At 56.3% G+C, this 134,906-nt stretch overlaps 10 protein-coding genes and 2 long non-coding RNA genes across 17 annotated transcripts in view; 6 read left to right on the forward strand and 6 right to left on the reverse strand.

The window, feature by feature from the left end:
• Window positions 1-4,468: 4,468 nt before the first annotated feature.
• Trim56 (tripartite motif containing 56) lies at window positions 4,469-7,023 on the forward strand. Its single transcript, XM_090324083.1, has 2 exons — window positions 4,469-4,570; window positions 4,755-7,023. The coding sequence occupies exon 2, from the start codon at window positions 4,756-4,758 to the stop codon at window positions 7,021-7,023; it is 2,268 nt and encodes a 755-aa protein (XP_090180209.1). The 5' UTR covers window positions 4,469-4,570; window position 4,755.
• Window positions 7,024-8,763: 1,740 nt separating this feature from the next.
• Window positions 8,764-48,614, reverse strand: LOC150042715 (uncharacterized). 2 transcript variants are annotated; one of them, XR_016533586.1, is made up of 6 exons: window positions 48,535-48,606; window positions 46,874-47,004; window positions 38,756-38,952; window positions 13,652-13,891; window positions 11,080-11,145; window positions 8,764-9,166 (listed from the first exon to the last, which is right to left on the reverse strand). It is a non-coding gene; the product is annotated as an uncharacterized LOC150042715 (long non-coding RNA). The 2 variants fall into 2 exon arrangements; XR_016533587.1 differs by lacking the exon at window positions 46,874-47,004 and having other exon boundaries at window positions 48,535-48,614.
• Window positions 32,145-41,676, forward strand: Serpine1 (serpin family E member 1). The gene is made up of 9 exons (XM_090324346.1): window positions 32,145-32,302; window positions 33,719-33,987; window positions 34,488-34,721; window positions 35,535-35,729; window positions 37,000-37,198; window positions 38,695-38,795; window positions 38,924-39,028; window positions 39,477-39,563; window positions 39,942-41,676. Exons 2-9 carry the CDS (start codon window positions 33,720-33,722, stop codon window positions 39,977-39,979), a joined length of 1,227 nt encoding a protein of 408 aa, XP_090180472.1. The 5' UTR covers window positions 32,145-32,302; window position 33,719; the 3' UTR covers window positions 39,980-41,676.
• Window positions 48,615-48,748: 134 nt separating the features above from the next.
• Window positions 48,749-56,655, forward strand: Ap1s1 (adaptor related protein complex 1 subunit sigma 1). Of its 2 annotated transcripts, none has more exons than XM_090324057.1 (5): window positions 48,749-48,832; window positions 50,946-51,124; window positions 52,289-52,397; window positions 54,929-55,066; window positions 56,519-56,655. In XM_090324057.1, exons 1-5 carry the CDS (start codon window positions 48,830-48,832, stop codon window positions 56,564-56,566), a joined length of 477 nt encoding a protein of 158 aa, XP_090180183.1. In that variant the 5' UTR covers window positions 48,749-48,829; the 3' UTR covers window positions 56,567-56,655. The 2 variants fall into 2 exon arrangements, with proteins under 2 accessions (XP_090180183.1, XP_090180184.1); XM_090324058.1 differs by lacking the exon at window positions 48,749-48,832 and adding an exon at window positions 50,245-50,401.
• Window positions 56,656-58,329: 1,674 nt separating this feature from the next.
• Vgf (VGF nerve growth factor inducible) lies at window positions 58,330-61,362 on the reverse strand. Its single transcript, XM_090324150.1, has 2 exons — window positions 61,166-61,362; window positions 58,330-60,686 (listed from the first exon to the last, which is right to left on the reverse strand). The coding sequence occupies exon 2, from the start codon at window positions 60,664-60,666 to the stop codon at window positions 58,804-58,806; it is 1,863 nt and encodes a 620-aa protein (XP_090180276.1). The 5' UTR covers window positions 60,667-60,686; window positions 61,166-61,362; the 3' UTR covers window positions 58,330-58,803.
• A 12,921-nt stretch (window positions 61,363-74,283) lies between these two features.
• On the reverse strand, window positions 74,284-81,457 carry Plod3 (procollagen-lysine,2-oxoglutarate 5-dioxygenase 3). Its single transcript, XM_090324217.1, has 18 exons — window positions 81,337-81,457; window positions 80,950-81,041; window positions 80,695-80,831; window positions 80,430-80,593; window positions 80,175-80,287; window positions 79,600-79,663; window positions 78,647-78,744; window positions 78,250-78,552; window positions 78,055-78,176; window positions 77,809-77,913; window positions 77,573-77,698; window positions 77,300-77,441; window positions 77,056-77,169; window positions 76,897-76,965; window positions 76,076-76,180; window positions 75,714-75,860; window positions 75,177-75,302; window positions 74,284-74,734 (listed from the first exon to the last, which is right to left on the reverse strand). Exons 1-18 carry the CDS (start codon window positions 81,455-81,457, stop codon window positions 74,579-74,581), a joined length of 2,304 nt encoding a protein of 767 aa, XP_090180343.1. The 3' UTR covers window positions 74,284-74,578.
• A 44-nt stretch (window positions 81,458-81,501) lies between these two features.
• On the forward strand, window positions 81,502-86,198 carry Znhit1 (zinc finger HIT-type containing 1). Of its 3 annotated transcripts, none has more exons than XM_090324220.1 (5): window positions 81,502-81,614; window positions 84,558-84,728; window positions 84,980-85,059; window positions 85,166-85,335; window positions 85,429-86,198. In XM_090324220.1, exons 1-5 carry the CDS (start codon window positions 81,596-81,598, stop codon window positions 85,448-85,450), a joined length of 462 nt encoding a protein of 153 aa, XP_090180346.1. In that variant the 5' UTR covers window positions 81,502-81,595; the 3' UTR covers window positions 85,451-86,198. The 3 variants fall into 3 exon arrangements, with proteins under 3 accessions (XP_090180346.1, XP_090180345.1, XP_090180344.1); XM_090324219.1 differs by lacking the exon at window positions 81,502-81,614 and adding an exon at window positions 82,536-82,636; XM_090324218.1 differs by lacking the exon at window positions 81,502-81,614 and having other exon boundaries at window positions 83,740-84,728.
• Window positions 86,199-87,125: 927 nt separating this feature from the next.
• Window positions 87,126-91,261, reverse strand: Cldn15 (claudin 15). The gene is made up of 5 exons (XM_090324349.1): window positions 90,799-91,261; window positions 88,453-88,617; window positions 87,887-87,968; window positions 87,683-87,799; window positions 87,126-87,564 (listed from the first exon to the last, which is right to left on the reverse strand). Exons 1-5 carry the CDS (start codon window positions 91,013-91,015, stop codon window positions 87,462-87,464), a joined length of 684 nt encoding a protein of 227 aa, XP_090180475.1. The 5' UTR covers window positions 91,016-91,261; the 3' UTR covers window positions 87,126-87,461.
• Window positions 91,262-92,540: 1,279 nt separating this feature from the next.
• Window positions 92,541-95,476, reverse strand: Fis1 (fission, mitochondrial 1). Its single transcript, XM_090324347.1, has 5 exons — window positions 95,324-95,476; window positions 94,656-94,788; window positions 93,324-93,400; window positions 92,905-93,010; window positions 92,541-92,813 (listed from the first exon to the last, which is right to left on the reverse strand). Exons 1-5 carry the CDS (start codon window positions 95,366-95,368, stop codon window positions 92,716-92,718), a joined length of 459 nt encoding a protein of 152 aa, XP_090180473.1. The 5' UTR covers window positions 95,369-95,476; the 3' UTR covers window positions 92,541-92,715.
• Window positions 95,477-95,694: 218 nt separating this feature from the next.
• LOC150042723 (uncharacterized) lies at window positions 95,695-98,543 on the forward strand. Of its 2 annotated transcripts, XR_016533589.1 has the most exons (5): window positions 95,695-95,777; window positions 96,312-96,447; window positions 96,656-96,717; window positions 97,188-97,374; window positions 98,165-98,543. It is a non-coding gene; the product is annotated as an uncharacterized LOC150042723 (long non-coding RNA). The 2 variants fall into 2 exon arrangements; XR_016533588.1 differs by lacking the exon at window positions 95,695-95,777 and having other exon boundaries at window positions 95,978-96,447.
• Window positions 98,544-112,631: 14,088 nt separating this feature from the next.
• On the reverse strand, window positions 112,632-116,439 carry Ift22 (intraflagellar transport 22). Its single transcript, XM_090324141.1, has 5 exons — window positions 116,293-116,439; window positions 114,519-114,613; window positions 114,316-114,405; window positions 113,606-113,808; window positions 112,632-112,814 (listed from the first exon to the last, which is right to left on the reverse strand). The coding sequence occupies exons 1-5, from the start codon at window positions 116,329-116,331 to the stop codon at window positions 112,666-112,668; spliced, it is 576 nt and encodes a 191-aa protein (XP_090180267.1). The 5' UTR covers window positions 116,332-116,439; the 3' UTR covers window positions 112,632-112,665.
• An 8,859-nt stretch (window positions 116,440-125,298) lies between these two features.
• The window catches only part of Col26a1 (collagen type XXVI alpha 1 chain), a 28,968-nt gene continuing 19,360 nt past the window's right edge, over window positions 125,299-134,906 (forward strand). Inside the window, 1 exon segment of the mRNA XM_090324062.1 lies at window positions 125,299-125,468. Within this exon segment, the coding sequence (XP_090180188.1) occupies window positions 125,299-125,468 (170 nt within the window).

Raw genomic sequence — 134,906 nt, forward strand, 5'->3', positions numbered from 1 at the left:
CCCCCCAATTCCCAGATTCTCCCACGTCCACAGAGCAGGGCTGCCCCTTCTCTGGGCACTCCAGGCCTTCAGCCTTGGTGGGCAGTTGCAGTCCATCGCTCATCTGTCACCCCAAAAGGGTGGTAGGCTAAGACAGGAGACTTGAGTTCAAAGCCTGGATTCTGCACAGAACCTATCTCAAATAAAAGGGGGCGCTGTGGCTCATGCCTGCAATCCTAGCCACTCTAGAGGGGCCTCAGTGGTCTTGGGTCTGGCCTGGGGGCTCAGCATGGACCCCCCCATCTCTGGGGGCAGTGACATGGGGTTGGACTGGCTGGGATGGCAGCCATGCACTGCTGCACACAGCTATGGGTTGAGCAGGAGGGTCTCACGAACCCAGGCTGGCCTCTACCCGTGATCCTCTAGTTCTCAACCTCCTAGACTTCTAGAAGAAAGTCATCTGTGCTCAGTTCTGTCTTGGGTTTTCTTTCTTTTTGTGGATCATGGAGCTTGAACTCTGGGCCTGGGCGCTGTCCCTGAGCTCTTCAGCTCAAGGCTACCACCCTACCCTTGAGCCACAGCCCCACTTCCCGTTTTCTGGAGGTTAATTGGAGACAAGAGTCTCAGGTCCTTCTGTGCCCAGTCTGGCTTTGAACCTTGATCCTCAGATCTCAGCCTCCTGAGTAGCTAGGGTTACAGGTGTGAGCCACCGTGCCCATTCGTCTTTCCTTCCTTCCTTCCTTCCTTCCTTCCTTCCTTCCTTCCTTCCTTCCTTCCTTCCTTTCTTTTTTTCTTTTCTTTTCCTCCAAAGCCCTGGGCCTGGCTGGTGAGCGATGCCCCAGCCCGGGAGAGCAGACAGGCTTTCTAGAAGACAACACACCCCCTGGTGGCCAAGGCGGGCAAAAATGGCTTGGAGTTCAGGGAAGGAGGCTGAGATTGCAGAGCCAGAGAAGCCCAGGGCAGGCTGGGCGGTGGAGGCAGGCCTTGTCCTGGAATGGGGGGAGGGGGGTTGAGGTTGGGCTTCTGCTTGTTTTGCTTTGCTTGAGGAGATGGGGCAGCGGGTAATCAGGTTTTGCAACTTCCAACTCCAGCTCTTCCTGGGCCTCAGCCTCTGGATTACAGGCGTGCACCGCCACATCCGAGTGCACTAGCAGCTCAGAGAGGAGAGTCTTCACCAGGTCAGGAGTCAGGGTCGCTGTGGAGGGCCAGAGGTGGGGGAGGCGTGAGAGGGGGCTGGATTCCAGCGTCGTGGGGACCCTGAGGCTGGCCAGGAAAGCGGTCCTGGGGCTTGAACTCTGGGCCTGAACACTGTCCCTGAACTTTTGTGCTCAAGGTTCGTGCTGAGGCCAGCTGGCAGTGAATGGGGATTCCTGATTTCGGGGGTGAGGACTTGGAAAAGAAGAAGACAAGAAAAAGACGGGGTCGGGAGGACCACAGCCCAAGCCAGCAGTCCAAGAAGGCCGTGAGCTTAAGACTGTGGCCCCGTTTATTCCAAGTTCCAATCTTAAATACTTTTCTTAAAGCCAGGACATGTTAAACAAGAAGAGATGAACAGAGCCCAACGTCAGGCTCGTAGCTCATTTCCTTATGTTCTCCCCTGTGCAGGTCCAAGGTCACGCTGACCCCACACTCGGCCCCCAACAGGTCAGCGCTCTACCGCGTTGAGCCACAGCTCCCCTTGTGGTTTTCCTGTTCTTCTCTGGAGATAAGAGTCTCCTGAGCCACCCCGGCTCCTATAAACCAAATTATCTTTTAAAAAAGAAGAAGAAGAAGAAGAAGAAGAAGAAGAAGAAGAAGAAGAAGAAGAAGAAGAAGAAGCAGCAGCAGCAGCAGAAGAAGCAGCAGCAGCAGCAGCCAAGCACGGTGGCTCACGCCTATAATCCTAGCTACTCAGGAGGCTGAGATCTGAGGATCAAGGTTCAAAGCCAGTGTGGCAGGAATGTTTGAAACTCTTATCTCCAGTGAACAATCAGAAAGCACTAGCCTTAAACACCAAAGCTTTTGGACAACAGCACCCTGGCCCTGAGTTCAAACCCCATGGCTGGTTCACACATGAAAAAACAGCATGGGGTTCTATCTATCCTTAGGAGATGGGGGGTGGTGTGTGTGTGTGTGTGTGTGTGTACCTGCACATGCACACACACATATTGTATGTTGTATACAGATACCGGGATTGAGCTCAGTGACTCTGGATCTCTTAGCTTTTTTTATTTTATTTTTTTTTGTCGGTGGTGGGGTTTGAACTCTGGGCCTGGGCGCGGTTCCTGAGCTCTTCGGCTCAAGGTTACCACTCTACCACTTGAGCCACAGGGCCATTGCCACTGGACTTTTTAGTGCCTGGGCTGGCTTTGAACCACTATCCTCTGATCTCAGCCTCCTGAGTAGCTAGGATTACAGGTGTGAGCTGCTGCGCCTGGCTCTTTCAGCTCCTTCACTCTAACTCAATGCTTTACCACTTGAGCTGCAGCTCTACTTCCAGCATTTTGCTGACGCATTGGCAATGAGAGTCCTGGGCTTCCCTGCTGGGGCTCAGACCTCAGTGTCTTGAGTGGTTGGGGTGACAGGCGCGAGCCACAGGCGCCCAGCCTTAGGACATTTCTAAGTTGAAATCTCCCATGGAGACAACACATCCGTAGCTTAGCAACACTGCACACCGCAGTCTTAATTATGGCTGTCTGCCTGGTGAATCCAGAGCCTCAGGAGAGGGCCCGCCATGTCACGTGCCCAATCGCAGATCCTGAGTGAAAAACAAGGTAGATCCAGGTCCTGCAGTCCTGAAGGAGAAAGAGAAAAAGAGAAAGAGAAAAAAAAAAACCTGCAGTGGTTGTCTTTTCTGTTGTCCTGGGACTCGAACTCAGGGCTGGGTGCTGTCCTTGAGCTTTCTCCTCTGGCTAGCACTCTAGCACTTGAGCCACACCTCCACTGCCAGCTTTGAGCTGAGTCACTGGAGATAGCATTCCCTGGACTTTCCTGTCCGGGGTTGGGTTTGAACTATGATCCTCAGATCTCGGACTTTTGAGTCGTGATCGTAGGCCTGGGTGCTGGCGCCACGCCCTTCTAGAAAGTCCTGGCTGTGATCTGGGAGTCAGAGAGGCCCTACAACTTCCTCTAGCCAGAGGGGGTGGCCGGGGGCAGGGTTCTGCTAATCTCTCCCCCTCCCACTCTGTTACCCCGGTCTGAGTCACCAAACACTGAGAAACAACAGCCCCAAGCCCAGCTTGTTTGGAAGGTTCAGACTGAGCTGACCCACAGGGCTGGTGAGGCCCCCCCGGCCGCTGGGCTTCCGGCTGGACCTGGGTGTGTGTGTGTGTGTGTGTGTGTGCGCGTGTTGGAATGAGGAAGGGGAGGGCGGGTGGGGAGGGACAGGCTGGGAGGAGGCGGTGCCCTGCCTGGCGACCCGCCTGAGGACGGAAGTTGTCTCTGTTGCTTTCAGTTTTGCTTCTCTCAAGTACCCAGGGACTGCGGGGACCTCGTCTGGAGGGGTCCCCCGGTGCTCCCGGAACCCCGAGTCTGCTCGGCTGGGTGAGGAGGGTTTGAGGGTATTGATGGACCCTTGGGGTGAACTGGATGGTGAGGGAGGGAAGAGAGGAAAAGGGAGGGATCGCAGGGAGAGGAAGAGGAAGGTGGAGAGGAGGGCGAGAGAGGCCAGGCCTCCCCTCCAAGCGTCTCTGCTGCAGGAAGACCCCCCCTTCCACCCTGAGGCCCCCCAGCCCCCCACCACCACGGTACTGCCTAATCTCTGAGAATTCAGGATTCCCGCTCTTTTCTGGAAAGACTGAAGTCACCAGAGGCCGGGAGCAGAGGCCCGAGTTAGGAGACCTGGAGTCCAGCCCAGGTGCTGGAGGCCTCTCCCGCCTCCTCACCGGCCTTCTGCTCCAGAAACCACTGAGGAAACTGGGGCCGGGAGTGCCTGGCAGACGGGTGGTGGGACTCGAGAAATCGTGGCCCCTCAACCATGGCAGGGCCCCCATTACCAGAGCTGACGTGGTGCTTCTGTGGCAGTGCCGTCCCCTGGACGCAGGCCCCTCCCAGCAGGCCCCCTGGAAACGTGTCACAGGAGGACTGAGCACACCTGGGCCCTGACGACGGGACTGAGGGGGCGTGTGTGTGCGTGCCTGCGTGCATGTGTGTGTGTGTGTGTGTGTGTGTGCTTGCTCACGCGCCTGCATGCATGCCAGTCCCAGGCCTCGAACTCAGGATCTGGGTGCCCTTCTTGAGTTTTTATGTTCAGGGCTGGTGTTCTACCACTTGAACCACACATCGGCTTCCAGCTCTGTGTGTGTGTGTGTGTGTGTGTGTGTGTGTGTGTGTGTGTGTGTGTGTGTGTGTGGTTACTTGGAGATAAGCGTCTCACAGGATTTTCTGCTCTGGCTGGTTTCAAACTGGGATCCTCGTATCTCAGCAAGCGGAAGAGCTGGGATTACAGGCATGAGCACGGGTGCCCGGCCTGAGGAGAAACTGTTCCCCCATTTCTTACAGGCCTGACGCCACTTCCATAACCTTCTGCTGAATGTTTCCATAGACAAGGGAGGAAGAGGAAGAGGGCGGCGCCGAGCTCCAGACCACAGGAAGGAAATTGCTCCTTATCCAGGTGAGGACTGCCCTCTCCTCACTGCGCACGCTCTCTCTCCCTCTCTCTCCCCCTCTCTCTCTCTCTCTCTCTCTCTCTGAGTTTGGGGAGGGGTGGGGAATTGGAGGAGGGGAAGGCTGGAAGGGTGGTGCTGCTGTGGAGAGAGGAACCTCTGACCTCTGACCCCTGACCTTCGCCTGGACAGCATGGTCTCCCAGGGCTCGTCACCCTCCCTGCTAGAGGCTCTGAACAGCGACTTCCTGGCCTGCAAGGTCTGCCTGGAGCAGCTGCGCCTGCCCAAGACGCTGCCCTGCCTGCACACCTACTGCCAGGACTGCCTGGCCCAGCTGGCCGAGGGCGGCCTGGTCCGCTGCCCCGAGTGCCGGGAGACTGTCCCCGTGCCGGGCCCCGGCGTGGCCGCCTTCAAAACCAACTTCTTTGTCAACGGGCTCCTGGACCTGGTGAAGGCGCGCTCATGCGGGGACCAGCGTGCCGACAGGCCGTCCTGTGCCCTCTGCCCCCTGGTGGGGGGCGCCAGCGCCGGGGGACCGGCCACCGCCCGGTGCCTGGACTGCGCCGACGACCTGTGCCAGGCCTGCGCCGACGGGCACCGCTGCACCCGCCAGACCCACGCACACCGCGTGGTGGACCTGGTGGGCTACCGGGCCGGCTGGTACGACGAGGAGGCCCGGGAACGCCAGGCCGCCCAGTGCCCCCAGCACCCCGGTGAGGCCCTGCGCTTCCTGTGCCAGCCCTGCAGCCAGCTGCTGTGCCGAGAGTGCCGTCTGGACCGGCACCTGGACCACCCGTGCCTGCCGCTGGCCGAGGCTGTGCGCGCCCGCAGGCCCGGCCTCGAGCGGCTGCTGGCGGGCGTGGATGCCAACCTGGCCGGCCTGGAGGCCACCAGGGAGGCGGAAAAGGTGGCCCTGGCCCTGGTGAAGGAGCAGGCGGCCCAGGTGGGCAGCCAGGTGGACGAGGCCACCGAGGGCATCCTTCGGGCTCTGCTGGCCCAGAAGCAGGAGGTGCTGGGGCAGCTTCGGGCTCACGTGGAGGCCGTGGAGGAGGCGACACGAGAGAGGCTGGCCAAGCTCGAAGGCCAAGAGCAGGTAGCCAGAGCGGCGGCCACCTTCGCGAGGCGGGTGCTCAGCCTGGGCCGAGAGGCCGAGATCCTGTCCCTGGAAGGGGCGATTGCCCAGAGGCTACAACAGCTCCAAGATGGCCCCTGGTGCCCGGGGCCGGCTTCCTGCCCACTGCCCCGGCTGAAGCTGCTCCCTGGAATCCGGGATAAGAACTGCCACCTGCTCAGTCTCTCCTTTGAGAAGCAAGAAGGCCAGGCTGAGGGCCGTGGGCAAGCTGGCACCCAGGGAGAGGAGGGAACCCAGAGCCAGGAAGAAGAGGATGGAGCCAGCAAAGAGGGGCAAGATAGTGGCCAGACACCCCCAGAAGACAGCTTCCAGACACCCCCAGAAGACAGCTTCCAGACACCCCCAGAAGACAGTTTCCAGACACCCCCAGAAGGTAGAGCTCGGACACCCCGAGAAGATGGACCAGCCCAAGTAGAAGGAAGCGGTGGACAGCTCACCAAGAAGAAGAGATTCAGGAACCGCCACAAGTTGGGCTCCAGGGAGCCCAGCCCAGCCCTGGCACCTCAGCTGGCAGGCTCTGGGCTCCTCCCACGGCCTGTCTTTGTCTGCAGCTTCCCCACCCGGATGCCGGGGGACCAGTGTGCCCCCCGCGTCACCGGGATCTGTGCCTTCGGTCCCCGGGAGATCCTGGTGGCCGACGAGCAGAACGGATGTCTGAAGCGCTTCACCCTCCGAGGTGACTACCGAGGCCTGGTGCCCGTGCCCAAGGGCCAGTTCCCCTGCAGCGTGGCCACCCTGCACGGCGCCGTGGCCTTCTCCACCAATGCCCACCTGTACCTCATCGGCCACGACGGTAACGTGCGCTGGCGCCGGGCCGTGAGCCACACGCAGTCCAGCCACGCGGTGGCCGCGCTGCCCAGCAGGGACCGGGTGGCCGTCACGGTGGCGAGCCACGTCGAGGTCTATAACGAAGAGGGCAGCCTGGCCACACGCTTCGTCCCCGGAGGCAAGGCCCAGCGCGGCCAGCGGGCCCTGGTGTTCCTGGCCACCAGCCCGGACGGGCACTTTGTGGTGTCGGACTGGCAGCAGAAGAGCGTGGTGGTGTGCGATGGGCTGGCCCGGGTGGTCGGGGAGTACAAGGGGCCTGGCCTCCAGGGCTGCCAGCCGGGCTCCGTGGCTGTGGACAGAGACGGCTTCATCTTCCTCACCCTTCGTGGAGTTAACCAGGTGGTGATCCTGGACCCGAAGGGGTCCTTCCTCTGCGAGTTTATGACGGCCTACCACGGCCTGGAGAAGCCGCGGGTCATCAGCGTGGTAGACGGCAAGTACCTGCTGGTGTCGCTCAGTAACGGAACCATCCGGGTCTTTCGCATCCGCCCTGATTGTTAAGGGGGCGGGGGGGGGGGAGGGAGCAGGAGCGGGGTGGGTCCAGCGTCCTCTCTGGACAGGGACCCCGACGGCCACTCTTTCCAGGAGAAACACAACCTGGCTGGCTCTTTAACATGCAGACGCTGGGGGTGCGGGCGGGAAGCGGGGAGGGGCTACTTGCACTGGGTCTCCTTTGTCGTCGTTTGGTTTTATGTTGTCTTGTGGGTGACACCTGCAAGCTGTGGCAGCCACTGTGTATTTAGGTGTCAGGGTTTGGGGGAACAACCTGTCCCGTGCTGATTTATATATTTCAAAACCATTCCAGACTAGTTGTGGTATACTGAGAGTTTAAGGCCAGCATGAGGACATTATGAAACCCCATGTTGTTTTGTTTTGTTTTGTTTTTTTAAAGGCAGGGGGCCAAGATTTTGGCCTAGTGATAGAGTGCTTGCCTAGCATGCACTAAGACTCAGGTTTGATTCCTCAGTGCCACATACATACATACATACATACATACATACATACATACATACATACACAGAAAAGCCAGAAATGGTGCTGTGATTCAAGTGGTAGAGCAGTAGCCTTGAGGAAAGCCCAAGGACAGCGCCCAGGCCCTGAGTTTAAGCCCCAGGACTGGCACAAAAAAAAAAAACAATTCCAAGCAACAACGGCTCACACCTATAATCCTTCCGACTCAGGAGGCCGAGATCGGAGGAATGAGGTTCAAAGCCAGCTCAGGCAGGAAAGTCTAAGAGACTTCTCTCCACTCAGACATTCCAGACCTGGAAGTGGAGCTATGGCTCCAGTGATCCAGTGAAGAAGGTACTAAGATTATGTCACCTACAGGCCATGCTGACCGGAGGTCAAGATCTCCATGTGACAATAAATGACAATAACCGAGCAGCTGAGGCCTTCACAGGCGAGTGAGAGGTGGCTTTCTCATGTGTTCAGACAGGGCAAAAGCCAGTCGTGCAAGCCCAAAGGCCATGAAGAGAATAACTCCCCCCCTCCAATAATTGGGCCACTCCTGGATGTCTGCAAAACTCAGTTCCCATTGTCAAAGAAGGAGAGCCCCTCAGGGCACCCCCACACCATTACCCATCCAAAACCAGACCCATGGATGATAGACAATCACGTGTGACCATTCCCGTGTCTGCAGCCCATTTCTTGTTGGTTTGTTTGTATCTTCCTAATTGTTCAGCTAAATCCTTTTTTTTTTCTTTTTTTCCATTCCTGGCCCTTGAACCCAGGGCCTGAGCACTGTCCTTGGGCTTTCTCAAGGCTAGAGCTCTACCACTTGAGCCTCAGCACCACTTCCAGTTTTTTCTATGTATGTGGTACCGAGGAATTGAACCCAGATCTTCGTGAATGCTAGGCAAGCACTCTACCACTAGGCCACACTGATGGCCCTGCTAAATCCTTTAAGAAACATGAAGCTTTATTTGGTTGAATTAAAATGAGGACGTGTGTCTTTCTTTTTGGACACGATTGCAGGAGGAGCCATTGAGCCCCAGAGGTCAGCGTGAGATAGGGGTGCCAAGCCAGTGGGCAAGGCTGGAGGGAGGCGTAGAAAGTGAGAGAAGGATGCAGAAGGTGGTGAAGGTTGGCCATTGTCCCTTGCATTGGGGGTAGGCTGCAGGGGACATGAGGGCCACAGTTAGAGTGCAGCTGTGGAGAGAGGACATTGGGGGAATTGTCAGGCTGGCTGCTGGGAGCAAGAGAAACTTGGCACAGGTACTGTGGGAAAGGTATAGGAAGTTAAGGGTACAGAAAAACATCTTTTTCTGATAAGCATACTTCTTTGTTGAAATAACAGGAGAACTTGTTGATGGACAGGCGGACAACTTTGATTGATCACGTGTATTTATTATTATAAGTCAAGCGCTGGTGGCTCACGCCTATCATCCAAGCTACTCAGGAGGTTAAGATCAGAGGATCACCATTTGAAGCCAGGCATGCAGACTCATCTCCAATTACCTAGCAAAACGATATGAGTTGTGGCTCCAGGGATGGAGCCCAAGCCTTGAGCAAAAATGGTCAGGGACAGTGACTACGCCCTGGGTCCAAGCCCCAGTATGGCATAAATATAAATATATAGGACTGGGGTAATGCTTAATCACCTGGCATGGATGGATGGAGGCCCTGGGTTCCATCTCCAGCACTAAGGGGGGAAAAAAACAGCAAGTAATGAGCATGAAAACTAGCAAGATGATTCAACTATGTAGAATGAAAATGAAAGCTAGTAAAGTGATCATTTATTTGATGAGGAAAAGCTATGTCTCCGGTCTAGGAATGACTAAGACTTCCTGGAGAAAGAACTAAATAAGCCATGTGCCCAGGAAGAAACAGAAAAGCAATGACTATGAAAAAAAAGGGAGAGAGAGAAAAGCTGGCTGCAGCAGTGACTCATGTCTAGCTACGCAGGAGACTGAGGTCCAGAGGACCCTGCTTTGAGAACAGCCAAAGAAGACTTGGCTGGACTCCATTTCCAGAGTAAGCAAAATGCACTGCTGGAGGTATGGCTCAGGTAGTAGAGTGCCTGCCTAGTAAGTACAAACTGCAGTACTGTCAAAAAATAGTAATATCCATTTATCAAAAATAATTTTGGGGAGGTGGGGGGATCAGTTATGGAGCTTGAACTCGGCCTGGGAACTGTCCCTGAACTTTTCCTTAAGGCTAGCACTCCATTTAAACTACAGCATTACTTCCGGTTTGAGTGGTTAATTAAAGATAAGAGTCTCACAGGGACTTTTCTTTTCTGCTCAGGTTGGCTTCTGTGATCCTCAGATCTCAGCTTTCTGAGTAGCTAGGATTATAGGTATGAACCATCAGCACCTAGCTCAAAAAAAAACTTAAAAAATACGTATGTAAGCAGGGTGCGGTGGCTCACGCCTGTAATCCTAGCTACTCAGGAGCTGAGATCTGAGGATCAAGGCTCAAAGCCAACCTGGGCACAAAAGGACCTGAGACTCTTATCTCCAATTAACTCCTAGAAATGGGAATTGGGGCTTAGTTCAAGGGTAGGGCGGTAGCCTTGAGCTGAAGAGCTCAGGAACAGGGCCCAGGCCTAGTTCAAACCCCATGACCCACAATAAAACAAAAAACAAAACATATATATATAATATATATAATATATGTTATATATATACATCTATATGTCCTGAAGAAACTGCCAGACTCCTGGCAGTATAAAATGCTTTCTGAGGAGAAAGTTGGTAATACTTGAGAAACATTCCTACCACTACCCCCCCCCCCACCAAAATAGTCATAGTATGAATGCTATTTCTCTTTAGGGAATATATTCTGGGAAAATAATCCAATAGAAGAAAAACCATCTGCAAAGAGACATTTGTGGCTGCCTGAGGCAGCAGAGTCATTAACTGGAAGCTTGGTGCTGGTGGGGTGCCAGTTCCGTAGATTGTGGTCTGTAGACTTATATGACAGCTATGCAGGCTGTTTAGAAGAAATTGCTTATGATTCAATCATAGACCAAAAAAGAAAGGATTTGGAATGCTGATGACACAGTCATAACAGCAGCGAGGTATAAAAAGCGTGGCTAGGTAATTGCCATGCAGGCTTAAGGTTCTGAATGTGTAAATAGATGATGATTTGGGAGGCTTGTTCTTTTTATTCTGTTTAGTTATTATGTGGTATTTCACTTCTCTATGACCACATGCGCAGTCGTCGTTTAAGAGAATATAGCTCTCTAGTCCACGAGGCGGGGGGGAACCCTCGTGGGAGATGCTCAGTGAACATCGGCAGGATGAGAATTTGTGTCTGGACAGGGGCAGAGCCTGGTTCTGATTCCAGAAAGTTCCAGCCTTGAAACTCTAGCAGCCTCGGGACCTGTCAAGATGTTCACAAATCACGGCTGGTGCAGTGTCCAGCAGGGGGTGCCGTGGGCACAGTGAACCACAGGACGGCCACCAGACCTGCACGGATGGCCACCGGATGGCCACCCGAGGCCACCGGCCTCCACAGCTGGACTGAGCCAGAGCCCCTTCTCTGTGGAAGAGGAATCTGGGGGACAGGCTTGAGGGGCCTGGAGTCCTGCCGACTGCAACAGAAGCTCACCGGCCATGCTAAGAGCAGCAGGACGAAAGACAGGGCCTGGCTGGTGACACGGGGCTTCTCCGGGCGCTGGAAGTACTGACTTTTCCTGGGTGGCGCCGGTGGCTCACGCCTGTCATCCTCGCTGTTTGGGAGGCTGAGGATTGCAGTTCAAAGCCGGCCCAGGCAGGAACGTCTATGGAACTCTGGTCTTCAATTATCTACCCCAAAAGCCAAATTGGGATGTGGTTCAAGTGGTGGAGAGCCAGCACTGAGTGCAGAAGCTCAGCAACAGTGCCCAGGTACTGACATGTACACACACATACTACACGCACACCAGACACACCATACACCACACACACCATACACCACACACATCATACACCACACACACACGCCATACACACCATACACATCATACACCACACACACACATCATACACCACACACACACGCCATACACACCATACACACCATGCACCACACACGCACACCAGACACACCACACACCACACACACCATACACCAGACACACACACAGGGCCGGAGGCTTGGGAGGTACAAGCGACTGGCAAAATACAGAAGGTGAATTGGAAATGGAACCTAAGGTGGGGGTAAAATCGTCCCCTCCGGGTGACCTGGAACCTTGCTGTTGGGGTGGGAGGGGGAGGCTCCCCGGGGGCTTTGTTCTGGCGGCCTGGGCCTGGCCTGGGTCTCCCCGCCTCCCAGGGCCCCGCCCCTGCTCACCGCGCCGGGGAGCGCGGCCTCTCTCCTCTGGATCGTAATAAAGTTCTCTGCAGACTCGTGGGCCTTCCTTCGGGTGAGCTCGGGCCTTGCAGGCCCGCCATGTGCGCGCGCCTCCGAGGCTGCGGGCGCATGCGCACCAGGGCCCCAGGCGCATGCGCTCAGGGCCGCGCCCACGCACAGAGCGGTGCGTGCGTGACGACACAGACGCACGGGCGCGCTGCACGGCCGCGCTGGGTCGTGGATGGTGACACACGTGCAAAGGGCCGTGCGTGACGACACGCAAGCGCGCACACGTAGGCGTACGACTACGCATGTGCAAAGGGTGTGCGTGCGTGTGCGCATGTGTGCGTGCGCCTCTGCGCGTGCGCACACGGTACGGGCGGTGTGGAGGGCGGGATGGGGTGGAGGCCCGCGTGAGGGGGGCTGTGCCCGCCGTTCTGTCCTCCACCAGCATCTGCAGGCCACTGACAGCGCGGGTGGCGGGGTCCGCCTGCTGTTTGTACTCGTGGATTCGATTCAGTCTTCCTGTCCTCTGACTCTGGAGCCCTCTTCTCCAGCCCATGACACCAGGCCCTCCTCCAGGCCAAGCAAACCGAATCCCACCCGGGTCCCCATGTCCTTGCTCATCAACTGACAGACACACCCGATCATGTCCTTCAGAGAAGAGGTCTGGGGTGCAGGTATAGCGAGGGGTGCCAGGCTCACCCCCAGGGCTTCTCTCTAGCTCTTCACCTCATTCTGGGGCCCCCAAGGTAGGAGAGGAAGGAGGGAAGGTTGTGAATAGCTTGTCTGGGGAGCAGAGCCTGGGCTTCGGTGGTGACAACCTGCCTAAGAATTCCACCATTTGTCATCTCATGACTCAGGGCTGGAGAGCAGGCGCCTGGCGAACCCTGGAGGCCGTGACTCAGCGGCCCAGGGCCAGCAGCAGGCATGCGAGCCAAGGCTGGTGAGAACAGCCTGTTCCCAGCGCCAAACCTCACGGCCGAGCACTGCCCCTGTGGTCAGCCCCACACAGGCCTCATGTCCCAGCCACAGGGTGCCCAGGGGCGGGAGGGGGGCTGGGTCTCTCTCCCCGGAGCCTCCTGTCCTGTGCCCTGGAGAAGTCGCCAATGCTGCCACCGCAGCCTGAGGAGCAGCATGTCCACGGCGGGAGTCTCTGGGCTTCCTCCTCTGCACATTATTTTATTAGCTTTTTTTTTTTAAATGTATTTGTAAAAAAAAAAAAAACCAAACCTTGAATTGTAAAAGGGGTTTCGGTTCAGCTCAGCCGTGTATGAGGGCAGTGCACCTTCATCCTCGTCACCCCTTCACCGTTCTCCCCCAGACTCCCCCCTCCCCGCTCACCACGGACATGGACTCTCATGACTGAGCCTCCCTCCCCTCTCCTTTTGTCTGTCCCCCACTTTCCTTAACCCCCCCCAGAAATAAACATATCCCACTGCCCATTTTGCTGGGAGAGTGCTTGCTTAGCATACACCAGACTCGATTCCTTGGTGCCACATACATAGAAAATGCCGGGAGTGGTGCCGTGGCTCAAGTGGTGGAGCTCTAGCCTTGAGAAAGTCCAAGGACAGTGCTCAGGCCCTGAGCTCAAGACTGGGTCTGGCAAGAGAGGGGTGGACTATACAGAGGGGAGAGGAGGAACACATGGCAGGCTGGGCACACAGTAAGACACATGTTCAAAACATCTCTCCCTGGCTTGTGTGTGGGGAAGCCCTGTTCCCAGCGGGGCTTCCTGGGCTCAATGTGGCTCAAGAGCCAACTCTGGAAACATCTTTCCATATTTAGAAATACCCAGATCTATTTTTCTCTTTCTTAGTAGTAGGACGGAGATGGGCCATCCACTTACCAGAAGAAAAATAGCCCCAGGGGGCGGACGGGAAAAACCCGCATCCTCCAGCACAGCAAAGTGTCACCACAGGTAACCAACCAGGCTCTTGCCCTCTGGCCATGGTCCTAGGCCATTCCTAGGGGTCGTGCTTGCTGTCTAACGTAGACTTCTCCCTACAGCTGCTTCCTCCCCTTCAACAACCTTCCGATGAGGGCTCCTGATTCACAGGCCACAAGCAGTTCTGGAAATATCTGTTGACTGAGAACAAAGGAGTGTTTATGTCACACCTAGTCTCTACCATTCAACTCAGACTTGGCCTTGGGGATGGGGGTAGGGGCAGAGAACTGACAAGTGGGTCCCCAGGGTGAGACCTGAGTCCAAAGCTCTTCTCTTCAGAAGGGAGGCACAGATATGAGTTTGAGTTATTCAAAGTCATGGATGAAAAGATAATCTGTCACCTTGGGATAGGGCTTACCTGCCTGGTGCTAGACTGCATCATTTCATGATTTGTTCTGATTGCTCACTTCCTGTCTCCCCTGACATTTCCACCCTGAATATGGTTTTATACATGGAGAGAGACGATAAGCCCAAAGAACAGTGGCTGAACTAGAATAGATCCTGAATGGATGCATGGAAGGATGGATGGAAGAGCAGATGGATAGGTAAATGGATAGATTAGTTGGCTGGATGAATGGATGGGTAAATAGGGTTAGATGGATGGTGAGTGGATGGTAGATGGTAGTGGGTAGATGGATGGATAGATGGGTAGATGGTACCTACAAGTCCCTATTCCAAGCTAGTCTGCTTTATACCTGCTGTGTATGAAAATTCTCTTTTTAGTCTCCTTCAGAGTTGGGAGGCAGGTGTTCTCACACACGTGCCTCAAAGCTGAAGAAAGTGTGGGAGAGGGATCAGGCAACAACAAAAAAAAAAACCCAGAGCCAAGCTGGGCTACTGCTCCCCTGGCCCCGCAAGGGCTGTGCTACAGCCTTGGAGAAGCCTCACCCACTCGGGTCCCTATTTACCTCCTCCTCTTCCCTCTCCTCCAACTTCCCAAAATAACTCTCTGCCCTGAAGGGGGGCTTCTCAGCTGGAACCGTTTTCTTCCTGGCAGGAATATACCAGGGAATAGAAGGGTCTAGTCTGAATATGTCTCCCTAGATTATGTGGGGACACACAAGGCCCTTCTGTGCCACGGCCGGGCCATGGGGAGAGCAGGCCCGAGCCTCTTCCTAGCTACTGGTGCCTGTGTGATTCCTAGAGAAAAGAACATGAGGCCCTGAGCTGGACACGACTGTCTTACACCTGTCATTCCGGCTGCTCAGGAAGCTGAGATCTGAGGATCAAGGTTCAAAGCCAGCCCCAGAAGCAAACTCTTAAGATTCTTTTTTTTTTAATTGTAATGTATAGAGAAGTTACGGTTATATTTGCCAGATAATAGGTGCATTACTTCTCACACATTGATACCCCTTATGTTTTTGTCCCTATTTCCCCCCACACACACCCCCTCGAGGTAATGTGGTCATGTTTAGCATAGATTTTTTTTTTTGCCAGTCCTGGGGCTTGAACTCAGGGCCTGAGCACTGTCCTTGGGCTTTCTCAAGGCTAGAGCTCTACCACTTGAACCACAGCACCATTTCCAGCTTTTTTCTATGTATGTGGTACCAAGGAATCGAACCCAGGTCTTTGTGCATGCTAGGCAAGCAGTCTACCACTAGGCCAAACTCCCGGCCTTTTTAAGGTTCATATCTCCAATAAACGAGCAGAAAGCTGCAAGCAGAGGTGTGGCTCAAGTGGTAAAGCACCAGTCTTGAGGGAAAAAGGCCAAGAACAGCACCTAGGCCCTGAGTTCAAGCCCCAGTAGTGACACACATATACACAAATGGGGACAGCAGGCCCGGGGAAGGCTGCAGGCTAGAGGGCACACACACTTGTGTTTGGGGAGACATGGCGCTGTGCGAGATGGGGACTCTGTGTACGGGTGAGGGAGAGGGGGCAGAGCAGCCTGATGGAACTTAGGCCAAAGGAGGGGTGTGGCTCTGATTGCCCGGGTGTTCCCAGGCAGGGTGCCAGATCTTGCCTCCTCAGGGAATCGGGGCTGGAAATTCCCCAGAGCTCATTTCCTACAATTTAATCCTGGCTGAGAGCTAGCTCAGCACTGCAGGGCGCTGGCTACCCAGGGCCCTCCTACCTCCCCAGACCAGCCTGAGGCTCCCAGGGCCAAGCACGAAGAAGGCAAGACACGGTAAGCCCCGTCTATTCCTCCATGCAGAAGCCTACGTCCCCCACGGAAGGCACCTGGTTCCCTTCTTGTCCCCTGCACGACAGGGGGTTAGCAACCTGGCCTCCTGGTCCTGCATCTGTACAGACTGGCCAGTTGTCCTCTGCAGCCAGCACTCTCCTGGGAGAATGTAAATGCACACACACCAAGGCAGGGTGGCTCACGCCTGTAATCCTAGCTACAACAAAACCAAGGGACTTCAGGATAAATAACAGATTAAGAGCGTGGGAGTGGAGCTGTGGCTCAAATGGTAGAGCCAGCCTTGAGCAATAAAACTAAGGGACAGCACATAAGCTCTGAGTTCAAGCCTGGTATACACATGCACAAAAAGTGTCTAAATAAGCTGGACGCCTGTAATCCTAGCTACTCAGGAGGCTGAGATATGAGAATTGCAGTTCAAAGCCAGCCGGGCACTAAAGTCTGTGAGGCTCTTATCTCCAATTAACCACTAGAAAACAGAAGTGGTGCTGTGGCTCAAGGGGTAGGGCGGTAGCCTGGAGCTGAAGAGCTCAGGGACAGCGCCCAGGCCCAGAGTTCAAGCCCCATGACTGACAAAAAAAAAAGTTAGTGGGTGTGGTGACTCATGCCTAACTACTCTGGAGACTGAGGATCAAGGTTCAAAGCCAGCCTCGGCACAAAAAGATCTGAGACGCTTATCTCCAGTTAACCTCCAGACAACAGGAAGTGGGGCTTGGCTCAAGGGTAGGGTGGTAGCCTTGAGCTGAAGAGCTCAGGGACAGCGCTCAGGCCAAGTTCAAGTCCCATGACCCACAAAAAGAAAAAAAAAAGCGTCCAAGTCAAAAGGTGAGACACAAGCCGTGAGGCTGGCGGCACAGGCCTGACATCCCCACTACGCCAAAGGCTGATCTGAGGATCGCAGTTCGAAGCCAGCTCAAGTGGGAAAGTCTGTGTGACTCTCGTCTCTAATGGCCCACCAAAAAAGTTAGAAGTGGAATTGTGGCCAAAGTGGTAGAGCCTTGAGCAAAAGCAGCTCAGGGACAGTGCCCAGGCCCTGAGTTCAAGCCCCAGGTCTATATGCATGCGCACACACATACACACCCGTCTGCTGGGCTTAGGAAAGCCCTGTCTGAGATCGACAGAGGAACTCCCCTGGATGTGTGCCAGGATGGCAGCCCTGCCATCTCTCCCCTGCCCTGAGGCCACTGGCCAGGGCTATGACTCAGCCCTGAAGTCCTGCCAGGTGCTCTAGACACAACACAACCTCTCACCTCTGAGCCCCTCGGGAACCTCAGAAAGAAGTGTTCTGGCACTGGGTTTTTGCTCCAGCTAAGCAGGAACAAAATGGACTTCAGGGTCCCATTTCCTGTAGAATGAAGACCTGGTGACAATGGTTCCTTGAGCCCAGGCCCAGGAGTTCAGGTTCAGTGAACAGATAGCCCCTCACCGTAGAAGAGCAAATGCAAAGGCCGCAGTCGTGGGGCTTCGACCCTGGGCCTCACAGTCTTCAGAGCTGCCGGGGTGTGGTGGCTGGATGTGCTGGAAGGCCGAGATGTGAAGGGCTCTCCTGCCCTGCCCGGCTCCGGCTGAGTAGGCGCACCTGAGCTGTCTGGGCTGCCCTATGGGGTGGTGAGCTGGCGGCCAGCTGCACCCTGGGAGGCAGGCCAGGGGGACGCTCAGGCCGTGAATAAGGGGCGCCTCATAGCTGCCCCCCATGGCTGCCGGGAAGGGAGCACTGCGCCACGTGTTGACTAAGACAGCAGGTCTGGGCGGGTGGGAGATGGGGTCAGGATCCACACATGTACAAAGCCTCCAGGCGGGTCTCCCATCTCTGAGCCTGTCCAGCAAGGTCCTGAAGTACAGCCGCCCTGTCGTCTCCTCCATGCCCAGACCCTAGCTTTTTTGCTGGTTAATTAGAGATAAGAGCTCTGAATTCCTCCTCCACATGCCCTCTGGCTGGGTTCTCTTTCTCATGTGTCAGGGCCTGGGTGCTGTCCTTTAGCTTCTCTGCTCAAGGCTAGCCGTCTACCATCTGAGCCACAGAATCACTTCTGCTTAAGCACTTTTCAGTGCTTACCTGGAGATAAGAGTCTTACAGACTTTTCTGCCCAGGCTGACTTTGAACCTCAATCCTCAGATCTCAGCCTCCAAAGTAGCTGGTATTACAGGCATGAGCCACAGGCACCTACAACTTCTATTCTTTTTTTTTTTTTTTTTGCCAGTCCTAGGCTTGAGCTCAGGGCCTGAGCACTGTCCTTGGACTTTCTCAAGGCTAGAGCTCTACCACTTGAGCCTCAGCACCACTTCTGGCTTTTTTCTATGTATGTGGTACCGAGGAATTGAACCCGGGTCTTCATGCATGCTAGGCAAGCACTTTAACCACTAGGCCAAACTCCCAGCGTGGCACCTACAACTTCTTGTCTTTACAAATGCCTGTCTTTCTTGCAACCACCCTAAGTGCTTTTCTTCCTGTGCCCCAGGCTACAAGAGAGCATGTTCCATAATTACAGATAGAGTTGTAATAATGACCTGCCAGCTCTCAGCTCTACTGCACATCTACTGCAGTGCTGGAGATGCGGCTTGCAGGGGTGTGTGCACAGATGCAGGCATGGGTGCATGTGCATACGTGTGTCTGTGTGTCTATACACATGCTCTGGGACTGAGATCTGACGCCAGACCTTGCTCAAGGCGGGCATCTCTACCACTTGGGCCATGCCTCTAGTCCTAGCTTTTTTTTGCTGATTAATTGGAGGTAAGAGTCCCTTGGCTTTGCTTATGTGGGCTGGCTTCCAACTGTGATCCTCAGATCTCAGCCTCCCGAGAGGGTAGGGTTAGAGGTATGAGACACTGGTGCCCAGCTATTTATATCATTGTTTTAATTATTATTTTTTGCCAGTCCTGGGCTTGAGCTCAGGGCCTGAGCACTGTCCTTGGACTTTCTCAAGGCTAGAGCTCTACCACTTGAGCCTCAGCACCACTTCTGGCTTTTTTTCTATGTATATGGTACTGAGGAATCGAACCCCGGTCTTCGTGCATGCTGGGCAAGCACTCTACCACTAGGCCACAATCCCGGCCCCTCCCTGAGACTCTTACCTCCTGAGGAGTTAAAAAGTGCCCCTATTCTGAGGCAGTAACCATCCTGCTGTTTATATAAACTATGAGTGACCCAAAAGTGCACATAAATTAAGGAAACAGAATTGTGGTGCCCATAAGTCCCAGGAACTGACCTGTCTGTGTTAAAATTAATCAGAACTCGCGTAAATTCCAGGGATGACATTTGTTTTCAAAGCCATAAAACCACCCTCAGACAGCTAATTAGGACTCTACTGGTGTGGGAACCTCCAATCGCCCTGGAATATCCCTAACCTCCCCACCTTATCTTACTCAAACACCTAGTTGCTGTAAATCTGTGGTCATTGCCTTTAAAAGCCCTGTAAAATTTCAGCTCGGGGGCTCCTCCTAAGCTCCGCTGAATGGGTGTGTAGGACAGGGGCCCGGGGCTAGCCCGCCTGAATAAAGCCTTGCTTTTGCATTTCAGAACGTCTGGCTCTTGGTGGTCTCCTCGGTGGTCGTCCTAAGACTGGGGCATTACACTCCAATGAACCACCAGAAAACCAGAAGTGGTGCTGCGGTTCAAGGGGTAGGGCAGTAACCCTAAGATGAAGAGCTCAGGGACGGCGCCCAGGCCCAGGCCCAGACTTCAAGTCCCACGACCAAAAAAAAAAAAGTTAAAAAATAAATGAGTAATACAATAATAATAATGCCAAAAGAAGCCTATAGACACAAATGAAGGCGATGGCTCAAAGGACAATGACATGCTCTCCTCCCACCCTCTCCACCCGTCTCCTGGCAACCCAGCCCAGGTCCTCTGGCACACTGAGACCCTCCCCCCATCTCCTCCACAGCAGCAGGGACTAAAAATTCCCCACCCATGACAACAGCTTAGCCATGGAGACACAGCCTAACAAGCAAAACAACCCAACACCCACCCATATCCTATGATTCCACTCCTACTCGGCCACCTGGGCTCTCGGGGCTACGCAGATGTGGTCTCAGCCCTCAGGAGGCTCAGGCAGGAACCATCACAAGTTCAAGGCTAGCCTGGGCTCCACAGTGAAACCCTGCCTCTAAGACAGGCAAACAACTCTAAGCATAACCGAGAACTCCGGGAACTCCGGGTGTTGGGTGTTTCACAGCTCCTGCGTGTGTAAAATGTATACCGGGAGCTGGAGGCCATTTGATCAAGACACAGAATGACACAACCCATATGCAAGGGTTAAGCTGGGCACTGGTGGCTCGCATCTGACATCTGTCATCCTAGCTATTCAAGAGGTTGAGATCTGAGTACCTAGGTTTACAGCCTGGCTCCACCAGGCTGCTCTAATAGACTCTTATCTCCAATGAACCACCAAAAAAGGCAGAAGTGGAGGCATGGCTCGAGTGGTAGAGCATCAACCTTGAGCAAAAATGTTAAGGGAAGGTGCCTGGGCCCTGTGTTCAGTATAGCACAATAGACAGGCAGCTCTATCTGTCCATCTATTTATCTGTCTGTCTATCTATCTATCTATCTATCTATCTATCTATCTATCTATCTATCTATCTATCTATCTATACATACAGATAAATAGCCTGGAGCTACCTTAGCTTCTGGCAGGCTGGACTTTCATAGCCAGATGTCTCCCCGACTCCCACCTTGATGCTACATGTAGGAGCTGATCTGACTTCAAAGGCCAGGGAAAGGGGACCAACTCAGGCCAGCCCCACCTCAGGGACTCCAGCATGGATTCCTGGAGGTGTGGGCAGTGGGGTTGCCCCAGCCTTGCTTGTTTACCAGCGGGCAGGAAGGCTGGGCCCTGGCTCTCTGCCCCTTGCTCCCTGGACAGTGACTCCGTCCCCGGTTCATTGTGTCCTTTCCGGTGGAATTTCTGCTCTTCAGGTCTTAGCATTCTGCTCCATACATACTGTTTCCTCCTGTCCAGACAGGACTGGCCAAGGGCCAGAGGCCTAGCCATCTGTGGAGCTGCCTGGAGTAAAAGACAGTAAAAGGTCGGCCAGGCACAGTGGCTCACACCTGTCAACCTAGCTACTCAGGAAGCTGAGATCTGAGGCTCATGGTTCAAAGCCAGCCAGGCAAGGCACATCTGTGAGACTATCTCCAATTAACTAGCACAAGTTAGAAGTGGAGCTGTGGCTCAAGTGGAGCTGTGGCTCAAGTGGTAGGACACCAACCTTGAGTGAAACAGCACCCTGCCAGGTCCTGATCAAACCCCTTGTACAGGTGTGCGCATGGGTACACACTCCCGTGCGCACACGCACACATGCACAGAGACAGCAGAGGGCTGCAGGAGAGTGGGAGATGAAGTCTGTCCTGGTCAGTAGAGGCCCACAGTGCCCCCGTGGAAGGGTGCCTGCCCCCTTGCAGTGGGGGCCAGGGCAAGCCTGGCGTGGGCAGGTGAGATGCACACGGGTAGAGGCTGATCCTAACTCCAGGTCATTTGATGCCAGCTTCCCTGGGTTCAAAAGGCAGACACGGGGCTGGGAGTCAGGGCCAGGCAGGGTCGGGCCTGCCCCAGACCTGTGCCAAGGCCTGGGCTCTGCCAGCACTTCCTGTGGACATGGACGGGCAGAGCATTGGCTCCACCAGACTTTCCTCCCCTGTCCTATGCTCCAGCTCACATACTAATTCCTGGAAGAAAAAAAAAAAAAAAGAAGAGCCCCGAGCCAGATTCCTGCACCCCAGATCTGCCTGCTTCTCCAGCCCCAGTGCAGAGGGAGCCCCAGAGCCCGCTGAGTGAGAGGTGTCTCATATCTGCCACCTCAGCTCCCCACACCCCAGCCCCTTCCCCCAGGGCTCCCCGGAAGGCAACCTTGTCATGTGAATAACGGTTACCCGCCCTGACAGCATCAGCTCTTACTCACCCAGTCTGTGAGCTCCCGACACACATGGCAGCATGCAGGGATGGGGCTGCCCCCCCCCCGCCACAAAGGGACTGCAGGGGGGACGCCACATTCATCCCAGCAATGAGATTTGCATCTGGGAGTAGAGGTGACTCCAGCGAATGCCACCTGGAGGATCTGCTTTGGATCCAAGTTCTCAACACAGTAATCGCACCCTGGCCCCTGTTGTCCACACACGGGCCGGAGTCCTCCCTGGCCCCCGCAGGACCTACTTGGGAGGCAGAGACAGGAGGATCATGACTTCAAGGCCAGCCTCATCTGTCCTAATTAGGACACCCCCTTCCTGGTCTAGCCCAGAAGCCCTGGTCTCTACCCTCAGGAAACTGAGAGGCTCAAAGGGAGACACATGCTGAGAGAGGGAGGGAGGGAGGGACAGATACAGTACAACATGCCTATTATCCCAGCTACCTAAGAAATGAACAGAGGATCTCAGTTTGAGGCCAACCAGGCAAAAGGGTGAGACCCTATCAGAAAAACTGTAAATTTACCACATTTGAAGCCTTACGACACATGGTCTAGACCAAGTGCCATCAGAGAATAAAAGAAAGTCAAAAGAGTCTTCAAAACCAAAAAAATTGAAATCCCTACTCGTGCACTCCTGAAAAGTTCTTGCCTGTCCGGTGCTGTTGCTGGTTGTGTTGAATCATTGTGTAATCTGCTGTGCGGCTCGCTGGCTTTCATCTGGTGAAACTCTGCCTTCCCAAAAGTAATTAGCACCCAGAAAGCAAGGAAAAGCTACGCTTCTACACCCAAATTAAAGGCAGGTAATATGCCTTGAGTGGTGAGGTGAGACGTTTCTAGATATGTTTGAGAAGCAGCATGTGGGTGGCCGTGTGAGCACGACGAATCGATCCATCGTATGACCAGGAGAGACATGAAGAGAAAGCTCCCGGCACAGGAGTGCAGGCCTGTAATCTCAGGTACAACTGGAAGCCGAGACAGGATTGTGAGTGGGGGACTAGCTGGGCCACATAACAAGACTCTGACTCAAAACAAGAATGAATATCAATGTTTAAACTCGACAGAAGCCTAAGGATTGATTTTCACGGTCAGACACAGTCAGCCATCTCACACATGCCATTTGAATTCCCAGCAGTACTGTTAGGATGGTGTCATCGCTGTCTCTCCTTCAAAAAAGAGAGAAGTGGGGGAGAGGGGGAGAGAAGGAGGAAGGGGAAGGACTTTTCCTGTTTACACTTGGGCTATGGGGAGAGGGGTAGGGAGGAGAGGCCACTCTAGAAAGCAGGAGATGATGGCCCTGAATGAGGAAGGGAGGCGGCACCTCCGGTTGCCACGGTAACACCACGGACTTCCCAAGTCAGGAAAACCCCCTGGGTTTTTCGCAGGGCCATCCTGGAAAAGTCACCACAATGGGCAGGGCTCTAGCAGTGCCCTAGGCACTAGGGGCAAGAGGGGGGGAAGCTCCTTCAGGGGCCTCCAGTCTCCCTGGGATTGCAGGGTGGGGTACAGGCCAATACCCACCACATGCACCTCACAAGGCCCCATGGCCCAGGCCAGGGAAGATCTGAAGAGGTTTGTCCCTCCAGATGTTGTCTTTATGGCGCCGGGTGTCGGCCTGGGGCCCCACACTTGCTAGGCAGGTGCTCTACCACTAAGCTGTATCCTCAACCTCGTGTGTGTGTGTGTGTGTGTGTGTGTGTGTGTGTGTGTGCGCGCACGTCAGTCATAGGGCTTGAACTCTGGGCCTGGGTGCTGTCCCTGAGCTCTTCAGCTCAAGGCTACAGCCCTACCCCTGGAGCCACAGCCTCACTTCTAATTTTTTGGAGGTTAATTGGAGATAAGAGTCTCACAGTCTTTGTGCCTGGGCTGGCTTTGAACCGAGATTCCAGACGTGAGCCATGATGCCCACTTTCTTGGGCTTGCTTTTCCCTCCCTCCCTCCCTCCTTCCCTCCCTCTCTCTCTCTCTTTCTTTCTTTCTTTCTTCCCAGTCCTGGGCTTGGGCTCAGTACCTGAGCACTGTCCTTAGACTTTCTCAAGGTTAGCGTTCTACCACTTGAGCCACAGTGCCACTTCTGGCTTTTTCTATGTATGTGGTACCGAGGAATTGAACCCAGGTCTTCATGCATGCTACGCAAGCTCTCTACCACTAGGCCACACTCCTTGGGCTTTCTTAAGGCTAGTACTTTACCACTTGGACCACAGTAGCACTTCTTTTCTGTGTATGCGGTACTGAGGAATCCAACCCAGGGCTTCGTGCATGCTAAGCAAGCACTCTTGCACTAGGTCAGGCTTCCGGTCCCCTAACCCACTTTTTGTTGCACACACACCTGACCACCCCTGCAGGAGCTGGAAGTCAAATGCACCCATCCCACCCAGTTTCTTCCAGTGAGGGTAATCTGAGGAACTTCTATCTCACAGGCCGCCCTGCACTCCACCCTCCCTGTGAGTCCCCGAGAAGCCAAGACGGCAAGAAGCCCCTGTGCCTCACTGTTGACTGAGTAGGGCTCTTGTCTTCCAGGGCTCAGCCTCCTGAGCAGCCAGGCATACAGACTTGGGCCACAGCGTGCCTGGCGCCCCACATGTTTTTGCTGCCTCCCAGGTCCTGGGAGGGCCCCCCTCCCCCATAGTGTGCCCCTGCTCTCCTGGCCTTATAGCTGAAAAACGGCAGAGGATTTGGGGAGGGTGCTGGCTGTCTTGTGGTGACAGGGACCGCTGAGGGGGGAGATGTCAAATGCAAAGACAATAAGAGGCAGGTAACAGAGCTGCACACCTGGTATCCTAACCACTCAGGGGCTGAGATCGGGGACAGTGCCAGCCTGGGCAAGGGAAGCTCACGAGACTCATCGCCAGTGAGCTGCCAGAAAGGCAAGAAGTGGAGCTGTGGCTCAAGTGGTAAAGCACCGGCTTAGGGACGGTGCCCAGGCCTGAGTTCAAGCTCCAAGCATGTGCGCACGCACGCGTGCAGACACACACACACACACACACACACACAGGATGTGTGAGCGTCCTGCTCGCTCCCAGGAAGGAAGCCAGGAATAAGGGAATGGGGGTGATGGGGTGTCCCCAGGGCCCCATGGAAAATTCCACTTCTGCTGGATCATGTCAGCTCCTTTGGTCTCTTCCACCTCCACGACCCCCAGAGCTCCAGTCACGGTTTCACGGGTGTCTGCCCAGCTCTGGTCACCATCTCAGGGGTGTCTGCCCAGCACAGGGGGAGCATGTTAACTGACACTCAGCCTTAGCCAGCGTCCACGCTAGAAGCTTAGGAAAGCTCATGAAGAGTTAGCCACTAGTGGCTCACATCTGTAATCCCAGCTACTCAGAGACACATCTGAAGGATTGTAGTTCAAAGCCAGCCAGAACAGGATAGTCTGTGAGACTCATATCTCCAGTTAGCCACCCAAAAAGCCAGACGTGGAGCTGTGGCTCAAGTAGCAGAACACCATGCCTGAGTGGGTTGTGCTCAGGTCCTGAGTTCAAGCCCCAAGATCAGCGAGCACACACACGCACATGCACACACACACACACACGCACACACACACACACACATACACACACTGTGGTTCAAGTAGGAAAGAGCCAGCCTTGAGCAGAAAAAGCCAATTGAGAACGCAGGGCTCTGAATCCAAGCCCCAGTACCAGCTTTGTGCCTGCCAACCTACCCCACTGGTATTGTGGACACTGCTTCTCTGCTGAGACCACTGAGTTAACATGAATCAACCTCTTTCCCCCACACACCACACCCCCACTTCCACCCTTATATCCCAGGCTTTACAGTTTAGCATAAGACAGCTTTTCTTCTCATTACTCTATGCACATTAGCCTCTTGTTTTGTTTTGCACAAGGTTTTGCTCTCTTAGCTTTCTTGCTCACAGCTGGCACTCTACCACTAGAGCATCTCAGCCTCCTGAGTAGGTAGGATTACAGGCGTCAGCTTCTGGAAGCCTGGCTGGACACTAATCTTTGCTTTCCAGTATGTGTGTGAAAATCCTTCAGAAAAGAAAAAGTGCATATTTCTCTGTGTCACACCATCAAGCAAGATTGTTCATAATGCTTTGGTGGTGTTGGGAAAAGCCAAGATTGACACAGGAACCAGGATAAATTAAAAACAGGATATGTCCCAAGAAAGATATGAAGGGAGACTAGGGAATGAAAAGAATGCAGAAGCAGTATGGCTGATGAGGTAGGAAAGTGAATCAGAGTCAGGCCAGCCAGATTCCCAGATAAGGAAAAGTGGATGAGAAGGCAGAAGGCCAACGTGGTGGCCTGGAGGCCTGGGTCGCCACCACTGACTTGGCGGGACCAGAGTCTCACCCTGCCCACCTCATCATGAGTTCCACACTCCCCTGCCTGTCTCATTTGCTCCAGGGCCACACCAGGGCCCCAGGAGGCTCAATTCCCTGAGGGTCACTCGCTTACATGCCCACAGGTCACATAGACAGACAGTGGTCCCAGCTCAAGGACAGAAAGGACTAGAAGACAGAGGATGGTGTAAATGGGGTGTTGCAGGGATTCAATCAGAGATGGGAGCTGGGCTGGAAATGTGGCTCAGTGGTAGAGTGCTTCCCTAGCACGCATGAAGCTCTGGGTTCCATTCCTCACTATCGTATCCACAGAAAAAGCTGGAAGTGGTGCTATGGCTCAGGTGGTAGAACGCTGGGCCTTGAGCAAAAGAAGCTCAGAGACAGTGCCCAGGCCCTGAGTTCAAGTCCCGGGATTATCAAAAAGAAGAGACAGAGAGAAAGAGAAAGGGGGGAGAGAGAGAGGGAGAGAGAGATATGGGAGCTATGGATGACAAACACTGGATACAAAGGACTCTGTGTGGAAGGTCCAGCGAATTCCTCCCTTGGTCTGAGAAATCAGGACCCACGTGAAGCCATGTGGGTAGCTCACACTTCTAATTCTAACTATCAGGAAGCTGAGAGCTGAAGATCAAGGTTTCAAGCCAGCCCCAGGTGAAATGAGAGTCTTATTTTCAATGAATTAGCAAAAAGTCTGGATGGAAGCATGGTGTAAGTGGTAGAGTACCAGAATTGAGTGGAAAAAGCTCAAGATCCATATGAAATGTCAGTGGGGTCAATACAGGATTCCATAGTCCGGACAGGAACGTGAGGCCTGCAAAGCCAGGCAGAGGAAGAGCGCTGGGTCTGGAGCAAGACTGCGTCTGAAACGCACCCAGGAGCGGCTGGCAGCCATGTGGCTTCTAACCAGATGAAACCACTGCTGTGATATTTCATGCCAACCTTCTACTTAATTCTACTTAATGCCCAGGAAGTACAAAAGGTCCCTCACCTTCCTCCCTAAGGGAACCTGTATGTCTTGTACCAAAACCAACAGCACAGGCTGGTGGGGCTCTTGTCCTGGCTCTGCCATCCACCAAAAGCAGCTGCCGGTCAGTGAGCACTCGCAACGTGGCCGGTATTGAACAGACAGTCCAAGCAATCAGCCATGCTGGAGGATGGGGCTGGCCAATCTTTCACAGATGAGACAACCGAGGCTCCCTAGCATGTGTAAAGTACTCCGTTCAACCTCAACACTATGTTTTCTTTTACTTTAACTTCAAAAACAAGAATAAACACTGCTGGGCTCTGATTGCTCACACCTGTAATCCTAGCGCCTCAGGAGGCTGAGATCTGAGGACTGCAGCCAGCCTGGCTGATCTCCAACTGACTACCAGAAAACTGGAAGGAGTGCTGGGGCTCAAAGTGATAGGTTGTAAGGCTTTGAGTAGAAGAGCTCAGGGACAATGCCCAGGCCCCGAGTTCAAGTCCCATGACTGACAAAAGATTCAGAAACGTGAAATGGGTGTGGTGGCACACACCTGTGATCCCAGCGCTCAGGAGGCTGAAGCAGGAGGATGGTGAATTTGAGGCCAGCCTGGGCTTTAGAAGGAAAAAAAAACCACCAAGCATGATGACACATTCCTATTATCCCCGCTACTCAGGAGGTGAAAACAGGAGGACGGGTGTCTGAGGCCATCCAAAACGAAACCATGGGACACTACCCAAAACCTAAACAAAAGCTGAATGTGTGGCTCAGGTCATAGAACGCAAGCTTACGACCTAAAGTGCAACCCAAGTACCACTAAAGAAAGAAAGACAGAGAAACAGGGAGCTGGGCGGGGCGTCTCATGCCCGTAATCCTAGCTACTCCAGAGGATGAGATCTGAGGATCATGGTTCAAAGCCAGCATGGGCACAATTATCTCCAATTAACCCCCAGAAAACTGGAGGTGAGGCTGTGGCTCAGGGGTAGGGCGGTAGCCTTGAGCTGAAGAGCTTAGAGACAACGCCCAGGCCCAGAGTTCAAGACCCATGACCCACAAAAAAAGAAAAAGAAATAGAGGGAAAGCTAGACACTAGTGGCTCACATCTGTAATCCTAGCTACTCAGAATGCTGAGAGCTTTGGGACTGTGCTTCAAAGCCAGCCTGGACAGAAAATCTGTGAGACTCTTATCTCTAATGAAACACCCAAAAACCCAGAATGGAGCTATGGCTTACATGGTAGCGTGCTAGCCTTGAGCACAAAGGTTCAGGGAGAGCACTCAGGCCCATAACCGGCACCAAAAAAAGGTCGGGGTGCGGGGGCACTTCTGTCTTTCCTTAAGACAGATTCCTGTCTGGAGAGCAAACATGTAATCCAGGACCACGTTCCCACACGGGTGCCCTCAAATCTTCGCACGGCCCTGTGCGCACCCCTCGGGCCTAGGTCTTGGGGCCCCAGTGATTCCCACAGCCCTAACTGTTTGGAAACACAGAGGCTACAGCAGCTGGTGCTCTACCCCTTGAGCCACACCTCCACCTGCAGCTTTTTGGTAGTTAGTTGAACATACAAGTCTCACCGACTTTCCTGCCCTGGGCTGACTTTGAACCTCAATCCTCAGATCTCGGCTACCTGAGTAGTTGGATGAGAGGCGTGAGCAGGTTTGAGAGTTATACAAGGTTAGGGACAGAGCCTGGGTGGGGGCTGGGGAGGAAAGGGCAGCAGGATAGGGGTGCTACACAGGCTGAGAACGGGGAGTCAAAGGGGATGGCTCTGACCACGCTGAGCCAGAGCCACACCGAGCAGCCTCAGAGCCTTGGCTCCAGATGGACAGAAAGCTGAACCCAGATCCCTGGGCCGGGCTCACGCCTAGAGCGGCCTGAAGGAGCCCAGCCGCACACATAGTCTATTTTTGGTGCTGTCTTGTTTGGAAAGCCACCAGGCCAGAAATAGTGACATGAGTGAGCAGGACTTTGCCTCCCACCCCCAGCTCTCCCAGAACACCGGCCAGCATTCCAGGGAGCCTGTGTAACTGATAGGACACACAGAAGCTCTTCCACCGGAAGGCCTCTGCAGCTGGGTTTGCCTGTAAAAGGGATTCTCGAAAGGCAAAGGAGAGGGAAAGAGGGGTTGAGTCAGAGAACAGAAAAGAGGGAGGAGGAGAGGAGATGGGAAGAGGACTGAAGATCGTTCTGTGGAGGAGAAAAGCAGGAAGAGGAAGAGTCTGGGAAGACAACGGGAAAGAGAAAACTCGGAAAGGAAGCTGGCAGGAGAGCACAAGAGAGAAGCGAAGAGGAAACTTAGACAGTGGGCAAAAAGGCAAAAAGTTGCTAGTGGATGACCTCCACTCCACGGCCCCGGTGCAGGCCATGCTTACGTGAGGCTGGGGGCTGGGGATTGCCGTGGAATATGTGACTCTTGCTTTGTCATGAATCACCTGCAAGAGGGGCCATCTTTCCCAGCTATCTGAGGCTAGCACTTCCCCTGGTAAAGTCAGAGCCCCATAACTCACTCTCTTATCTCTGAGTCTCCGGAAATCGAAGGCCCACTTATTTCAACAGCAGGGACTTTTCTTGCTCTGTCCATTGGAGGATTGGGGTTTAGGGGAAGAAAGGGAAAGTGAGTGAAAGCCTTGTGAGTCAGGCTAGATTCTGAGAAGCAGTTGCAGAGAGATCTTTGTGGGAATAGCCCCCAATCAAAGGCCTTAGCTGAGTACAAGTGGCTCATGTCTGTCATCCTAACTACTCAGGAGGCTGAGATCTTGGGATCATGGTTCGAAGCCCACCAGGGCAGAAAAGTCTCCAGGAGACCTTATCTCCAATGAACCACTCAAAAACTGGAAATGGAGATGTGGCTCAATTGGGAGCGTGCTAGCCTTGAGTACAAGGGGCCCAGGGATAGTGGCCAGGCCCTGAGTTCAAGCCCCACAGCCAACCAAAAAAAAAAGAACCGAAACAAAGAAAGTTCAGCATCAGACCCCATCCCACTAGGTTTGGCTTCAGTTTCTCCAGCTTAGGGAAAGATCCCTGAGTAAATTCACCTCTTCTCTTTCCCAGGGAAAACACGCCCTTGCCCTCACCACAATCGGGACACCCAATCAGGTGCCTTCATGTCCCCAGTATGTGACACCTCCAGAACATCATTAGACCCCAAGTGAGGATGGAATCCATCTCTGCCTGGCCAGCCACAGCAAACAGGACCTGGGAAAGACCTGGCTCACACCACCCAGGACCAGAGCTGTATATACAGCCACTGGCCTTCCTGGTCCCTTGCTGGTGGCTCTAAGCCCTGAGGGTGGAGGGATATTTGGAGGTGGGGTGCGGTTGGGTCTGTACTTGTGTCTGGACCTTCCTGCCCAGACCTCCAAGCCACGAGCAAGACAAGGGAAGCAAAGCCAGTAAACCAGAGGTGCGGGCCCGGGAACAGCTCTCTACTGGGTCTGATTCTCACTTTCCGACCAGGGTTTCCCCTCTTCTCGGGGCTCCCCACCCCAGCCCACTTCTGAGAGCAACCCAGACAACACAGTTCAGATGAGAAAACAGCCCAGCTGTGGTTGCCCTTGGCATCTGTTTACTAAAAATCCAACACAAACATCCCGAACTTCCCACCCACTTTAAAGTTCCTCAGCCCCTGCCTCAGCCGTTTCCATGGCTACCACTGGATAAACGCCATCGCCCACACAAAACATGACAGTGTGTGGCGTCGGGGGTCCACGTAGCTCCCCCCACTGCTTTCTCCTCCCCCTCCTCTCAGGGCCTCCAGCTACAGCACCAGGGCTATGATGAAAGGGACCCAAGTTTGCCAACCCCCCAGTAGCAAACCCCCATTCACTCGCATCCACTGTCTAAGGGACCCATGGCTGCCAGGAGCCAGTGGCACAATCTGTCATCCTAGCCACTCGGGAGGCTGATATCTGAAGATTCCAGTTCCAGGCTAGTCTAAGGCAGACAGTCTATAAGACTCTTGTGTCCAATTACCAGCAAATGGCCAGAAGTGGAGCTGTGGCCCTAAGTGGTAGAGCACCAGCCTTGAGCAAAAAAGCTAAAGGACAGCCCCGAGGCCCTGAGTTCAAGCCCCATGCGTGCACATGCATGCACGTACACACACCCATTTGTCACTCTTCCTTTTCTGACCTCAGAAAACACCCCACAAACCTCCACTTCCTTCTTTCTCTAGTCCTGTGGCCTCTGCCGGGCAGTTTCTGTGCCTGGCGGAAGAGGATAAGGGATAAGCCTCCCAGCCAGTTACCAGAGACAGTGAGGAGAAATGAGGGACGCATGCCACGCTCCTGATGCCATGCCGGTCCCTTTCCACAGCCACCACCCCACCCAGCACACTGCAAACCCCAACTCACATAGGGCTACTGACACAAGGGAAGCCCTTGGGGGCAGAAAGGAGAGAGAATGAGAGTGAGAGACACAGAACCAGGGCCAGGAGGTCAGCATGTCCACCCCAGGCCAGTGGGCACGTGGCAGGGACAAAGGAAAGGCCTGGCATCCTCTGCGGGACCCAAGTCTAAGACAGACAGGACAGACAGAGCTCACCAGCACATCGCACTCCTGCCGAAGAGCAGAGGCGGGAAAGCCAGGCTTCCGTCCAGGGTGGCAGGGCCACGCACAGGGCAGACAGACCTGGTAGGGACATTCTCCAGGGTCCTTAGCTTCTTTGGTATTTGAGGCTGGGTGGGGGGACTTTTTCCTCTCAGGTTGCACACGAGGAAAGCGTGGTTTGAAGGATGGGCCTGAGAGCCAGGTAGCACGTGCTGGGCTGGGCTGGCAGGTTGTCCTCAGAGACAAGGACATGGAGAAGGGGGTGGGGGAAGAGCAAGGGAGGCTGTGGGGACAACGCGATTGGAGTTTGCTCAACTACTACACACAGGACAGCACACATGCACGCACGCACGCATGCACATGTCCTGGCGCGTTCTAGGAGCAGGAGGTGCCAAGGGGGCTGGATGGCTGCCGGCCCAGGCGCCCAGAGTCAGCAAGGGGGTGGGGCCGGGCCATGAGTTCATCTTGTTTCCTGCCCACATCTGGTATAAAAGGGAGGTGGCCGGCCAGAGGCAGCACAAGCTGTGGCTGGCTGCAGCACTGGGAACGGGAGCCACGCACACCTCCTGACAGCGCAGAGCACCCGAGGCTGCATCTGCTGCGGCCCCAACGCCACCGCCACTCAAGCAAGAAAATCCTCCAATTACCAAGCGGGAGAAACCACCATTTGCAAGGCGCCTCGGTCAGGTAGGAGAAAGGTAAATTGCTTCAGGCTTTTCCCTGTGGGGCCGGGAGTAAACTTTTTTTTAGAAGTTTTCAGAACCTCCTCCTTCCATTCCCATTCTAAGCTTCCAGCATGTTCTTTCTCCTGGAACCCTGCTCTGCCCTCAAAGGCAAGAAAGACCCCACCATCTAAACCATTTTGTGCTCTCGCTCCCCAGCAAGACTCTCTCCTCACCCACCTCAGAATTTTCGTCATTTTTTTCATCAAACAGTAATTGGAGAAAGCCCTAGTGAGTCAAAAACAGCAAACAAAAAAACATGCCATATAAATCCAAGATGTCCTCACAGCCAGGCTGTAACCCAGCTGCCCAGGAGACTGGGATCTGAGGATGTTTAAGGCCAGCTGGGGGGCACAAAAGTCCCTGAGACGCTTATCTCCAGTGAACCATCAAAAATCCAGAAGTGGAGCTGTGGCTCAAGGGGGTAATGTGCTAGCCTTGGGCAAAAGAGCTCAGGAGGGGCCGGGAGCGTGGCCTAGTGGTAGAGTGCTTGCCTAGCATGCACGAAGACCCAGGTTGACTCCTCCGTACCACATACATAGAAAAAAGCCAGAAGTGGTGCTGTGGCTCAAGTGGTAGAGCTCTAGCCTTGAGAAAGTCCAAGGACAGTGCTCAGGCCCTGAGTTCAAGGCCCCGGTCTGGCAAAAAAAAAGCTCAGGAACTGGGGGCACCAGTGGGCTCACGCCTGTAATCCTAGATACTCAGGAGGCTGAGATCTGAGGATTGTGGTTCAAAGCCAGCCAGGGCAAGAAAGTCTGTGAAATGCTTATCTCCAACTAGCCACTAGAAAACCAAAAGAGGCACTATGGCTCTAAGTGGTAGAGATGTAGCCTTGAGCTGAAGAGCTCAGGAACAATGGCCAGGCTCAGAGTTCAAGCCCGAGGACTGGCAAAAAAAAAAAGACTCCTTAGATCACACCTGTGATCCCAGCCTTTGAGAGACTGAGGCAGGAAGACGGAGAGTTGGAGGCCAACGTGTGCTACATAATGTTGTTTCACGAACAAAGCCAGGGGCCATGGCTCACACCTGTTATCCTAGCTACTCAGGAGGCTGAGATCTGAGGATCGTAGTTCAAAGCCAACCCAGGCAGTTAAGTCCATGAAACTCTTATCTGAAATTAACCACCAAAATGCTACAGCGGCTTGAGTGGCAAGTCTTACTCAGATAAAGCTCAGGTACAATGCCCAGGCCCTGAGTTCAAGCCCCAGGACCCGCATGCACATACCAAAAAGCATGAAATTAGTTGAAGCCTGGCTGGGTACGCTCTGTACTAACGCTGAACTTAGCCTTCCCCCTCCTCATCTGCAAATCAGGGAAGCCTGGGACATGGCTGGTCACTGTGCCCCTGCCCCATCCCGAGAACCTTCCTCTTACCATCTCGGTTGCTCCTAGGATGTGGACATCTCCAGCTCTTGCCTGCCTGGCCCTGGGCCTGGTCCTGGCCTTTGGTGAAGGGCACACACTGCTCACTAAGCCCCAGCTGGCCCAGCTGACCACAGACTTTGGCGTGAAGGTGTTCAAGCAAGTGACTCAGGCAGCCAAGGATCGCAACGTGGTTTTCTCACCCTATGGGGTGGCCTCGGTGCTGGCCATGCTGCAGCTGACCACAGGAGGGGAAACTCGGCAGCAGATCCAAGACGCGATGGGGTTCAGAATTGAAGGTGAGGGGCCGGGAGGTGCTCACAGACCCATTGGGGGCCCAGCAGACAGGAGCTGGGGCAGCGCTGCTAGCTCAGCCAAGCCCAGCATTCTTCCTCCCCGCTTCTGGGTCTCTGGGTCTTGTCCTGCCTGGGGTATCGCAGACGGAGATGTACCCCTCATTAACGGTGTGGCCTTAACTCTCCTGAGTCTGTTTCACATCCAGATGAGGTTAACAATACTGCCCACTGCACAGAACCAGGCAAAGGCGATATGGAATCACGAATGCAAAAATGCTGTCATAGCCATTATTCCAAGAGGACATTCACCACAGCTCCTCGTTCCTGGCCTTTGGGTCAAGGTCAAGTAGAGCAGCTCACACCTGTGAGCCCAGCTACTCGGGAGCAAAGTCCAAAAGTCAACAAGATCCTAGCTCAAAAACAAACCGAGAGGAGTGGTGCAGCTACACAGGAGGCCGGGTCCGGGTGAACCTAAAACACTCTGTCCTCTCCCCTCGGCACAGACAGGGGCATGGCCTCTGCCCTTCAGCGACTGCACAAGGAACTCATGGGGCCCTGGAACAAGGATGAGATCAGCACCACAGACGCCATCTTCGTGCAGCGCGATCTGAAGCTGGTGGAGGGCTTCATGCCACGCTTCTTCAAGCTGTTCCGGACCACCATCAAGCAGGTGGACTTCTCAGAGGAGGAGCGGGCCAGATACATCATCAACGACTGGGTGAAGAGGCACACGAAAGGTGAGCTGGGAAAGGGCACTGGCGGCCTCCCTCCAGCTTCCAGCATTACCTTCTCAGAAAGACCAAGCGCTCCTCAAACCAAAGCATGATGGGTAATGCGGTTTCCCTTAACGAGGCTTTCTAATTCACAAAGCAGTCCAGAGCGACTATGGTGGCACATGCCTATAATCCCGGCCCCTAGGAAAGCTGAGGCAGAAGAATGAAGAGTTTGAGGTCAAACTGGGCTATCAAGAGGGAGCTTATCTGAAGGGGAAAAAAAAAAAAAAGGCTAGGTCTAAAGCAAGCTGGCTTCAGACCCAGTGAAGGTGGGTGTGGGTGGTGTGTGCCTGTAGTCCCAGACACTTAGCTGAGTAAGACAAAAGGAGACCAGCCTGGGCAGTGTAGACCGGGCTCAGTAATAAAAGAAAGCGGTAACAAGCTGGGCACCAGTGGCTTACAGCTGTAATCCCAGCTCCTCAGTAGTTCAAAGTCAGACTGGGCAGGAAAGTCTATAAAACTCTCCCCTCCAATTAATCAGAAAAAAAAAAACAACAAAAACTACAATTTACAGAGCAAAGGAAGACAGAAAGTAAGGAAAAGCTAAGTTTCTAACTCTGATTATGGGCAGAGTCTCAGAGAACATGGAAATAAATATACATGAAAGATGACCCCAGACTCACAGGAAGACCAGACAAATCAAAAGCAGCTAGCTAGATTCATCCATCTGTCCTTTGCTCCATCCCTACGCAGCTCCATTTAAGCCCTGGGGGCCAAAGGGAATCATCCAGCAGGCTCCGAGGCAGACACAACATCTTGATCATGACTTTCTCGTAGGTATGATCAGTGACTTGCTGGGCAGAAGCTCAGTGGACCAGCTGACCCGTCTTGTGCTGGCGAACGCCCTTTACTTCAATGGCCGGTGGAAAACGCCCTTCCGTGAGTCCAACACCCACCACCGCCTCTTCCACAAGTCTGATGGCAGCACCATTTCTGTACCCATGATGGCTCAGACCAACAAGTTCAACTACAGTAAGTCTATGAGCCTCCTTTCCTCCTGTCTCCCAAGGTGCCAAGATCCTGGGGGTCTTCTGGGTGTTGAAAATGTACCGCTGGAGGAGGGCAGCCCCAGCAATGACTCCCTTAACCCTCGACAACACTTCAGTGTAGACCACACACTAAGCCTGCCTGCCCTCAGCTTCATGAAGCCTGACCCTCAGACCTCAGCCTCCTAAGTCAAGTTATAGGCGGGAGCCACTGGCATCTGGCTTCTTTTAGACCTTTCCCATCACCCTGTCCACTAATTCATTCCTGTCCCCACCCTCTTTTTCGTCCACGGGACCAGGAGCATAGCCTCGTGGTGGAGTATTCATCTCACATGCACAAAGCCTTGGTACCACATCTACAGAAAAAGCCAGAAATGGTGCTGTGGCTCAAGTGGTAGAGCACTAGCCTTGAGAAAGTCCATGGACAGTGCCCAGGCCCTGAGGTCAAGCCACAGAACTGGACGGAAAAAAAGAAAAAAAACTAATGGAAGCCAGGCGCTGGCGGCTCATGCCTGTAATCTCAGGAGGCTGAGATCTGAGGATCACAGTTCAAAGCTAGCTCAGGCCAGAAAGTCTGTGACACTCTTATCTCCAACTAACCACCCAAAAAAAAAGCTAGAAGTGGAAGTGTGGTTCAAGAGGTAGAGTGCTAGCCTTGAGCACAAAAGCTGTGACATAACACCCAGACCCCGAGTTTAAGTCCTAATACTGAAATTAAAATGAAAAAAAGCGAGCGAGAGAGAGAGAGACTAGAAACCAGAAGATAATGAACAGGTAGAAGAGACATGTACTAGGAATAAAAATATAGGAGACAAGAAACCAGTGGCTCATGCCTATAATTCCAGCTACTCAGGATACTAAGATCTGAGGGTAACAAAGCCCAATGAGACTTTTATCTCCAACGTACACACACACACACACACACACACACACACACACACACACACACTAGTGGAGCTGCAGCTCAAGTGGAAGAGCACCAGCTTTGAGTGGAAAAAACTCAGGGACAGCACCCAGGCCCTGAGTTCAAGCTCCAGTATTGGCAATATATATATATATATACATATATATATATAAATGTAGATATCTATCTACCTACCTATCTATCTGATGAGAGAGTGCTCAAAAACCCAATGGAGCATTTAGCTTCTAGAAAGGATTAGGAAGACAAAGAGAAGCAGCTGAATACTCAGCTATGCATTAGAATGAACCAGAGGTAGAGCCATTTCTAAGACGCCATCTTGGTATCTCCCCAGCCGAGTTCACCACCCCTGACGGCCACCTGTATGACATCCTGGAATTGCCCTACCATGGAGAAACGCTCAGCATGCTCATCGCAGCTCCCTTCAGAAAAGAAGTGCCTCTCTCAGCCCTCACCAGCATCCTGGACGCCCAGCTCATCAGCCAATGGAAAGCCAAGATGATTAAACTGCCCCGCCTCCTGGTCCTGCCCAAGTAAGTCATCAACACCCTCATTCTGCTACCCACTCTCCCCTGCTCCTGGCTTCTGGGAACCACTGTCCCCAGGCTGAGTTTTCCAGCTGCCCACAGACAGGGACATGCCGGAGAGGCTGATGGGAAATTGTCCTATCTGGGTCTGATTAGGATCCTCTGCATCATCTCTCTGTCTGCTTCTGTTGGTCGAGTCTGTAGACCATCTCCTCCTATCTCACGGGCCACCCCCAGATCTCCCAGGAAGAGCCAGCCAAAAGGGAAGCCGGAGGAAGGATGGAGCTAGGGGGCCTGAATCACTCCACATCCATCCACCCCCGGACTCCACGCCCATCTCCATAAGTCACCACCCCAAAGGCACAGTAAAAAGAATCAGTGTCAGGCCCATGCTTACATCCCAGCTGCTCAGGAGGCTGAGATCTGAGGAGAGTGATTCAAAGCCAGCCTGGGCAGGAAAGTTCCTGAGACTCTTCTCCAATCAACCACCAAAGAGCCAGAGTAGAGCTTTGTATGGCTCAAGTGGTAGAGTGCCAGCCTTGAGTCCAAAAAGCTCAGAGACAATGCCCAGACCCTGAGTTCAAGCTATAAGACACACACACACACACACACACACACACACACACACACACACACACACACACACAGCTCTAACTAGAGCTTCTGGTAGGATTCCAACAGAACAGATTTGTTATTTCAGTCCTTCTGCAGAAACAAAAGGGGGTGCGCAGAAGGCTCCCATTGGGCAATTCCAGAATTACAGGGAGTTCCCACTGGGCTTACACTAAATTTCCAGATGCTTTAATGCTAAGTTAGGGGGAAAAGAAGACAAGAGTTGGCTAGCTGGTCTACCTATGTTCTTCCCCTCTCCTCTCCTTTTCCCTTGCTTTTCCATTTCCTTCTCCTTGCTTCTCTCTCTTAGCCCCTCTGCTGCTCCTTCCACCTCCCTCTCCTTTCCTCTGCAGGAAGCAGGATACCCCAAACCCTCTCTTTGCCTGAGTCCTCTTCAGGTTTAGATTTCAAATTACAATCTAGCTGGGCACAGGTGGCTCATATCTATAAATCCTACTACTTAGGGGCTGGGATCTGAGGGCCATGGTCCAAAGCCAGCCAGGGCAGGAAAGTCTGTGAGACCAGATTTTTATTTAAGTATCTTTATGGGAGAGAATTTGCGTTTCTCTTCCCCCCCCCCGCCCCTCCCCCAGCTCCATTGTGCTAAATAAAATTATGCTAAAATACTTGCCTTATCTGAGGAAAGTAATTAGTCATAGCTTTGAGGGGGTGGAGAGATGGAAGAATATTCATTAATATTAGAAACCTCTGACAAAGACAGAAACTTTGCAAATGGATTTGAGAGAGGGGAAAAAAATGACCTTCATCTTCCAGGGTTAAATTAAATCCTGCCTGTCCTCATCTATGGGTGCCCTGTGGGGGACCAGAGACGGGGGCTACAGTCAAAGAGGGGGCCTCTGAGCTGAGGGTCTCCCACTTGTGCCTCACAGGTTCTCCCTAGAGACTGAAATCAACCTTCAGACACCTCTGGAAAACCTGGGGATGACAAACCTGTTCAGCCCGGTGCAGGCAGACTTCACAAGTCTCTCAGGTGGGAAGCTGTCCCCTGGTGGCTTGGCTCTGCTCTGTGGTCACCACACCCCACCCCCTGCCCGTGGAAGAGGAGGGCAAAGGGCGGTCCCTGAGAGCCACAGTTGATCTCCTGTGTCCCTTTCTTAGACCAAGAACCGCTCCACGTGTCGCAGGCCCTGCAGAAAGTGAAGATGGAGGTGGACGAGCGTGGGACGGTGGCCTCCTCCTCCACGGGTGAGGCTCCCAGCCCCGATTCCACACAGCCCTGGGGCTCAGAGTCCCTGTCCCCTCCCCACGCACAGGCTCCTGAGCCCCTTGACCTGTGATGCCGGAATCTGCTTAGCAACAAGGCCAAAGAATCCTGGGGGCTATGATCTGAGGATCCTAGTTCAAAGCCAGCTCCAGTAGGAGAGTCCCTGAGACTCTTTACCTCCTCCCAATGTACCAGCAAGAAGCTGGAAGTGAAGGTATGGCTTAAATGGCAGAAGGCTTAGCTCTGAGGAAAAGAAAATTAAAACACCAAGCAAGAGTGCAAGGCCTTGAGTTCAAGCCCCGTGCCGGCACTGGTAATGATGATGGCACACCCAGCTTGTGTGCCCCCTGCCCCTTGCCCACCTGTTTGTCCTCACATGGAAGGCTACGATTCATGCAGGCACCGGCATGAGGTCCCTCTGTCTGTTCTAACACTGCCTCTTCTCCACAGTCGCTGTGGTGTCAGCCCGCATGGCCCCCGAGGAGGTGGTTATGGACCGGCCATTCCTAACTGTGGTCCGGCACAACCCCACAGGTGAGCCCCCACCAGTGCCTCTGGGTGTGTGCGCACGCGCACGTGTGTGTGACCAGGAGTCGAACCCAGGGCCTCACTCTGCGTGTGTTCTCCCACTGAGCTGCATCCTCAGCCCTTGGTTTTCTTGAAGCACGATCTCATTACATAACCCAGGGCTGTTCTTGAACTCAAAATCCTCCGCTCTGCCTCCACCTGTGCCGGGATTTCAGGCTTGTACTGCCATACCCGGCCACCATCTGTCCAGACAGGGGCAGGTGCCCTTCCGGCCCTGAGGCCTGGATGAGAAGGTGACAGAGCTCTGGGGGCCGCGCAGGCTGAGACCCCAGTGTAACTCCCTTACTTGAGCAGCTCACTGAGCTCTGGGCTTTGCCCCCGCAGGGACCATCCTCTTCATGGGCCAGGTGATGGAGCCTTAGCACGGAGGCCGCCGCCATGCCCAGGGATGCGGCTGCACCCGGGTCATGCGCCAAGAAAACTCTGAAGAGAAGAATTTCCAGAGGAAGAGAAGGCACCTGCCTCTCTTCCCCCAGCCACCCGGGCCCTCTCTCTCTCTCTCTCTCTCTCTCTCTCTCTCTCTCTCTCTCTCTCTCTCTCTCTCTCTCTCTCTCTCTCTCTCTCTCGTGGGGAGATGAACTCCCTAGGCAGAGACCCAGAGAAGATCCACGTGGAAGGCCCTGGATGGAACCCATCTCTCCTCCCATCCAGCCCCTGGCCCAGGCCACAATGAACAGAACCCCAAGACTTGTAGCCTTTGCATGCTTGGCCTTCTAATCAGGAGACTCATCTCAAGGGACCCCCCCCAGTCCTGATGGCCAGAGCAACGCCCCTTCCTCTCCGCTCCCCTTCCCCAGACCCCACCCGCCACCCCAGCAGGGTATGTGCATATATCACTTTGGAGTGTAGGTAAGTTGTTTACACATAGAAGCAGGCTTTTGCTTCCTAAACTTTCCCTTTTAGTCAGGAGCCAGTAGCCCAAGCCTGTCATCCTAGCTATGCAGGAGACTGAGATCTAAGGACTGTGGTGTGAAGCCAAGAAAGTCCATGAAACTCATATGTCTAAGTAACCACCAAAAAGCCAAATGGTAGGGCACTAACCTTGAGCAAAAGAGCTCAGTGCCCAGGCCCTGAGTTCAAACCCCAGGACTGGCACCAAAAAACAACAACAAAAAACCACCCTTTCATTTTTGCAGCAATGAAGGCAGTTAGAGCTCTTCACCAATCTCCTCATGGAGAAAGAGCATGGGCACCAGAGTGTTTTGAGCACAGACTGCTCTGGTTAGCGTCCTGTCCCTTTGGCTCTGTGTCATGGAATCTCAGGAGTGTGGCCTGTCCCCAAGGGGCCTGGGGATGGGGGTGGGGGGCAGGAACGATGAGGCCCACACCGCCACCTCGTGGCAGCCTGAGCCCCGTGGCTTTGGTCCTTCCCTCCATCCCCTCTTTCCAGAAAGTCCCAGGTAAAAGTCCTCTAATAGCAGCAGTCCACGTTACAGCCCAAAGGACACAGAAGATAGCGATGAGTAAGGAGCGAGCTGGTCCCATTTCCCCAGTCTATTTAGGAGCAGAATAGAAGGAACTTCATGACCTACCAGGACAGAACTTTTCCCAATTATAGGGTGAGTCACAGCCCCACTGGTGACTCACTCCAGTGTGTCATTTCCGGCTGCCATGGGGTGATGTGTGGACACGTGAGGAGAGGGGAAGCAAGCACAGCCAGCTCCTACTCAGTCATCTGCGTTCCATTAGTTTTCTTTTTTGTTGTTTCTTTTTGCAAACCTCTTAGCTCAGGGCATGTGGCTTGCAGACGGATTTCTGAGCGATCAATATGTTGTGACAGTGGTCGATGTGTACATCTGTCACCATCTCTGCCCCCTGGCTCTCCCCTGCAAAACTGTCATTCTGTAGTGTTTGGTTGTTTGTTCTTCCTCGTTATGCACTGAATTGTGATCAAATTACCTCCCTAGGCAGGAGACGGAAGAGGGGGTCCCCAAATATGGGGTCACCTATCGTTGAAACTATGTTAATTGTATATGCTTTTTCACTTTTGATATATAAGTAAAAATGATTATTTATAAACAACAATAATAAAATAAATATAAAGATTATGGCAAAGCAACCCCTACCTCTACCTTCTGATTCACGGGTATATGCGATGAAGACCCTGTTGGTTTGTTGAACTGCTGTGGGGCATCTGTAAACTAGCACTGCTGTGTGAGGAGACTGGGGGGGGGAGTGATTCACCCTGGGGAATTATTCTTGGGAGGGAAAGAAAGACAAGCCAGAGCAAGACAAGCAAGCTAGCTCAGAGAGAAGACAAAGGTCAGACACGGGCTTCGGCAGAAAAAAATACTAGGACCAGTTGGGGGAGAGGGAAGACAGAGATAGGCGAGGTGGCTCACACCTGTAATCCTAGCCACTCAGGAGGCTGAGATTTGAGAATCATGACTCAAAGCCAGTCTGGAGATAAAAAGTCTATATTTTAAACTCCAATGAATCACCAAAAAGCCAGAAGTAGAGTTGTAGCTCAAGTGACAGATTCAAGCCCCAGGGCTAGCACAAATATATGTATACATACACACAGGTGCCGGGTGCTGGTGGTTCATAACTGTAATATTAGCTTTTTAGGAGGTTGAACTCTCGAGGATCAATGTTCAAAGTTAACAGGATCAGAAAATTCCCCAAGACTCTTATCTCCTAATTAAACATCAAAGGGCTACAAATGTGGCTTAGTGGTAGAGAGCTTGCCTAGCATGCATGAGGCCCTGGATTCAATTCCTCAATACCACATGAACAAAAATTGCTGGAAGTGGTGCTGTGGTTCAAGCAAAAAAAAGTACAGGAACAAGTACCCAGGCCCTGAGTTCAAGCCTCAGGACTTGCAAAATAAACAAACAAAAACTAACCAGCAAAAAGCCAGAAGTAGAGGTATGGTCCAACTGGTAGAATCCCAGGCATGAGCACAAATGCCAAGTGAAACAAGAGCTCCTAAGTTCAAGCCCTGGTACCGGCACATACACTTGCACGCACCAGGAAAGCTAGAATGCGTAACTCACCAATGCTATGTCTGCTTCGGGGACAGGCTGCCTTGCAAGCTCATGATTTTCCCTCTGTTGTTCTGACTACACAACTAAGGACATCGTTGCATAAACACAGACTCTGAGACCCTAGAAGCCACTGGACATGCTCACTAACCTGGCTGAGCCCAGAGATGCAAACACTGGATGAGGCCCAATCAGACTGGCAAACTAGGTCTATGCTGAGATGTGTGGACCAAACTTCAGCATGTACTGAAGCACCCCCCTTCCTGCCTTACCCACTCATAGTGGGGTCACAAAGCCAACTGTCCAAGAATTCAGGACCCGAGTCTATCTTTGGATCTCCGTGTACCCTAAAAATATGGCCCAATTCTAGGCCTCGAGCTGGCTGGAGGCTGAAGGGTTGACCCATTTCTAAGAGATTTTCTTAGAGATTCTACACAAAAACGCTTCTAAAAACAGGGCAAGGGAGGTCTAATTTTGCAACACACAGCTCAAAAATGGTTTATCCATGCTGAGCAGGCTCAGGAGGAGACACCTCTTCAAAGACCCCCTCCACACAAAGCTGCCCCAGGGCCTGCTCCTGGCTCTTCTCAGCTGCAGCGAGGACAAAGGTAGCAGAGGCAGACTCACCGCATGGGGCCTCCCTGGCCTGTTTAACTTTCTTGGCCCCCCTTTCTTGACAGTCAAAGTTCTTCCTCCTGTGCTCAGTCTCTTTAGAGATGAAAGGCAGACACGATCAGCATTCCTGCAGCCTCCTTGAAGGCCTGGCACAAAAGAATCATTGATCTGCCCCAGGGCAGGCTGGGAGGATAAAATGTTGTAGCCCTGGGTGGTAAAAATACTCTATTAAGACAAAATTTTCCAAGATCTATTTTCCACCACCACTACCATCACCACCCCTTTTGGGAGAGAGGGTCCCCACTATGTAGCCTGACTTGAAATGCACCTGCTGCTGCTTTGCCCTCCCAAGCGCTGGAATTACAGGTATGAGCTGGCAAGCCCAGTTAAACTCGTGCGTGTGCGTGCGTGTGCGTGTGTGTGTGCTGGTCCTGGGACTTGAATTCAGGGCCTGGGCACTGTTCCTGGGTGATTGTGGTTTTTTGTTTGATTTTTATTTTTATTTATTTATTTGCTCAAGCCTGGCACTCTACCACTTGAGCCACTGCTCAATTTTCTAGTTTTATGCATAGAAACAGGACTCTCTGGATAGCAAGAAGGGCTCAGACACAGCCAGACTTAAAGGTATAGTCCTCTGAGGCCTGAACCCACAATCTGAGTACCAGCTTCCTGGTTGTGGGTCTTCTGTCCCCCAACACCAGGGGGCACGCTAGCTCTAATGTTCTCTGGAGCAAAGTGACTGGAACTTACCAAGTTTGAAGCCAGGTGCCTGTGGCTCATGCTTGTCAGCCTAGCTACTAAAGAGGCTGAGCTATGGGGATCCCAGTAGGAAGGAAAGTTCTTATCTCCAGTTAACCACCAAAAAGCCAGAAGCAGAGCTGTAAATCAAGTGGTAGAGCTCCAGCTCTGAGCAAAGAAGCTCAGTGGCAATTGGCTGCTGTAAAGCATTATAAAATTGAAAAGATGGGGGCCAGGAGTTTGGCCTAGTGGTAGTGTTTTCCTAGCATGCACAAAGACCAGGGTTTGATTCTTTGCTCACACATATACAGGAAAAGTCAGAAGTGGTGCTGAGGCTCAAGTGGTAGAGCTCTAGCCTTGAGAAAGTCCAAGGACATGGCACAGGCCCTGAGTTCAAGCCCCAGGACTTGCAAAAACGAAAATGAAAAGATGGACGGGCCACCAGTGCCTTACCACCTGTAATCCCAACTGCTCAGGAGGCTGTGACTGGAAGGATGGCGACTGGAAGTCAGCCCTGGCAGAGAAGATCGTGAGGTCCCTTCTCTACTCCTTACTGGGCACGAAGGTGTGTGCCTGTCACCCTAAGTGACATGGGAGGCTGAGATGCGGGGAATGACAGTTCCAGGCCAGCCTGGGTTTAGGGTTAGGGTTAGGGTTAGGCTGGAACCTCTTCAAGACCCCATCTCAACAGAAAAAAGTTAAGCGTTGTAGCACGTCACTTTCCTTCAGTGGCAAAAGGAAGCCTAATATAAGAGGACCAAAGTCCAGGAATATGCTCAGACAGGAAGGAAGACCCTAGCTCAGAAGCAATCAAGGCAAAAAGAGGCTGGAGGCTTTGGAAGAGATCCTGCCTAGCAAGCATGAGGGGCCCTGAATTCGAACTTCAGTTCTTCCAGGAAAGAGCAAATGATTCCAACCCAGGAAGATCGGGGGGGGGGGGCGGTCACAAATGAACCCTAACAATCATCATATACACAAACAATAGCTGGAGGGGTGGATGGACACCATCCCACCAACAGCGCCACCCAGCGGAGCAGAGGGGGCTGAGTCATGGCAGGCCAGAGAGCCTGGAAGGTTCCACTTACACAGAGCAAACCCAGCTCTAACTGAAGCCCAGATGGCCCTTGAGGAGCTCCCAGGTCTGGAAGACAGCGGGAGGACCAGGCCTCTTGCAAGGAGGAACAACGCACCAAATCATACTTCCAACCCTGGAGAGAGGACACTGCCATCCAGCTGCTGCCCCTCCACACACTGCCCCTCTTCCAGAGTCGCCCCCCGCCCCATTCCACCCCCAAGTCCTGAACACCAGGCTGGGCAGGGCCCAGCAGATCCTACCCATGCCACCTCTGTCAAGAGGGCTGTGAAGGCAAAACCGGGTTGTTTCCAATGCTGGGCTGGTGGATGAGGTGGTCCCCGGCCCCCAGACTCAACAAGTAAGCGGAGCTCCAGAAGCCAGGCGTGGTGGCTCTCGCCTGTCACCCTAGCTACTCAGGAGGCTGAGATCTGAGGATCGGGGTTCAAACCCAGCCCAGGCACAAAAGGACCTGAGACTCATGTTCAACTAACCTCTAGAAAACAGGAAGTGGGGCTTGGCTCAAGAGTAGGGTGGTAGCCTTGAGCTGAAGAGCTCAGGGACAGCGCCCAGGCCAAGTTCAAGCCCCATGACCCACAATAGGAGGAAGAGGAGGAGGAGGAGGAGGAGGAGGAGGAGAGCTTCAAACCTTAAGAAGGTGCTAGTGGCTCACACCTGTCATCTTGGCTACTCAGGAGGCTGAGATCTGAGTATCATAGTTCAAAGTCAACCTGGGCAGGAAAGTCCATGAAACTCTTATTTCCAATGAACCACCAAAAGCTAGATGCAGAGCTGAGGCTCAAGTAGTAAAGAGCCAGCCTTGGAAGAAAAGGCTAAGGGACAATGCCCCAGGCCCTGAATTCAAACCCCAGTACATACATGTACATAAACACACACGCGCGCGGGCACACGCACACACACACATACTTAGCACACATTGTTTTTGCCTTCAGCCTTACATACTCTCTCATAAGTTAAAAAAAAAAAAGGAAGAAAAAAATGGATGGGGCAGAGGGAGGGAGGGGAGGAAGAGAGGAAGAGGAGGAGGGAGGGGATTGGGAGGAGAAGGGGAGCAGGAGGGGAACATAGCTTCTCCCTCTGACCTCACCCTTAGGCCTAGTAATTAGTGCACCCTGGGAACTGAGCAAGAATATCTTAAAGACATTTACCCTGGAGAGGAAAAAACCTCTTGGGAAAATGTATCTCCTCTGGCACAAAACATGATTGCAAAGAAAAAATGTATTATCTCAAGGTCTGGACACCTGAGGTGAGCACCCACACGCTCACGCCTCTAAATTCCTAACTGCTCAGGTGGCTGAGAATCTGAAGACACGATTTTGAAGCCAACCCACGCAAGAAAGTCCACGAAACTCTTCATCTCCAATAAACTACCCGGAAAAAGCTCGGAAGTGGAGCTGTGGCTCAAGTGGCAGAGCGCTAGCTTGGAGCAAAAGAAACTCAGGGATATCATCCAGGCCCCACGTTCCAAGCCCTAGGACTGGTGAAAGAAAACAAAGACAAGGAAGGGAGGGAGGGAGGGAGGGAGGGAGGGGGAGAGGGGGATTGTAAACATGTACAGAAGTTCCACAATAAAATCCCCCCTTATCGATAATGTATGCAAATAAAATAAACTAAAAAAAAAAAAGAGAAGCTCAAGTACTTATGTCACAACCACCCAAAGTTAATGAGTGAACCAATTTTGGAGTCTTTGAGCCCAGAAGGGAAAATAAAGCCCAACCCCCAAGGACTTCCAGCCATGAGACCCATGAGGCCTGAGCACTCATGGCGACGCATGCCCGCACCCAAGTCTGGTGTGTAACTATTTCTCAGTCTTTCCTTTGCCTTACCTCACTAATAAGCTTTCTTCTTTATCTTAGTATGTCTTCAAACTTTGGCACCCAAGAGCAGGCAGAGGCCTTCTTCTCTTGTGGAGATCTACTCCCTGGACCATCACCAGTTCCAGCTCAAATAATATTCCCTACATAGATAAAAGATCAACCTCAGTCCAGTCCTCTGGTCCTTCTTGTCCATTCCATTCTGGTACCTAGATTCTCACATTTCTCCTTTCAAATTATTCTACATATTACTATATGATGTGTGTGTCTCTGTCTGTCTATCTGTTGGGGCTGGAATTCGGGGCCTGAGAGCTGTCCCTTGGCTTTTTATCCCAGGCTGGCACTCTACCATTTGTGCTATAGCTCCATTTCTAGTTTTTTGGTGGTTCATTAGAGTTTCATGGACTTTCCTGCCCAGGTTGTCATTCTGAGTAGCCAGAATGACAGGTGTGAGCCAGTGGCATCCAGCTACACTGGTAACCCTTTTCTGACAAGTGCCACAAGAGCTACTCAGAATTAACAACATGGTTGTCAACCTTTGTGTAGAAATAGATGCCATGGGGGCTGAGAATGTGGCTTAGTGGTACAGTGTTTGCCTAGCATGCATGAAGCTGCGGATTTGATCCTTCCGTGCCGAACACAGAAAAGGCTGGCAATGGCACTGTGGCTCAAGTAGTAGAGTGCCAGCCTGGAGCGAAAGAAGCTCAGGGACAGTGTCCAGGCCCTGAGTTCAAGCCTCAGGACTGGTGAAAGAAGGAAAGGAAGGAAAGAAGGAAGAAACAAGATGTCATGGTTCTGTGCTGCACTGGCATTGGCTTTCTATGGTTTCAGTTACCCGCAGCCAACTGCAATCCAGAATCATTCAACAAACACCGCCCCCCAGAAGCAAACCCATTCACGAGTTTTCCATGGCACACCATCCAGGTGTAATCTTCGCCCCCTCCCCAAACCCAGTGTCTGTCTGCCCGGTGTGCCCGCCCTGAGGCACATGGCATCCCTTCGACCTGTGAGGCCGGCGGTGCGAGGCGTGTTAGTCGTTCCGTGGGATTCGCCGTCCCGGTTGTTCGTTGCTTTTCCACGCTCGTACTTTACTGGCGAGCCCTGCGGGGTAAATACGAGGCTGTGTGGCTGTGGGGAGGGGCGCGTCGGGAATCTGCTGGGCTCTTGGCACGGACTCTCCAGAGGCTACGGGAGGGAGGCAGACCTGCGGGGTTTTTCTCAAGCAAAGTCTTGTTTTTCCTTTGAAAGCCCTGTGCCCTCACCCCCAGAGCCGCCAGCTCGCATCGCGCCTGCGGGCCCTGAGCCCCCTGGGCCCTGACCCCGCCTGGGCCCTGACCCCGCCTGGGCCCTGACCCCGCCTGGGCCCTGACCCCGCCTGGGCCCTGACCCCGGCTGGGCCCTGACCCCGGCTGGGCCCTGAGCCCGGCTGGGCTCCACACGCGCTCCGGGGGCGGCCGGGGCTGGGGGCCGCAGTCCCGGGTCTTCCCGCCCAGCCCGGCGTCGAGCCCGGGCCCGGGGAGGGGGGTTCGGGGTGGGGGGAGGCCCGACGCCCGGCGGCGCCCCTCGACCTCCGCACTCCCCCCTCCACACACACACACACGCGGAGGCTCCCCGCGCCAGGCCCGCCGTCCTCCCTCTCCATCCCCCGCCGACCCCCCACCACGGCCCGTTACCATGACGACGGAGCCTCTCCACGCGGCGGGCCGGGACCCGGTTGCTATGGCTTCCGCTCCGCCGCCTCCAACCCCGCCCGCCAGCCGCGCAGCGTCCGCGCCTGCGCAGTTCGCGGTCTCGCGAGGGCTTTCCCTCCCTCCCCCCACCCTTCCTGGGCGTCCGGGGGCGGGGCCTTGCGCGAGGGGGCGGGGCTCCAGCCCGGGGGCCGGAGGAGAGAGAAAGGATCCGAGGGGGGGGAGCGGCGCGGGCGCCTACGGAGGCCGCAGAGGGACACGCCGAGCCGGAGGCTGCAGGATGGTAGGCTGGGCGGGGGGGAGGGGAGGGGGGCCGAGGGGCGTGGGCTGCACCCGCGGGGGGCCGGGGGGTCGCCCGGGCTGCCCTCGGGTCCCCCGAGACCCCCGCTTCCCCCGAGCCGGTGGGCGAGGCGGCCTCGGGAGGCAACGCTGGCAATCGCCCTCGCGAGCCGGGCGGAGAGGGGGCGCGTTTGGGGAGTGCGGGGAGGGGGGGCCGGGCGGCGGGGCCGGCGAGCGCCCGGGGCGGGGGGGGGGGGCTCCGAGCCGGGTCCCGGGGACCCCGTCCAGCGCCGCGCCGAAGCCGCCCGGAGGAGCGGGGCGCGGGGTCCCCGGAGCGGGGCGCGGCCGGGCCGGCAGCCGCGGGTTTCCGGGTCGGGCCCCGCTGCCGGCCGTGCTCGCCCCGAGGCCCGGCCGAGCTCGCGGGCTCGCCGTCGGGGCCCGGGCCCCAGCGCGCCGCCTGCCTCCCCTCCCGACCCCGGCCTGCGTCCTCCCCACCACCCTCGGCCTCGGACCCCGCCGTGCCTCCCCCGGGTCTCCCGCGCCCCGCCGCGCCCCGCGCCGCGGACGCAGTCCCGGAACGGGGAGGCCGGGGTGCGCGGGGTACCGAGCGCTCCGCACCCCATCGCATTCCAAGTTCGCTCCTTGTTCCACCGCCATTCCCAGGGAGCCACCCCGAGGGCCGCGTCCCCGGGAGCGGCTGCGAGAGGGCCTGGACGCGGGGGCACGGGGGTCAGGGGGCCCCGGACGCGGGGGCACGGGGGTCAGGGGGCCCTGGACCTGGGTGCACGGGGGTCAGGGGGCCCTGGACACTGGGGTCAGGGGACCCTGGACCTGGAGGCACGGGGGTCAGGGGGCCCAGGACACAGGGGTCAGAGGGCATGGGGGTCAGGGGGCCGTGGACCTGGGGGCACTGGGGTCAGGGGGCCCTGGACACTGGAGTTAGGGGGGCCCTGGACACAGGAGTCAGGGGACCCTGGACGTGGGGGAACGGGGGTCAGGGGGGCCTGGACATTGGGATCAGGGGGTCTTGGACCTGGGGGCACGAGGGTCAGGGGGCCCTGGACATGGGGGCACGGGGGTCAGGGAGCCCTGGATGCTGGGGCACAGGGATCAGGGGGGCCTGGACCTGGGGGCACGGGGGTCAGGGGGGCCCTGGACACTGGGGTCAGGGGACCCTGAATGTGGGGGCACAGGGGTCAGGGGCCCTGGACGCGGGGGCTCAGAGGTCAGGGGGGCCCTGGACACGGGGGCTCGGGGGTCAGGGGGGCCTGGACGCGGGGGCTCGGAGGTCAGGGGGGCCCTGGACACGGGGGCTCGGGGGTCAGGGGGGCCCTGAACGTGGGGGGCTGTACCTGCTCACATGGAGGAAGGGGATCATGGCAGAAAAGTGACAAGTGGTTAGAGGGATGGAATATGAAGATGACTGAGGAGGGGAGTGTGGACTGGAGCTCCTCTTAACCAGGTGTGACCCTGGCTGGGTAAATAAGCATCTGGAGAGAAAGATCCAGAGATTGATGGTCAGGACAGAACACCCCAGTTGCCTGGAGGTGTAGTACGGTGCCTTCCATGTGTTGTGGGTATCCACTCATTTAACCCCTCTGACAGCTGTGAGGGAGACAGACTGGGGTGTGCTCTGTCAGTCCTGGGGCTTGAGTTGAGAGCCTGGGCGCTAGCCCTCAGGGCTAGTAGTCTACCACTTTGAGTCACAGCTCCATTCCGACTTTTGCTGGTAGGATCTCACGAACTTTCCTGCCCAGGCTGGCTTTGAACCACAATTCTCAGATCTCAGCCTCCTGAATAGCTAGGATCACAGGCGTGAGCCACCAGTACTTGACTAAACAAATAGCTTTTACGACTTTTTAACTAAGCAACTGAGGCCAAAGATTTAAAGTCACTTGCTCAAGGCCATACATACCCAACTTATGAGAGCCAGGAATTGAACATGAATGGTAAATGTGGAAAAGCCAAAGACAAGAAAGGCACCTCCCAGTGTTAGCAGGGAGGGGGTGGGTTTGTGGAGGTTGTACTGGGGCCTGGTTGCTGCCCCTTTAAAAAAGAATAAAAAGGCTCTGAAGCAAATGTCTGCCTCTCAGCTCTGGTCCCCCTTCTCCCTCCAGATGCGATTCATGCTGCTGTTTAGCCGACAGGGAAAACTTCGGCTACAAAAATGGTACCTAGCCACGTCAGACAAGGAACGGAAGAAAATGGTGCGAGAACTTATGCAGGTCGTCCTGGCTCGCAAACCCAAAATGTGTAGCTTCCTGGAGTGGAGGGATCTCAAAGTTGTCTATAAGAGGTGACTCTCCACCCGCTTCAGATTCCCTGGGGTCTATCCTGCTGGCTTGGAGTTCAGCAGTGGCGTAGGGGGCTGAGGAATAAGTGTATGTCAAGTCAGGCAGAGCTGGCGGCTGAGGACATGCTCACACCGGAGACAGACACCAGCTTCTCCTGCTTTCCACACTCCCCTTGAGCATCGACTTTCTTTTTTGACCTCATTAGGATTTGAACTCAGGGCCTTGCCCTTTCTAGACAGGCACTGTACTATTAAAACCATGATCCTTAGCCCTTTTTACTTTCGTGTTTGCCTCATGCTCGGTTGGTTTGCTCGTTCCTGGATGATGCGGTCACTTGAGCTACTTCTCCAAACGCTGCTTTTTGCTGTGTGTTTTGTTTTGTTGTGTTTTTTGTCAGGCATAGAGCTTGAACTCGGGGCCTGGGCACTGTCTCTGAACTTGTTTTCCACTTCCAGTTTTCTAGTGGTTATAATTGGCGTTAAGAATCTCACAGATTTTCCTGCCCAGGCTGGCTTTGAACTGTAATCCTCAGTCTCCTGACTAGCTAGTATTACAGGTATGAGCCACCAGTGTCCAGATTGCTATTTTTGTTTTGTTTTGTTTTGTTTTTTCTAGTCCTGGGGCTTGAACTCAGGGCCTGAGCACTGTCCCTGAGCTTGTATTGTTCAAGACTGGTGCTCTACCACTTGAGCCACAGCTCTACTTGCTGAGTTTTTTTGATAGCTTATTGGAGATAAAAGTCACAAAGACTTTCCTGCTGTTACTGGCTTTGAACTGTAATTCTCAAATCTCAGCCTCCTGACAAGCTGGAATTACAGGTGTGAGCCACCAGCACCCAGTCACACCTGATTCTTGCCTCCTACATATCACATATGACCCCCTTCTGCCTCTATCTAGTCCCTGTCATTCTCCATTCAGAGGCCCTGCCCCACTTTTCACAACACCCCCCCTGCACATACAGTGGCTCCTTCTGTGAACTGGTGAATTAGCTGGCTCAGGGTTTTGCTGAGTCAAATGGAGATAGCAAGAAGGAGAGAGCAGACTTTGGACTCTGAACCGCCCTCCCTGTGTCCAGTCCAGCTCAGACCTCGGTGGTGGGAGGGGTACACCCACAGTGTCAGGGTCTGGAAGCTGGCTCCCAGCTGTCCCCTCTGTCCCCTTCTCAGGTATGCCAGCCTCTACTTCTGCTGTGCCATCGAGGGCCAAGACAACGAGCTCATCACCCTGGAACTCATCCACCGATACGTGGAGCTCCTGGACAAGTACTTTGGCAGTGTGAGTCCTCCCTCCAGTCCCCTCTCCCGCCCTCGCTCACCTGCCCCGCAGTCCTCTCTTTCTGCCAAGCAGATTTTCTCTTTTAGTGCCAGTATCGGGGCTTCAGCTCAGAGTGTAGGCGCTATCCTTGGCTTTTTATGCACAAGGCTGGCGTTCTACCACTTAAGCTACAGCTCCACTTTCAGTGTTTTGGTGGGTCATGGGAGATAGTCCCAGACACTTGCCTGCCTGGACTAGCTTTGAACCGAGATGCTCAGATCTCTGCCTTCTGAGTAGCTGGCGTGAACCACCAGTACCTTGCCCCTTTCTGCTGAATTTTAAGGAAAGCCTATCCAACTATTCTCTGCACTGGAAATCTCAAGGGAGAGGTAAAGTTGGACCAGTGAGAACCTCAATTAATCTCCCCTGTTAAGCTCTAAGCCTATTAGCCAAGTCCCTTAATTGGCCCTGAGGCTTGGAGCAGGATTAGGAAGAAGGAAGATTCCAGCATGGTCCAGTCCACACCCATGCTTAGAGTTTGGCTCACACTTCTGCGTACAGGAACAGGGTCCCTATTCTGATTTTGGTAGTGGTTCCTGATTTTGGCCTGGTGTTAGACTCTTCTGGAGGGTCTTCTGTTTGTTTGCTAGTTTTTACTTACATAAATATTTTTGCGCTGGCATCAGGGCCTAGGTTCTGTGCCTGAGCTTTTTTGCTCAAGGCCAATGCTCTACCACCTGAGCTACAGTTCCACTGCTGGCTTTTTGCTGGTTAATTGGAGTTAAGAGTCTCTTAGACTTTCCTGCCCAGGCTGCCTTCAGACTACAGCCAGAAGGACAGGTGTGAGCCACCAGAACTTGTGCTAGAGTATTTGGAGTTTTGTTTTGTGCCCATCCTGGGCCTTGAACTCCAGGTCTGGGTGCTGTCCCTGAGCTTTTATTTGCTCAACACTAGAGCTTAACCACTTGAGCCACAGTTCGAAGCCAACTCAGGAAGGAAAGCCCATGAAACTCTTACCTCCAATTAATCACAGAAAAAGCCAGATATGGCACTGTGGCTTAAGTGGCAGAGTGCTAGCTGTGAGCAGAAGAGCTCAGAGAAAGTGCCCAAAGTTCAAGCCCCGGGACCAGCAAGAGAAAGAACAAAAAAGAAGAGTCTCACAGACTCTCCAGCCTGGGCTGGCTGGAAAGTCCTCTGATCTCAGCCTCCTGAGTAGCTAGGATTAGAGGTGTGAACTATGGGTACCCAGCCTTGAAGAGTTCTTGGTTCTACATTAAGTCATATGGGGAGAGCCTGGCCTTCATAAAGACAGCTCTGGTCTTAGATGTGGTTTGGCAGAGTGACTCCAAGCTCGTCTCCCCCTTGGCAGTGGATGGAGCTCTGTGGAGTTGTCTTGTTGATCTGCATCTGCCCTATAAGTTGGCGCTGATATCCTCACCTCCAGTTGGGGAAGCTGAGTCTCGGAGACATTCTGTGATGTGTACAGACAGCTGATTATAAGTAGAGCCCAGCTTGGACTGAAATCTCCCTCCTCTCCCTGTTTGTGGAGGAGGGGGTACCCCAGCTTATAATGGGAATGGTGTTGTAGAACTTCGAGGGAAAGCAGAAGGAACTACAACAAGATGAAAACATAACGTTTCACGTTCAGGGAGAAAGGAGGAAGGGAAGAAGGCCTGGCACGGTGGAACTCGCCTATAAGCCCAGCTGAAGCATGATTACCTGCAGTTCCAGGCTGGACCGGGCCGCATGGCCAGTTTTTGTTAGTTTGTTGTTTAAAATAAGAAGGGCTGGGAATATGGCTTGGTGGTGGAGTGCTTGCCTAGCATGCATGAAGCCCTGGGTTCCATTTCTCACATACACAGAAAGAGGTAAAGTGGTCCTGTGGCTCAAGTGGTAGAGTGCTAGCCTGGAGCAAAAGAAGTTCAGGGACAGTGCCTAGGCCCTGAGTTCAAGACCCAGGACTGCTGAAGGCGGGGGGGGGGGGGGGGGGGGGGAAGAGAAGAAGCTGAGCTCTTGTGGCTCATGCCTGTTTTTCTAACTACTCAAGAGGCTGAGATCTGAGGATCATAGTTCAGTCAGTCCAGGCAGAAAGGCTGTGAGACTCTTTACTCCAGTGAACCACTGGAGAACTGGAAATGGAGCTGTGGCTCAAAGTGTTAGACCACCAGCCTTGAGCAAAACGACTCAGGAACATAGCCCAAGACTTGAGTTTAAACCCCACGACTAACTCCCCCGTTCCCCCAAAAAAAAGCTGGGAGTGGAAGGAGACTAACATGATTGTTCAAAGGAGTTTGGGAGCCCTGGAGACCAGCCTTAAAATGCAAGGTGGAGCCAGGCCTCCTGGCTACTCAGGAAGCTCAGGTCTGAGGACAGAGGTTCAAAACCAGTCTGAGTAAGAAAGCCCATAATATTGGAAAAATCCAAAGTGGAGCTGGAACTGTGGTTCAAGTGCTAGAGCCACCCGCCTTGAGGAAAAAAGAAAGACAAACAGAAGCCAAGGTGGGAAAAGCCAGGGGCAGGAGCTGCACCTCAGCCCTCGGCTCCTCCCCCAGGTGTGCGAGCTGGACATCATCTTCAACTTTGAGAAAGCCTACTTCATCCTGGACGAGTTCCTCATGGGCGGGGACGTGCAGGACACCTCCAAGAAGAGCGTGCTGAAAGCCATCGAGCAGGCTGACCTTCTGCAGGAGGTACGGGCCCGGCACAGTGAGGAGGACGAGGAGGAAGATTGCCGTGGCAGAGGGTCCCCTGCACGTTGCCGGGGGGGCCCCCCTCCCCTGTGGCCCCCACCACCCCCGACTGCGCAGTCGGCCTCCAGTCTCTGACACCTCCCCCTCCAGGACAGACGGAGGCGAAAGGCCACCAGGCATCTTACCAATTGTCCTATGCATTCTCCCTTTGCACTCCCTGTCCTCTGGGACTCAAGGTGTCAGGTCCTGTAATTCTAGCTACTCAGGAGGCTGAGATCTGAGGATCATAAGACTCAAAGCCAGCCCAGGGGAGTCTGCAGAAAAAAAAGACCAGCCCAGGCAGTGAAGTTTGTGGAATTTTATCTCCAGTTAACCACCAAAAGGCTGGAAGCAGAGCTGTGACTCGAGGGGCAGAGTGCCAGCTTCGAGTGAAAAAGCCAAGCAAGAAAGCCAGGCTGCCCCAAGTTTTAGCTCCAGTATTGGCAACCCCCCCCCAAAAAAAAAAGAAAAAGTCAGGTTTTCCTTTCCTCTGATGTATTTAGTTACCTTTTTTTTTTTTCCTGATGAGACTAGAAATCAAACCTGGGGCCTTGCACAGGGTAGGCACAGTCTACCACAGAGCTACCCCACCTCGTGACTCACACACACTTGCACACACTCAAGAGACTGGAGATTGGGGTGAGGGGGGGCGCAGATATGAAGACATTTTCCTTGTCATCCTGCGCCCCCGCCCGTACCCCCTCCCCACCCGCCTGCCCTCTCTTCTTTGCCACCGCTGAGCCTTGGCGCAGGGCGATGAGTCACCAGAATCCACAGTGCCTGAGTGAGCTGGCCTGAGCTGGCTGTGGGGAGGGGAGACCAGCGGAAGTGGGAGTCATCACTGCAGGAGGAGAGAAGAGATCTTGCCACCCTGCTGGTGTCCACACACACACACACACACACACACACACACGCACGCACTCACGCACTCACGCACATGCACACAGGCCCGCACGTGCACCTGGCCTGGCACCATCACCACCTCCCCCTTCCCCTGCTTACTACTAACCTGTCCAGCCCTAATGAGTCATCTATGCAGGCTGGGGACTGGATGCCAACCTCTTACTGCCCTCTACCCCCACCCCAGCACTCCCCAGCACGCAGGGCCCAGCTCTTACCCTTGCAGCCCCTGGGAAGCAGGCTTCCTCCCCATCCCAGCCCTGCGGCCCTGAGACCGAGCCCCTCCGGCTCTCTCTCGGAGCTGGACTCTCCCTTAGTCTCTGCCTCTGCCACTTTGGATGCTGGGGCGGTGCTAGGAGGCAGGTCACCCCCACAGGGCTCCTACGGCTCTAGCCTTGGGCTCACTTGGTTTGTCTCTCTTCTCCCCCCCACCCCTTGTCTCTCTGCCTCCCTCCTCCTCCCCCCACCCCCGTCTGCCATTGTCTTGCCCACCCTGCCATCTGTGTGTCTCAGGAGGATGAATCGCCGCGCAGTGTGCTGGAGGAAATGGGCCTGGCGTAGCCTGGCCTGGCCTGGCCCTGTGAGATGGGGGAGCCCAGGAAAGAGGCTTCCCCCACCTCCCACCCCACCCTCAGCCTTTCTCTTGGTGGGATCTGGCTGAGCCACCTCTGCCACCTCACCTTTGGAAGGGGCTGCGGGCCCAGGCCCTTGAAGCATTCCCTCCCTCCACCACCCGCTGTCCCCACTGAAGAAATGTGACCTTGACAGAGGGTGCCATTTGGCTTCCATTCCCTGCCTTTGAAGAACCAATGTTACTCCTCCCCCTCCCCCCCCAAAAAAGATCCCTCCCATAACAATCACTGTAAATATATAAATATTATCAGGTCAAAGGGAAAAGGTTTTCAGGGCTCTTCTGTCCCCTGTGCCCCAAAACCTACCTCCACCCCTCCCCCTAGCCAGCCAGGGCAACTTCTCTGCCTCCGAGGGGGGGGCCTTTTCCCTCACCACCCCCCACTCCCTCCTCCACTGCGGTGGGGCTTCCACCTGGTGCCAGGAGGAACGGTAGAGCCCATTTCTTTTCTAACCTTGCCCCTGGGAGGGAAGGGACCAGGGACTGGAGGGCCAGCCTTGTGGGACCCAGGCCTGGGCTGCCTCCTCCCCTCCATATCCTGGGTTTGGCCTGAGGGGTGAGGTGGGGTACACAAAGTCTTTGCCTTTATTTCCTGTCTTCTGAAATAAAAGGAAAAAGCATTTCTGGATTTGCTGTGCCTTGGGCTTTGTGAAGGAAGATGGCGCCGCTGGGGTCTGTGTGAAGGGGAGCCTCCTCTCCAAAACTGGGGTTGCCAGATTTAGGAAGGAAAAAGAAAAAGCAAAAAGTCATCTTCGAATGCCACACTAGTTTGTTTTTCTCTCGTGCTGGTCTAGAGGCGGGAGCTCAGGGCCTGGCGCTCTCCCGCTGCAGAGGTAGCTCCACTTCTGGCATTTTGGTGTCTAGTTGGAAATGAGAAGCTCATGGACTTCTCTGCCCTGGGCTGGCAGGGAGCCTGGGTCCTCAGGTCTGGGCCTGTTGTTCCTCTGGCAGCCTGACAGGGCTGCTTTCACCCCGGGAGGAGCCGACTTTACCTTTCCTTGGACCTTTCGTTAGAGGATCTCCAGTGCCCAGATTAGTGTTGCTTGAGTGGTGACCAGTGTCGAGGTCATCGCCTTGGAAAGCTAATAAATGACTAAAGCCAAGCTCTCCCACCACGTCCTTGGAGAAACACCTGGGAACTAGGGAGCTTCACTTACGGGTGGTTTGGCTAGTGGGAACTAGGCCTGTGGGAACAGGATCATGAAGACAGCCGGAGTGCCTGGAGGCTCGAAGCTGGTGCGCAGGGCATCGTGGCAGACCACTGGCTCTTGGTAAATTCTCCTCTGCCAAGTACCCGGCAACACCGCCGGCCTGTCCTCCACCCTCCACCCCAGCAGCCTGGCCTCTCCACCCCCTACCCCAGCAGCCTGGCCTCTCCACTCCCGACCCCAGCCTCTCCACCCCCTACCCCAGCAGCCTGGCCTCTCCACCCCCGACCCCAGCCTCTCCACCCTCCACCCCAGCGGCCTGGCCTCGCCCCCTCCATAGCTTTTTCGGCTCAAGGTTGGTCCTCCGCCAGTTCCAGCTTCTTGCTGGTTGACTGGCTGGCCCCGAGCCTGGGTCCTCGGATCTCGGCTTCCTCCTCCGCCCCTAGCCCCCTGGCTTGGGCGGGTCCCCGCGGCGCGCCCCTCACCGGGCCCCTGGGGAAGGACCGCGGGCAGGTCCGGGGACGGGTGAATAACGGAGCACAAAGTCCTAATAAAATAGTCACTTTTATTTCTTAGCAAAACTATTTCCTCCGTGAGGGGTATTTACAACCGAGAGGGGAGAGGGAGAGAGCCACAGCGATCGGGAGGCGGGGAGGCGCAGGGGCGGCCCGGGGGGCGGGGGGCAGACTCACTTCCATCGCGGGATCAGAGCTGCTTTTACCGGTTTCAGACGGGGACGCGCGAGGGCAACCGGAGGGGGGACGGGGCCCTGCGGGGGGAGGGACCGCGGCGGGACCGCCCGCCCGCCCCTGCCCGCCGCGCCGACGGCCGCGGGGACACCGGGCCGGGAGGAGGTCGGACGGGGCGTGGCCGGGGCCGGGCGGGGGCGTGGCCGGGCCGAGAGGGGCGTGGCCGCCGAGGGGCGTGGCCGGGCGGGGGCGGGGCGCATGCAAACACCGGGGCGGAGGGGCGACACGGAGGGGGCGTGGCCGCGCGCGGCGGGGGCGGGGCCCGGCGAGTCACGGGCGGCGGAGCAGCACGTGCTCGATGTAATTCTCCAGCTCCTCCTGCTCCTGCAGCCGGCGCTCCTCCGCCTCCGCCTCCGCCTGCGCGCGCCGCGCCTGGGCCTCCGGGTCGGCAGAGTGGCGCGAAGGCGGCAGGGCGTGGTGGAAGTGGCGGCGGCGGGCGGCGGCGGGCGGCTGCAGCGTCCGCGGGCGGATGTAGTTGGGAAGAGGGTGGTAGGGCCCCGGGGGGAAGGCCGGCTCCTCCTCCCGGTCCCAGGGCGGCAGCACTTCGTTCCAGTCCGGCAGCTCGTCCCGGGCGGGGGCGGGCGCGGGGGGCGGGGGCTGCGGGGAGCGGACGTGCGCGGGGGCGGCCCGGGGGGGCGGCACCGGCTCCGGGGGGGCGTTCTTCTTCCGCTTCCGCTTCTCCTCCACCTCCTCGATGATGCTGACCACGTCGTCGGCGGGCAGGTGGAGTTTGGTGGACAGCTCGATGAGGCTGTCAATGGTCTGCGGGTCCATCTCGTCGTCGTCGTCGTCCTCCTCCTCCTCCTCCCCGCCCTCCGCGGGCCCCTCCGCCTCCTTGCGCCGGTGGCCCGGCGTCTCCTCCTGGGAGCGCTTGTCCTCGGCCCCGGCTTCCCTGTCCTCCTCGTCCTCCTCCTCCTCCGCGAACAGGAGCGCGTTCTGCCGCGCCCTCTCCGCCTCCTCGGCTTCGGCCTCCGCCTCCGCCGCCTCCTCGTCCTCCTCCTCCTCCCTCTCCTCCCCCCCGCGCCGCTCCTGCTCCGCCTCCTCCCGCTCGCGCTCGCGCTCGCGCTCGGGCTGCGGCTCCTCCAGCCCCCGAACCCCCGGGCCGCGCGGCCGCGCTCCGCCCTGCAGCAGATACTGGAGCAGCAGGTCGGAGGCCAGGTCGGCCAGGCGCTCCTCCTGGGCGGCGGCCTGGCGCGTGGCCTCCGCCTGCCGCCGCCCGGCCTCGACCTGTGCCAGCCCCTGCTGCAGCAGGCGCTCCCCCGCCTCGGAGCCGCCCAGGAGCGGGTTCTCGAGCCGGCGCGCCTTGGGGAAGGGGGCGCTCAGGCCTTGGTACACCTTGGATAGGGGTGTCAGAGCCTCACCCAGGTGTGATTTGGGGGAGGGCAGCCCTTCCCCGAACTGAGGGGCTTCGGGAAGGGGCCCCTTCTCGGGCACGCGCGCCTGGAACTGCGCGGGGGCCAGGGGCGCGCGCTCCGGAACGCGCGCCTGGAACTCTCCCCAGGACGCGCGCCACACGCGCTCGGGCCCCGGGCTCTCCAGGTTGACTCGGGTCAGCGTGTGCGTGCGGGTCTCCGTCTCGGCCGCTGCCGTCTCCTGCTGGCGCTTGGCGCTGCTCGGGCTGAAATCGCGAAGTTCCTGGAGCAGCGCCGCGAGCGTCTCCAGCTCGTCCGCGGGGTCCCCGGCCTCGGGGCCGCTCTCCGGGGTCTGCGCGCGAGGCGGCGCCGCGGGCGCCGGGACCTCCGGCGCCGGGAGGCTGTGGGTCTGGCTGCGCACCGTCTCGGTCAGCAGCGCCTCTGCGGCTTCTCCCGCCGGCTCCTGCGGGGAACCACCCGGTGCTGGCGGCGACGCCGGGCGGTCGAGTGCCTGCAGCAGCACCGCGGCCAGCGCCCGAGGATCCACGCCCTGGAAGAGCTCTCCCTGGTCCTGCAGCTCGGAATTCCGAGCAGCTCGGACTTCGGCAGCGCCGTCATCCCCCGGCCCGGGCGCTGCGTCCCCAGTTATCGGCTCTTTATGCTCAGAGCCGAGAGGAGGAGGCGGCTGCGCCTCGGGGCGCCCGGGAGGCGCGGCTCCCACCCCCTTGATTAGCAGAAGGAAGCAGAGGAGGACAGAAGCCCGCAGTCTCGGGGATTTCATGACCGAGGGGCTGCCGGAGACTGGAAAACAGAAGGGAAGAGGGGGGGGGAGAGAGAGAGAGAGAGGATCTCTGTAAGAATTCCCTTCCCCCCACCCTGAAGCAGGGAAATCCGGGGCTTCCCTCATCCCGCCAACCTTACCCAAAAGAGGGAGCAATCGAGGAAGAGGCGCCGATCTCCCGAGTCTCCGCCCACCCCCTCGCTCACCCCGGGCCACCTCGCCCCCTTCCTGAGCCCCCTCGCTGCCAGCGCCCACGTACTGAGCACGGGTGGGGGGGACGCGGCCCGCGCCCCACAGGACTCCCCGGATGGTGCGTGGGCGACTTCAGCAGCGAGGGGGGGGGAAACCCCGCTGCGAACCCCCTCCCCATGAACCGGGGACCCTCACGGGGGCGCCCCGCGGCGTCTGCCTCGCCGCCTGCCGTCTGGGAGGAGGGAGACGGCCCTCCCTGGCACCCACGGCCGCCGGGGGTGGCGGGGACGGACCGCGCAGTATTTACCAGCCGGTGTCACGACGCGGAAAGTGGAGAGGAGGATCGGACCTCGGGCGGGGTGGGGGGTCGGGGTGGGGGGGAGGTCGGGACGCGTCCGCCCTGGCTCCGAGCGGCGATCGCCGTCCGCGGTCCACTGGGCTGGGCTCCGCGGAGTCGGCGCCGCTCCCCGCCGCTCGCTGGCTCGCTCGCTCGCTCGCTCCGGCTTCAGCACGCTGGACAGCGCCCGCGCCGCCTCCGCCTTATAAAGGGCAGCGCGCGCGTCACGTGGGCACGCCCCGCCCCGCTGACGTCAGTGTTCATTCATGGGGAAGCGGGCGGGCGCCCAGGGAAGGCGAGACGCTCGGCGATTGGTCGGCGCTCGCCGCTCCCGGCCTGCGCCTGCGCACTGACGCCTTTGGCTGGAGGGGCGTGAGCGAGCTGAGCTCCGGGAAATGAATGAGTGAATGAATGAATGAATGAAATGCGGAGGGGGGCGGGGGGCTGTGAATGAATGAAGGAGGGACGAGGAGAAAAGGATGAATGAATGAAGGGGAGGATGAATGGAAGGGTGGATGCGGAGGCGCGCGGGAAGGCGGGAGGAGGGTGGGTTACAAAGCCACCTGCCTGAGCCCGCGTTGCCGAGCAGAGCAGAAAGGGGGGACCCCCGCCCCTCTCCGGACCCCCGCCGAGCCCCCCCCTGCGCGGGGAGGACCGGGCCCGGCCCGCCGCGGGACGCGCGCCCCACCCGGCCACCTCGGGTCGGGGATCGCGCCCAAGGACGGCCGGAGCCCCGACCCCGGGCGGCCTGCGGGCCGGGAGTCCGCCGGGGCCGGGGGGGGGGGCCTCGGGGTCGTGTCTCCCTCCCTCCTTCCGTCCGGGGGCCCGGGCCGCGTCGGCCCCACCCCGCCCGTCCTCCCCCGGCGCCCCTCCCGCCGTCCTCCCGCCCCCAAGGACGTTTGGAGGGCGAGTCCCGGCCAGGTGGGGAGGGGATGCAGGTGGGGGTGACCAGCCCCGGGCCCCCGCTCCGCGCGTCAGCGGCCCCCCTCGCCCGCCGGCCCCTGGGTGCGCGGCTCCGCCCGGGGTCGGGGCGGGGGGCTCGGCGGCCCCGGGTGGCGGGAGTGGGGGGCGATGACGCACAGATTGCGCAGAGAAAATCCATGTGCCAGCCGGTCCGGCGGAGGGAGACCGGGCGGGGGCGGGGGGCGGAAGTGGGGAGGGGGCGGGGAGGCCGGAGGGGGCCGCGGGCGGGGCAGCCGTGACACAGCGGACCCCGGGGGCCGCGGGCGGACGCCCCCCGCCCCGCCAGGCTCCCCGCGGCCCGCAGGGCGGCCTCTCCACCACCGGGATTCACTTTCCCAGAAGAGCGCCCTGGGCGCTGCGGGGAAAGGGCGGGGAGGCGTGGAGGGCGCGCGGCCGGCGGGGGGCAGGAGCGGGCAGGGGCCGCGCCCGCCGAGAGACATCTTTCCAGAACAGGAAAAGGCAGAGGCCGCGTGGCCGTGGAGGGAACGCGGACGGACAGGGGCCCTGGAGCCCGGGGCCAGCCCCCCGCCCCGGGGCCCCCTCCCCGGCCCCCTGCGCTCCTTCCCCGGCCCGGCCTGGCTCTGGGGAGCAGCGGGGTGAGGACGGGGAAGCAGAGCCAGGGCTCGGACACCCGGCGAGGGGAGGGGGCGGAAGGGGACCCCAGCCCAGGTGGACGGCGCGGGGCAGCCACATACCTGCGGGCGTGTGCATGCGCGCGCACCCCCGCGCCCGGGTGCGCGTGGACAGGGATGGAGGAGCCCCAGGGGAGGCAGAGGAGCGGGGATGAGCGGACGGACAGGGGAAGGCGCAGGGCGTCCCCTCTCCCAGGCCATGGCCGTGCGCCGGCTCCCGGCGTCTGGTTAGAATCGCATCTCTTCCCCACACTCCGGTGAAGTTTGGGTCTTTTGAGTGAACCCCGATCTGGACACCCTCTGGGTCAAACAGACCCAGTGAGCCGTGGTAGGGAGTCCGTGTCTCCTGCGTGTGTGCCCGGGCACGCGGGCGTGTGGGGCTGCGTGTGCGCCTGGGCATGTCGGGGTCCTTCCATGCCCCACGGGGCAGATGTGGCTGCTCATATGGGTGTCCATGTGCCCCACTCATTTTCCAGCTCTTAGTGGAATAAAGGCTCGGAATCCAAGCTACGCAATGGCAGCCCCCCCCCCCTCCTCCAGGCTCTAGGTTCTTGGCTTTGGTGTTCAGACCCTTCCCCATTTCCAGCCGACCCCTGCCTGACTCCCACTTACTGAGATGCTCAGGGAGTTTCTCAGAAGCCTGCGCACTTCCAGGCCCCTGTCATGAAGGGTGGGGGAGGCCAAGGCGGCAACCTTGGCACAAGAAGCAACAGGCTGGGTAATTCCCCAGCCCGACCCCCTCGAGCCACACAGCCTCACCTCGAGGTCTTTTGCTGCCTCTTTCCCACCTGTTTCCCACCTGAGCTAGCGCCTTCCCACACCCCTCCCTCCCTCTCCCGGGGGGCTGCGTGGTGGTGTCCCTCAAGCCTGCTGCCTCTAGACCATTCTGGGAAAGGGTTCTGGAATAGGGAAGGCAGCTGGAAGGGGCAGAGCCACGGTCAGCGGCACTGGAGGGGACCCCCAGGTGAACACCCCTGGTGTTCGCTGACTTGTTGGTAAGAATCCACCCACCTTTGTTTCCTACTTCTTCTCTATTCCCCCAGAACAAGAGCAGAAGATGGGGTCTAGTAGAGCAGGGGTCCAAAGCTGAAGGTCTGGAAAGCCAGGGGGGGTGGGCACAGGGGTCTTTTCCCTGAGAAGATGTAGAAAGGGGGAGGGCTGGGGCTTGCAACCCCCCTCCCCTTGGCAACTCAGCCTGTCCCCTTCTCCCCCCTCCCCCCAGCCAGTGACTCACCTCTGCAGCCATTCATTCATTGCGTCAGCCTTAGGGGGGACAGGCAGGGCGGGGTGCTTCAGGAGAGGGGCAGGGGTCCCCACTTCTAACTGAAAATAGGTGCTGAGGACCCCTGAAAATGACCCCGCTTGGTAGATAGGCTTGCCTTCATCTTTGGTCATCCGGGGGGAAGACCTGGGAGGGGGCTGGGGAGAGGCGTGGGGGCACGGCAGGGTTTGGATGGTGGACGGTGGGAAGGGGTGCTCACCCTATTGTTTTTGGTCTTGGGGTCCCCTTCTATCAGACCCCCTCACCCACACGAGAGGGGGAGGGGAGACCCAGCAAGCCGGGGGAGGGCAAAGCCGCAGAAATGAGTCACCAAGAAAAGGAGGGAGGGAGAGAGAGAGAGAGAGAGAGAGAGAGAGAGAGAGAGAGAGAGAGATATGGAGAGATGGAAGGGAAAGGACACACACACACACACACACTCATGAAGGTAGTAGCCAGAAACTCACCAGAGAGAGAGAGAGAGAAAAGTATGCATTTCCACCCTCCCGGTCCTCCCCTCCTCCACAGTCCATCTGTCATACACACACACACACACACACACACACACACACACACCAGTGAAACACCAGACACACCCACTTCACAAACACAATGTCACACTGAGCTTAAGCCAGGTCCTGCAGACGGTGTCCAGGGAAACAGAGCTTTCAGTCCAGGTTATCCAGGTGGCGGGGCCATGGCCAGAGCCCTCACTGAAGGAAGGAGATGCAGTCTCGGGCAGTCACAACTGCACCAGACACGCACGCAACAACACACATAAGTCACCTGCTCCCGCCCCCCCAGCCATCACATAGCAACACAGCAAGCATGCCTGGGGGGGGGGGAGGCGCCAGGCATGTGGTCCAGGATACATCCCACCCAGACATCCCCTGACTCAGGCGTGCATGGACAGAAGCGGAGACACACAAAGACGCCCATGGACAGACACACGCGCGTGCACACACACGCACTCACACTCACACACCTAGCGCTGCCTGGCGCGCGTCCGCGCTCATCTTGGCGCCCCTGTGTGTTACATCTGGGAATTGCAGTCTCCGCAGCTCCCTGAGCTGGGGGGGGGGGGTGTGGGAGGAGGGTGGAGGTGGGGAGAAGGTGGGGAGAAGGGGGATGGGGTCGGGTAACCTGGGCTCTTACCACGGCTTCCCCCACTCTGGAATGGAGAACAGGAGCAGAGACAGAGAGCTGAGATAGAGACGCCCAGTTCCTTGGGCCTGCGGGAGGCCCCTCTGCCTGGACGCCAAGGGGTAACTTGAGAGGGGAGCCCCCATGGATTTGGCTGGCAGGCGCTCACATCCTGGAGAGAAAGGCCTGCTCCCGGGCTGGGCAGGGAGCCGAGCTGCCAACAACTGCTTCTTTCCCAGATAATGGGATGGGTGGAGGAGGGGGGCAGTGTCCAGCCCCCACCCCACGAAGGATGTCATTAGCCTCGTGGCAAAGGGGCTTAGAGATCCTTCTGAACACCGGCTGCTGGAGGAGGGTGACAGTGCCTCGTCCCCCCCCCACACACACAACACACACACACAGAGGGTGGGAAAGGTCCTTTATTGCTCCAGCCAGGGGGTGGCAGCGCCATCGGGAGCCAGAGGCAGCCACAGCTACCAGCTATGCAGCCATGAAGCCCACACCGGGGAGATGGGCCGGCCTTTGCCGACGGCCCACTTCTCAGAATACATCCCCGGCAAGCAACACACGTCCACTGCGCAGGACACAGTGGAGCTGAGACGTGACAATCTGCAGAGTGCTGAGTCCATTCCAGACTCAGCATACCCGGCACTACTCCCTCCAACTCCCACAGCAGACTGGGTGCCATCTAGAAGCCACCTGAATGCTTCCTCCCTCGGAGACGGGTGTGAGGATCTGTCGATTGTGACACAGTGCAGGACAAATGCAGGTACAGCGCCAGGTGCTGGCGGCTCACGCTGGTAATCCTAGCTACAGGAGGCTGAGATTGTGGTTCAAAACCAGCCTGAGCGGGAAAGTCTATGAGAGTCCCATCTCCCATGGACCATCAAAAGCCAGGAGTGGAGCTGTGGCTCAAGTGGTAGAGCACCAGCCTTGAGTAAAAAAGCTAAAGGACAGGACCCAGGCCCTGAGTTCACCCAAGACCAGCACACAAACAACCAAATAATTAAAACGGGCATTTACAGACCTAGTCTACAACTTAACTATTATAGTCTAGGTACCATGAGTTCTAAGTCAGCCTGGGTTACATAGCAAGACCCTGCCTCAATTAAAGCAACAAGGGGGAAAACAGCTTCACAGAGGATTCATGGTCCAGAGGAAGGGAGTGGTGTCCACAAACCCTGGGCAGTGAGGGTTCCTCCTAGGAGGCAGACACGAGAATCGGGCCACGCCATGTCAGGCCACGCCATGTCAGGCCACGAAATCTGCCCTCTGTTTCTCCAGTGTCCAGACAGCACCCCAGTGAGGTAGGGAAAGGGATAGGGAAGAGCCCTAGAAACATGGCACGGCCCTGAGAAGCCAGCACTGCAAGTAGACTTCATCTCACAGGGTGAAGCCTCAGGGAAAGGGCCCCCCACGGGCGCGCAGTGCCTCTCCTCCCCGAAGGACGGACAGAGAGGCCCGGCCCGGCCGCAGGCCCGGCGCGATGGGGTCCGGGATCACCTGGAGGCCCCGCCGCCGGACACTGGTCGGCCGGCCCACGCGGGACGGGGGTGGGGAGGCCGTGTCTGTGCGTGGCGGTGGCGCCCTGGGTGGGGACGTGACAGGCGTGGTGACGTCCCGTGCGTGGAGGCCCCCCACGCGTGGGTGGGGATCGCTAGGGGGTCCTTGAGGAGAAGTGGAAACCGGGTCACGCGGGCCGGGGGGTGGGGGTCTCAGGCCGGGAGCTCAGGAAGGCTGCGACCCTGGGACCCAGCCTGGCTGAGCCCCAGGCCAGCCCCGCTCCCCCATCTCACCTGCGTGGGTGCAGAGCAGCGTGTCTTCAGCTTCTGGGGCCCCACGGGTTGTAGGGACCCAGCCAACCCCAGGGCCTACCCCGCGCCCTGGACCTGCCCCGCGCCTGGACCTGCCCCGCGCCATGAACCTGCCCCACACCTGGACCTGCCCCGCGCCCTGGACCTGCCCCGCGCCTGGACCTGCCCCGCGCCCTGGACCTGCCCCGCGCCTGGACCTGCCGCGCGCCCTGGACCTGCCCCACGACCTGGACCTGCCCCACGCCTGGACCTGCCGCGCGCCCTGGACCTGCCCCGCGCCCTAGACCTGCCCCGCGCCCTGGACCTGCCCCGCGCCCTGGACCTGCCCCACGCCTGGACCTGCCCCGCTCCCGCCTGGACCTGCCCCATGCCTGGACCTGCCCCGCACCCTGGACCTGCCCCGCGCCCTGGATCTGCCCCGTGCCCTGGACCTGCCCCATGCCTGGACCTGCCCTGCTCCCGCCTGGACCTGCCCCACGCCTGGACCTGCCCCGCTCCCGCCTGGACCTGCCCCACGCCTGGACCTGCCCCACGCCTGGACCTGCCCCGCACCCTGGACCTGCCCCGCGCCCTAGACCTGCCCCGCGCCCTGGACCTGCCCCGCGCCTGGACCTGCCCCTCACCTGGACCTGCCCCGCGCCCTGGACCTGCCCCTCACCTGGACCTGCCCCGCGCCCTGGACCTGCCCGGCGCCCGGACCTGCCCCTCGCCCTGGACCTGCCCCGTGCCTGGACCTGCCCCGCGCCCTAGACCTGCCCGGCGCCCTGGACCTGCCCCGCGCCCTGGACCTGCCCCTCACCTGGACCTGCCCCGCGCCCTGGACCTGCCCGGCGCCCGGACCTGCCCCTCGCCCTGGACCTGCCCCTCACCTGGACCTGCCCCGCGCCCTGGACCTGCCCCTCACCTGGACCTGCCCCGCGCCCTGGACCTGCCCCTCACCTGGACCTGCCCCGCGCCCTGGACCTGCCCCTCACCTGGACCTGCCCCGCGCCCTGGACCTGCCCGGCGCCCGGACCTGCCCCTCGCCCTGGACCTGCCCCGTGCCTGGACCTGCCCCGCGCCCTAGACCTGCCCGGCGCCCTGGACCTGCCCCGCGCCCTGGACCTGCCCCTCACCTGGACCTGCCCCGCGCCCTGGACCTGCCCGGCGCCCGGACCTGCCCCTCGCCCTGGACCTGCCCCTCACCTGGACCTGCCCCGCGCCCTGGACCTGCCCCTCACCTGGACCTGCCCCGCGCCCTGGACCTGCCCCTCACCTGGACCTGCCCCGCGCCCTGGACCTGCCCCGTGCCTGGACCTGCCCCGCGCCCTAGACCTGCCCCGCGCCCTGGACCTGCCCCGCGCCCTGGACCTGCCCCTCACCTGGACCTGCCCCGCGCCCTGGACCTGCCCGGCGCCCGGACCTGCCCCTCGCCCTGGACCTGCCCCTCACGTGGACCTGCCCCGCGCCCTGGACCTGCCCCTCACCTGGACCTGCCCCGCGCCCTGGACCTGCCCCGTGCCTGGACCTGCCCCGCGCCCTGGACCTGCCCCGTGCCTGGACCTGCCCCGCTCCCGCCTGGACCTGCCCCGCGCCTGGACCTGCCCCGCGCCCGGACCTGCCCCGCGCCCGGACCTGCCCCGCGCCCTGGACCTGCCCCACGCCCGGACCTGCCCCGCGCCCTGGACCTGCTCCACGCCTGGACCCGCCCACAACCTGAACCTGCCCCACGCCTGGACCTGCCCACAACCTGGACCTGCCCCATGCCTGGACCTGCCCCACGCCTGGACCTGCCCCACGCCAGGACCTGCCCTGCGCCCTGGACCTGCCCCAGGCCTGGACCTGCCCCATGCCTGGACCTGCCCCACGCCTGGACCTGCCCCACGCCAGGACCTGCCCCAGGCCTGGACCTGCCCCGAGCCTGGACCTGCCCCGAGCCCTGGACCTGCCCCGCGCCCGCCTGGACCTGCCCCGCGCCCTGGACCTGCCCCACGCCCTGGGCCCGCCCCATGCCAGGCCTGTCCCGCGCCCAGGAAGCCATCTGGGGGATCCTTAACCTAGGCCGTCCTCACCATCTGGGTGCTGGGTGCAGGGCAGGGAGCCCCGCGCAGCCTTCCACAGCAGGAGCCCACCCTCGGCGCGGCTGCCGCTGAACTCAGAAACGCCGCACTGCCCCTTAGCGCGTCCCTCCAGTCCGAAGGGCCCTCTTCCACTAGAGCCACAGCTCCACTTACCTACTTTTCATTGTGGTTTATCAATGGGAGAAAAGCTCTCGTGGGCTTTCCGCCCTGGCTGGCTTTGGCCTCCATCCTCAGACCTCAGCCAGCTGAATAGCTGGGGTGACAGATGTGAGCCACCAGCATACGCTTTGGCCCTTATTTTGATCTCCACGCTGCTGAAGCTGCAAGCTGGCAGCTGAAGTGGGGACGCTGGCATACCCACTGTGACCTCTGGGGCCGAGCCTGACCGCCAGCAAGTTAATTGCACATGTTGGGCTCCCATCCCTCCCTTTACAAGGGGCCCTCCATTTGGTCACCCACAGCCCAGGCCCGCCAGCTACACAGGAGGCTGAGATCTGAGGGTTGAGGTTCAAAGCCAATTTGGGCAAGGAAGTTGTTGAAAGCTCCAGTCCCAGTAGAGTACATGTATGTGCATGCAGAGGCACACAAACGCACTCCAGCTCCCCAGACAAGGTTGCCAGGGCTGGCACTGGGGCATGAGATGTCCTGACTGGGCATTTTCAGGGTTACAGGGTAGAAGGAAGAAGGAAGAACTTTCCAGTTCATCCTTCTGCTTTCTTCACCCTCTAACACCTGTTCTCCCTCTTTTTTGTGTCAATACTAGGGTTTGAACTCATGGCTGAGGGCCTAGTTTTTTTTTTGTTTTTTTCCCTCAAGGCAGGTGCTCTACCACTTGACTCAGGGCTTCACTCCCAGCTTTTTTCTGGTTAATTGGAGACAAGATCTTAGGAACTTTCCTGTCCACGATTCTTAGATCTAAGCCTCCTGAATGGCTGGGGTTACAGGCGTGAGCCAGAGTCCTTGGGGAGGATGGGTGTCTCTCGGAAGCAGGGGAAGAAAAAGAGAACAGGAGACACAACCCAGGCAGGGACAAAGGAGACCAAAGAGTGGATAAGGACAGGGTGGATGGCAAAGCTGAAAGGAGACAAAGGGGGACAGGCCGGGAGGGGACAGTAAGGAACCCTAAGACAGGTCAGGACCTCACTGGGAGAGGCCAAAAACAGTTCCTTCTAGGGGACAGTAAGTAGCCAGCAGGGTAACTCTGTAGGAGGGTGGGGGGCTGAACAAGCCACCCTGCAAACAGGGAGAAAGAAGATGGCCCACAGGACAGAGGAGGGGTGTGGCCCCTGGGGCAGCCAGCAGGGAGGGCACTGAGGGGGGAAGCATCCAGTTTTCTAGTGGTTAATTGTAGATAAGAGTGTATTTATGGGCTGGGAGTTTGGCCTAGTGGTTAAAGTGCTTGCCTAGCATGTATGAAGACCCGGGTTCGATTCCTCGGTACCCCACATACATAGAAAAAAGCCGGAAGTGGTGCTGAGGCTCAAGTGGTAGAGCTCTAGCCTTGAGAAAGTCCAAGGACAGTGCTCAGGCCCTGAGCTCAAGCCCAGGACTGGTAAAAAAATAAAAAAAAACTGTATTTACTTTTAAATAGGGTCTCAGTATGTAACGGAAGCTGACCCCTAATTCAACCTCCTTCGCAGTCCCCTGGTGCTGGGATTATAGGCCTACACCACCAGACCAGCCAACATTCCTCCCTTTTCATTTATTTACTTGGATGAAAATGTGGATAACCTAAACCCGAGGACATGGTCAGGACCTCTGTCTGCACACGGGATCCCACTGCACGCTCGCCCCTCACAGCAGCCATGAGAGAAACTATGGGAATTAACCTGACCCTAATATAAAGCACGCAAACTGTTTGTCTCAGGCTTTGTGTGGGGGGGGGGGCGTTGTACTGGAACTTGAACTCAGGGCCTAGGCTGCTGTCCCTTAGGTTTTTCTACACTGCTCAAGACTGGTTTTCTTCTACTTGAACCATACTTCTACTTCCAGCTTTTTTTTTTTTTTTTTTTTTTTTGCCAGTCCTGGGCTTGAGCTCAGGGCCTGAGCACTGTCCTTGGACTTTCTCAAGGCTAGAGCTCTACCACTTGAGCCTCAGCACCACTTCTGGCTTTTTTCTATGTATGTGGTACCAAGGAATCGAACCCGGGTCTTCGTGTATGCTAGGCAAGCACTTTAACCACTAGGCCACACTCCCGGCCCTACTTCCAGCTTTTTGGTGGCTAATAGGAGAGAAGAGTCTCACGGGCTTTCTTGCTCAGGCTGACTTTAAACCATGATCCCCAGATCTCAGCCTGCTGAGATGCTGCAATGACAGGTGTGAGCCACTATTGCTTGGCCAGATTTTGTGTGTGTGTGTGCGTGTGTGCGCGTGCTAGACCTAGGGTTTGAACTCAGCCTGGGGAACTATCCTGGGTTCCTTTTATTCACGGTTAGCACTCTTGAGCCACAGTGCTACTTCTGTTTTTTTGTTGTTTTTTTTTTTTTCTGTGATTAATGATAGAAGAATCATGTGGACTTCCCTGCCAGGGCTGGCTTTGAACTGTGTTCCTCAGATCTCAGCCTCCCTAGGGGCTAGGATGGTAGAGGCGCCACGCCAGCTGTGTTCTGGTTTTGAGTGGTCCCTTTGACTCCTCCCTCTGCGCTCAAGGCTGAAGCAGAGCCCTCTGCCTCTTACCTTCTCCTCTGGGGGAATTCCCCTTCTCTTTCTCCAGCTTTGCTCCGTGGGTACAGGCTCCAGCACTCGTGGGTGGGATCAACGGAATGAGTCACCGCTGCCCTCCACAGCTTGGGCTTGGGGAACCCGGCGTTTGGAGGCATTGTCAGATGCCGTCTATAAGGAAAGGACCAGAGATCAAAGGGTTAAATAACTGCCGTGGCACCCCCCCACACACACCCCCAAAAAAAGTCATGGTGCCCAGGAGTGGCTGAGGGCTGAGAATGAGGCTCGCAGCCTTCCCAGAAGGCAGCTGTCTGGATGCCACCAGGTGTCCACGGGTGAATCACCAGGCTCCATCCTCCCTATTTATAAAAGCATGAGGCACAGCTTCCAGGAAGGACAAACGAGCCGGTGGGTGCCGGGCTGCACCTGACGCAGCGCTTCCGGCACACCAGCCCAGCGGGGATCCAGCCAGCCACGGCCTCCAGTGGGGCGCCCTCCAGTGTATGCTATAGATAGGACTGGAGGATTCTAGAAACCGCCACACGGGCTTCCCCTCCATCTCGCTCTTCCTGAAGGAGACCAAGGAGATGGGCACAGTGGCACACGCCTAAAATCCCAGCCCTTGGAGAGCTGGGGCAGGAAGATTTTGAGTTCAAAAAAAAAAGTTGACTGTTTGGCATCCTTTAATAATGATGATGTTTATTTTTTTGCCAGTCTCTGGGGCTTGAACTCAGGACCTGGGTTCTGTCCCTGAGCCGCTTCTGCTCAAGGCTAGCACTCTACCACTTGAGCCACAGCACCACTTCTGGCTTTTTCTGATTATGTGGCACTGAGGAATTGAACCCAGGCTTCATGCATGCTAGGCAAGCACTCTACCATTAGGCCATGCTCTCAGCCCAATAGTGATTACTTTAGTTAATTCATTTTTATGCATCTCTGGGGTTTGAACTCAGGGCCCTTGTCTTTGCTAGGTAGGCACTCTACCACTTGTGCCATTTCTCCAGCCTTTTTGTTGTTCATTATTTTTACTATTTGGCGGTACTGAGGTTTGAACTCAAGGCTTCACACTGGCTCAGTTTGCTTCCTCAGCCGGTACTCTACCACTTGAACCACACCAGCCAGCTTTTTGTTGGTTATTTTATTGTATGTGTTATTATGCTGCCCATCATAAGGCTTGAACTCAGGGTCTGGGCGCAGCTCCTGAGCAGTTCTGAGGCTTGCCTTAGGGGTGAGGGGACAGCACCTTGGACCTAGCCTGTGAGTACGGCTGTCGAGGTTGCGGGGGAGAGGAAGCGGTCAGCTGAAGGTCAGATCCACATTCTAAGCAGTGCCACCCCCTAGTGGCAAGCACTCTACCCCTAGGCCACACTCCTGGTCCCTATCCCTCCATTTCCGCGGGCCTGTTTTGCTCAAGGCTAGCACTCTACCACTTGAGTCATAGCGCCACTTCTGGTTTTCTGGCCATTGGAAGTAAGACTTGCACAGACTTTCCTGCCCAAGCTTGCTTGACCCAAGATCCTCAGATCTCAGCCTCCCCAGGAACCAGGATCCCAGTTGTGTTTCGCTGGTGCCCAGCTTGATTGGTAATATTTGTTAAGACAGTGTTCCACACCAAGTGTCAAGTGCCCAGGCCTGTCCTGGGGCTTCCTCAAGGCCAGTGCTCTACCACTTAAGCCACAACACCCTTCTGGCTTTTTCTCTGTGTATGTGGTACTGAGGAATCGAACCCAGGGCATCGTGCCATACTGGGCACTTTACCACTAGGCTCTGCTCCTGGCCCAGTGACCTTGAATTTTCAGACAATTATTCTACATGGCACATTGCACAGGTTGGATTAAAAGGCTCCCAAAAGGAGCGATTGAGAGACAGATGGAGAATTTAGTGTGAGAATTTAGTGGGGGGGGTTCTCCCCAGATGGCCTCAAGGGGCCTGGGCAAGGCTCCAGGGAGACTCAAACCTGGAGGTAAGATCTGGTCAGTCCTTCTGCCCCGGCTCCACATTCCAGTTCTGAACCTTCCTGGGGATGTCTCTGCACCACACAGACGCTCTGCCACAGGAGCCGGGACTTCTCGCCCTCCTACCCATTTCAAAGTGGGGGCCAGTGCAAAACCTGGGGGCTTCTCTTCTGCACTCGACCTTGCTGACCTTCCTTTGCTTGGCCCTTCTGCTTCACTTTCCTGGCACTGGCAGTGAAGAGGGAGCTGGCTCCACTCTCCCTCTGCTCCAAGTCAGGAGCTGGGCACTGCTGGTCATAGCTGCAATCCTAGTAGCTCAGGACACTGGGATGTGAGGATGAAATACCCGGAATACACTGGCCACAATTAACCAGCAAAAAGCCGGAAGTGGAGCCCTGGTTCCAGTGGAAGTAGCAGAGTGCCAGTCTTGAGTGGAAAAAGCCAAGCTTTTACATGCACAAAACCCTGAGTTCAAACCTCAGATGGAGCACAAAAACCCCCCAAGCCCACCAGGCCCCCTCCTCTGGATGGAGAGACAAGAGGGAGAGAGGCACGGTCAGATGCTGCAAGACCACCCAAAGCAAATGTCAAGAGCCCACCATTTACAAACCCTCCTTTATTGAGATGGAGGCGGGTAAGTCATAATAACTTAATACACAGGGAGCCGTCCAGAGCCCCGCAGGCTCCCCAAGGAGCCCCCGGGGACTGTGGGGAAGGCAGAGGACGCCAGATACTTCCTGAAGGGCTGTAAGTGGGGAGGAGATGACACGCCCAGGCCCAGGCACACGGGACTCAGGGTCAGGAAGCTGGAGACAGGGCAGAGCCCTTTCTCTGAGGGTGGGGGCTGGGCCCCCAAGAAGGCACAACGGCAGGTAAGTTTGGCAGCGTGGTCGGTGTCAGGGGTCGACGAAGGACACCATGATGTAACGGGTGCCTCGCGTCGTGGGCAGGCCCTCGTGGTAGTGAGTGAGGCGGCCAGGGTGCAGGAGCCCCCAGCCCTTCCTCGGGGACGAGATGATGCAGTTGTAGCGCAGGAAGCGGCAGCCACCTCCCTGGAGGAGAAGAGGGGGAGGACATGGAGCAGGGGAGGAGGGAGAGCGGAAGTGGAGCAGGGGGAGGAGAGGGAGCAGATGTGGAGCAGGAGGGGAGAGCAGATGTGGAACAGGGGAGGAGGGAGAGCGGAAGTGGAGCAGGGGGAGGAGAGGGAGCAGATGTGGAGCAGGAGGGGAGAGCAGATGTGGAACAGGGGAGGAGGGAGAGCGGAAGTGGAGGGGGGGAGGAGAGGAAGCAGATGTGGAGCAGGGGAGGAGGGAGAGCAGAGGTGGAGCAGGGGAAGGAGGGAAAGCAGAGGTGGGGACAGGAGTGGGAGAGGAGGAGAGGGAGAGAAGGGGGAATGGACGTGGAGCAGGGGGAGCAGGGCTGGGGCCAGGCGCCCCAGGACGTGTTCATAAGCTAGCGGGGAAGGGGGAGGAGGAGCAGTGGGGGAGGGCTCACCTCATAGTCCAGGCCCTTGTGGTTGAGGGCGACGTTGAGGGTGAAGGTGGAGGAGTCGTGGTGAGGCTGCAGCGCGGGCTGCTCGTCTGGCCGGTAGCGGACCACGAAGTTCATGACTGCGCGGGTCTGTGGAGGGCACGGGCCACAGGGAAGGCTAGAGGGGCTGTGTGTGTGTGGATGCGCACACGCGCGCGTGTGTGCGTATGCATGCGTGTGTGTGTGTGTGTGTGTGTGTGTGTGTGTGTGTGTGTGTGTGCGCCAGTGCTGGGGTTTGAACTGCCGCCCTGGGGACTGTCCCGTCCGTTTTTCCCTCTCAAGGCTCATGCTCTACCACTAGAGCCACAGCTCCACTTGGGGCTTTTTTCGGTGAATACTTAGGTGAGCGTCTCGTGGCCTTTCCAGCCGGGCTGGCCTCCCGATCCCCCGATCTCAGCCTCCTGAGCAGCTGAGGTGACTGGCATGGCCACTGGCGCCCAGCAGCTGTCTGCGAGCATCTTGAACCCAGGGCCAGATTCCACGGGGAGCTGGGTGACGCACCTTCGTGTGGTAGCCGGGGAAGAGGCTCTCGGTCATGGGCCCCACGTAAGTCCTGAGCAGCTGCAGCCACTGGTCCTCGAAGCCCACCTGCTTCATGTGGATGTCCACGGTGGGCACGTTTTCATAGCCACCAGCCAGCCTGGAATCCTGTGGGCAGCGGGCCCTGAGTGCCCACACCCCAGGGCGTGGCCCCCATGCCTGCGGGCCACACTAGGCCACATGCCCTCTCCCGAGCAGCCCCTGCCCCCCACCCCATCCACAGAACCTACCCCACACCAAAGGCCCTGGAAATACTCCACAAGCCACGAGTGGCTGAGTGAGCACATGAGTGAGCGAGCGCCGCCCTCCCCAGGCCCCCTGACCTCGTGCCGGCCCCCAGACCACTGGCCGAAGCTCTCCATCTCCTCCACCAGCTCGTCGCACATCTGCTCCGACAGCAGCGGGAACCAGTACACGTCTGGACAGGGCTGCGGATGGCAGTGTAGAGGGCTGGGACATGGAGCAGAGAGGAGAGCAGCGGGGACGGGGAGGGGGAGGAGGGAGGAGGGGAGCTGGGGAGGAGGGTCACTGCCAGGGAACAATTGACCAGGCCTAGTTAGGGCTGTGGGGGCGAGGCCAGTGTGGAGGAGGGAGGAGGGCCTGCCCCCAACCCCAGCTTCCACCATGGTGCCAGGCAGGAGGCCCCGGGGCCAGCACCCTGGACAGTGGTTTTCAAACTCATGGTCACCAGCACCATCTATTGACTGGCCCCGCCTTGGCGTGGGGCTGGCTAGCAGGATGCTGTCCTAAGTTGTGTGCTGTGTCCTCAGTGGGCCGTCCAGGTCCACTGACCAACACTCCATTGGCGGCCAGAATCCCACCTGCCCTGCCTGGGTTTCCCTTTTCTATCTGGTGGCTGGAGGCACTGAACTCAGGGCCCCCCGCGTGCCGGCCAGCACTCCACCATTGAACCACGACTCCCACAGAAGAGAACCCCTCAGGGCTCGAGGTGGCCATGTGACCAGCACTAGTCCAGCAATGGACCCAAGAGGCTCTGGCCTCGAGGCTTCTGCTACACCTCGAGGCCTCAGAGTGTGTGGGTAACAGGGTGTAGAGAACCCTCGGGGTGTGGGGGGTACAGGGAGCCCCTGGGGTGTGCGGGGTGCTGGGAGGTCTCGGGGTGGGCTGGGGCCTGAGGGCTCACCTGCTCCACCAGGCCCTCCCCGTGCAGGGCGCGGCTGTAGTTCTCGTGGATGTACGTTTCTCTCCAGTCCTGGGGGGGCGGTGAGCACTGAGTGGAGCTCCTTCCTTCCGCCATCCCGGGCCGCCCTCCCCGGGCTATGGGGGGCCCTCACCAACATACCACGGGGTTGTCGAAGATCTGCCAGAGGTCGGGGTGCAGGTGGTCCGTGTCGTACCGGGCGGTGGCCAGGAGCCGGCCGAACTCATGCTGGTTGCTGAGGTGGAGGAAGATGCCCTGGGCCGCAGTGGCGTGGAAGGACAGGTGACACGTGAGGGCAGGTGACACACAAGGCCCTCCCCTTCTCCCATGGGTGGTGGTGGCAGCTGAGGACAGGTGACACGCGGTGAGCCCCCGGGCCGCTCACCCTGTCCCGCAGGCTCTTGCAGAAGGCCATGTCGGGGTCTGTGTCACTGCTGGAGAACACGGCCCTCTCGGGCAGCTCGGTCCTCAGCGTGTCCCCGCGGATCACGTAGGCCTGGGCTATGTAGGGCACGTTCCACACTCCCCTGCAACAACGCACCCCAGCCCTGAGCCTGGCCACAGCCCACCCCACAGCCAGCACTCGGGTCCCCACCAGGGCCTGGGGGTGCAGAGCCTTGGGGGTTTGAGCAGGGGCCACGGCGCGGGCAGGACTCACACTCGCTTCCGCTGCACCAGCTCCACGTAGTCCTCGGAGCGGGCGTAGTACTCATCGGGGCTCAGGGCCCCCCAGAAGTTGGACCACAGCTTGCCATGCCGGGACAGCATGGGGGCCACCACCTTCCTGTAGACAAGATGGGGTCTGTCCTGAGGGGGAGGGGGTCCCTGCTGGGGGGAAGGTTAAGGAGGGAGTCCGGGCGTCTGTCTCAGGGCTCGGGCTGAGTGGGACAAGACCTATTCTGCTCGATGAGGAGGCGGAGGGTTTGTGGGTTGGTGAGGACGGCGTCGGCATCCAGGCTGAAGTAGAATTCGCACTCGGGGTCCTGCCGGCAGAGGTCCCTATGGGGGAGAGGATCCGGAGGGGACATGAGCCAAAGTGGTGCTGAGGGGTGGCGGGAAGGGCCCTCCAGGGCCCGAGGGGAAGGGGCCAAGGCAGCCCCCGGGTCTCCACTGGAGTGGGGGGTGGGGGCACCCGCTCACATGGCCATGTCCCTGGCCTCTCCGGGGCTCAGCGCCTCCTCTGGCCCCACCAGCCTGGCGGCTAAGAAATGGTCTTGGAGCTGCGGCCAGGCCTCGGCGACGTGTGGCTCGTGGAACACCTCCTGGCGAGGAGAGGGGGGGTGAGGGTGCGAGGCGGGTGAGGGGAGCAGGGGTCCCGGAGCGGTGGTGTCTTACGGCGTTGTGCAGGAAGAGCGTGGTGCGGTCGGGGGGGTAGTCCAGGAGCTGCAGGCGCCGCAGGAAGCGGGGCAGGAACGGGGTGGGCTGCTCCACAAACACGGCCAGGAGCACGCGGGGGGCCGGCTGTGCAGACCAGAGCATGAGACCGGGCTCAGGGGCCGCCCACCCGGCCCGTGCACCCCCCGCTGCCCGCCTCACCCGGTTCTCCAGCAGTGTCCGCCCGTGCTGCTCGCAGAAGCCGCAGCCGCCCTGTGGCGTCCAGCCATTGGGGACATAGTTGCCCAGGTAGTTGAGCTGCAGCTGCAGGGGAGGCAGTGGTGAGCGGAGGCCTGGCTGTCCACAGGCGACAGGGAGGAGGCGGCTGGGGACGGCCAGAGGGCAGAGCCAGAAGCACCTTGGTGGGGCCATTTCCATGGACCACTACGGGAAGCGTGTCGTAGGCCACGTTCCGGATCCGTACACGATTCCGATCAAACTTTAAGACCACCTCATCTGGGGAAGGAAGCGGGGGCTTCAGCCTCCTTTTCTCCAGGAGAGAACAACAGGATTCTCTAAACAGGGGGTGTTGCCCCGTGCTGATGGCTCACACCTGTAACCCCAGCTACTCAGGAGAAGGAGATCCAAGGCTCAAAGCCAGCCCGGGCAGGAAAGTTTATGAAGCTCTTATGTCCAACCAATCCCCAAAGAGTTGAAAGTGGAATGGTGGCTCAAGTGGCAGAGCACAGCCCACAGGAAAAAGCTAAGGGATCGCGCCACAACGCCTGGGCCCTGAGTTCAAGCTCCAGTACTGGCATGAGAGCATGCACACATGTCCACCATGTGGGGTGATACTAAGTACTGCGGCTCAGATGGAGCGGGGGCTCCTCTGTAGATGGTCGGGCTGCTGCCACCACCCACAATGACCTGGGGTCATCCGTAGCCCTCAGGGAGTTAGCTGCCTTCCTGCCCAAGGGGCTCTCCAGAATGGGCAGCCAGAGCGCCTTCCCTTGGGGTCCTTCCCTCATGGGACCTGTGCTAAATAGGGTGTGGTTGAGGACCTAAAGCTCCAGGCTAAGTAACTGGGCGCACAGTATACAGATCTTTTCATCGCAGCGTGATGGACACAGGGGAGGGACACAGATGGGAATACAGGTAGGAACACACGTGAACACTCACTGAGACGTACATGGGTGGGAATACACACGGGTGTGAAGTATACACTGACGTGTAGACACACAGGTTAAGGTGGACGCAGATATGCACACACAGGTGTGTAGACAGAGGCAAGGCAGACACTAGCTGAGTTCCGCCAGGAGCTCTAGGCCAGGCAGGGCCCCTCACTGCCCGCTGCCCGCGTCTCCTCCTTACCTAAAGCCCCATTGAGGTTCTGGAAGATGCGGGATTTGTGGTCCAGACTGAGGCCGAGTTTCTCCTGGATGGGGTGAGAGCCATGGTTAGCTGCAGGGCGCAGAGGGCCCGCCCCTCCAGCTTTACATTTTTTAACCCTCCCTCTTCCTTCTGTTTCTCCTCCTCTTCCCTCTTTCTTTTTGGAGAGAAGTTGGAACTGGGGCTTGAACTCAAGCTCCCACTTTCCCTTGGCTTCAGATTTCAGTGTGTGAACCATCAGCGCTTGCCTGATCCCTCTTAAACTCTCTCTCTAAGCTGGGAATGTGGCTCAGAGGTAGAGTGCTTGTTTCACATGCAGAAAGGCCTGGGTTGGATGCCTCAGTGTCATATAAACAAAAAAAGCCGAACGTGGCACTGTGGTTCAAGTGGTAGAGTGCTAACCTTGAGCAAAAGAAGCTCAGGGGCAGTGCCCAGGCCCCGAGTTCAAGCCCCAGGACTGGCAAAACTAATTAACTAATGAATTTTAAAAAATCCTCTCTCCCATTCAGCAGGAGCCCCCTTACAGGGACAAGCCCTCTTCCCCAGCGCCTCCCTACCCGCAGCCCCGGGTCCAGGTAGAGCCGAGTGTAGAACAACTGATCATCATCGTCGTCCTTGTATTTCCACTGGCGGACCAGACGGTGGATGGTGGGGGCAAAGCCAATGAAGCCTGGCGGTGGAAGAGGAGTTGTCCCCAAGCCTCCCAGGGTCCCCAGAGCCTGACCCTCCCCTCACCTCAGGCACCTGGGGTCCCCAGGGCCCACCTACCGCTCTGTGCCCTTCCTTCGGCCTCAGGCCCCAGGGCCACTCACCACCGGAGTTGAGAAAGCGCTTGCCGGTGCCCACCTCTGGGTACTGCTCCGCCAGCCCCCACTCGGGCCAGCAGAAGGCCTCCGCGGAGAAGAGCAGGCGGCTGCCGCTCTGGATAAACTTCTTCAGCAGCTCGGAGGGGCTGCCGGCCAGAAGTACATCGTAGCTGGGAAAGGAAGGGGGGGATGAGCAGGGGGCTGTAGGGGCCTGGGAACCAACCCTCCTCCTCCTCCTCCTCCTCCTCTCACCACCCCAGCCCTTCCGGACCTGTCCACGAACATGATGACCATGTCCTCTCGATCAGCATACTTCTCCATCTCCTTCTTCAGCCACCTGACCTTCTGGCCTCCGCCAACTGTGCGGGCCACGTCGCCCCCTCGCCACTCCTGTCCCAGGCCCAGTGTCTATGGAGAGACGGGGGCCGGGCCAGGGAGGGGTGGTTCAGGCGTGGGGAGAGCTGACGAGGCTCGGTGTGGGGACCCCTGCACACAGTCTCCAACCCCTCCCGGGACCCCGACTTACGCGCACAGTGTAGTTGAAAAACTTGGCGGACTGCAGGAACCGCAGGTAGCCCTCGGTCTGGGCCGTGGCCACGGTGATCACCAGCAGCTTCTCTGTCGGCAGGGAGGCCCACACCTGAGGCCCGGCTGCCCGGGCGCTGCCGCCCCGCCGTGCAGGGCTCTCTGCAGCCCCGCTGCCCCCCCCCCCCCCAGTCCACTCGGCCCTGTTCCTTCTGCTTTCCAGTCCCGGCCTGGCGCTCTACCACCCGGACCACAGCTTCACCGCCGGCCTTTGGAGCCAGGAGCCCCGTGGCCTGGCCTGGCGGGCTGGGGGCCGGCGGTGGGCCCCGCCATTCCCCCCGGGGGGCCCTTGCATCGCCCGCGCGCGCCGCCCGGCCTCGGCTCTCACCTGGGTTGACGGCGCCTGTGCGCCGGGGCTGCTCGGAGGCCGAAGCCCCGGCCGCGGGAGGCCGAAGCAGCGGCAGCAGCAGCAGGAGAAGGAGCCGGGGTCGCAGGCCGCGGGCGGCCATGGTGGGCAGCGGGGCGGCGCGCAGGCTCACCCGGGGCTGGTGCGCCACGGCCGGGAAGCTTCTAGAAGCCGCCCAGCGGCGCAGGCCCGGGCTCCGCCCTGGGAAGAAGGCGTCGCCCGAGGCCACGGAGAAGCCCCGATGCAGGCGGCGAGACAAGGCAAGGATTGTCCCGGGGAGCGGGGGCCGGGCGGGGGCGCGCGGGGCGGGGGGGGCGCGCGGGGCCGGGCGGGCCGGGGGGGCGCGCGGGGCGGGGGGGCGCGCGGGGCCGGGCGGGCCGGGAGCGCGCGGGGCCGGGGGGCGCGCGGGGCGGGGGGCGCGCGGGGCCGGGGGGCGCGCGGGGCGGGGGGGCGCGCGGGGCCGGGCGGGCCGGGGGCGCGCGGGGCCGGGGGGCGCGCGGGGCCGGGCGGGCCGGGGGCGCGCGGGGCCGGGGGGCGCGCGGGGCCGGGGGGCGCGCGGGGCCGGGCGGGCCGGGAGCGCGCGGGGCCGGGGGGCGCGCGGGGCCGGGGGGCGCGCGGGGCCGGGCGGGCCGGGAGCGCGCGGGGCGGGGGGGCGCGCGGGGCCGGGCGGGCCGAGGGGGCGCGCGGGGCGGGGGGGCGCGCGGGGCCGGGCGGGCCGGGGGCGCGCGGGGCGGGGGCGCGCGGGGCCGCGGGGGGCGGGGGCGCGCGGGGCGGGGGCGCGCCCTTCCCTCGGCGGGCCGGAGGCCGGGCCGGCGCCCCGGGGAGCTCGCCGTGGGCCCCCGGGGGCTCTCTGGGGTCGGAGAGACCCAGGCCACCTCTTGAACCAGTTCCGAGGTATTTTTTTTTTTTTTAAAGAATTTCGGGCAACCATGTTGAGGCCGGAAGCAGGCGTGCCCTTCACAAAGATGGCGGAAAGCGTCCCTGTCTCTAAGGGAACGTCACGGCCCGACGGCCCCGGCCGGCTGGGGAGGCCGCGCTGCGCATGCGCCCGCGGGTGTCCTGCGCTCCCGCTGCCCCGTGGTTGGCTGGGTTCGTCCGCATGCGCAGTGGGCTCTTCCGGCCGCGGTGTCGACGGCCGAGGCCGACTGGGAAGGCCGCGCTGCGCATGCGTCCCTGGGTGTCCCGCGCTCCCATTCGCCCCGTGGTTGGCTGGGTTCGCCCGCATGCGCAGTGGGCTCTTCCGGCCGCGGTGTCGCGCCCATGGTAGAGAAGAAAACCTCGGGTATGTGATGAGTTCACCGCCGTCCTCCCGCCTCTCCCGCCCCAGCTGGGATCTCCTCGTCTCAACCCCCCCCCCCAAACGCTGACTGGCCAGCGTGGTCCGTGCCGTGGGCAGAGGGCCCCGGGGACACGGTGTGGTGTGTTTTCTTGTGGCCGGGCCCGGGTACCATCTTGGAGCAAAGCCGTTGTGGCTTGATTGGGGCTAGCGCAGGATGGGACTGTTCTTTATCTGGGTGTTGGCAATGGATCCTTAGGCGAACATGCCTGTTAGACCCTTGTCATACGGCTAGCACCATCTGAGGACCCCGTTTTATAGTTTTTTCCATTCGTTGGTTCGTTTTGTGGGTGGTGGGGCTTGGCTTGGGGCCTGGGCGCTGTCACTGGGCCCTTTGTGATCAAGGCCAAGCCTTCACAGGTTTACCTCTGGTTTTCCTGGGGTTGATTGGAGGTAAGTGTCTCATGGACTTGACACTTCCCCGGGCTGGCTTTGAACCATGATCCTCGGATCGCAGCCTCCTGAATACCTGGGATTACAGGTGTGAGCCCACCAGCACCTGGGCTCTCATTCCGAAGAGTCTTCGTTTGTCCAGACGTCACATTCCGAGATTTTGAGAGCAAAGGATCAAAGCATGAATGCGGTCACATTGACTTGCAATACACTGAGTTGAGTGATGTCATCCATTTTTCCATCTGGCTCCCAAACCACCTTCATGAAACTCCCAGATCTGAACCCCTTTACAGAAGTAATGGTATGGCTGAGAGGTCTGGCTTGCCTTCATCTGACAACCCCCTCCCCACATGCATTACACACCAGCCACGCCGAATACCTGTGGGTTTGTTAAAAGCTCCTGGCCTTCCCTCGTGCAGTCTGGCACCAAGGCCTAAACATTTCCCTTTCTCTCGCCCCAGGCTGCTGAGGACTTAGGCTTCCGCCTAGATTTACCTGCCACAAGTACCCCCTGACTGGCCACCCCAAAGCCAGTATGTGTGTCTTGGGCTCTGTACTCCTTTGTGCTTCTGTGCCTGGCAGCACCGGACCTGTTTGCTTAGTTATTTCTCTTCCTGCAGACTCTTGCAGTACCGGAACCTAGGCATTGTAACCTAGGCATTGTAAAGGAAGAAATTCAGAGCAGTGGCCAGAATTTTGTGCTTTAATTTTTTTCTTTTTTCATTTGAAGATGGTAGCCCACCCATACTGGCCTCAGACTCCTGCTCCTACCTCCCCCCAGGCTGGGATTTACATGTGCACCATCATGTCTAGCTAAGAGCCTGGTACAGTTACCCCTCGGTGCTCCTGGGGACGCATTCCTGGACCAGCACTCTGCGTGGGCACTGAACTCGCTGAGGTGCCCAAGGCCCCAATATAAAATGCTGTCATATTTACACAGAGCTTCCCTTCCCTGTACATTAAAATCTCTAGGTTATACGCAGCACCTAGTACGATGCTCTCATATGATGACCCAATATTACTTAGGAATAATAACAAGAACAAAAATTCTGTGCACATTCATAGAGGTGCACTTTTTGTTTGCAAGTACTAGGGTTTGAATGCAGTACCTCATGCTTGTAGGCTGGTCTTCTATGTCTGAGCCATGCTTCCGGCCTGACTTTGTACTGACTGGGAGAGTTTAGTGAGGTGGTCTGCTGAAGCTGAGGTCGTGGAGTAGAGGGGCTCACAGGTCTGAGCCACCGTATGATTCCCAGAGCTTCTTTTTCTTTTTTTTTTTTTTTTTTTGCTGGTCCTGGGCTCAGGACATTGTCGCTAAGCCTCTGTGCTCAAGGCTCGCTTTCTACCACTTGTGGTAGCATCGCTTCCGACTTTTTTGAGTGGTTTATTCAAGTTAAAGAGTCTCATGGACTTTTCTGCTTAGTCTGGCTTTGTACTGTGATTCCCAGAACTTCCTTCATCCCGTTCCATCTAGTTCGCTCCCAGGACCCTGGGCAGCGGCGTGTGCTAGACCGAGCCGCCCGCCAGCGCCGCATCGACCGGCAGCTGGAGGCCCTGGAGAATGACAACTTCCAGGACGACCCCCACGCCGGCCTTCCCCAGCTCGCCAAGAGGCTGCCTCAGTTTGACGACGATGCAGAGACAGGTGAGGCTCCAGAAACACTGCTGAGGTGAGATCTTGGGGTGGTGGTGTCTCTGGGCCTTTGGCCCTACTAGTTATCTGCTCTGTGTGCCTCAGTTTCCTTGTGTGTGCAATAAAGAAGCAGGAAAAAAGCCTTAGACTGGGTTGGATGGGTTGACAATGGCCGTGACTGGAGAAACAGGGTTGGGCGGCTGCAGGAAGGCGTGTGATGGGTGTCCATTGTGTCAGACAAACTCACTGCTCTTGACTGCCAGGGAAGAAAAAGAAGAAAACCCGAGGTGATCATTTTAAACTTCGCTTCCGAAAGAACTTCCAGGCCTTGCTGGAGGAGCAGGTAAGAGGGGCTGGGAAGGCAGTCAGCGGGGAGGGGGGTGGGAAGGAGGGGGGGACCAGGCAAACCTAGACACTGAGCCGGCACAGTGCCCTGCTTCTCTCTGCAGAACCTGAGTGTGGCTGAGGGTCCCAACTACCTGACCGCCTGTGCGGGCCCCCCATCCCGGCCGCAGCGCCCCTTCTGCGCCGTATGCGGCTTCCCCTCCCCCTACACCTGCGTGAGCTGTGGCGCCCGGTACTGCACTGTTCGCTGTCTGGGCACCCACCAGGAGACCAGGTACGCTGGGGCCTCGCCCACCACCCCCACTGTCCTGCACATGGCCACGGCCTCCTGAGTCCTGGCTCCTTCCCTGGCCTCCTCTGTCTGCAGGTGTCTCAAGTGGACTGTGTGAGCAGGGAGGGGCCGCCATCACCATGCAGAGACAGAGGCGGAGGCCCAAGCAGAGAAGGCCACCTGGCCCAGAAAACCCTCGACTGACCACCAGGGCTGGTCCTGCCAGAGGCTGCCATAGGACTAAAAGGCCTGGCAGGAGGAGCTGCTGGGCTTGGTCATGGGGGGGGCGGGAGGGCCACAGGCTGCCTGCTGCTCCTGCAACCTGTGCTGACCTCCAGCACTGCCCCCCCCCCACCACCAGGACAGATCCGAGTTCAGCCCGGCCACGTCGCTGCCTTGTTTGACTACATTTTTCCTTTTCTTTTTCTTGTGGTGGTGACTTTCCAGTAGCCAGGCTGACCTCAGACTTGAGCTCCTGCCGTGTGGGCACTGGGTGACAGCTGCTCCATACCAGCTTCTTGGCGGTTCCTGTCGTTTTGCTTGGTTATCAAATTCACTTCTTTCTTTATTGTCGGCTTCCCTGAGTTCCTCTGAGTTCAATTTGAGAGGTGTGGCTGGGTCTGCGAGCTGGGTGGCTGGGAAGAGGGTAGAGGCACGACAAGAGGAGCCGTCCTCGCTGTGCCCTTGGTGCACACTGACTGGAGTGGTCAGTCAGCCTGCCCTGGGGCCTCTGCCTGTGAAGCAGCAGAGTTTGGGGAGTCCCTGCTGTGGGGTGGCTGTCCAGACGTCTCTGGTGGCCCCGGGTGCTAGACTTCTTCAGCTGACTCTCGTCTCCATCTTATGAATAAATGACCGAGTGAACTATCCTGGGACCCCTGGGTGTTTATTCTAGCACCTCGCCTGGCAGAGGGAGGTGTGTGGCGGCAGGGGTGGGGCTCCATACTGCATGGCGCTGGCCGCAGGCTCGGGGATGACCCGATGTGGGCTCGATACCACCTCAAACCCTAACACGGGTGGATCTGTGCTTACATGCGCAGTCAGGGCGCACGGCACTCCCCCAAGATTACCAGCCGTGCTGGGCGCCGTGGCTCACACCTGTAATCCCAGCAACTCAGGAGGCTGAACTCGATCTCATTATTGTCATTTGAAGCCAGTTCCGGCAGGAAAGTCTGTGAGACTCTTCTGTCCAATGAACAGCAGAAGACCAGAAGTACCACGGTAGCTCAAGTGGCAGAGTGCTAGCCTGGAGCTCAAGGATAGCTCGGAGACCAAGTTCAAGCCCAAGGAAAGCACACACAAAACAAGAGAAAACAGCTGGGAATGCACGGCAGGAAAGGCTCAGCATGTCCATAGATTGTCACAACTTTGTGGCAGGTGACAGATAAAGACAAGGCAACCCAGGCTGGCACTGAGGCTTGGTTCTGTGTCATTTTTCTGAAAGGAGGGGAAGGGTTAGACAGGAGGGCTGGTGCAGAGAGCAGTGAGGTCAGAGAGTAAGGGAGATGCTGTTGACACCAGCTGGGACACAGGGACACCCGCAGGCCTGGGCCCAGACCCTCAGCTTCCATTCAGCAGCCTCGTACTTGTTACCCACTGGTCCTGTGACCAGCCTGCCCATGACCCAGTGTCTGAGCTGGACACAGACACTGCCCTCACCCCCACCCCCGCCACCCCCCCCCGCCATCTCTATCTCCAGATTCCTCCCTTTTCCTAAGCCCTCAGAGCCCCAGGTACCACGTGAATCACTGACACTACTGTGCCTGAAAAGAAAGCCCAAAGGCACTGGACAGCACAGCAGTCACAATGCACGTTTATTTATGCACGTATTCATGTAGGGTGCACACAGGGGGGGCTGCTCCAGCCCCCAGGGGAGTTCTCCCAACACCTTCTGGGCCTGGGAGGGTGGGAGCTCCAGGGGGGCAGGAGGGGCCCTGAGCCTGGGCCTGTCAGAGGCGGGGTGTGAGGGCTGGGGTGGGCAGGCCTCCAGGTAGTGGCAGGCCAGGGAAGGACTTGCCTGAGGCTATTAAGGGACCATTGGTCTCAGGGCCCAGAAAGGGACCCTCTCTGCTGGGGGGCTGTGGGAAGAACCAGGGATGATCCACAGGCCAAGACGCCACCACCCACCACACCTACACGTAAGCATTTTTGCCATATTTCCCAAAGCTGATATCTTCATCCGAGGGGGCGGGCGCTGCCACCACCACTGTGGACGCCTTGTAGGGAAGCCTGGACCTGTGGGAGAGATGTCACCAGAGGAGCCTGCTCCCATCCCCCTCCTCACCTCCTGCTCTCCCTCCTCATCCCGTGCTCTCCCTCCTCCCCCTCCTCTTCCCATGTCCCCCTAACTCACCGGGCCTCCGGCTCTTCCTTGGAGCGGCAGCAGCAGCTGGAGCCCAGGCAGCTGCCGCCCAGGATGGACAGCAGGGAGGCGCTCCAGCCCAGGTAGAGGGCAGGGCCCAGCTCATACCTGGATGGAGGCATGGTGAGGGTGGGGAGGGGAAGGGGTGGAGAAGGGGCGATTCCCTCCGAGCTTGGCAGGTCGGCCCCCACTCACTTGGTCCCATTGTACAGGGGGTTGAAGAAGTTCTGGGTGATGTTGACCGCGTACCAGCAGATGGCCACCATCCCGCAGGCCCCTGGGAAGCAGGGGAGGCCACGCTAGTGCCTGGAGCCTAGGGGTCCAGCCCATAGGCCTTCCTGTTCCAGCGCTCAGGACCCCCGCCCCGCAGCCTGGCCCTGTTCACTCTGTACCCTAGGCCTGAGCCCACACCTGAGTCCTGAAGGCCCAGGGCCCTCTGCTGGGGCCTCCCGACTCCAGTCGTCACTGTGCCCTGGCTTGAACCTCTCTCACCATACCCACCCTGCCTCCCAGGCTTACTGTGAGGGCCCGGCATGGTGACACGAGCCCCCGACCTCACTCTGCCTACTGGGTAGTGCAAGTCCTGAAGTCCCACTTGGCTCTGGAGTCAGTGTCACCAGCTGGCTCACACTTGACTCCAGGGAGCCCTGGCTCTCTCGGGAGATTTGCGGAGAACAGAGGGTGGAGGGCCAGGTGTCAGTGCCAAAGGGAAGGTGAGCAGGAGGTGAGCGCAGAGAGGCCGGGATCACCCTCTCGATTACCAGCCAGTATGTGCAGGGCCCCGGCGATGGCTGCCAGCTTGGCTTTCCTGGAGAGCTCCACACTTCCCAGGCTGGTGCAGCGCAGCCCCAGCAGGCCCAGACCCAGGCCCAGGAAGCCCAGCAGGATGGCGGTGATCATGAGGGCACGGCAGCCCTGGACGTACCCTGGGAGGGGCGGGGGCACCGTGGTCACCCTCTGCCCTTCTGGACATGCACCTGTGTCCCTGCTGGCTCCCAGCTTTTTTTTTTTGCCAGTCCTGGGCTTGAGCTCAGGGCCTGAGCACTGTCCTTGGGCTTTCCTCAAGGCTAGTGTTCTACCCTGAGCCACCGCACCACTTCTGGCTTTTTCTATATATGTGGTACCGAGGAATCGAACCTGGGTCTCCGTGCATGCTAGGCAGGCACTCTACCACTAGGCCAAACTCCCGGCCCCGCTCCCAGCTTCTTAAAGACCACGGGCCTCTTCCCCACCGTGGCCCTGTTCCAGGGTCCTACCCGGCACTCCTGTGTACGCAGCTCTCGGGGCACCCTGTGCCCAGCCTCTTAGACCTCTGTGGCCTCTCCCCTATCAGGATCCTCTCCCGGGCCATGGCAGTGGAAATGTGAAAATCACCACTCCTTGGGAGCCAAGGGCTTCACAACCCCATCAAACCCCACCTCTGCCTCCAGGCATGACCTGAGTTCCTGCCCAGAATGACCAGTAGGGGGCAGTAGGGGCCAGTTGCAGAAGATCAGGGGCGTTTCTAATTGGGAAAGGTGGGGTACTGGGCCCAGGACCTGTATCCAAGTCACTCCATTCATATTCTCAGGATGCCTCAGTTTTCCCTTTCTCATAGCTAAGGGCAGTTGCCGCTTCCTTTCTGGTCCTGCTCTTCCTCCTATGTCTGATAGTTGTGAAGCATTCATTCCCAAGGACCTTGCACCCCTTTCCCAGGTGGGGCCCAAGCACGTGTCTCAGGGAAAAGGCTGGGTCCTTACCAGGAAGAGGGACAGTGGCCTGAGCTAGGGAGCAGGGAAGGGGACGATGTTCTCTAGGAGGACATTCAGACTCCCAGTGATGCCCTCCAGAGCCCCCCTGCCAACTCTGCAGCCCTTGGAGGTGTCTTCACACAGCGGGCAGGGCAGCCCCACAGCCCTGGGAGAATCTGGGTCTGGAGGCCTACTTCCCTCAGCGCCTCCAACACCATGCAGCTTGCACAGGCCTGCAGGGACGCCCAGCTTCTGAACCCCCACCTCTGCAGGCATGGGGTTCACAGCGAGGCAAAAAGGGAAGGGAGGAGGCTGTGCACACGCACACCTCCCCACAGGCCCCCTGGGTGCCAGGCTCTCTAGGTAAACACCCTTACACGGGGCTGCTGCAGGCTGGTGGCACTCTGGGCTTCCGGCCCTCACTGGCCTCACCTTTTCAGGGGAGGGGCTGGCCTGCACGCAGACAGTCAGTCCTGGACAGAAAGCGGAAAGGTTGACTCAGAAGAGTCAGCGGGTCTGAGCACCCAGATGCTCAGGGCATCTTGTTTGGTGTGGCTAGTCCTGGGACTTGAACTTTGCTTTTTCCACTCAGGGCTAATGAGGAACCACAGCTCCTCCTCCAGCTTTTTGGTGGTTAATAGAAAGAAGAATTTCTTGAACTCTCCTGCCCATGCTGGCTTAGAACTGAGATCCTCAGATCTAAGGGATGTGTCTCCATGTCTTTCAGTGTAATTATCCAAGAAGTTTCACAGCCGAGGTTATATATAACCCTTTAAAAAAACTTCAACAACTGGGCCAAGAGTTTGGCCCAGTGGTAGAGTGCTCGCCTGGCATGCACAAAGACCTGGGTTCAATTCCTTGGTAGCACATACATAGAAAAAGCCAGAAATGGTGCTGTGGCTCAAGTGGGCCTTGAGAAAGCCCAAGGATGGTTCTCAGGCCCTGAACACAAGCCCCAGGAATGAGAGAAAACAAAAAACAAAAAAACAAAAAACCTCAACAACCACCATGAAACCCCCCAAACACACACATATGCTCACAGCCCTGTGTAGCCAGCATTCGTGTCTATCTGGCGCCCCCTTCCACCACAGCCAGGAGCCAAGAGCCCTGTTGAGCTCAGGAGGGCAGCCAGCCATCTGGGTAGGTCACAGACACTGGCAACCGATCTGCCACCCCAAGGACCATGTGGGGCCTCGGTCTCGCAGTCCTGTCTGGAATAGAACCCCACATGTACCCGGTGTGCCCACCTGTTGCCCCAAACCTGTGTCCTAAGGGTGCAGATGGTGGGCAGGGCTTGACCTGGGGCCACACTGTAAGGGGTTTTCTACCTCCAGATGGTAGTCCTGGCTGTGCCCCCGCCCCCGTCGTGGCCCATACCGGACAGCGCGAGCATGGACGGGAACTCCCAGCAGTTGGAGACGCCCAGGGAATCGGTGGCGCAGCTGAACCAGAGGTTCTCATAGATGGTGTTGGTGGTGATGACGTTGCCATGCACAGTGGACACCCGCCAGTAGCTATTCTGCAGCGTCAACCCCAGCATCAGCAGCCCCACGGCCGACAGGAAGAAGCCGAAGGTCTCCACAGCCAGAGACATCCTGGATGGCAGGCCCCCCTGGGCGGCAGCCCCACAGAGGGGTGAGGGCAGCACCCCTGGGGGGCCCCCAAGGGGCTCTGGCCCGGGAGGCCCTGCTAAAGAGTCGGCCCGCTGCTCCTGGGCTCCGGGCTGCCTCTGCCTCGAGGTTCTCTGCTGTCCTCCTGGTCTCCGCTTTCCTGCACGTCAGGGGAAGGAGCTGAGCCCGCGCGCTCTGCTGCTGTTGACAAGAGATGGAGGGAATAAATGGCCCAAAGTCCACCCCCACCCCCAGCCTCTGGGCCAGCCCCACTCCCCGCCCTGCCAGGTGGGGGAGTGGACTTGCCCCTGGATGGACAGCTGTGGCCGGGCCCTGGGGCAGGAGCGCCCCGAGGGAGACATCGCAGCCAAGGGGAAGTGGCCTGCTCTGACTCAGACTTCACCAGGGGCCAGAGAATGGAATCAGACTGGCAAGGAGGGGAAAGGTAACCATGCCAAACAAGCCCATATCCCAGGGCACAGCCAGCCCCCAGGGTGCCAGGTCATGGGAGGACTACGCAGGCAGGCACTAGGCGACCCAGACCCCACCTGTGGCACCACACTAGATGGCCCCTTACCACGGGGCCGTGGGGATGCTGGGGTTGCAATTCAGGGGATCACAGTCCTCATGTGCTAGTGTACCATGGCCAGTCTGAGTGCCTCAGGGCTGAGGGGAGCCACCTGCTCAAAGTTGGGGTCCCCCTCCCCCCCAAGCTGACCTTTGATTCCTGAGCTAGATCTCTTTGGCAGGGGACCATTCCGTTAGCAAAGGCTGTCACCTGCTCTATTAATGATGATGGATTGGAAGCCAGGTGCAGCACCTGTCCTGGGCAGGGCACCCACAGGCTGGCGCAGGAAGTCTGCTGTCGGAGGGGGTGTGGGGTGCCTGTCCTCCCATCACCACCCCCCTTTCCCATGTCAGGTGCCTTTTCCCACCCATGCTGGCCTGGCAGGCACTGTGGAACGAGAGGTATGCGGTGAGGACACAGGCCCACGCAGAGCCTGGTACGGGGGGAAAGAGAGGGGAGAGGCAAAGTGGGCAGGGTGGGGTCTCCCATTCCACAGGTTGAACTGGGTTACCCATGCCCCCAACCTCTCCCACATACCACCCCACCCCAGGGCTCCCTCCCTGTGTGGCCCCCCTCCTCAGGAGGAGGAATGTGAGGGAGGCAAGGGGAGGGAAGGGCGGAGGCCTGGGAGGAAACTGAGTGGGGGCCGCTAGTGTGGAAAACTCCACAGGAGACGGGAGAGGCAGCTGAGTGGGTGAGAGGAGACCCGGGCCGTAAATCCCAGCTTTCCCTCGGGACAGGGTGCTGAGCCACAGAAAGCCAGCCACGGAAGGGCCGTGGGGGAGGAGGAAGGAAGGATGTGGGCTGGGTGGGGAGGACAAAGCAGAGGCCCACAGCGGCCCAGAGGGCGGGAGGCAGAGCCCAGGGCAGCAGAAGACCATGTTGAGGCCACCTGCCCACACGCACGACCACCCCTCCCCTCCTGCGAATCACACGCCAGCTTCCTGGGCCACAGCCCATGTTTATTTACACTCATCCCACCACACAGGATGGGCTAGCACAGCTGCGGGAGGGGATGGAAGGGGGATGACAAGGGCATGGGAGAAAGTGTGGAGAGGGCTGGCAAGGGTCCCTCGGCCTCACAGGTGCCAGGCTGAGAAGCAGGTGTGGCTCCCTTCAGGACTTGGACTTGGACACGGCCAGCCCGATGAGGCCTGCCAGGCCCGCCACGCCCAGGGCCATGCCGCCCACGATCGCCATGCCCACCAGGCCGTCTGTGGAGAGGAGGAGAGGGGGTCAGGAAGTGGGGCGGGCATGCCCTCCCTGAGGCTGGCGTGAGCGGGCAGGGGCACACAGACGCATCACCTTTCTTCATGGCCTTGTCAATGAGCTGCTCCAGCTCCTTGGCCTGGTTGTTCTGGGGCTCCGTGTGCAGCAGCCCTCGCACGTACTTCAGCGCCTTTTCATATTCCTGCGCTCAGGGGAAAACATGCCCCATGCCATGGGCACCCCACCTGCCCAACCCAGGCTTCCCTCCACCTCTTCCCCATCCCAGCTCTCACCCCAGCCCCACCCCATGGAGTAGAGTCCACCAACCCAACTGTGTGGGGTGATAAGCAAGGGGAGATAAGAGCCCAGGGTGTGGGCTGCACCCCACGCATGCCAGCCCCTCAGTCCCTGCGCCCACATCCTGATTTCCCTTCCTTCAAGAGGCCTGTCCTGCCTGCTGGCACCCAACATCGCTCCTGCCCACCGCCCAACAGTGGCCTTCCTGAGGGCCTCACCTTGAGCCGGTAGTTCCCCACAGCCAGGTAGAAGACATAATCCCGCTGCTCCTCCTTGCTCCCTTTGGGCAGCAGCTCTTGGGGAAGAGGGAAAAGAAAGTGAAACATGGCCTCTCTTCTCCTAATGGGGTGCTCCAAAAGACTGCTTTCCACCTCCCTCTGAGGCAGGGCCTCATGGTAACAGGGGTTGCCCAACACCCCAGTGACACACATCCAGAATCAGGAATGGCTGTGCATCCTTGGGAAACCCAGGCACCTAAGTCCAAAGGCAGTTGCACCTCTGCAGGGCATTGTGGCACACTCCCTATAAGACTAGCACTCAAGGGCTGGGAGTTTGGCCTAGTGGTTAAAGTGCCTGCCTAGCATGCACAAAGACCCGGGTTCAATTCCTCAATACCACATACATAGCAAAAAGCCAGAAATGGTGCTGTGGCTCAAGTGGTAGAGCTCTAGCCTTGAGAAAACTCAAGGACAGTGCTCAGGCCCTGAGCTCAAGCCCAGGACTGGCAAAAAAAAAAAAAAAAAGACCAGCACTCATGAGGCTGATGCAGAAGGATCATGAGTTCAAGGCCAGCTTGGCCAATGAGAGCCTGTCTCAATCAAAAGAAACAAAAACACACGAGCCCTCACGTTGTGCATCCCGCTGCAGACACCAGCCAGCTCATGACTGAGAACAGGGAGCAATCTAGCCCCTGAAAGGATGGGACTCCTTTTCTCTAACTCATCTTCCCCGAGTGACCCCCCCCCATCTCCCACCTGACTTTCCTCGGGGGCCAGAACTTGCGCCAAGAAGTTCTGCAACCGCTCCATCCTTCCTAGCAGCCTGCACTGTCTGCAGCTGGACCATCCATGACCAAAGACCACGTCTACTGCTCAGCCCTACAGGGAAAACCTGAAAAGCCCCAACTGCCAGTTACAGGCTCTGTGTCTGTCACCACCCTAGCTAACTCAGGGGGCTAAGATCTGAGGATCAAGGTTCGAATCCAGACTGGGCAGGAAAGTCCATAAGACTAAATTAACCGCCCCCCCCCCAAAAAAAAGCGAATGGCTCAAGTGGTAGAGCGCCAGCTTTGAGTGAAAAACCACAGGGACAGTTCAAGCTCCAGAACCAGCATCGGAAAGAAATGTCTGCACATGTTTGGCACACAGCCTGTCTCTCTTTCTCCTGGCGCGTCTTTTAGACTGTTTATAAATCTGCAAGCGTGGGGGTGGCTGTGGGGCGCCAGTGGTGGGCATCCTCGGCCCGAGTGGACGCAGCTGCTGGGCCGGGCGCTGGAGGTGGACGACGCCCGGACGCCCAGCCGGCGCGGGCAGCGCGTGGCCGGCGCTCACCCTCCAGCAGCGCGATGCCTCTGCGGATGTCATCCTGGTACTTGCTCCGCACCAGGCACCAGGCGTACTCGAACTGCGTGCTCTTGGACGCGGAGCCCGCCGCCTGCTCCGACTGGAATTTCTTCTCGAACTTCTGCCGGAGGAGACGGGCCAGTGGTCAGCGCCTCCCCCCCGCCACCCCACCCCACCCCGGGGCGCCGGCCCGCTCCTCCCCGCCGCGCTCCCGGGGCCTGGCACCCCGCCGCGACGCCGCCCACTGGCGGCTCCAAGCACCGCCTGGGCAGCGGGATCGCCAGACAGCCGAGGCCTAGGGAGGCGCCCGTCCCCGCCCGCGCTTTCATCGCCGCCGAAAGGCGGGGGGCAGAGGCGGGGACGGAGCCCCGCACCGCGCCGCCTCACACCGAAGGGACGCCTAGAGCGTCCGGGCTCTGCCAACCCTCAACCCGACTCCAGGCCTGTGAGCAGAGGCGAAAGGAACTACAACTACCGGTAGCCTTTAGGGCCAGGCGCGCCTTTCGAGCCGCGAGCCCACGCCGCAGAGGCTGCCGGGAGCCGTAGTTCGGCAGCCTGGGGGCCAAGCCGAGGCTGGGAGCGATTCTGGCCTCCGCGGGACTCCGCTCGGGACCCGTCCTCCACGCTCCTCTTCGCCTCCGCGGGCCGGGCCTCACCTTCAGATCCTCCACTGACACCAGGTCGTTCAGTACGGCCTCCATGGCCGCCGCCGCCCCCGCCGTCCTCACCACCACGGCCACTACAGGGCCACAGTCTCCATGGTCCGGTGCAGGGGCGGAGAGGCACTTCCGGCAGCCGGCGGATGCGGCTGGTCTGGCCCGGCCCCGCCCGCTCCTGCGGGCCCGGCCGCAGGGGGCGCTCCTGCGCAGGCCTGGCCGCCGGGCCCCGCCCCCCGGGTCTGGCCCCGCCCTCCGAGCCAGGCCCCGCCCCCAGCCCCGCCCCCCGGCGGCCCGCAGACACACCCCGAGTTCGGGACCGAGTCTGGACGGGTGAAGCCGCTCGGGGATGTGAAATGGAGGGCAGTCTTTCCACCCTGACTCGGCCTTTCTCTGGGATGGAAGTCCCCCAGGGGCGGAGTCTCAGCTTACTCAAGGACAGCAGCACTCAGAGGTCAGTGCCCGGGTTATCGTCCGAGCAAACACCGGTCACCTGCGGGGAAACCTCAGGGCTGGCACTCCTGCCACCGGAGTCACAGCGCCACTCCTGGCTTTGTGGTGGATCATCAGTTAAGTCCCATGGACTTGGCTGCCTGGGCTGGCTTCGAACCTCCACTTGGGAGGATTTGAAAGGCAGGAAGAATGAAAACAGACCAGTCACCTGGAAGGAAGGTTGAGGAGGGGCACCCTGAGGAGTCAGGTCACCCAGTGAGGCGCAGTGGGGGCAGGGGTGGGGCCTTCAAGTAAGGCGGCAGGTAGCTGGAGGGTTCAAAGAGTTTTAGGACTTGTGGTGAGGCTGCAATTGTTTTACACAAGTCTGGTTCCTGGAACCTATGGTGTAACCCTACAGTCCAGAGGTTCAGGAACTCAAGCGCCCCTCACATGGGAGGGGGGGGACCAGGGACTTTCACATCAATTGGGACTGGATGATAAGATTCCTGGGAGAATTGTGGTGCTGGGAACTGGTGGCTCACACCTATAATCCTAGCTACCTGGGAGGCTGCAACCTGAGGATCGTAGTTTGAAGGGTCCATTATCTACTCAATGACACAGCTAGAAGAAGTGGAGCTGGAATTTGAACTGGAGTCCTACACCCTGCTGCTTCATTTCAGCTGCCACTGTAGGTAAGAGAAGAAAGCTGCATGCCTAAAGGAGAATTTTTTTGTGTGTGTCAGTCTTGGAGCTTGAACTCAGGGCCTGAGCACCATTCTTGGGGCTTTCTCAAGGATAGAGGTGCTCTACTTGAGCCACACCTCCACTTCTGGCTTTTTGTTGGCTAATTGGAATCTTAGATATTTTTCTGCGCTGATCGTTTCAAACCTTGATCCTCAGATCTCAGCTCCCTGAACAGCTAGGATTGCAGGCGTGATCCACTGTGCCTGGCCATATTTAAGGTAATATACAGTATGATGTGCAAATACTTGACTGAGTACATTCGTGAAAATATCGAATGAAAAGTTAATAAGAAAAAAAAAAGGAGTCATGGAGATTTTTCCTGCATTATCTGAGAAGATAACAAAAGCACCACACACTGGTTTTTGTTAAATGATGCAACAGCGGCACAATCAAATGCAAGCTTCAAATCCATCCTGTGACTTCATGTAGGCAGAGGGGAATATTCAAAAGCAAACTTTGCTTTTTGTCCAGTTCAGTCATGTGGGTGAGCAGAAAGGACGTTGACATTTCAGGGCGCTGAGAAAACAATCTGGGTTCTGTAGGTGCCTTCTCTCTGGGAGTCCACTGGCAGCTGGGGAGGGTTCTAAGTTCCTCACTGTCAGTTTGTTACCAGGAGGAAATGCCCAAAAAGAACTTTACTTCCAGGACGGGACTACTTGTATTCTTCCAATTTTCCTTAATCTGCCAGCCCTCCCCAGCGGAGAAGGTTCGTTGAGTCGTGAGAAGTCACGTTTGCGACCTGAGGGTCAGGATTCGAAGCCAAAGGCAGAAAACTCCACCGGACTCCGGGTTTCAATCAACCAGCAAAAAGCCAGACCAGAGGTGTGGCTCAAATGGTAGAGCACCAGCCCTCAGCAAGGACGCCAAGTGGGAAGGTGAGGTCCGGAGGGCAAGCTCTGGATACCATCGCGCGCACACGCGGGGCTCCCCGGGCCACCCCAGCCCGCCGCCCGCCGCGGGAGGGAGGGCTCCGCGCCGCGCACGCGAGGCCCGTCGGGGTCGCCCCTACTTACTTCTCCGGCTTCCTCTTGGGGGACCCCATGCACCCCGCCCCAGGCGTCGGGGAGGCGGCCTTCCTCCGGCTCGTGCGGTCCGCACACCCCCCGAGCTCCTGCGATCGGGCGCCCGCACTCCCGGGCGCGGCGTGCGCCTGCGCGGAGCTGCTCTGGGAGCCCGACTTGGTGGTCTGCAGAACCCCGGGGAGCGCGGAAGAGACGGGGGGGGAGGGGGGAGGCGGAGTCGGCGCCGGCGCAGTAGCGGTGGGAGGCGGGGCCTGTTAAAGGGGCGGGCGAGGAGAACCTCTGGCCAATGAGAGGCCCAGCGCGAGCGGCGGGGTAGAGCGGGTCGACTCGAGGAGGCGTGGGGCTTGAACTCAGGGCCTGGATGCTGACCCTGAGCTCTTTAGGGGCGGGGCTTGAATGCTTTGAACTCCCGGCTTAGAGCCAGTTAGGCCGAGGCGGAGCCCCGCCCCGTCTCTGGCCACGCCCACGGCGGATGACGCCACGCCCACCGGCAGCCACGCCCACATCTGGCCACGCCCCCCAGCCCGGCGGCTGTTTTCCCACCACAAAACCTGATGGGGTTGGGCGAGGGGGCCAGCTGGCAAAGTCCGCCTCTGCCCTCTGACTCAGCCCGGCCAGTCTACGCTTCACCATCTCTTGACAGTGACGGATCAGCTTCTCCCTAGACCAGTCCTGAAGGCAAAGAGCCCTCGCTTCTGGGAAGCAGCCTGTAGCATTCCTGGGAGAGGTGCTGCTCACATGCCCCTGTGCATAAAAGGTGCTGTCCAGGGCCCAGCGCCTGCAGTGTTCAGATGACACGCAAAGTGCTCCAGAAGGCCTGCGGGGACGGAGGGCTGAGCCCAAGCCTGAGCCTCAGAAACGAAGACCTCACACTGGGAGGGTCTGGGAACCAGCTTCAGGGTCAAAACTGTTCTACAGATGCTAGACTTTTAGGTCATTTAACAGCTGAGATAGGATGAAAGCAGTTGAAAAATTGTAACGAAATCTCCCAGTTACATTTTTATATTCTGCAAGATGCCCAAATTAAAGTATATCACGAGAAACTTTTTTTTTTCCTGGTTGGTCGTGGGGCTTGAACTCGGGGCCTGAGTGTTGTCCTTGAGCTGAAGAGCTCAAGGCTACCGCCCTACCCCTTGAGCCACAGGGCCACTTCCAGTTTTCTAGTGGTTAATTGGAGAAAGAATCTCAAGGACATTAGTGTATGGGCTGGCTTTGAACCTCGATTCTCAGCTCTCAGTCTCCTGAATAGCTAGGATGACAGGCATGAGCCACCATGCCCGGCCAACTTCTAGTTTTCTGGTAGTTGATTGGAGGTAAAAGTCTCATGGGCTTTCCTTCCAGGCCTGGCTTTGAACTGTGAACCTCAGAGTAGCTAGGATGACAGGTACCCAGCTCTTCTTTAGATCTGTCTGTTTTAGGCATGTTTTTGTTTTTGTTTTTTTTCCCAGTAACAGGACTTGAACTCAAGGCCTTGCACTCTCACATGCCTTGCTCACAGCTGGGGTTCTAACACTTGATCCACACCACCAGCCTTGACTTCTGTTAGTTATTCTGGAGATGGAATCTCATAGACTTTTCTGCTCAGGATGACTCCAAACTGTGGTCCTCTGAATCTCAGCTTCCTGAGGAGCTAGGATTAGGGAAGATCTGGGTGGAGTCTTTGGCTCCTCTACCTAGAGCCTCTCAGAGCTAGAGAATGTCCCAGATGACCTTCATGAAGCTGAAGCTGTGTGACCCAGGCTCATACCTGTAATCAGGAAGTGGAGTTCAGTAAGATCATGCTTCTAGGCCAGCCCAAGTAACGATGATTCTCAGGCCTGTAATTCCATGTTGCAGACCGCAGTCCTGGTGGTCACAGCTTGCTTGGATGGCTATGGGAATTCAAATGGGAAAAATTGCTGCCTGAGGAGACAGGAAAATTGACACCCAGGTCAATATTTGTCCTGAGTCCTTTTGATGTTTTTGAGTCAAGATCATGTTATGTACCCCAGGCTGGCCTTGAACTTATGATCCTCCTGCCTCGGCATCCTCAGTGCTGGGGTTACAGGTGTGAACTGGCACACCTTTTGGTTTAGGTCTTTAAAGACTAAATTAGCCAGACACTGGTGGCTCACGCCTGTCATCCTAGCTACTCAGGAGGCTGAGATCTGAGGATCGCGGTTCAAAGCCAGCCCAGGAGGAAAGTCTGTGAGACTTTTTTTTTCCAGTCCTGGGCTTGAGCTTAGGACCTGAGCTCTGTCCTTGGACTTTCTCAAGGCTAGAGCTCTACCACTTGAGCCACAGCACCACTTCCGGCTTTTTCTGTGTCTGTGGTACCACGGAATCGAACCCAGGTCTTCGTGCATGCTAGGCAAGCAGTCCACCACTAGGCCAGACTCCCAGCCCCATGTGAGACTCTTATCTCCAGTTAACCACCCCAAAGCCAGAAGTGGAGCTGTGGCTTGAGGAACAGGGTGCTAGCCTTATATGAAAAATCTAAGCAGCAGCATCCAGGCCCTGAGTTCAAGCCCGCGTAACCCCGCTTCACTCCCCACCTGAAAAAAAAAGAGACACACGAATGTAAAACACCTAAAAGTGACAGTGAAGAAGTAATGGTCAGGGGAAAGAGTTCCCAGAGGGGTCGGTCACTGACCTTACAAGGCTTATTTAGCAGCCCTTGGCCAAGCCAGCGGGTGTGTTGTGAAACAGAGCTGTAGTTTCGCTCACTCACCGCTCCGCTCGAGAGAGATAGGAATGAAAGTCCATAAGACATTAAGGTAAAAGGTCTAATAGGTCTGATCCTCTCCCATACCTATGTTTACAATAAGTAAACCTCAGCCAGGCACAGTGGCTCAGGCCTGTAATCCTAGCTACTTGGGAGGCAGGAATAGGAGAATCAAGGTTCAAGGCCAGCCACAGTAGGGGTGGAGAGAGGTTCCCAATGGCTGGGCACAGTGACACCTGCCTGCTATCCCAGCCACTGTGGGAGGGGGGACGAGGGAAGCAGGGGTGTGTGTCTGTCATCCAGGCTGATAGGGGGAAGCACAAGGAGGATCACAGTCTTACAGTCCAAGCCAGTTCAGGAGCAAATCAAGACCCCAGCTCAAATATAGGTAAAGGAAAAGGCTTGGCTGGAGGTGGGGAACCTGCCTATAAAGACTTGGAGGGGGGGAGATCTACTTTCCCCCCCCCCAGTCCTGGGGCTTGAACTCAGGGCCTGGGCACTGACCCTGAGCTTCTTTTGCTCAGGGCTTCATGCATGCTAGGTGAGTGGTCTACTGCTAGGCCACACTCCCAGCCTCTTAGCTGCTGAACTGGAAGTAAGGCTCTCACAGACTGTTTTGGCTGGCTTCCACAGCCCTCACCTCTCCCTAGTAGCTAGGGTTACAGGCATGGGCTCCTGCCTTAAAACTAATCCACCCGTGGCCTTTCAGACTCCTCAGGTTTTTTTGGGGGGGAAACTCTAGAACAATCTATAGCTAAAAAATTAATGGCGGGGCCTGTCCTGGTTGTTTTTGTTGGTTTCAGTGAAATTTCTCAGATGGAAGAAAGACTTGCTTCCATTTTCTCTGAAAAGTTTATTTTCTGGAGCCCAGGATAAGTGCAAGTGCAGTTAGGTTTGGCTTTGTCCTTGGCCATGTTTAGACTGAGGAGAAGGACAGGGCGGTAGGGGATGCAGGGTAGGGGAGGTCACCGTGAACTCTACCTCTCATAAACCACACCTCGAAACAGCGTGGCTCTCTGGTCACAGGATTATTTCACTGGAGTTTCGCTTCCAGGAATTTACTGGAAAAGGCTGTGTGAAATGAGGACACAGCTCAGAGCATGAAGGAATCAGGACAAGCTCTGACATCACTAATGTTTTATGAATGTGTCATGTTAAAATTGCTTTCCTTTCATTTGACTTTCTGTTTTGGTTTTTCTTTCTTTTTTTTGGCCAGTCCTGGGTCTTGAACTCAAGGTCTGAGCACTGTCCTTGGGCTTTCTCAAGGTTAGAACTCTACCACTTGAGCCTCAGCACCACTTCTGGCTTTTTCTATGTAAGTGGTACTGAGGAATCGAACCCCAGTCTTCATGCCTGCTAGGCAAGCACTCTACCACTAGGCCAAACTCCCAGTCCTTCTTCTCTTTTCTTTTTTTTTTTTAATTTGGCATTTTCACTCAAGGCTGGTGCTATACCACTTGAGCCACAGTTCCATTTTTGGCTTTATTTTTGTGGGTCATGGGGCTTAAACTCTGGGCCTGAGTGCTATCCCTGAGCTCTTCAGCTCAAGGCTATCACCCGAACCCTTAAACCACAGTGCCACTTCCTGTTTTCTAGTGATTAATTGGAGAGAAAAGTCTCACATTCTTTAGTGCCAGGGCTGGCTTTGAACCTCAGTCCTCAGATCTCAGCCTCTCTGAGTAGCTTAGATTACAGGCGTGAGCCACCACACCCGGCTTTGGCTTTTTGTTGTTGTTGTTGTTGGTCAACTGGAAATAAGTCTCTCCGATTTGTCTGCCAGGCCTGACTTTGAATCTCAATCCTCAGATCTCAGCCTCCTGAGTAGCTGGGATTAAAGCCACAAACGGCTGGTGCCTGGTATAATGTATGTTTACAAATAGAAATGAGGGACCCCATATGAGTTACTAAAGCAAATTATAAAGTAAAATAATTAGGCACTGGAAAAGATTCACACAGGAAAAAAAAACAACTCATGAAAAAGACTCCAGTAGGCATTTAACAATAAAAGCCGCATAGAAAAAAAGCCAGAAATGGTGCTGTGGCTCAAGTGGTAGAGCTCTAGCCCAGAGAAAGCCCAAAGACAGTGCCTAGGCCCTGAGTTCAAGCCCAGGACTGGCAAAAAAAAAAAAATTATATATATATATATATATATATATATATATATATATATATATATATATATAGCATGGTGGCTCACGCCTATAATCCTAGCTATTCAGGAGGATCAAGGTTCAAAGTCAGCTGGGCACTAAAGATTATGAGACTTTAATCTCCAGTTAATCTCTAGAAAACAGGAAGTGGGATTATGGCTAAGGGGTAGGGAAGTAGCGTTGAGCTGAAGAGCTCAGGTGCAGCACCCAGGCCCAGAGTTCAAGCCTCAGGACGACAAAAAAAAGCTAAGAAGAGGGCTGGGAGTATGGCCTAGCGGTAGAGTGTTTGCCTATCACAAAGCCCTGGGATCAATTCCTCAGTACCACATATGCAGAAAAGGGCTGGAAGTGGTGCTGTTGCTCAAGTGATAGAGCGCTAGCCTTGAGAAGGCCCAAAGACAGCGCTCAGGCCCTGAGTTCAAGCCGCAAAAAAATAAAACAAGGAAATTGTGCCTGATCTTACTCAAGAGTCATATAAATCAGGTTTGACTACTGGTATGAATGTAAGGGATCAGTGATGGAGCTTTGCCACTGTGTGTGTGTGGGGGGGTGCGTGCATGCGCGAGCGCGTGAGCGTACACACACACACCGGCTTTTTGCTGGTTAGAGATGAAGCCAAGGCTGGCTTTGAACCATGGTCCTTGAGACTTCAGCCTCATGAACAGCTAGGATCTCAGGCATGAGCAATGGGTACAGGCTGTCTGCACGTGGCCACCTCCTGCATATTGGGTGGCAGCTGCTTCACTGCCCCTGTCATCCAGGAATCAGGTGGGAAGAAGGTGGGCAGATAGGGAGGAGGATCAAAGGTCACAGTCCAGAGGCTGCTCCTTTTAGCAGTTTCTTTTGAAGCTCAAATTCTGTTTTTCATGTGCCAGAACTTCCTCCTCATGTCTGTATGAGAGGGCAAGTGGTACTTGTGTGTGTGTTCTTTCTTTCTTTCTTTCTTTCTTTTGGTAACTTTTCATCATATAAAGATATACACACCTGGGACCGGGAGTTTGGCCTAGTGGTTAAAGTGCTTGCCTAGCATGCATGAAGACCCGGGTTTGATTCCTCGGTACCACATACATAGAAAAAAGCTGGAAGTGGTGCTGAGGCTCAAGTGGTAGAGCTCTAGCCTTGAGAAAGTCCAAGGACAGTGCTCAGGCCCTGAGCTCAAGCCCAGGACTGGCAAAAAAAAAAAAAAAAAAAAAAAAGAAATACACACCTATGCTGGGAGTGTGGCCCAGTGGTAGAGTGCTAGCCTAGCATGCATGGAGCCTTGGGTTGGATCCCTTACATAAATGCCAGAAGTGGCACCATGGCTCAAGTGGTAGCATATTAGCTTTGCGCCAAAGCTCAGGGACAGTGCCCAGGCCCTGAGTTCAAAGCCCAAGGACTGGGTTGGGTTGGGGTTTCCAAATTCCCAAAGGGAGAATGTAATCTGTGGACTTGAAGCCAGCCTGCACTGATTGAATGGCCTGGTCAGCTGCCCTGGCAGAGGGGCGGGGCCTCCTGGTGTGACTGGCAGTGTGGGGCAATGGGGCATGTGCAGAGAGGGTACTAAGAGCCTGGACAGCGTAAGAAACAAGAGGCCCCTTGGGGGCCACATGGAGAGCCAACCCCGGAACCCCACATCCAACAAACTGGAGAAGCACTAGAGTTAGCCATGGGTCCTGAGTCTTCCCTGACTTGTGGGGCCAGGAGACTCCACAGCAGAGATGGGGAGTGGCTGCTCACAGTTCAAGGGGATGAGCTTGTCCCTCCCTCAGGGGACCTGGGCCTTCAGAAAATCCTCGTGTGGCTCTGACAGCCCACACAAGAGCCAGGAGGAGCAAGGCAGTTTCCAGATTGTCCTACAAATGGAGCAGAAAGCAGGGGGTTACCTCGAGCCAAGAAGATGAAAATCCTGCAATGAAAACCCAGGCCTCCAGGAGGGGCTCTGGAGTTCAAATCCTGGCTCTTCTACTGAATAACTGCAGGACCCCGAGGCAAGGATTGAACCCGCAGCCCGGGACAGTTGTTTCCAAGCTTTGTTAGGAGTGTACACACAGTCAGAGACTGGCTTTGTCAGAGTCAGGTATGAGTGTGTGACTTGCAAGCCCGAGGGGAAGCAGCAGGGATGCTGCATGGCGGGCATGGCCTGGCTGAGGGCTGGGGCATGGTGAAAGCAGCTTGTGGGGGGGGGGGTCTTTCCATGTTGACTCAGTTTCCTGAGCAGCCTCTGGGAGGCCCTGTCCACAGTTGCCTGTCCCCAGGGAGGGCCTGCCTTCCAGCTCCCTGGCTGCCTTTCAGCTCTACCTCCTCACGTGGGCATTTCTAGTCAAGGACACTGGTCAGCCATAACAGGAGTCATTGCAGACAATATCCTACAGGAAATGACATTCAGATTACGACATTCAGAATCTAGCGTGCTAAGTCAGTCACTGGCTGTCACCTGTACTCCGAATCCAAGCTGGGTGCAGCGTGCTTTGGCTGGACACAAAGAGAGGCGTCCCCTGGGACCAGCTCCCACAGAGCTTGCTTTTAGAGAAAGTTACAAGGTGGCTCTGAGGCCATGCAAACCCTGATTTACACCCTAAATTATTTGCCCCACACACACACTTTTTTTCTTCCCCAACAGGAGATGGAAATTTTGCAACTGACAGGAAGCTGTGGAGTCTTTTCTGAAGTTGGGGATGTGCTCATGGGGGGGGGCCAGGGACGGGGAGCCCAGGACTCACTGCTCTTCTCCCCGTTACCACGACGACCCCCACCCCGGTTCACCTGGCTGGCTCTCAGCACACAACATGCTAAGCTAGGCCCTGGGAAAACAAGAGGCAGAGCTGAGGCGCCAGGCCAGGCAGCTAGCTCCTCTGTCGCTTTTGGGGCTCCTTGGGTGGGTCCCTAAGAAGGACACTGGGAAGAGTGACTTTGTCAGGGTGCAGAGCCTCAACTTACCCCGCCATGTCCTCCACAAGACCAGCTGGGCCCAGCAGGTGTCTCCTGACACTGGAGGTGACACACGGAGACCAAGCACTGCCCACCCACTCCAGAATTTGCAGGGCTGGGGTGGGGCAGGGGTAGCAATGAGCTAGGGGGGTCACCTTTCTCCCTGGGTGGCCTTGACGATGAGGACATCACACAGGAGATGAGGTCCAGGTTGTGTCCTCAGAGACAAACGCCCTGGGCCACCATTGAGACCACAGTGCCAGGAGGAACCTACCACCGTCACTGCCCTCAGGTTCAAGGAAGGCTGGAGCATCGGAAGGACACATCTTCTTTGCAAGAGCTTTGTCTGCTGGGAAAAAAAAGCACAGAAGGAGATTCTAAGGACGAGAGCATGATGGCATGAATGACTGTTATGTCTGTATGTCTCTAGGCTGGTCCTGGGGCTTGAACTTAGGGCCTGGGCACTGTCCCTTAGCTTTATTGCTCAGGGCTGGCACTCCATCACTTGAATCACAGTGCTACTTTTTGTTGTTGTTTTTTTTTTTCTTCTGGTTCACTGGAGATAAGTCTCACAGACTTTCCTGCCTGGACTGGCTCTGAACCACGTTCCTCAGATCTGGGCCTCTGGGATTTCAGGCATGAGGCCCCATAGCCATGTGGAGAATGGCCTCACAGGAAGCGGAGGGGGCTTCAGGGGAGCCATCAGGGAACAGGTGGGCTTTGGCAGGCCTTACAGAACAGGGTGGCATGCTGGGGCATCACCGAGCCCTGGGTACTTAGAACCCTTGAAGACTGAGGCCACTGGCCCCTCCTGGCCTCCTGTTCCTGCATCTTGTGGACAAAGACTCAAACAGACGAAGCTCAGAGCTCCTTGGCACCGTGCAGGATTCTGGCAGAATCCCGAAGAATCCACAGAGTAGACTGTGAATGTGAGGAAATTTCCATTCATCCCCAGCTCCCGCCACAGACACTGCTGTGAGGAGGCTCCAGGGAGGAGGGAGCCACAGATGGGAGAGGAACACAGGCAGATCCTCCCAGAATAAACTAAACCCACGTCAGAGCCCGAGCCAGGATCTCGAGGAAAGCGCCCGCCTTTGGTGATGGTGCAGGAGCTGCCAGCGGGAGCCAAGCTGTTCCGAGCAGCGCCATTCATTCAGTGAATGTGATGAATGCATTCAATAGCATGAATGGAATATGGGGAGAAATCAGCTCGCATTCATCAGACTAGGGTTCCAGTGGGAGGGCCAAAGCTCCTTGCCATGACAAAGTTCTGGGATGCTCCCACGTCACTGGCAGGGAGACTAAGGAGGGGGAGGGAGGCAGGCAGGTGTGGGGGGCCACTGGAGCATTTGTGATCTAAGAGGTTCACAGAGCCCAAGCGCTGCTGGCCCACGCCTGTAGTCCTAGAGACTCAGGAGGCTGAGATCTGAAGATCTCCGTTCGAAGCCAGCTCAGGCAAGAACGTCCACGAGACTCTTATCTCCCATAAACTAATTAGAAAAGGCTGGAAGTGGTGATGGGGCATTAGCCTTGAGCACTGAGAGTCTCAGGGACCGTGTCCAGGCCCTGAGTTCACGTCCTACAACCAACAAAAGAAAACAAACCATGTGGGCCAGGAGTGTGGCCTAGTGGTAGAGGGGCTTGCCTGGCCTGCACAAAGACTGGAGTTTAATACGCTACCACATACATAGAAAAGCCTAAGTGGTGCTGTGGCTCAAGTGGTAGAGCTCTAGCCTTGAGGAAGCCCAAGGACAGCGTTCAGGCCCTGAGCTCAAGGCCCAGGACTGGAAAACCAAAACCAAAACCAAAACCCATATGTGACCTATGTTGGACAGAAAGTAGGTAAAAGGAGACTGGAATGACTAAGACAGGCTCCTCCAGGGGCTGGAAGGCCTTGTTGGCACTTCTGGCTGGGTCCTGAGGAGCTGTGGGAATCTGAGGAGGGAATCGGGACCCCGTGGCTGGGGGCCCCAGGCCTCTGGGAGGTGTGACTGGTGTCGGGTGGATCTGCCCTGGATGAGCATGGGTGCTATGTCCCCTTTGCCTTGTGAGCCAACGCTTCACCACCACTATGAAGGCTGGGAATGGCTGGGGCCTCCAGGGATTTGCTAGACCCAGGGCCAGGGCCAGGCAGCTGGCCGCCGCTCATGGACAAACACCCCCCTCGTGTGGCCAGTAGCGGTACTGCCTGGCAAGAGCGCTGCTGGACTTGCAAGTTAGAGGAATCTGATCCAGCGCTCACATGTCGCTGGTGAGTCTGCCTAAAACAGGTGACTAGATTTTTTGTTTTTTTACTTTGGCACTTCTGTTTATTTTTGGGTTTTGCTTTTTTTTTTTTTTGCTGGTCCTGGGCTGGCTTTGAGCCTCGATCCTTAGATCTCAGCCTCCTGAGTAGCTAGGATGACAGGCAAGAGCTACCAATGCCCAGCTCTGGAAATGGTTTTGAATCTCTCTGGTCTCCAGAACTTTCCTACGGAAAGTGTCCTTTCCACATTTACCAAGAAGATCAAGCGATGGATTTGTGCGGTTAATGCGTACAGACGCAGCCCGGTGCAATGGCTCACGCCTGTCATCCTAGCTACTCACCAGGCTGAGATCTGAGGATCCGGGTTCAAAGCCAGCCCGGGCATTAAAGTTCATGAGACTGATCTCCAATGAACCACTAGAAAACCAGAAGTGTCGCTGTGGCTCAAGAGGTTGAGCAGTAACCTTGCGCTAAAGAACTCGAGGACAATATCCTGGCCCAGAGTTCAAGTCCCATGACCAAGAAAAAAAAAGTACATATGTCAGGTGCACGCGCACGCACACACATACACATTCATGTGGAGGCCAAGAAAATGAATTTGGCCAAGTTTGCCTGAAGCTGGGGCTCCCGTCTAAGTCACATGAGGGACTCTGAGTGTCACTTCAGGCTCATTAGGGCTCCCATATCTAGCCCCAACTGTTACTGTCAGCAAACCATGCCCTCCAGCTTGGGCATTCCTGGGTGATTTCCCTGCTAGGGGGCACAGGGGTTCTGGGGGCCAAGCCACTTCCTGTGGGTGGCCTAGCTGGACTTGGCCTTCCCACCGGGGTGCTATGGACGGCTCCTCCCTGCACCTCAGCACGCTCTTGTGGTGGGTGGCAGGTTCCACAGGAGCCTTCACTCCCTGCAACTTCTAATGTCATCTCCATATATTTTCTCCAATCTGAACCTGGCTAATCCAGGAAGCTGGGGTTCAGGGATATGGTTAGCCTGGATTTTTTCCCAGAGGCTCCAAATGGAAGATCTGGGAGCCAGGTACCAGTGGCCTGTCATTCTAGCTACTCAGGAAGTTGAGATCTGAGGATCAAGGTTCAAAGCCAGCCCAGGCAAGAAATTTCATGAGATTCTTATCTCCAATTAACCAGTAAAAAGCCAGAAGTGAAGCTGTAGTTCTAGTATTAGAGCCCCAACCTTGAGCAAAAAAAGTTAAGGGACAGCACACAGGCTGAGTTCAAGCCCTTGAACCGACATGCGCACAACACACACACACACACACACACACACACACACACACACACACACACACACACACAGAGGAGATCTGAGGTATCTACATGGTTAGCTTGTAGAGTCTCCCCTGAGTGGGGGTTCCTGCTGGGTCAGACACTGGCACCTGGTAGCCTTTCCGCCACCCAGGCTGACTGGCTCCTCTCTCTGGGCAGGAAGTGGCCAGATCACACTGGGGCCACTGTCAGCTGTTACTGGGAACCACGTGCTTACTGTGAGGCTGAGAAGGGACAGGAACTGTGCAACACTTTCCACAAGAGCTTTCAGCCCGTTCACTGCCCACCCCTGACAGTGGCTCATCTGCCTGCAGGCTGGGTCACCGAGTTCCTGTCACAATTCCTCCATCCTTTCTCCTGCTTGAAGCTTTTCTCTGGGGAAGGGAGTTCACTGTTTCCACTGGGGAGTTCTCTCATGTGAGCTGGGAGATTCTGGAATATTTGAGTTGTTGCTTGGCTTGGGTACCTGCAGAGAGCCTACTGATCCTGTGACCAGCTTTCAGAAAGTCCTCATGGGAGGTAAGCTGGTCCTCAGGCCTAAACACACAAGAAATACAAATACGATGTTTCCTGAGCAGAAAAACAACTAAATAACAACCACATATCCCACAGATTACGTAAATAGCAGATAGCACAGTGAAAAAATGAGGTGGAAGGTAGATTGCCGGTGGCTCACGCCTGTAATTCTACCTACTTAGAAGGTTGAAATCAGGACCACAGTTTGCAGCCAGCCCGGGCAGGCTGTAAGACTCTTATCTCCAATAAACTACTCAGAAAGTGCTGTCCAAGTGGTAGAGCTCCAGCCTTGAGCACAAAGAGGCTCAAGGACCGCATTCAAGCCTTGAGTTCAAGCTCTGGAACAGGCCAAAAAAAAAAAAAAGAGACCGAGAGTTTGGCCTAGTGGTAGAGTGCTTGCCTAGCATGCATAAAAACCCAGGTTCGATTTCTCGGTACCACATACTTACAAAAAAGCTGGAAGTGGTGCTGAGGCTCAAGTGGTAGAGCTCTAGCCTTGAGAAAGTTGGAAATAAGAGCTGTGGCTCAAGGGATAGAGCACTAGCCTGGAGCACAAAAGCTCAGGGGCCCAGAGCCCAGGGCCTGAGTCCAAGTCCCTGGACTGACACAAAAAACAAATTTGGCTGGACGCTGTGGCTCACACCTGTAATCTTAGCTACTCAGGAGGCTGAGATCTGAGGATCAAGGTTCAAAGCCAGCCTGGGCACAAAAGGACCTGAGACTCCTACCTCAAATTAACCTCTAGAAAATTGGAAGTGGGGCTTGGTTCAAGGGTAGGGCGGGGAGCCTTGAGCTTAAGAGCTCAGAGACAGCGCTGAGGCTAAGATCAAACCCCATTACCCACAAAAAAAAAGAAAATTCTAGGAGATGAAGAGATGAAGAAAGGACTGAAGTATTAGGTGGGGGAGGATCAGGTGGAATACTTGACCTCTGCAGGCCAGGCAGGTGGAGGGAGTGGCCAGCAGGAGTGGAGGAAGCTGCCCAAAGGGGTGTGGATTAATAATCTCTCAGGACAGAGTCCTGGGTGCCCCTTTGGGTGGAGTAGGGAGGAAGGCAGGAGCTATGGTTGGGGTCAGCTGGAAGCTCAGGATTCCTTTGAACTGAGGCACCAGCCAAGTGCAGGAAGACGGAGGAAGGTAGCAGAGGGAAGGGAGCCGCGGTGGAGTACGGTCCTATGCTGGGCAAAATCCTACAGCATAAGCAGTAAGAAAGAGAACAGGTGTAGCCCATGCCTCTGATCTCAGCATGGGGAAGCTGGAGTGGGAGGACGGGAGGTCAGGCCAGAGAGAGCTATAGGCCCGGGCAAAAAAATACATAAACAGTAATGAGAAGGTTCTTCCTCACCTGACCTTTTATTTGGTATGGGTAAATGGAAGTCCAGAATACTAAAGACCTCGGTCGGTTGTGCACTTGGCTCGGCTCCAGCCACAAAGCCAACCCACCAGATCTGCAAAGCTCCTGCCAACCTGGAGCCCAGCAACCTTCTGGCTGGGCCACGCCCCCCGCCAGAGGCCACGCCCCGGGTGCCTGGCCACGCCCCCGCCAGAGGCCACGCCCCCGGAGCCTTCCTTCCCGGCGTCCGGGCGATGCCGGAGGGCCTCCCCCCCCACTGGCGTCCTCGCCGTCCAGGGCGGCTCGCTCTGACCGGTGACCATCGCTAACGGCAGCTGCTCCGTCCACAGGTTCGGGCCCCGCGACCGCCGAACGACGGTTCCCAGAGTCCTCAGCGGTGAACCGGTTGTCATCGACACCAAGTGGGCTCGCAATGGCGGGCTCCTCAGCTTTGCGACCATTGGTGGACTGCGAGTGGCAGTCCCCGCCGCCACGGCTCCAAAGATGGGGCGTCCACGCGCCCTTTTTACACAGCCCTTATAGGTCAGGGGACACCCGGCACTTTGAAGCAAAACTACATCTCCCAGAGTGCCCGGACATGAAAGAGACAGCCCAGAACTACAGCTCCCAGAGCGCTGTGGGAACGCCCAACTTCCGGTTCCTTCCCAGGAAGCGGTAGCATGCGAGAGGCGGAACTACATCTCCCAGAGCGCCGTGGGAACGCCCAGCTTCCGGGCCGTCCCAGGAAGTGGTGGCGTGTGAGCGGCGCTCGGCACGCACGCACAGAGTGACGGGGTGATCGGTGGAGGAGCGTTTTCGAGTGTGGTAGGCACACCTGTGACTCTCAGCAGGCGGGAAGCTGAGGCTGGTTCGAGGTCGGGCTGCCTAGACGCAGAGGGAGCAAAATCTCAAATTTTTACTTATGCTTGATCACCCAGAACATCTTTTATACTTTATTTTACTATTGTTTAGAAAAATAAAATGGAAGTTCCACGAGGACAGTTTTTTTTTTTAATTTCATCGTGTGCTCAGCAACTATAGCAGTGGCTCTTGAGCAAAGTAGGCACTCAACCAGTTGTGCTTTATTAAATGAAGTAAAATCACATCTGGCACTACAGACGTGGCTGACAGAGTGCCAGCCTGACCAAGTACAAAACCTTGAGGTCAATCCCTACTTCTGAAAAAATAAAAATATCACACCTCAACATCAGCAGCTCTGGGCTGTAATCCTAACTACTCAGGTGGCTGAGATCTTGTGGTTCAAAGCAGGCCCAGGCACGAAAGTCCTTGAAACTCATCGCCAGTTAACCAGCAAAAAGCTGGAAGTTGAGCTGTGTCTCAAGTTGTAGAGGCCAGCCTTGAGTACAAAAAGATAAGCTGGGAATGTGGCTTGGGGGTAGAATGTTTGCCTAGAATGCACGAAGCCCTGGGTTCAATTCCTCAGTACCACCTAAATAGAAAAGGGCAAAGTGGCACTGTGGCTCCAATGGTAAGAGTGCTAGAGTGCTAGCCTTGAGCAAAAGCAGCTCAGGAACAGTGCCCAGGCCCTGAGTTCAAGCCCCAGGATTGGCCGGCCCTGAAGGAAGGACGCTCACGGCGTGGTGATCGTCTTCAGTGCTGACCAATGCTGCCCAAGGCAGGAAAAGTCACATCTAAACCAACCACACATGGACTCAACAGCTGTTGTGTCTTTGGATTATGGTAGTTAACAATTCGTTTTTACAGACTGAAAAATGTGAAGCGGAATATGGCCCCTGAACTTCTAGCTCTTTGGAAAGGTCTCAGGCCAGGAACTCAGAATTTGTGATAGCATTTTCCCCAGTTCAACTACACTTGACGCCAGAGTGCTGTGGGTCAGTCCCTGGCTGGGACTGATAGGAACCTTCTAGAAGATATGGAGTCTCTTCAGGAGGTACAAGACAGGGAAAAGGAAGCATTAGTCCCTCCCTGGATGAGAGCTCAGATCCACACAAGGAAGAAGTGGATTTTATTGGGAGGTGGTAGTCAGGTAAAAATTAACATCTCCTCCCTGTCTCTGCTCTCAGACACAGAACTGACGATGCTCTTTAAATACTTTACAAATTCCATCCGGATCTCCTCAGGGTCCTCCTCAAGATTGGAGTGTACCAGCTTCAGCTTGGTCAAGGGTGGTGCTTAAAAAAGGGAAAGAAAGATAATTAGGCAGGAACCTAAGATTTCCGAAAGCCAATTCATTTTGCAGTGTGTGTGCGTGGCACTTGAACTGGGGACCTCACACTCACACTCAGCCTTCGGCTTGAGGCCGGTGCTGTTTCATTGCTCCACAATCTGCCCCACTCTTGGCTGGTTATTTTAGGCATGGAGTCTGGCAGACTTTTCTGCTTGGGCTAGCCTCAATCTACGATACTCAAGTCTCCTGAGTAGCTGGAATCACACACTTATGGGTGCCAAGCTTCTCCCTGCTTTAGTGTCTGCCTGGAGGCCGGAAGAAGGCCTACACGTTGGCAGTTCTGACATGGTGACACCATCCAATGCCAAGACACACGGGTGCTCAGAAACCGAGGACAGGTGTGATTCAAAACCACTTTTACAAAATCTAAAAAATGAAACAACAACAACAAAATCCCAACTAACATAAAACGCAGCTGGGCATGGTGGGAACCACTTTGATTTTGGCATTCAGGATGCTGGGACAGTTCTAGCCTGAGGGTGGTTCTAGCCTGGGCTACAAGTGAGTTCCAGATAAGCTGTATAGTATGACTCTCGCTCAAAAACACCAAACCAAACTGGAGGCATGGCTGCCTAGCAAGAATAAGGCCTTGAGTTCAAATCTCTACAGTGTCAGCAAACAAACCAAAACCCTAAACCCCAATCAAACAAGCAGAACAAAACCACAACCAGACAGACAGATGGATGCTCTTGTCACTGGGGACAAAAGGAGGTAGAGAAATCCATGTGTCCTTACTCAAAGCCAGGTTCCCTGTGTCCCCTCCGGAGCCTGGCTTGTGGTGGGCAATGAGCAGACACTGGGCATCCTGGAGGAACTGCTGCTGGACAAAGCAGGAGTACCACATCTTGACCTCCTTCAGGTGACTTGGGATGTCAGCATTGAAGACGATCACCACGCCCTGAGCGTCCTTCATCAGGGCTGGCCAGCAGGACTCGAACCTGCAGGGCAGAAACCGTGTCAGAGCCAATGTAAGGCCACTCTGCCTCCGTTCTTTTTTTAATCTTGTGCCATTACTAGGCTTGAACATAGGGCCCCGCTGGTGTCCCTTAGCTTTTTTGCTTACAAGAATAAGTCATTGGTGTATAGCTCACCCTGCCTTCTGTGTAGTGTGTGTGTGTGTGTCAGAAAAAGGAGAGAAGAGAAATATCCTGGGGATGGAATTTAGAGCCTTGCACTTGCCAGGCACCCTACCAGTGAGCTTTATTGCCAGGTGTTGGTGGTTCACACCTTTAATCTCAGCTCAAGAGACTGAGATCTGAGGAATCATGAAGACATCCCAGACAGAAAAAGTCCCTGAGACTCTTAGCTCCAATTAACCACAGAAAGGCAGAAATGGAGCAAAAGAAGCTTAGGGAAAGTATCCAGACCCTGAGTTCACGCCCCAGGACTGGCAATAAATAGTACACAAATTAAATTAAAAATAAATTCAAATAAAGGAAACATACTTCAGGTCACCGCCACAGTCCCAGAGCTCAAACTCACACCCCATGCCTTTACTGTTGCTGGTCACATTTGGATTTTCGAATTCCAGGATCCTAAAAGTCAAAACAGCAACAATTCCTTGACTCAAGCATCCCACTTGTGGAACCCCTGCCAAATGCCCCTAGTGTTAGGGAGGCGATGGCTGGGGACTCTGGGACAGGCTCACCTCACCCCTTGGGTTGGGTTGTATTTGGTGATGTCTGAAGACTCGGTGATGTCTGAAGATTCAGTCAAAAAGTTGGCCAAAACAGTTTTTCCACTCTGTGAAAATGAGACAGAGAATAATAAAGATCTTTAATGCTGAGATTCACTCCTATAACCCAGCTACTCAGGGGGCTGGGATTTGAGAATCATGATTTGAAGCCAGCCTGGTTGGAATCTCCAATTAAACCAGCAAAACAAAGCTGGAAGTGGAGTAGTGGCTCCAGTGGTAGAGCACCAGCTTTGAATGAAAAAAAGCTGGTACGAGTGTGAGGCCCTGAGTTCAAGCCCTTATATGGGCATGTGCACACACTGACACGTACATATGTGCATGTGGCGCCACACACACACACACAAACTGGGTGTTAGCGGCTCAAGCCTGTAATTCTAGCTACTCAGGAAGCTGAGATCTGGTGATTACACTTAGAAACCAGGCCAAGCAGGAAAGTCTGTGAGACTCTTACTTCCAATTTGCCAGCAGAAAACAGAAGTGGAGCTATGGCTCAAAGTAGTAGAGTGCTAGGGTTGTTGTTTTGTTTTGTTTTTGCCAGTCCTGGGCCTTGATTTCAGGGCCTGGGCACTGTCCTTGGGCTTTCTCAAGGCTGGAGCTCTACCACTTGAGCCTCAGCACCACTTCTGGCTGTTTTCTATGTATGTGGTACCGAGGAATCAAACCCGGGTCTTTGTGCATGCTAGGCAAGCACTCTTACCATTAGGCCAAACTCCCAGGCCGAGTGCTAGTTTTGAGCCAAAAAAGGTCAGGGACAACACGCAAATTCAGAGTTCAAGCCCCATAACCACCCGCACCACCAACAACAAAAAAGCCTGGGCGAAATCCAGATGCGCAGATCATTACCCAACTTAGCTAATCCGACCTGTGGAGGGAAGACATCGCACTTTGAAAGTTTTAAGAAACGCTTCGCTTTTTTGTTAATTCATAAACTTCGATGGCCCTTATTAGTGCGAATGTAAAAATGATTATGTACGTTATTAATAAACCTCAGTAAGCAACAACAACAACAAAAGAAATGCTTCCCACGTCTGTGGTACACACGGAAGTGGCAGAACATTATAGACAGACAGAGTGGAGAACGGGGCTCAGTGATGGAGTGCTTGCCCGAAGTGGCGCCATGGTGAAGTGCTACCCTTGACCAAAAAAAAAAAAAGCTGGGGAACAGTGCCCAGGCCAGGCCAGAAAAAAAAGAAGGTGTTTCACTGCCTTGCCTCGGCTGGCGTAGGAGCCAACCCTGCTTACACTTCCTGGGTGTGGAGGACGACAGGACTGCGAGCCCCACCCCACTGGCCCAGAACCCCAGTCCTCCACTCCCGGCCTCCTTGGGGGCTGGCGGCAGAGGAGGGCGCCAGCGCCCCGGGCTGGGTTGGTTCTGGGTGACGTGCGGTACAGGGCGGGTGGGGAGCGGTGATGAGGAGGGCCTGGAGACCCGGGGCTCTTCAGCTCAAGCCTGGCGCTCCACCACCCGCGCCACGGCACCGCCTCGGGCTTTCCGGGTGGGTCAACTGGAGATGGCGGCTCGCGGTCTTTCCCGGCCTTCCAACCAGGAGCCAGCACCACGCCCGACTCCGGCCTCTGATTCCAACCACGTCGCTCGTGACGCGGCCTCCGGGACGCGCGGGAGCCCGGTCGGCGGGGCGCTGGGCCTGCGCGGCCCGCTGCGCCGAGCCTTCCAAGGCCTGGGGGCTCCCCGGCGCGCCCCGCACCGCGCCGGGCCCGGCCTCACCTCGCAGGGCCCCACGAAGAGGACCTTGACCTTCAGCATCGCCGCGGGGCCTCGGGGACGGCCAGCCGGTCCCACCACCGCGGGGGATTCGGGCGAGCGCCACCGGCCGCGCCGACCCCGCGGGCCGCTCTCGTCCCCATGGCGACCGGGCGCGGCGCGGGGGCCGACGGGAGCCGCGCACTCGCTCCGGGCTGATTGGCTGGGAGGGGGGGGTGGTTCCCTCGTCTCCACGGCGACCGGGCGCGGCGCGAGGGCCGACGGGAGCCGCGCCGCGCACGCGCTCCGGGCTGATTGGCTGGGGTTCCCTCGTCTCCATGGCGACCGGGCGCGGCGCGGGGGCCGACGGGAGCCGCGCAGCTCCTGGGAATGGGCGGGAAGGGGAAGACAGGCAGGCGGGCGCCCCCCAGAGCCGGAGCTGCTCCCCGTGAGGCTCCCCGAGGTGGAGTTTCTGTGCCTTCCGGTTGTCCTCTTGATTTGGATGCTCTGGGCGACGCCCGCAGGTGACGTTGCTTGGCCAGTGGCTGCAGAACTCCGTCCTGAGTCATGGAGCAGGCCTGGATAGGCGCGTGCAGCCTCTCATTCATTCATTCACTCATTCACTCATTCACTCATTCATTCACTCATTCATTCACTCATTCATTCATTCATTCACACATTCATTCATTCGTTCACTCATTCATTCATTCACTCATTCATTCATCCATCCATCCATTCATTCATTCATTTATTCATTCACACATTCATTCATTCGTTCACTCATTCATTCATTCATTCATTTCGTGACTGTACGAGGTTCTGCACGCGGGTCCTCAATGCTTGCATCACTTGAGCTGCGCCTCCAGACTCCTTTTCCCATGGTGTGTGTGTGGGGGGGGAGGGGGGGGTACTGGGGCTCGAACCCAAGGCCTGGACGCTGGCCCTGGGCTTTTTCCTCTCAAGGTTGGCACTCCTAGGTACCAAGGAAACAGAGATCCCTTTTTTCTTTAGGACGAAGTCGTAAGTTGTTTAGGACATTTTTATTGACCACCTCTTTTTTTTTTTTTTGCCAGTCCTGGAGATTGAACTTAGGGTCTGAGCCACAGCACCATTTCCAGCTTTTCCTATGTATAGGGTACCAAGGACTTGAACCGGGGACTTCATGCATACTAGGCAAGCACTTTAACACTAGGCCATGCCCCCAGCACATCAGCATTTTATGTGTCTATAGCCTGAGGATGGTAGCTCACCCCTGTAATTCCAGCTACTTAGGAGACAAAGACAGGATGAACCCTGCTAATGGCCAGGGTTTGTTTTTTTTTTTTTTTTCTGACAGTCTGGACTTGAGCTCAGGGCCTGAGCACTGTCCTTGGACTTTCTCAAGGCTAGAGCTCTACCACTTGAGCCTCTGCACCACGTCCGGCCTTTTTCTATGTACGTGGTACCCAGGAATTGAACCCAGGTCTTCATGCATGCTAGGCCAAACTCCCGGCCCCATGGCCAGGTTTTTACAAAAAATTAGACTCACATTTCAGCCAAGAAGAGTATGGCAATAAATGTGTATGGGGTCATAGGAAGGAAGATTGAGGTCTGAAGCTGGCGTTGGGCAGAAAGGATGAGACGTAATCTGAAAACAAAACAGAAGAATAGAGGGCAGGGGCAAGACTTTTGTGGTAGAGCACCTGCCCAGCAAGCTCGAGAAGCTTGAGACCATGCAGAAATCCAAAAAGGAAAAGTGTGAAGGATAGAATAAAACTCTTTCCCCCCCATCAAATAAAGTCTGAGTTATCAGACTTGAGAAATAAATAAATATACTTGCCGGGCACCAGTGACCTGTATTTGTAGCTACTCAGGAATTGAGATCTGAAGATCACAGCTCAAAGCCAGCCTGGGCACAAAAGTCTGAGAGACTCTTATCTCCAGTTAATCACCTGAAACCGGAAGTGGTACTGTGGATTAAGTAGCAGAGTGTTAGAGTTGAGCTGAAGCGCTCAGGGACAGTGCTCAGGCCCAGAGTTCAAGTCCCATGACATATCTAGATAGATAGACAGACAGATAGATAGATATGCATGCACTGGGTATCAGTGGCTTGCCTCTGTAATCTTAGCTACTCAGGAAGTTGAGATCTGAGAATCATAGTTTGAAGCTAGCTTGGGCAGGCAAACCAGGTGACTTTTTTCTCCAGTTAACCAGCAAAAAGCCAGAAGTAATAGTGTGGCTCAAGTAGCAGAGTGTCAACCTTTAGTGAAAAAGCCAGAAGCCAAATGAGATTACTAGGTCCTGAGTTCAGACCCCAGTACTAGCACACACACATACACAAAAGAGAAAGTAATTTCTGTCATGTGTGCTCCTCCTTAGTTTTTGGCAGGATTGCATATTCCCAGGTGGTAATTTTATTACTAATGCTTAATATAAATGTTCTTCTGTATTCATTAAAATATGAAGTTACTCCAGGTGCCAATGGCTAATGCCAATAATCTTAGCAACTTGGCAGCATTATAGGTTGAGCCCAGACAGGGATCCCTGATCCCTGCTCTTCTTTTTTTGGCCAGTCCTGGAATTAAACCCAGGGCTTCATGCATGCTAGGCAAGCACTCTACCACTAGGCTACCTTCCCAGCCCAGTATCTGAATTCATGCTCCAGGACTGGCACAAAAATAAATAAAAATAAAATAAATTTTAAAATAGCAAAGTCTATTTTCTAAATTCAGGGGGGTGGGAAGGTCCGGGGAATACAGGTCCCCATTTTTTCCATGTGAAAAGCTATGGAATAGCCTGTCTCTCTGTCTGCATGTTCATTCTGTCTGCATGTTATTCATTGTTACACTGGGAAAAATTGCTTCTGTATTCCAGTTACAATCCATCTTTTTTTTTTCCAGGCCTAGGGCTTGAACTCAGGGCCTGGGGCACTGTCCCTGAGCAGTTTTGCAAGGCTAGTGCCCTGCCACTTGAGCCACAACTTTTTCTCTGTGTGGTTTTTCCAGCTTTTTCTTTGTGTGGTACTGAGAAATCAAACCCAGGGTTTGTGCATGCCAAGCAAGCACTGTACCACTAGCCACATTCCCATCCCTACTTCCATCTTCTAAGGGAGAAGTTTATTCATTGGGCCCTCTTGGCTTTTACCTGTAATCCTAGCTACTCAGGAGACTGTGTCCCAAGGCAGTTGAGGCAAAAAAAAAAAAAGTCTGAAAAACTCTTTTATTTCCAACTAACCAGCAAAAATTTGGGGTGAAGGTGTGGTTCAAATAGAATGCCAGTCATGAGCAAGAAAGCCAACTGAGAGAATTCAAATTTGGTATTATTGTCATGGTAAATTATCGGGAGACTTTTCGGTAAGGCTTTCAATGAGAAGAAGTTAACTTCAGCCTTGCTTCATATTTGGCCTTCAGTCCTGAAGCCTGCACAGTGAAATTGGATGGGTTGAAGACTACATAAACTAAGACTTTTTTTCCCTCTTGATTCAGTGACTCGATAGAATAAAATCTCTCACTTGCTCCCCCCCAAAAAATAACAGAAAGGAATGTTTGATGTATTTCAAATCCTCTTCATAAATTGTTGAAAAAGATTTAATATAACCTCCAGTCACAAAATATTTCATCTGAGCTGGCCCCCTCTGTTCCCTGTGATTATAGACAGTTCTTATTTCTGAAGAATAAAATGTGGATTTTCTATGATATATGACGATAAAAATTCATTTCATCCACCTCCCATGTAATACTGAGATGTGAACATTTTCACATTAACTTTCAGAGATGGAAAATGCTCACAAATTGTGTGTGTGTGTGTGTGTATGCGTGCACGCGTGCACTGGTACTGAGGCTTGACCTCATGACCTTGGCCCTATCCCTGAGCTTTTTTTGTTCAAGTCTGGTGCTCTACTCCTTGAGCCACAGTTCTCTTTACTGGTTAATTGGATATAAGAATCTCATAGACTTTCCTGCCCCAGCTGGCTTCGAACTTTAAGCTTCAGATAGCAGCCCTCCTGAGCAGCTACAATTGTAGGTATGCACTTTGATACCTGGGAGGAAAATTCTCATAACTGGGCTGGGAATGTGGCTTAGTCGTAGAGAACTTGCCTACCATTCATCAAGCCCCAGATTTGGTTTCTCAGTACCATATACACAGAAAAAGCCAGAAGTGATGCTATGGCTCAAGTAGTAGAGCACAGTGGAACCCAGGACAATAACCCAGGCCCTGGTGTGCAGCCTTCCCACAGCGTGGTATGAGGAGAGCCCAGGGCACCAGCTCTCAGGCCTGTTCTGGCACATGCTCAGTGAGAGAGCCACCAGATGCCACAAGACTAGGCCCCTGTCCTTGGGAGAAGAAGCCCCCATGTCTCAGCATGCCTGACAGCAGTTTGAGCGTGGCAAATTCTTATTTGCTGAGCGATCCTTACCGGAGGCTTTGGAAATCGCAAAGGGGGTCCGTCAAATCGTTTGTGACAGAGACCATAAAAACAAGAATTTAATCTGCAGAAGAGGAGCATGGCAGGGACATGGAGACACACAGCTTTGGCCAAATGACCGCGGGCCATTCTTATGGTCATATGGAACGTGTTATGAATCTGGGAAGGACCAAGAAACGAGACACAAGGACGCACTGGCTGTGGGGTCCTGGAGGATGTAGCCACACTGGGAAGAAAGCTTCTATGACAGTGACATCAGCTCCCAGGGACTGGCCCCTTCCTGCATGCCATGCCCCCTGCCCCTCTCATCCACTTATTTCCAATTCCAAGGTGATCTTACCAGTGATTCTTCTGCTAGACAAAAGGCAGGCCCCACCTCCACCACTCCCTTTGCCTGGCTTCCACATGATGGCGTGTCACTTGCTGGCAAGGTACTGAGTCCTCACAGGGGGACAGAAAAGGCCAGTGACCGACTCCCACCCCAGAACCACATCTACCTGCTGTCCCTCCAATAGGTTTAGGGAATCCGCTGCCAACGCAGGAGCTCTGGGGACATGTTCAAACCAGATACATATCGAAGCAGACCCAGGCCTCACGCTTGGAATCCTGGCTACTCAGGAAGCTGAGGTTTAGTACTGGACTGAAAACACACACACACACACACACACACACACACAATCATTTTTTTTTTTTTTTGCCAGTCCTGGGCTTGAGCTCAGGGCCTGAGCACTGTCCTTGGACTTTCTCAAGGTTAGAGCTCTACCACTTGAGCCTCAGCACCACTTCCAGCTTTTTTCTATGTATGTGGTACCGAGGAATCGAACCTGGGTCTTCGTGCATGCTAGGCAAGCACTCCACCACTAGACCAAACTCTTGGCCCCCACAATCACTTTTTTGCGTTTTTTTTGCTTGGTCTTGGGGCTGCAGCTCAGGACCTGGGAGCTGTCCCTGAGCTCTTCTGCTCATGGTTAGAGCTCTATCACTTGAGCCACAGCACCATGTCCAGGTTTTCTAGTGGTTCATTGCAGATAATTCTCAGGAACCTTCTTTTTTTTTTTTTTTTTGCCAGTCCTGGGCTTGAGCTCAGGGCTTGAGCACTGTCCTTGGACTTTCTCAAGGCTAGAGCTCTACCACTTGAGCCTCAGCACCACTTCCGGCTTTTTTTTTCTATATATGTGGTACCGAGGAATCGAACCCGGGTCTTCATGCATGCTAGGCAAGCACTTTAACCACTAGGCCAAACTCCCGGCCCCTCTCAGGAACTTTCCTACCCAGGCTGGTTTTGAACCTTCATCTTCAGCTCTCAGCCTTCTGAGATGACAGGTGTGAGCCAGCAGCACGTGGGGTGGTGAAGTCATTTTTATGGGGCTGTGTGGACTCTGAGGAAGTCCGGGTGTAGAGGAACATTTAGTCAGGATCTTCTGTGACAGCGACATTCTGCTTGCATTTTGTCCTGGCAAAGGACAGAAAGTTTGAGCCATACAAAGCAGCCCTTGTGGTGGTGAGAGGCTGGCTGCTTCCATCTGCCCAGGGCTGTGTGGTTCTAGGGCCCCTCACAGCTGTGGGTTGGGCTGCAGGAGGACGCCATATGGAAAGTGTGCTACGCCTGCCTCTCCCTCCTGGAACTCATGAGGGAGAATTGCAGGATCCATGCCTTTGTGGGGAGTCTGGCAGTGCAGGGGGCCGGAGGTGGGGTGGGCGCGTTCCCTGTTTTACATTACCAGGAAGATTTATCACACCAAGAGGTCAATATTTACCTTGGCCTCAGCCTGGTGTGTATTTACTTCTGTGTCCAGTGCTTCTTTTTGCTGAGTACAGTGGAAGGGAAGATCTGTCTTTTGTCTGTGGACAGGGCACTGATTGAGATTTTATCAGAAAGGCCTGTGAGCACCAGGCTTGCAAAGCTGCTCTGAGAATGCTTTGCCTGTTTGTCATCAAGAAATCTGAACCCTACCTGGGGATGGGGCTTCTGAGGCATAGTGACCTGGGGTCCGACATTGCATTATTGCAAAACAAAAGACACGCTTTTTAAATTAATTAATGTTTTCATTTTCATCAGTGTCTGGATTTAAAGTCAGGGCCTTGTGCTTGTTCAGATAATGCTTTACCAATTGATCCAGGTCTTCAGCCTGGCCTTTTGCCGGTTAATTGGATATACGTGTCTCATGGGGGGCTGGGAATATGGCTCAGTGGTATAGTGCTTGCCTAGCATGCATGAAGCCACATACACAGAAAAAGCCAGAAGTGGCACTGTGGCTCAAGTGGTAGAGTCCCAGCCATGAACAAAAGAAGCTCAGGGACAGTGCCCAGGTCCTGAGTTCAAGCCCCAAGACTGGAGTAAAAAAAAAAAAGGTCTCATGGGCTTTCCTTTCTGGCTTAGCCTCAAACCACGATCCTCTGATCTCTGCAGTCACTGTGCCTGGCTCCATCTCCACACTCAATCATGAGGCTTGCACTGGGCGCCAGGGTGCTCTGCCTGAGCTCTTTTGCTCAAGGCTAGTGCTCAAGCACTTTGAGCCCCCGGTTTCCTGGTGGACCAGTGGAGATGAGAATCTCCCGGACTTCCGTGCCCAGGCTGACTTTGAACCGCGATCCTCCTATCACAGCATCCTGAGTAGGATTCCAGGCGTGAGCCTTTCAGTGCCCGGCTCCAACTTCCAAACGTCTGTGGCTGCATTTCTCAGGCTCTTGGAACCAAGCGCAGGCTTCCGCTTCTCTGGAAGTTTCCACGTGTGATCAGGACGGCAAGGGCCCAAGCCTGGACATGGACAGGGCCATGTGTGGGGAAGGGAGCCTGGGAGACCCCTGGGGCCGAGCTGCGGGGGTGGAGGCGGCAGCTGTCACAACATCCGCGAGGAATTTTCTCACTCAGCACCCACGGGCTGCATGCTTTCTCTACAGAGGAATGCAAATGACACCTTCCACTCAGCGCTGGTCCTGCGCGTTAGGAAAGTGGAAGAGAAAGGAAAGAACAGCCAGATTCGATCTCAACAGGCTAGGACTGTTGTTGTTTCTTTAATCTTTGACCACGGAGTAAAATAGGCAAAGTTTTGTCCTGTGAAAAAGTTGCACGTATTCCAGAATATTGAGCCTATTGGCTGGTGTCATTCGATGTGTGTGTGTGTGTGTTTTTAATTAATAAAGCTTTTCTGTAGCATTGGAGTTTGAACTCTGGGCTCTCTAGGCTCGCCTGGCTTGATCATCTGAACCAAGCCGCTGCCACTCCAGCCACGCCCACCCACAAGCCCCACCCACCGCCACGGGCCACGCCCCTCGCATTCAAACCACGCCCCCCAACCAAGGCACCGCTCGCTTTCCCCAGCCTTGGGCCACGCCCCTTTCGCGTGAGCCGGGCCTTAACTGCTCCTGGAGTGTCACCGCGGTTCAGGTGCACCACACCCGGTGTGCCCAGCTCATCCGGGCCCTTCAGCGAGTCTGGAAACGGGGTCCAGTGGCCCTCACGTTGCTGATCAGAGAGGGCCGCGGGTGCTGGCGGAGTGGATCTCTCCTAGGGCAGGTAGGCGGGATGTTACCGAATCCTCCTCCCCTTCTTCTCTATCCTGTGCACCCTGCACAGGGCCAGGCACACAGAACTCACCCAGGGCCTGTCCCTCGGCCAGAATGAAGCTGTGATCCAAGACCACACCAAGAGGGCCAGATCCGGACCACTGCCTCAGTCCTAAAGTTTGGGGAATGTGATTTATTTTTTTCTCTAAAGATCTTTGTCTTTAAAAAAAAAAAAAGTAGTCATAAGCCTTCTTTCCTTGTTCCCTCCAGCTTGGTTGTAGCCCGTGCTGCTGGGGAAACGAGTGTAGCCTAAACGGTGAGGTTGGTGGATGCCCCACACCTGGAAGCTGGGAGGCTGAGATGGAGGATCAAGACTTCAAGGTCAATCAGAGCTACACAGTGTGACCTCGTCTAAACATCAGAACACAGCCGCCAGGGTGGCTCCGGCCTGCAATCCCAGCTACTCAGGAGGTTGAGCCTCAGAGGCCCAAGCCAGCTCCGAGCAGAAAACCCCATGAGATTCCCCTGTGGACGGAACCAGCAAGAAACAAAGTGGAGGGGGTGGTTCAAGTGGAAGAGCGCCAGCCTGGAGTGGAACAGCTCAGGGACAGCGCCCAGGCCCTGAGCTCAGGTCCCGGGACACACCAGCGCTCAAGGGGGGTGGATGGCATGCGTGGATGCCATGCCTCTGGTGATTGGCCCCTGGAGAGCCTGCTGGCGAGGTGGGGTGCACCAGCTGCCCCAACAAAGGCCCCGGGGTGACCCATGCCCTGGGGGGGGCGCACCCTCCCCCACCCCCAGCTTCACTTTGTTGGAGCCTCAGTTTCCACCTCTGAAACATGGGACTGATCGCCCCGGGTGGGGAGCGAACCCGGGCCTCGGTGTTGGCGGCGGCGGCGCGCCTGGGCCCCGGGCTGCCGAGGGTTAAGGGCCGAGCCCACCACGCCCCCTCTGACGGCGCAGCGCCCACCTCCCCGAATTTGAAAAGGCGGACCCGGCGCGCGCGCCCGCTCCCCGCGGACCCGGGCTCGCTCCTCCGCTCTCGGGCAGGCAGGCCGGGGCCGCGGGCTCGGTCCGCGCCCTCCGTGCGCTCGGGACCCCGCGCGCCGCGCCGCAAGATGAAGCTGGCCCTGCTGCTGCCCTGGGCGTGCGGCTGCCTGTGGGGGTCGGCGCTGGCCACCGGCTTCGTCTACCCGTTCCCGGCCGCCGCGCTGCCGCCGCCGCCGCCGCCGCACGGGTACCCGGAGCCGGCCGCCGGCTCCCCGGGCGGGGCGTACGCCAGCCGCCGGTGAGTGCGCGGGGCGGGAGGCGGAGGACGGGGCCCGGGGACGCGGGCGGGAGCGAGGGGCGTCGGGGCTCCCAGAGACGTCGAGATCGGATCCGAGGCCCGGAGCGAGGCGCGGGGGCCCGAGGCCGGGCGGGGGCCTCCGGGAGGCTGGAACCGGGGTCCCGGGCCCTCGGGCGCGCGGGCCCCGGACGGGCGCCTCCGTCTCTCTCGGGTCCCGACGCCCCCGTCCTTCGCTCCGGGGCGCCGGCGGGGCTGGAGGTGCGCGCTCGGGGCTCCCAGCCGCGGGCCCTGCGCGTGCGTCTCGTCCGTGGGGCCGAGGTCTCCGCTCCGCACCCGCGGGCGCCTCCAGCGGCGGGCGACGCCGGGCCACCCGCGCTCCGGTCCCCACCTCCACGTCCCTCCCACCACCACCTTAAGACACCCAAGCCGAGGCCAGCACCACCGCCCGGGGACTGCCGTCCTGGCGGCCTCGTCCCGGGGCTTGAACTGCCCGAGCTTTGGTGCCCAAGGGTGGCGCTCTACCACTTGAGCCACAGCTCCCCGCCCGGCTTTTTGGTGGTTCTTTGGAGATGAGTCTGGTGGGCTTTCCTTGCCCAGGCTGGCTTTGAACTGGGATCCTCAGATCTCAGCCTCTGGAGTCGCTGGCATCACAGGCAAGAGCCAGTGACCCTTGGCTCAAAAACAGGAAGTTTTTGAGGGGCCCAAGAGGGTCCCTCAAGATCTGTGGTTCTGAACTCCATGTCTAGAGAAGAGACAGGCCCCGGCTCTTTTTGGGCTCTTTTTGTCCTGTAAGACCAACCCCCCTTCCCCACCCCACCCCCTACTCGGGAACAATTCCTCCCATGCCTTCCAGCAAGGAGACAGACATTTTGTGTGTGTGTGTGTGTGTGGTTGGGGGGGGGACGACAACTGACACTGCACTGTGTGGCTCCAGAAGATGGTTGCAGGGAAGCGTAAACATGACGGCAAGAGTCTGCATGCAAATGGACTTCCCTTCTTTTTGTCTGGAAATACTTCCTCAAGGCTTCTGTTAGGCTAAATCTCCAAACACCCCTTAACAGCAGGGCTGCACACTTCCATAGGAGAACAGTCTAGGAAAAGACCTTTGGTAAGCTGCAGAATGAGACAGCGAGCCTAAGCCCAAGCACAGGAAAGCATAAGCCTGAGTCCTGTGGATTTGTGTCGGAGGATGCAACCAACTTTGGATGGAAATATTTGTATTAAACAAAAAAAGCCGGCACTGCCACACCTGTAATTCCAGCTACTCGGGAGGCTGAGATCTGAGAATCGTGATTCAAAGCCAGCCAGGGCACTAAAGTCCATGAGTCTTACCTCCAGTTAACCACCTGAAAACCAGAAGGGGTGCTGTGGTTCAAGGGGTAAGGTGGAAGCCTTGAGCTGAAGAGCTCAGGGACCGTGCTCAGGCCCAGAGTTCCAGCTCCACCAGTCAGGCACCAGTGGCTCATACTTGTAATCCTAGCTACTCAGGAAGCTGACGTCTGAGGATCAGAGTTTGAAGCCAGCCCAGGCAGAAAAGTCTGTGAGACTCTAATCTTCATTTAACTAGCAAAAAGCCAGATGTGGAGCTATGGGGCTCAAGTGGTAGAGTGCCCTCCTTGAGCAAAAAAGCTCAGGGACAGCACCCACACCTGATTTATACCTCTAGGACCAGCATAATTAAAAACAAACAGAAAAACCCCAAACACATCCTGGAGCATTCATCCTCTGGGCTTCCTTACCTCCAGGCTGGCTCTGAAAATCACTTTCAGAGGCTAAAGGTCAGGGGTGTCTCTGCTCCATCTGAAGCAGGGGTGGCTGGCCAGGGTTCTGAGAATGAGGCAGATGGGTTCTGTTGTGGGTGTCTCTGGAGGATGTCTCATCCCCACGACCCCAGGTGTCCCCATCTCTTCTTCCTCTCTCTTTTCCCCGAAGCTAGTCTGCCATCTTAAAATCCCTTCCCAGAGCAACCATGTCTAAGGCATCAGAGCTACGCCCGCCCGGCGCCTCTTGGCTCGGCCCAGCCGACACTTCATTGCCACTTGGAGTGTGATTTGGACTCGGCCCAGCCCCACCTCGGGCAGAGACCTGAGCGAGGCTAATGAACTGCTAGAGGATTTTCCGGAATGTTCCTATAAAGTGCCAGGGAGCCCCTTGGCCGTTCCTACGACAACCTACACATTCTTCCAGGCATCAAGCGTCCTCGTGCCTCTCCCTGGTCCCCAGACTTGTTTTAGAAACCACGAGTCTGGGAGGTTCTCTGATGTCCTGGAAGAGTCACCTTAGATGGAGTTAGGCCCCATCCAGGTAAGTGCTGCCACACTGCTGCTCCCTCTGTCAGGAGCTCCCATGCCACTCCACAGGGGGCCCAGGTGACCGTGGTCCATGACCCCCAACCTTAGCCAGCTGGGCTACCCCTCCCCGAATATCTCCTGAGTCGCTTCTGCTGGGAGGGGATGGTGCTGAGAATACTATGTACTTTAAGACACTGTTGTCCTTGCAACATGTTCTGCCATGCTCAGGGGTTCCTTGGTGACCCAGACTTTTGGGAAGTGAGGATGGTGCCCACCTAGGAGCTGTGAAAGGTTTTCCTTGGGGTTCTGATATTCCTGAAATCATTTTCCCATTGGCTGCTGGACTTTGAGGAGGAGGTGGCCTCGCCCGTGGGGATCAGGGCTTCCCAGTACGCCTTCCTCCCTTTCCTCTCCTGCTGAGGAGCTCTGGGTGACCTTGACCCGTGATCCTCCTGCCTCAGCCTTGCTTAGCCACTGCCCAAGAGAATTCTGTGCACAAGCATGCCTGCCCAAAGGGAACTCAGGGTTCCAGCCCCTCTTCTCTTTCATGCTCAAGGCTTTTCGTGGTGAATTGGCGGTAAGATTCTCTTGGACTTTTCTGCCCAGACTAGCTTCCAAAGAAGACCCTCATATTTCAGCCTCCTAAGCAGCCAGGATTACAGGGGTGAGCCATGGTGCCCAGCAGACTAGCCCTCTAATGGAGGGCATTTGCCATCCGCAAATCCCATAATGAGTGATCAGTTCCCGAGCCCAAAATGGCCTCACAAGGCTCAAATGAAGGAGTGGAAAGGCCAAGTCTCTGGGTAGACTTCATTTCTGTGCTTTTTCCTGGACCTTTGGCTTATCACCCCTTCTCTCCAGCCTCTCACCCCACTTTGCTTCTCTGCCTGATTCTGATCCTTCCATTTTGCTCCCTTCCTCCTTTTGATGGTGGTATTGACCTGACCATTGTGCTTCTCTGTGGCTGGTGTGACAGGCTGGCACGGAGGTCCCTCCCTCTCCTCCTCTTGAGTGGTCGGATCCCAGGCTTGAGCCACTAGTCCCAGCCACACGCCTCTTATGTGGATCCTTAACATTACGCGGGGCTCGCCTAGGCCTTGAAGAATGAATGCCTCACCCTTCATTTAATCATGTGAGAAATATTCTTTCTAAAAAAGTAAATGGCAAGGTAATAATCATGGTCATTCTCTCAAGCAAAAAAAAAAAACTGAACTGATAATGTGCTTAATTTAATAAATAAGTTAGCCAGACACTGGCACCTCACCCCTGTAAGCCTAGCTAATCAGGAGGCTGAGCTATAAGGATCATGGTTCAAAGCCAGCCAGGCAGGAAAATGTCCGTGAGACTCTTATCTCCAGAAAAAGCCAGAAGCGTGCTGTGCCTCAAGTGGTAGAGCACTAGACTTGAACACAAAGGCTCAGGGATAGACAGCACTCAGGCCCTGAGTTAAAGACCCAGGAGAGAGAGAGAGAGAGAGAGAGAGAGAGAGAGAGAGAGAGAGAGAGAGAGAGAGAGAGAGGGAGGAAGAGAGAGAGAGTGTTTAGATTGTTGAATGTTGACACATTAACAGAAGTTGATTATGGAAAGTGAATGAAGCATCCACGGTATATGAAATAAATAAGAGCTGGGGCCATGGTTCCATGGTAAGAGCACCTGAGGTCCTGAGTTCAAACCCCAGTAACCACTAAAACAAAACGAACAAAAGATCAAGAGCAGTAGAAATGTGTCCAAGTCTGATTTCTATGACAGTAACATCGCCTACTTGGTTGGTTTCATTTTATGGGTGCTTAGACCTACTATGGGTGCAACATAGGTAAGCAAGAGTCATTTTAGAGAACTGAGAATGCTCCTGGCACTTCCCTATGTGGAGCTAGAGATGGATGACAGAAGGGCTAAGTGCAGTAGTGAATGCTGTAATCCCGGCCCTTGGGAGGCAGAGAGGTAGGAGGATCAACCATTTCAGGTGAGCTTGTGCTCCACGAGGAAGCCTCTCGTCTCAGAACACTAAAGAGGTAAAGAAGCTGGGATGGTTGGTCCCGGGTGGACGTCTGGGTGCAGCTTATGGGAAGTTGGGAGGAAGTTGTAAGTCAGCCCCTGATTGCCAGGATGGGTGGAGCGGAGGGGAAGGCTCATGTCTGACCCAGAGTGCTTGGGAGTCAGGCAAGCTTGGCTTTCTCTGGTACTCTGTGTTTAACTTGCATCAGTTTACCTGTCTGTGGAATGCGATGGATCCTGCCCAGAGCCAGAGGAACATTAGAAGAAGCAGTCTGAATTGCGGCCTCTGGAGTTGGCCCTGTGCATCCTCCAGCACCTGCCAGGACCTGGTCTCGTCCTGCCCTGAGCAGAAAGAGATGATAACAGGGCCCAGGTAGAGCCAGGAGAGTTACTAACCCATGCCCTGAGCCTTTTCTGTTGTCAATGCCCAGCTTGGTCCTGAGCTCTTCGTTTTGGAGGTGAATCGGAAGCACAGAGAACATGAACTCTGTCCTGGCAGCAGCGGGCTCAGGCCCCTGCACAGTCCAGGGTCTGGGTCGACTTTTCGGCCTGCCAGTGGTCCAGGAGGCTTGGCTGGGGACAGCTGCTCGTGGGCCCAGCTGTCTGGGCTTCAGGACACAGGATCCGCCCCAAGATTAATCACAGAGCCAGCCTGGCTCCTGGAGGGGCAGAGCCGGCTAGGTTTACCTCTCACCCCCAGGGAGATGACAGCGGGTGGCGGGTGGGAGGGATGGATGGGATCCTGGGGCGCCGGGGGTGTCTGCGCCCCCTCCTCCCCGGAGGCAGACCTACCCCAAACCAGCACAGGCTGATAGGCAGGAATTAGATGAAATTAGGAATGGAAACCAAATGCTGGGTGTCAGGTAGAGGAAGCCGATGAAGCCCAGGGGCTGCAGGAGCTCCGCCCAGGCTCTTGGGACCAGCACAGGTATGCAGGTGACAGGAGCCTTACTAGGGCCGGGGTGCGACTCAAGCGGTGGGTGTGGCTTAAACGGAGGGCGTGGTTTTGAGCATGGGCGTGGCCTAAGGGGTGGCAGGGCTCCCAGGTCAGGGGCAGCTCAAATGGGGGCGTGGCTCGCGCGGTGGGCGTGACTGGCCAGAGGGCGTGGCTCACAAGTGGGCGTGGTTCGGCGATAGGAGGCGTGGCTTAAGTGGTAAAGCAGCTGCAGACTTACTGCGAGGCCCCGAGTTCAAACCCTAGTAATCCCTCAGGGAATTTAAAAAGTTTGACACACATTTTTTTTTTCAAAAAATCATTTTTACAGACAGGTGCCGGTGGCTCAGGCCTGTAAACCCTCAGGAGCCTGAGGTCTGAGGAGTGGGGTTCAGAGCCAGCCAAAGTGAAAAGTCTTTGAGACTTAGCTTTAACTAAGTGCTCAGAAGAGGCCATAAGTGGGGCTGTGGCCCCTGTGGTAGTGTGTTAGCTTTGAGCCTTGACAAGCTGAGGGACAGCATCCAGGCCCCGAGTTCAAGCAAGCCCCAAGATCAGCAAAAGGAAAAAAACCGGATTACATTTACTTTCCAGGCGGTTAATTAATTGATTCTTGGTCTATGGAGACAGTATCTTGCTGTGTAGCCCCTTGCTGATTGTGTGTGTGTGTGTGTGTGTGTGTGTGTGAGAGAGAGAGAGGAGAGTTCTGGATCTTGCACCTGGGTGCTGTCTCTGAGCTCTTTCACTCAAGGCTAGCCATCTACCACTTGAGCTCCGCTTCATGGAGTCTCACTGCCACAGGTCAGCCTACATCAGGCTCTTCTTTGGTCTATGCCCTTTGCCTCCCCCAACCTCTGGGGCCTGCTAACCAAAACCTTCTGTTCTGAGGTCAGCGCACAGCCTGGGTGTGGTAAGGCGATGCTGTGGGGCCAGAGTGGCAGAAGGGAAGGAAGGGGGGATGGGCACCACAGCCCTCCCAGCAGGAGCAGATGGAGAAGAGAAACACGGTATTGTTTACCTCTTTGGGGTGTCTGGCTCTAGGCAAGGCTGGGGGGCTGCTCTGATCTCAGATTGTCTATGGGAGTGAGTTAGGGAGTGTGGATCACCCCGTTTCTCTGGGCCTGACAACAATGTGGGATGAGAGTCGGGTTTGCACTAGGGCCTGGTTTTGTCTGTGTCTTGGACCATTTAGGGCAGGGCCATGCTCCTTCTCCCAGGCCTGCAGGATTCTGGGAAGGTCCCAGTTTCAGGCTAAGGAGAACCTGGGCCATCCTCATTCACTGTTGTACACCTTCCTTGGGACTCTGAGGGGAAGGACCAAATGATAGCCGCTCTTGAACCCAATTGTAGAGGCCTTTCAAGTTCTGGGAGCTTCCGCTGGGAGCTGGTGGCTCAGGCCTGCCATTCTAGCTGCTAGGGAGGTTGGGGTCTGAGGATTCTCCTTGTAAGCCATTAGAAAGCAAGTAGAGCTGTAGAGAGGGAAAGAAAGAAGGAAAGAGGAGTGAGCACCCAGAGAAACACACAAACCTGCACATCTATTGGATTAGGCGCTTCAGTTCCTGAGAGCTGGTGTAGAGGCCAAGGTGCCCTGGGAATGCTCAGTCTGGGGGGTCCTGGAAGCAAGGCCCTTTAATCAGCCAGGCTACAGGAGGGATGGACTCTGTAGGAGTAAATTAAAAACTCCAGACAGCTACAATTCCTCTGTGGTGACTCAGGCCTTTCTTGTGGTCAGCCCTGTGGTGCCTGCAGGCCCCGGGGACAACGGTTGACCGAGGGAGAGGTGAGGGGAAGGTAGGCTGTACTTCACTTTGGAGGACATCTGTCTCTAATCAGAGCAGCGCTCCAGTGCCAGGGGAGCTGAAGGCCAGGGGAGCTCAGGTTTCTGGGGAGGCTGGGCGCCCTTCTCGGGGTCATCCTGTGTGGGGCTGTGAAGGAAAGCTGGGGCCTGGCTTGGTGCAGGTCCTGCCCTTGTTTCAAAACCAGAAGGCTGCGCTAGCCCGGGTCTGTGGCTCATACCTGTCATCCCAGCTGCTCAGGAAGATGAGATCTGAGGTTCACGGTTCAGAGCCAAACCCAAGTAGGAAAGTCCAAGAGACCCTTATCTCCAATTAATCACCAGAAAACCGGCTCAAGTGGTAGAGTGCTAGCCTTGAGCACAAAAACTTAGCACCTAGGATTTGAGTTCAAACCCCCGGACTGGCACCAAAAAAGAGAAAGACAGACACTGGCAGGAGCTGGGGAAGGGGCATGGCCTGGGTGGGGTTGCCTTTTTCTTCCAAGTGTGTGGTATTCCTATGGTCTTTGCATCATGGTTCTATTTATTAGATTGCAGGTCTGCTTTTCAGCATGCTGTTGACTCCTCAGTCTTTTTTTTTTTTTTCTTTTGCTAGTCCCAGGGCTTGAACTCAGGATCTGAGCACTGTCCTTGGGCTTTCTCAAGGCTAGAGCTCTACCACTTGAGCCTCAGCACCATTTCCGGCTTTTTTCTATGTATGTGGTACCAAGGAATCGAACCCGGGTCTTCATGCATGCTAGGCAAGCACTTTAACCACTAGGCCAAACTCCCCGCCCATTCTCAGTATCTTGTTGCTTAAGAAAAGGTTAATAAGGGGCCAGGAGTTTGGCCTAGTGGTAGAGTGCTTGCCTAGCATGCACCAAGATCCGGGTTCGATTCCTTGGTACCACATACATAGAAAAAAGCCGGAAATGGTGCTGAGGCTCAAGTGGTAGAGCTCTAGCCTTGAGAAAGTCCAAGGACAGTGCCCAGGCCCTGAGCTCAAGCCCAGGACTGGCCAAAAAAACAAAAAAGAAAAAGAAAAGGTTAATAAGTATCCACTGAGAAAATAAATGGCTTAGAATGGCTGTCTGCTGCTGTCTGTTGTCAACAGTGTTATTTTATTTTATAATTGATTTTTGGGCTTATGTCTGTGGGGGAAGTACTCTACCACCTGAATCCTCCTCTAGCTCTGTTTCTACTCCTTATTTTTGAATAGTGACTCATTTCCCACCAGTGTCTGACATGTGAGCCACTTTCTTTAGGCTTCCAGATATGTCCTCTGCATCCAGCTTTCTTCTGTGGAGATGGAGTCTCTTAGACTCCTCTGCTTGGGCTGGCCTGGAACTTCCACCTTCACATTTATTCTCAGCCTCCCAAGTAGCTTAGGATTACAGGAGTGAGTGACCAGGATCGAACTCAGGATAGTTTATTTTATGCCAGTCCTGGAGCTTGAACTCGGAGCCTGAGCAATGTCCCTGAACTTTTCTTTTTATTTTTTGCTCAAAGCTGGCACTCTACCACTTGAACCACAGCACCACGTCTTGCTTTTTAGTAGTTCATTGGAAATAAGAGTCTCAGGAAGTTTCCTGCCTGAGTTGGCTTTGAGTTGTGGTCCTCAGATCTCAGCCTTCCTGAGTAGCTGGGGTGACAGATGTGAGCATGGCGCCTGGCTAGCATGGGTTTGAAGCCACATTTTCCCACCTGCCACAGGATTGCTTGGAAGCATCTGGGATGGCACCCAGGGACAGTCTGGCTGGGTTGAGCAGGCCAGTACTGTCCTCCAGGCCCCTTCTCTACCTAGTGGGCTGGTAGACATCAAGTGCCAGATTCTAAGGCCCTCCCCTCCCAGAATTCACATTCCTCAGATTCTTATCCACCCCCCAACCCCATCTCCAACCTCCCTGGTCACAAGAGGATGGGAGGAAACAAACAACAGTGGCTTTGGCTTTGGCCCTGCTCTGTCCCCAGCTTGCTGGGCCATTTCCAGTCAATCCCCTCTCTGGGTGGAAATTTTCTCACCTGTACACAGAGGCTGGGGGAGCCAGGGCCTTCCAAGGCCCTTGCAGGCCAAAGCCTCTCTGCTGTGAACTTGAGCCCTGCTCGGTCATCCTCCCCCGTTCCCAGGTACTCAGATTTTAACTCGAGGCCTTGCACTTGTAAGGCTGGCGCTGTACCACCTGAGTATGCCTTCCAGTACTGCTTTTTTTTTTTTTTTTTGGTGGTCACTGTGGAAATTGAGTCATATGGACTTGGTAGCCAGGGCTGGCCTCGAATCGCGATCCTTCAGGTATGAGCAAGCCCCAGAAACCCTCTCCTTCCTTCCTTCTTCTGAATTCCAAAGGACCAGGTGTTTCTTGAATATTCTAGTCAGTTTGCGTCTCCCGGGTCCAGCAGATCATGGGTGGGATTGGCCTGTACCCACCTGCTCTCGTGACTCCCTGGAT

This window comes from Megascapheus bottae, chromosome 34 (assembly GCF_031878675.1).
Source record: "Megascapheus bottae isolate mThoBot1 chromosome 34, mThoBot2.hap1, whole genome shotgun sequence".
Lineage (NCBI taxonomy): Eukaryota > Metazoa > Chordata > Mammalia > Rodentia > Geomyidae > Megascapheus > Megascapheus bottae.

Excerpts from the sequence above, each read along its gene's own strand:
- Cldn15 (XM_090324349.1), bottom strand. The coding sequence starts at position 91,015 with ATGTCTCTGGCTGTGGAGACCTTCGGCTTCTTCCTGTCGGCCGTGGGG. Across the intron at positions 87,969-88,452 it reads GGCCCTGCACATACTGGCTG|GGGCCTGCGGGATGGTGGCC; the intron begins GTAATCGAGAGG and ends CCTGCTTCCCAG. Across the intron at positions 87,800-87,886 it reads CCCCTGTACAATGGGACCAA|GTATGAGCTGGGCCCTGCCC; the intron begins GTGAGTGGGGGC and ends GCCTCCATCCAG.
- Ift22 (XM_090324141.1), bottom strand. The coding sequence starts at position 116,331 with ATGCTGAAGGTCAAGGTCCTCTTCGTGGGGCCCTGCGAG. Across the intron at positions 114,614-116,292 it reads TCTTCGTGGGGCCCTGCGAG|AGTGGAAAAACTGTTTTGGC; the intron begins GTGAGGCCGGGC and ends TCATTTTCACAG. Across the intron at positions 113,809-114,315 it reads GACTGTGGCGGTGACCTGAA|GTTCGAGTCCTGCTGGCCAG; the intron begins GTATGTTTCCTT and ends TCTGCCCTGCAG.
- Fis1 (XM_090324347.1), bottom strand. The coding sequence starts at position 95,368 with ATGGAGGCCGTACTGAACGACCTGGTGTCAGTGGAGGATCTGAAG. Across the intron at positions 94,789-95,323 it reads TGTCAGTGGAGGATCTGAAG|AAGTTCGAGAAGAAATTCCA; the intron begins GTGAGGCCCGGC and ends CTCCTCCGGCAG. Across the intron at positions 92,814-92,904 it reads TGACAAGGCCATGAAGAAAG|ACGGCCTGGTGGGCATGGCG; the intron begins GTGATGCGTCTG and ends TCCTCTCCACAG.
- Serpine1 (XM_090324346.1), top strand. The coding sequence starts at position 33,720 with ATGTGGACATCTCCAGCTCTTGCCTGCCTGGCCCTGGGCCTGGTCCTG. Across the intron at positions 37,199-38,694 it reads CGCCTCCTGGTCCTGCCCAA|GTTCTCCCTAGAGACTGAAA; the intron begins GTAAGTCATCAA and ends TGTGCCTCACAG. Across the intron at positions 39,564-39,941 it reads GGTCCGGCACAACCCCACAG|GGACCATCCTCTTCATGGGC; the intron begins GTGAGCCCCCAC and ends TTGCCCCCGCAG.
- Plod3 (XM_090324217.1), bottom strand. The coding sequence starts at position 81,457 with ATGGCCGCCCGCGGCCTGCGACCCCGGCTCCTTCTCCTGCTGCTGCTG. Across the intron at positions 79,664-80,174 it reads ACCTGGACCCGGGGCTGCGG|GAGAAACTCGGCCTCAGTCT; the intron begins GTAGGGAGGCGC and ends CACCCCATCCAG. Across the intron at positions 77,699-77,808 it reads CTCCTCATCGAGCAGAATAG|GAAGGTGGTGGCCCCCATGC; the intron begins GTCTTGTCCCAC and ends TCTTGTCTACAG.
- Ap1s1 (XM_090324057.1), top strand. Across the intron at positions 52,398-54,928 it reads TGGACAAGTACTTTGGCAGT|GTGTGCGAGCTGGACATCAT; the intron begins GTGAGTCCTCCC and ends CTCCTCCCCCAG. Across the intron at positions 55,067-56,518 it reads AGGCTGACCTTCTGCAGGAG|GAGGATGAATCGCCGCGCAG; the intron begins GTACGGGCCCGG and ends TGTGTGTCTCAG.
- Vgf (XM_090324150.1), bottom strand. The coding sequence starts at position 60,666 with ATGAAATCCCCGAGACTGCGGGCTTCTGTCCTCCTCTGCTTCCTTCTG.
- Znhit1 (XM_090324218.1), top strand. The coding sequence starts at position 84,329 with ATGATTCCCAGAGCTTCTTTTTCTTTTTTTTTTTTTTTTTTTGCTGGT. Across the intron at positions 84,729-84,979 it reads TGACGACGATGCAGAGACAG|GGAAGAAAAAGAAGAAAACC; the intron begins GTGAGGCTCCAG and ends CTTGACTGCCAG. Across the intron at positions 85,060-85,165 it reads AGGCCTTGCTGGAGGAGCAG|AACCTGAGTGTGGCTGAGGG; the intron begins GTAAGAGGGGCT and ends TTCTCTCTGCAG.
- Trim56 (XM_090324083.1), top strand. The coding sequence starts at position 4,756 with ATGGTCTCCCAGGGCTCGTCACCCTCCCTGCTAGAGGCTCTGAACAGC.